This window comes from Oncorhynchus clarkii, chromosome 28, assembly GCF_045791955.1.
Source record: "Oncorhynchus clarkii lewisi isolate Uvic-CL-2024 chromosome 28, UVic_Ocla_1.0, whole genome shotgun sequence".
In the NCBI taxonomy this organism is placed as follows: Eukaryota; Metazoa; Chordata; class Actinopteri; order Salmoniformes; family Salmonidae; genus Oncorhynchus; species Oncorhynchus clarkii.
In genome coordinates, this window is record NC_092174.1 from 26336376 (window position 1) to 26480554 (window position 144179).

General features: G+C 43.1%; 1 protein-coding gene across 1 annotated transcript; it reads right to left on the bottom strand.

The window, feature by feature from the left end:
* Positions 1 to 1781: 1781 nt before the first annotated feature.
* On the bottom strand, positions 1782 to 113310 carry LOC139387447 (cadherin-2-like). The gene is made up of 16 exons (XM_071133630.1): positions 112970 to 113310; positions 110505 to 110616; positions 46262 to 46482; positions 40065 to 40244; positions 39035 to 39190; positions 38144 to 38288; positions 37587 to 37759; positions 36388 to 36525; positions 35755 to 35940; positions 34926 to 35179; positions 34374 to 34516; positions 33324 to 33557; positions 32147 to 32380; positions 31371 to 31510; positions 9009 to 9173; positions 1782 to 3329 (listed from the first exon to the last, which is right to left on the bottom strand). Exons 1-16 carry the CDS (start codon positions 113024 to 113026, stop codon positions 3123 to 3125), a joined length of 2745 nt encoding a protein of 914 aa, XP_070989731.1. The 5' UTR covers positions 113027 to 113310; the 3' UTR covers positions 1782 to 3122.
* Between the last annotated feature and the right edge of the window lie 30869 nt (positions 113311 to 144179).

A 144179-nucleotide genomic window follows, 5' to 3' on the forward strand; every position in this document is an offset into this window, starting at 1 on the left:
TGCACCCTCAACAACCACTGTGATTATTATTATTTGACCCTGCTGGTCATCTATGAGCATTTTAACATCTTGGCCATGTTCTGTTATAATCTCCACCCGGCACAGCCAGAAGAAGACTGGCCACCCCTCAAAGCCTGGTTCCTCTCTAGATTTCTTCCTAGGTCCTGGCTTTCTAGGGAAACACCTTTTAGAGTCCATGCCCTGATGAATTGAGGCTGTTCTTAGTGAAAAAGGGGGTGGAACTCAATATTAGGAAGGTGTTCCTTATGTTTTGTTTCCTAATGAAGTTGTAATAATTAATATATCTGTGATAAGACGTGCAATAAGCGAACACAGAGCAGTTACCAGTTACAAGTCAGGGAATAATTACCTCAACCTCAAAAGACCAACGATTTTCGTGGCAGGACTTCCCAGCCAACTACCGTCTAATTAGGCTGAACTCATGAGGCGTGTCCAATCCACCTGTGTCCAATCCACCGTACAGAAAAGCATGGCCAATTGTTTCCCCCCGTGTATTCATCAGGTTATACTGTAGGTGACAGGGCGACATGTGGTGTGGACTAAAACAGCATAAAACACGATGTATCACAAAGCATGATCAAAATCAGTAGCCAGCTACATCAATTTTGAGAAATAGTTTGGTAGATTTTTGGGATCATATTAACCAGTTATCTACCTTTAAGTAGCTAGCTATAGTTAGCTGGTAACTTGCTAGCTAGTTAGCTCTCATGCCAATACCAAGACCTTCTAAACTAATATCTAGCTCGGACATATTAAGTTATTTCTGAATGATAGTTAACATGGCTAGCACATATCATGCTTTAAGACATTATGCTAGCTAGCTATCCCCAGATAATGTGTGGTAACTTAACTTAATGTGTGGTAACTTATTGCATCTGCATGCTACTTGCTGCATTCTCCCTGGTGCACTTGCTCATTCCTGGGCTGGCTGCTCATTCTAAATAGTATGATCTAATCTGTTCAAAACCACTGTGCAGCAGTGGTCATTCAGCTTTTGACATACAAAATTGAAATGAGTGTATTTATGCTGTTGTTCAAAGGCACAGATTGCTTTATTTTTCTTCTCAAAGAAACTACCGCTAGTTCCAAAACTTGGCATCATATTTCTGTCATGCTGCTTTGTTGACAACTCTAACCACCTCGCGACCCGGGTATTCAGACAATCAGTGGCTGCCACTGTGACTGATGTGTCTGTGACAGTAGCATCCAGATATGTTATGTGCATGATAGCTATAGCAGTAGTTAGTGTGACACCCTTCCATCTCTCTGTCCTCCTCCTCACATGTTTTTCTTCTCACCCCTACTTCCCACAGTCCCTTGTGACCAGTATACATACACATCCCCTGAAGGCAGAGCCCTGCTGACTGAGTGTCCTTCCTCTTACTAGGTCAGTTAGCTCCTCTCTGGACTGCTGTACACTCCAGAACCAGGCAGATAACAGCTGGCTGTAGCTGATCGATATGTGCTTGATGACCTTTTGACCTTGGTGAGGAGGACATGAGATATTCTGAATATCTGTTTAATGCCCTTTGAATATTGACCAGAAAACTGAAGTACACTCATGCATCTCTACTCGTATTTACTGTAAACGAACATTTACAACAAACTGAAAATAAATTAAGCATGAAATACATATTCCTCCTCTTGGTAGAACAAGATACAATCAAATGTTGGTCAATAGCTACTTTTCTTGTAAAAGTGGTTGTTATTCATAAGAAACTATGCTGAGTTTGAGGAATCAAGAAATAAAGAGACAATCGTTAGCTTCAAAATTAGCATTTTATTCGGATTGTTGGGGTCAGATGTATCATTTGTATTCCAGTACATACGATTATCCACAAAGCTTCAGACAAAAACCTTTCCCAGTCTTAAAGCTGATTCAGTAATTAGTGCCAACGGTGGGTACCACAACACCCCACCCACACCCTTTTTTTGGTACAAATTCAAACAGTTGTGCTGACAAGATAGCAATTTTTTCTTTTTTTTTGTTCCGTTGTTTCTTCATTTTTTACAAAATACTTTCTTAACTTATCTTCTACACATGTAATGTCACCTGGTTTTAATTTTTTTGCTTTGTAAATAACATTTTTTCATAATTTTTGTTATCGTGAAAAGATAAAAACATGCAAAACCTTTAATTTGTAGTCCAAATTATACATTTACAAGTTCAGAACTTTTTGCACTGCTTCATAGACTACATCAAAAGAAAAAAAGAAAAAAAACATTATGTACACATTTTCTTTACAGTAAAGAAAAAGTTGAAAGTACCAGATGATGACCAAGGCAAATGAAGTGTACATGGATTAGAAGAAAATAAACAGTTGCTGTTTTTGTAAAGTACTACACCACTTCAGAAAAAAGAAAAAAACGTATTCCGCTACAAAAGTATCATTTATGACTCCCTTTATTTGCAACCAGCTGCATAAGTTATATGTTTTAGTGAAAAAAGTCCAAAATTCTAGCATACTGTACAGTGCTGTTCTCAGTTGTTTCTCCCCATCCAGGTTAACAAAGGATCCTTCATCATCTCTTCCTCTTGGTAATCACTTAAATAATCATTGTCCAACAAACAGCAGTATTGTGTAACCAAAAAAGCATGTAGAAGCATACCATAGTTTAACATACTTAATGTTTTGAAATCACTCCAAAAGTCAGTACCATTAAAGCCTTGAACATAAAACTAATCATTCAGATCCCCAAAAAATGTACAAAAAGGCACATTATATCCCAGTGCTTCTGTACTGTGAAATTCAAGTGTAACTGAGCGCTCTCAATATCAACGATCCAAACAGTGACAGTTCACCAATGTTCCCTCCCCTTCTCCAAAACCATGGACCACATTTCAGCGTATGCCTAAGCCTTCAACAAGCATATGTATGCGTAGACTACAACAATAAGCCTAGATTGGTTGTTTTTGAAAATATTTTGAAATTATGCTGTAATTTTTTGTACTTTTCTGTCATTGTTCCTGTCACCACTCGGTCAGGGGAATATCGGTAATCAGAACCTGTCCACGTCCATCGAGAGGAAAACAAAATATATTTTCTACTTTCCTGGGTTCACCATTCTTTGTCAACTTGTTTTTTTGTAGGTCTTGTCTCCTAGTCATCGCTCCCTCCGTACATGTCTGCCAGTTTTCTGAAGCGAGGGCCCCAGTCGTTGAGGTAATCGTAGTCCTGGTCCCCTCCGCTGCTGGAGGAGTTGAGGGAGCTTAGGGAGCCAGCTGTGGAACCACTGCCCTCGTAGTCAAACACCAGCAGGGAGTCGTAGGGCGGGGCTGTGGGGTCGTTGTCTGCTGCCTTTAGTCCCTGGATGGACAGGAGGAAATAAAAAAACACGGTAAAATGAGTGAGGAGTTTAAGGCAATCCAGTCCACCACGACAGACCCAGTCCCTGTCTGACTACAGCTACAAGATGCCATTCACATTCACAGACATGTTCTTATCCCCCACTTCCACCTACACAGGCTAATATTAGACACATTATCTTTGTTTTCCTCCCTTCTACATGATCAGACAATCAGGTCCGGCTCTAACTGTCCGTCTGCAGCACAGCATTTTGGCTGTGATTCTCCCTGATGTTTCTGGTATTCAGGATTATCTAGAACTTGATCAAATGCTGAGATTGAGCATGACCAAATGCCTCAGCTCACTGGAAGGCTGCCACTGATGAGCTGGCCCTCCATCCTCAACCCTCCTTCACTCCCCTCTCCACAGGCGCTGCCTGAGGGGCTTGTAGCGCTGAGAGGAGGAGATCACTGTTGTGGCACTGACAATATGGTAGCTTTCGCCACCACATTCTGGACCATGATGTAGTACTACATACCCCCTCCATTTCATGTGTTTAAGTTTTGCCCTAAAACTATGAATGAGGACTGGGGAACGGTGAAGAAGTGCAGAGCAGTGTGTGTGTGTGTGTGTGTGTGTGTGTGTGTGTGTGTGTGTGCGCGCGTGTGTGTGTGTACAGTATATGTATTTGTTCCAGTGCGTGTGTTCCAGAAGGTAGGTTGGGATTGGGGGGGTTTCCAATTTGAAGACTGTACTTAACATTCCCAGAAACTCTCATTGCCGCGTGAGATGTCCTTATGGGTTGCTATTGTTTTCATAGCCCATTCCTGGATGTATGTAACTGCATTCCTCCTCCTCTTCTGAGGAGGAGAAGCGAGAAGGATCGGAGGACCAATGCGCAGCGTGGTAAGTGTCCATAACGTTTATTATAAGATATCAACTGAACACTATGAAATATAAAACAATAAACGTGAACATGAACGAAAACCGAATGAGTACCGTGTGGCAACAAACACACACACGGAAAACAAACACCCCCCAACTCAAAAGTGAAACCCAGGCTACCTAAGTATGATTCTCAATCAGAGACAACTAACGACACCTGCCTCTGATTGAGAACCATACTAGGCTGAACTCAAAACCCCAACATAGAAAAGCACACATAGACTGCCCACCCCAACTCACGCCCTGACCATACTAAATAAAGACAAAACAAAAGAAATAAAGGTCAGAATGTGACAATATATTGCTTATCTATCATTGGAGATGTGCTCTGGCCATGAACTGCATTGGGTTCAGGCCTGAATCCGATCTCTTATCACTGCCACTAAAATCTAACAAATAATAACCGAATTAAAAGAAACCAAGCACAACACAGAGTCACGACCAAGCCCCTAGGCTCATTAGAAACATGTCAGATATGTATTGGAGCTCTTTCATTTTGTTGTTACAACACCACTACCACTTTCTCTCATGCTCTCTGTCTCTCGGTCTCTCTCGCTCTCTGTCTCTCGCGCTCTCTGTCTCTTGGTCTCTCTCACTCTCTGTCTCTCGCTCTCTCAAATAAAGGATAGATTGAAACAAAGTGCCTCGACGCTTAGTGATTATTTTCCACTTGTTAGCCTTCACTAAATGTTTGCTCAGGGCTGTGGCGCTGATCATTTGGTGGGAAATATGACAGAGAGATCGTTCATTACAATTACTGCCATCACTGGTCCGGTGGATAGAGCCCCATCCGGCATAACCACCACCCCACTGGCAGTGTGACAAAGTAAGCCAATCACAAAGCTTCATCCTCCTAATTCCACTAAGATTGAATCATCCACTGTGTGAGAGAGACAATAGTCCATTTTAAGAAAACATTGTGCTGTCCTGTCTTTCCTTGTCTACCCTGACTTTGTCTTCTGTTCCACTGCTCACAATACAGGTCTCTGATTGAATTGAATAACATCCTATTCAGAGATTTCAGAGAATGCCTGCTTCGCCTGGTTCACCAACTACTTCTCAGACACAGTTCAGTGTGTCAAATCGGAGGGCCTGTTGTCCGGACCTCTGGCAGTCTCGGGCCACTCTTTTCTCTGTATACATCAATGATGTCGCTCTTGCTGCTGGTGATTCTCTGATCTACCACTACGCAGACGACACCATTCTGTATACTTCTGGCCCTTCTTTTGACATTATGTTAACCAACCTCCAGATGAGCTTCAATGGCAAACAACTCTCCTTCCATGGCCTCCAACTGCTCTTAAATGCAAGTAAAACTAAATGCATGCTGTTCAACTGATCCCTGCCCACCCGTCCAGCATCACTACTCTTGACGGTTCTGACTTAGAATATGTGGACAACTACAAATACCTAGGTGTCTGGTTAGACTGTAAACTCTCCTTCCAGACTTACATTAAGCATCTCCAATCCAAAATTAAATCTAGAATCAGCTTCCTATTTCGCAAATAAAGCATCCTTCACTCATGCTGCCAAACATACCCTTGTAAAACTGACCATCCTACCAATTCTTGACTTTGGCGATGTCATTTACAAAATAGCCTCCAACACTCTACTCAGCAAATTGGATGCAGTCTATCACAGTGCCATTCATTTTGTCACCAAAGCCCCATATACTACCCACCACTGCGACCTGTATGCTCTCGTTTGCCGGTCCTCGCTTCATATTCGTCGCCAAACCCACTGGCTCCAGGTCATCTATAAGTCTTTGCTAGGTAAAGCCCCACCTTATCTCAGCTCACTGGTTACCATAGCAGCAGCCACCCATAGCATAGGCTCCAGCAGGTATATTTCACTGGTCACTCCCAAAGCCGATTCCTCCTTCGGCCACCTTTGCTTCCAGTTCTCTGCTGCCAATGACTGGAACGAACTGCAAAAATCACTGAAGCTGGAGACTCATATCTCCCTCACTAGCTTTAAGCACCAGCTGTCAGAGCAGCTCACAGATTACTGCACCTGTACATAGACCATCTGTAAATAGCCCATCCAACTACCTCATCCTCATCCCCATACTGTTATTTATTTGATTTATTTTGCTCCATTGCACCCCAGTATCTCTACTTGCACACTCATCTTCTGCACATCTATCACTCCTTTGTTTAATTGCTATATTGTAATTATTTCGCCACTATGGCCTATTTATTGCATTACCTCCCTTATCCTACCTCATTTGCACACACTGGATATATACTTTTTCTATTGTATTATTGACTTTATCTTTGTTTATTCCATGTGTAACCAACCATGTGTTGTTGTTCTTGTTGCATTGCTTTGCTTTATCTTGGCCAGGTCGCAGTTGTAAATGAGAACTTGTTGTCAACTAGCCTACCTGGTTAAATAAAGGATAAATAAAAAAATTTGCAGTAGCAAGTTTCTCTGTTCATTTCACCAGTTGAAATGTTGAATGGAAAAACTTTCCCCCCCGATAACATCTAAATCTTAAATCTAAAACTGTGTGAACTTTTCGTCCAGCACCTGTTGCCAACAAAAGCTTATGTGTATGGTGAGGCTAATTTCCCAGACATTACCTCCCTGAGCAGGAACAGACTAAAAGCTGAATAATAGACTATTGTTGGCCACTCCGAGAGAATAAATTCTTAGGAGGATTTGAGACCTATGCTTCAATTTTAACTCCACCTTTTTGAATTAACTGCCAAAGGCTCTGTAGGCATGGGGTTGTGTGCACACTCCAGAGTTTGAGCCCAGACCCGTAACCCCACCCTCACCCCCCTCCAACCCCTCTCCCTGGGCAGTCAGGTCAGATTCCAACCCCAATGACGACAAGGCATAAACTAGCTGCCAGCAGGGTGTAGTGGATAGAATCAGCCATGACCGCCTTTGTGTGTGTGTTATGGGAAACAGGCTGACATGTACTGCCTGTAATGTGGATGTCTTGGTCAGGATGCTCCGACCCACAACATCTTCCTGTCCTTGTATAGAAAGAATACATTAAACAGCAGACGTTTCTCTGCTCCAACAAGTTTCTCAGTTTTGCAACTTTTTTTTGCTCACTGGGCAAAACACTCAAACTCACTCTATATAAATTGAGCTGACAGGAGCATTAAGTGTATTCAGGACTTTTCTGAGAGAGCGAGAGAGCGAAGGAGGGGGAATGGGAGAGATATAGCGTGAGTAGGGGAAGTTGAGCTGAAAGGGCAAGTTCTAATCTAAAAACATGGGAATAGGCCAAAAACTGGGAGAGAACTCACTTTGTAATACTGTGAAAGTATTGTCTGTTGGAGCTGGTGAAGAATACATGACTGTCTTTTTCATTATAAATTCCCCAGCTGGACTCAATGGTGGCCTGAGGCAAGCGAGGCCATGTCGAACAGAACAGGGTGCCTCAATGGAAAGCCAATGTGCTTCTCTTTCTCATCAAACTAGATATCTACAGAGCGAAGTCAAAAGCTAACTCCATCCCATGCTACATGGCTAAGTGAAAAATAAAATGATCTACAAGTGAACTCTTTGAATACTCATAATAACATGTGTGGATTTAGCTCATTTAAATTGGACACATATAAATAGTGAAGTTTTATCAATGAAAAGAAAAGATGAGGTTTCCATCAAGCTTTTTATGCACTTAAAGTACATTAAGGATAAAAAAAAAAATGTAATGACAGGCCTTTCCAAATGTCAACAAAACAATGCTAAACAAGGTGGGATCATTTTGTGTCGGTAAAATTAATTATTGCGAGAAATGTCGGTGGACACTTTTTTTATACGCAAATATTGGTCATGTTATGTGGTCCTCCCACTATGACTTATTGGAAAACCATGCAGTTTATTAGGCTACAGATTAAATAAGTTATGATGAAGTTCACAGGGTGGTGAAAGTGCAACATGATGAGCTTGATGCTCCTTTCAAATAAAAATTGAGGGTCTATTCGGGTGACATGATAATCGATGCTTGGCTGAAGTTTTCCAAATACAAATATCTCATCATGTAGGCTATACATGGACTCTATCTGCACTCGGACCCAGTTGGCTAGAGCGCACGTGCCAATACCAGAGTGGGCACACTATATAATGCAACATTTTTTTGTGAGAAAACCATCCGCAGAGTTAAAATGCAATGGAAACCCATTTCCCTTGTATTTTTTATTCGGTACATATGAACTTGACCAGAAAAGGCATTTTGACGTGCACTATGTCATCACGCACAGCCATTTATCTGCAACAAGTCAATTTGATGGGAACGCATCTCTGGTGGGAGAATGCAAGTTGTTTTTATGCGGATTTTAGAATATTTGCATGAAAATCTATTGCCAATTAGATCGAAACCTAGCTATATTCATGTATTTTTAAATTCAAAAGGGAAAGTTTATTAATGAAAATCATTAACCTTTCATTTTTGTATTTGTATGTATTTTGGATCCCCATTAGCTGCTGCCAAGGAAGCAGCTACTCTTCCTCGGTCCAGCAAAATGAAGGCATGTGTCTGCTTTTGTTTCAATCAATACTTCCATGAGTACAGGGAAAGAGCTTGCTAATTTAACCTCAATGAAATTCAAAACTGAAGCCAGCACCATCTACCTCTGTTTTATTTTATTTCGAAGCGTTCGCTTCATTTCACTAAATTGACAATTGAATGAAACCCTTCTCTAAATCCTTCTGATCTTGCCATTGACAATGGACTTTGAGAGGGAGGCAATTTCCTCTCAACGTTGCATTACTCTAGATGTTGTTTTTTTTTACCTCGTTGATGAAGTCTCCGATGTCCCCTGGGTGTGGGGCTGCTGACCTTATAGGGTACTGGGGCTCGGGGTGCAGCGGCCTCTCGTCCATACGCCGTATCCCCACGGGTTTGATGGCATCAGGCTCTATCGTGTCGGGCTGCTGGAGCTGGCTCAAGTCGTAATCCTGGAGGGGAGGGGGAGAGGCAGATGGGAGTCAGCAAGGAGCCAGAGATAAGTGTATATCCTCACAGAGCTGGGGAGAGGAGCTTGGCATGGGCAGAACCCCCCCAACCGGATCCAGACTGGGATCCATACACACCACAAGAGGTTGGTGGCACCTTAATTGGGGAGGACAGGCTCATGGTAATGGCTGGAGTGGAATCAGTGGAATGGTATCAAATACATCAAACACATGGTTTATATGTGTTTTATGCCATTCCATTTACTCCATTCCAGCCATTATCATGAGCGACCTTGTAACATTAGAGCAAAATAAACCTATCAATGGGTGGACTTTAGATTGTTTGTAAACATCACTTAGACCGTTAGCTGTTTTTAACAAGATCCAGCGTCAGGGTCAAGGCTAAGAAACAGAGCATCAGTCGACAAACCAGTGTCAATAGAGAGGTGTTCTTCTGGAAGGGTGCGCAGGAAACTGTTCTGCTGTAATCAGCCCTAGGCACGGAATAGCGGATATGCATAAGCCATTAATTATCCTATTAACATTGCCAAGGCAACCTGACTGGCTTGTTTGGTTTGTGCAGTGTCGAGAGAGAAAGCGAGAGAGAGAGGGAGAGTTGTGATGTAGATGAGAAGACAGCAGTGAGGAGCTGGACTGATATGCTATCAGAGAAGATATGATGGAGAGAATGCCATGGAAAAATAGCTGTGTTTAATAAGCGTGTATGATGGATTGTCCCTCAGCAGATTTTCAGTAATCCATCCATCTCTAATATCCCCCTTCAAAATTGTCCCTGCTTACTTGCACATATAACTATGCACATTTACACGCTCGCTCGCTCGCACGCACACACACATATACACACACACACACGCAAACAAACACACACACACGAACGCACACACATGCGAACATTTGCATGATTAAAGATGGACCATATAAACACATACAGTGCCTTCAGAAAGTATTCACGCCCCTTGACTTTTTCAACATTTTGTTGTGTTACAGCCTGGATTTAAAATGGATTCAATTTAGATTTGTTTACTGGCCTACACACAATACCCCATAATGTCAAATTACAAATTAATAAAAAATGAAAAGCTAAAATGTCTTGAGTTAATAAGTATTAAATCCCTTTGTTATGGCAAACCTAAATAAGTTCAAGAGTAAATATTTGCTTAACAAGTATGGTAGAAAATTATGTTATAATACTGTTATTGCATCGAATAAGGTTTCTCATTACTCTCTCATCTGTGTCTGTGTGGACTGAGTTGGGGTGGCAATGGATTTATGATAGCTTGGTAATAAAACTTACAGCCTGCATTCTATAGAATGAGTTGGTGATTGTATACTATGAGGTAGCAGGGAAGAGAAGGCTCTGGTATGGATAGCTGATGAGAAGAACCTCGTCTTGGAGGCCAAACCCTAGTTTCTATACAATGAGAAAAGTCTTCACAGCAGATACTATCTGATGTGAATTATTCATTTATTTTATACAAATCCTAACCTTTTCACCCATTCCAGACATCTGTTGTTTATCACATATTCAGGAGGATGTGTCTTAACTATAAAATGCAGCGGCACAGTTCTGCTCACTGGGCTCTCAACGGTCAACTACGGGTGGTCATTGACCAGCTCCATTATTGCAATAATTAATCAATATTAAAGTATGATTGTTTGAACAAATAACAAAGTCTCTCTCACTTGGTTAGAATTTCCACCACACAAGTCACTTAATAAGTTGCATGGACTCACTCTGTGTGAAATAATAGTGTTTAACTTAATTTTTGAATGACTACATTATCTCTGTGCTCCACATATACAATTATCTGTAAGGTCCCTCAGTCAAGCAGTGAATTTCAAGCACAGATTCAACCACAAAGACCAGAAAGATTTTCCAATGCCTCGCAAAGAAGATAACCTATTGGTAGATGGGTCAAAAATAAAAGTTATTACACTTTGGATGGCGTATCAATACACCCAGTCACTACAAAGATACAGGTGTCCTTCCTAACTCAGTTGCCGGAGAGAAAGGAATCTGCTCTGGGATTTCAACATCAGGCCAATGGTGACTAAAACAGTTTCATGACTGAACTCGAGAATCCAAATAGGTCAGATCAGGTTTGCAATTACAAACTTCAATCAGATCCCCTTTCACCCATAGAGGGGATAGGATAGAACTAGTCGGGATTGACACTCATGCCCTGTTGTAAATCAAGTGAGAAGATCCAGGCCTGTGCTCTCAAAATTCACCAAAGCAATGTGCTTAGTCTCAACAGACCTTTTCCCGCTGAAACTCAAACACGATCAAAAGCGAATACTGGAACAATAATTTGAACGTAGAATGTGGGGAAAAGTCAGAGGCGATCTATATAACACTAATGTCATGTTTGTTATTTTGTGAGGTCATTAAAAATGTTATAAAGGTAATACTGTAACTCCGAAAGTATACAAACTACATACAGTTGAAGTCGTAAGTTTACATACCATAACCAAATACATTTAAACTCAGTTTTTCACAATTCCTGACATTTATTCCAAGTAAAAAATTCCCTGTTTTAGGTCAGTTAGGATCACCACTTTATTTTAAGAATGTGAAATGTCAGAATAATAGTAAAGAGAATAATTTATTTCAGCTTTTATTTCTTTCATCACATTCCTAGTGAGTCAGAAGTTTACATACACTCAATTAGTATTTGGTAGCATTGCCATTAAATTGTTTAACTTGGGTCAAACATTTCGGGTAGCCTTCCACAAGCTTCCCACAATAAGTTGGGTGAATTTTGGACCATTCCCCCTGACAGAACTGGTGTAACTTAGTCAGGTTTGTAGGCCTCCTTGTTTGGACACACCTTTTCAGTTCTGCCCACAAATTTTCTAAAGGATTAAGATCAGGGCGTTGTGATGGCCACTCCAATACCTTGACTTTGTTGTCCTTACGCCATTTTGCCACAACTTTGGAAGTATGCTTGGGGTCATTGTCCATTTGGAAGATCCATTTGCGACCAAGCTTTAACTTCCTGACTGATGTCTTGATATGATGCTTCAATATATCCAAATCATTTACCTACCTCATGATGCCATCTGTTTTGTGAAGTGCACCAGTCTCTCCTGCAGCAAAGCACCCCCAAAACATGATGCTGCCACCTCCGTGCTTCACAGTTGGGATTGTGTTCTTCGGCTAGCAAGCCTCCCCTTTTTCCTCCAAACATAACGATGGTCATTATGGCCAAACAGTTCTATTTTTGTTTCATCAGACCAGAGGACATTTCTCCAAAAAGTACGATCTTTGTCCCCATGTGCAGTTGCAAACTGTAGTCTGGCTTTTTATGGCGGTTTTGGAGCAGTGGCTTCTTCCTTGATAAGCGGCCTTTCAGGTTGTGTCGATATAGGACTCGTTTTACTGTGGATATAGATGCTTTGTAGCTGTTTCCTCCAGCATCTTCACAAGGTCCTTTGCTGTTGTTCTGGGATTGATTTAAACATTGATGTAAACAATTGTTGGAAAAAATTACTTGTGTCATGCACAAAGTAGATGTCCTAACCGACTTGCCAAAACGATAGTTTGTTAACAAGAAATGTGTGGAGTGGTTGAAAAACGAGTTTTAAAGACTCCAACCTAAGTGTATGTAAACTTCCGACTTCAACTGTAGATGAAGTTTCCATACTGTGTGTTGTGCATGTAAAATGTAAAAAATTATGAAAGTGCTTTTGTTTAGATAGGAATGTGTTTGAAAAGTTATAAGAGATTATTGTTTTCCATAACGTTGCACAGTGAGTAATCACCACCCCAAAGTGAGGGAGTGTGCCAGCCTGCCAGAACCGTCCCTTTCGAGGAAAATATATAAATAAAGAAATTAACACAGAAGACCAGAAAAAGCATGAAACGGTAGCTACATGTTTAAAATGGTTAGAACTTTGATTCTCAACACGAGGTGGAGATGATAAACTCACCTCCAAGCTCACAACTGGAGCTCGGTACACAAAGGAGTGAAGATGGCAGAAGGTTTCAGACTTTACCTCTCTCAGGGGTCCCTCGATCTTTTCCTCTTGGCCATTCGGCACAGCGCAATAAGGCGCATCTTCGCCAACAAAGCCAAAGCTTGGCTTTTCCTCTTGGCCTTTCGACCCATTATTCCCCACAGGATCAAGCCAACGCCTTGACAAAATCATCAAAAACTTCTGCACCTTTGACCACGTTCCCGGGAAGCCAAATGACACTGAGACATTAACCTCTCTGGGATAGGCGGGATGCAAATGTCTCACCTGGACAATTGCCAGGAAATATGCAGAGCGCCAAATAAAAAAAAATGCTATAAAATTCAAACTTTCATTAAATCACACATGTACAATACCAAATTAAAGCTACACTCATTGTGAATCCAGCCAACATGTCAGATTTCAAAAAGGCTTTTCAGCGAAAGCATAAGAAGCTATTATCTGATGATAGCACAACAGTAAACAAAGATACAATAGCAAATTTCAACCCTGCAGGCACCACACAAAATGCAATAATTAATGCCTTACCTTTGAAGATCTTCTTCTGTTGGCACTCCAAAATGTCCTAGAAACATCACAAATGGTCTTTTTGTTCGAAAATGTCCTTCTTTATGTCCCAAAAATGTCCATTTATTTGGTGCGTTTGATTCAGAAATACACCGGTTTCAACTCGCCCAACATGCCTACAAAGTATCTAATAAGTTACCTGTAAACATGGTCCAAACATTTCAAACAACGTTCCTAATCCAACCTCAGGTACCCTAAAACGAAAATAATCAATATAATTTAAGATGGAATAAACTGTTTCTAATACCGGATAAGAACCATGTGAAGCTCGCTCCAGTTCATGTGCACTAAAATAGTAGAGTCCACCTGGAATGACACTTACAATGAATAGGACTACTTCTTCATTTCTCAAAAGAAAAACATTGAACAATTTCTTAAGACTGTTGACATCTAGTGGAAACCATAGGAACTGCAACCAGGTTCCTAATAATAAGGGTATCCCATAGAAACCAATTGGAAAATCCAATGCCCTCAATAATTTTTTCCCCTGGATGGCTTGTCATCGGGGTTCCACCTGCCATATCAGTTCTGTTATACTCACAGACAGTATTGTAACAGTTTTAGAAACTTTAGAGTGTTTCCTATCCAAATCTACCAATTATATGCATATCCTAGCTTCTTGGCCTGAGTAACAGGCAGTTTACTTTGGGCAATGCTTTTCATCAGGAGGTGAAAATATTGCCCCCTACCCAAGAGAGGCTAGCTACCCTACCGATTTATTCCATAATGTTATCCTACTGGAACACATGATTAGAGCGTTTTACTAGTTGCATTGTAGTTGAGACTACACATGGCAAGGAATGATTATTGTTTTTTTTTTTAAATGGGAGAAGATGGAAAGTCCTGGACTGGACTTTTTTTACAACCAGTGTGGGACACCTCAGTGATATTTCAAGATGTATTTTAAGTTTATCCCTGTCGAGGGGCTTGTTCGCCCCTGCCTGTACTCATGGGGAAGTTTGTGCTTCAAAACGCTCAGTGGCTGTCATGGCTTGCCATTCACGTGTCCCACTCAAAGCGGTTTCTGTCCCACTCAAAGCGGAAAATGTAGATTTTTGCACTTTGAACGTTGATGCTTTGTTTCCTGAGACAGGAAGTGTCTAACGGACAAGAGAAATTAATCTTAGCTTCAGTATCGCATGACTCCAAGGAGGAGGGAAGTTGCTCACACACAGAGACTGCTGGCTCAAAATCTTGAAATGAATAGTCTATCAGGTCCGCTGATTTAATGTGACGAGATCTCATAATATCTGCTCCTGTCGACAGATACTCCTTGTGGGTGACTGTGTTGCAACCAGCATTAGGAGAAGACAATGTGTTCAGGGGAGACAGCACGGTGACCACAATTGGTTGTTTTTCCAATCCATCAGTGGGACAAAACGATCCATCAAGTCTGCTCCAAGTAGCAGGAGTTCAATGTCGAGGCTGGTAACATTCACAGGGTAAAAAAGCGATACATTTTGGAAGTCTAGTATCAGCATGAGTCACATTGTGAGAGGCGAGGAAGTTGAGTTAAACCTCAAAGTTTAGTTCCGCATCTTACCCTTTTTAATCAATGTTTAGCTGGGTTCACAGTCCTTTTGAGATCATTGAACTATGTTTGAGAGATGAGCGATATTGTCGAGCCCGAATTAATTAGCGCATCACAGGTTAAGCAGACCTCCAGGACGGTTTCCAGGTAGCGACTTTCAGAGTTGCGTTCTGTAGTTATATTCCCTACAAAGTGGAGTGAATGTTCGCAACGGCGTGATGTGCCATTTGTGTTCATGGTGAAAACAGATAGACTTATCGGAGTTTGAGTGGAATTGGCTATTGCAATGTTGTTTACCTTGTGTGTTACAACATTTGTATCGAAGTCTATTGTCAAAGCCTGTGGGCTTGTTTCTGGATCAAGCGTGCACTGGATTGGGTTTCGAGTGATATTGGGAGTTATTGAATTGTTTACATCCTCGCTAATGGTGTTAATTCCGGCGGACCTGTTCTCCGCAAATTCTATGCCTAGTCATGGCAACTTATCTTTTTCCTCCTTCTCAATTTTTTGGGCGCTTCTGTACTTCTCTTAGCAGAACTTTTAGAGAGTATTGGTTTATGTTTTTAGCATCATTGAATGCTTTGGTACCCTTGTGCCCTGACACTTTGTGTGGGTTGATTGTAGCGGTAATCATCTCACTGGCGACGTTCTTTATAGTTATTTTGACCACGGTGGTTATTAGTGTCGTGATTTTGTGGTAGATACCGTTTTTGTGCATCATCTCTCACCGAATGGTGCCGGAGGGGATGGCTGCTGTTTTACGTGCTCCTAACCAACTGTGCTATTTTATTAGTTTTTTTAAACTTATTTTGTACATAATGTTGCTACTACCATCTCTTATGTCTGAAAATAACTTCTGGACATCAGAACAGCGATTACTCACCTCGAACTGGAAGAAGATTTTTTCTTTATTGAGTCCGACGTGAATGGTATACTGCTTTCTCGGGAACGGGCCCAAATCCCCATCATTTGCGTGAAAACAAAATTGAGAAAAAGGGTAACGGAGGTCGGGCTGCCTTTTGAGAATTCGTAGGCGAGTGAGTAAACCCCCACTGCATCCATTCTATTGGCCAACGCGCAATCATTGGAAAATAAAATGGATGATCTAGATTATCCTACCAACGGGACATTAAAAAGTGTAATATCTTATTTTTCACCTTGTCGTGGCTGAACAACGACACGGATAATATAGAGATGGCGGGATTTTCCATGCAACGGCAGGACAGAGAAGCTATGTCTGGTAAGACGAAGGGTGGGGTTGTGTGTCTATTTGTAAATAACAGTAGGTGCACAGTGTCTAATATTAAAGAAGCCTAGAGGTATTGCTTGCCTGAGGTAGAGTGCCTTATGATAAGCTGCAGTCCATACTACCTACCAAGAGAGTTCTCATCTATGTTATTCGCAGATGTCTATTTACCACCACAAACCGATTCTGGCATTAATTAAGACCGCACACAACCAGCTGTATAAGGCCATAAGAAAACAAGAAAATGCTCATCCAGAAGCGGCGCTCCTAGTGGCCGGGTACTTTAATGCAGGCAAACTTAAATCTGTTATTACCTCATTTCTACCAGCATATCACATGTACAACCAGAGGGAAAAAAATTCTAGACCACCTTTACTCCACACACAGAGATGCATACAAAGCTCTCCTCCGCCCTCCATTTTGCAAATCTGACCATAATTCTATCCTCCTGATTCCTGCTTACAAGCAAAAACTGAAGCAGGGAGTACCAGTGACTCGCTCAATACGAAAGTGGTAAGATGACATGGATGCTACTCTACAGGGCTGTTTTGCTGTTACAGACTGGAATATGGAATATTCATCCAATGGCATATCAGTCATCGGCTTCATCAATAAGTGCATTGACGACGTCATCTCCACGGTGACCGTACGTACATATCCCATCCAGGAGACATGGATTACAGGCAACATCCGCATTGAGCTAAAGGCTAGCGCTGCCGCTTTCAGGGACCAGGACACTAATCCGTACGCTTATAAGAAATCCCGCAATGCCCTCCGACAAACCATCATACAGGCAAAGCGTCAATACAGGAATAAGATTGAATCCTAAAACACCAGCTCTGACACTTGAAACGCAGCCACGAGCTGCCCAGTGAAGCAAGCCTACCAGACGAGTTAAAAGCCTTTTATGCTCGCTTCGAGGCAAGCAACACTGAGGCATGTATGTATGAGAGCACCAGCTGTTCCGGACGACTGCGTGATAAGTATCAGTAGCCGATGTAAGCAAGACCTTTAAACAGGTCAACATTCACAAAGCCTCAGGGCGAGACAGATTACCAGGACGTGTACTCAAAGCATGCACGGACCAACTGGCAAGTGTCTTCACTGACATTCTCAACCTCTGGCGGGATTTAATGCCTACATGTTTCAAACAGACCACCATAGTCCCTGTGCCCAAGAAAGCGTAGGTAACCTGCCTAAATGATTACCGCCCCGTAGCACTCACATTGGTAGCCATGAAGTGCTTTGAAAGACTGGTCATGGCCCACGTCAATAGCATCATCCCGGATACCCTAGAGCAGGTTTTGCCAAACTGGGACGGCCCGGTTCCATCGTGAGGTTAGCTCATCCGTGGATAACATAGCTATGAAATAGACTCCTTCATACATATCGTCACTAAAATGGTATAAGAAACATTAACTTGTAGTAAAACCACTAAAGGTCTCCTTGGCATATGGTTTGAGGTCGGCATCGATTCTTACTGACACACGGTCAATGACATGGAAATTATCTGATGAAGTCAGACTCACTCTGCCCAGGTTGCAGCCTACCAGGATACTTGGTTTCCTTGCCCTTGGCATGTGCGCTTGTGCATGCATAAACGCACATGCACAACAGAACCGGGCCGCGGTTCGTGTACAAAATATATATGGTAGTTTCTGAACGTGGCAATGTTAGTGTCTCTGTCCCTCTCTCCCTCTCCATTTCTTCTTTAACTTCTTGGTGACAGTATTTTAACGTCTTGATGAAATGCTCGATCTATTTTCAATGGGTTTTAATTGGGAATCCAGATTTCTAAGGGATCTTCTTGCAGCTCCTACCGCTTCCACTGGATGTCACCAGTCTTTAGAAATTGGTTGAGGTTTTTCCTTTGTGTAATGAAGAAGTACGGCCATCTTGAACGAGGGGACTTGAAGTGTACTGTTAGATAGAGGAGCGTGACCTGTATTGAACACAGATCATCCCGTCTTCAATTTTATTGATTATTTATGTTAAAAATACCTAAAGTTGTATTACAATCAAACAGGCCAAATAAATGGACATTTTGGATATACAGTGGGGCAAAAAAGTATTTAGTCAGCCACCAATTGTGCATGTTCTCCCACTTAAAAAGATGACAGACGCCTGTAATTTTCATCATAGGTACACTTCAACTATGACAGACAAAAGGAGGAAAAAAATCCAGAAAATCACATTGTAGGGTTTTTAATGAATTTATTTGCAAATTATGGTGGAAAATAAGTATTTGGTCAATAACAAAAGTTTCTCAATACTTTGTTATATACCCTTTGTTGGCAATGACAGAGGTCAAATGTTTTCTGTAATTCTTCACAAGGTTTTCACAAACTGTTGCTGGTATTTTGGCCCATTTTTCCATGCAGATCTCCTCTAGAGCAGTGATGTTTTGGGGCTGTTGCTGGGCAACACGGACTTTCAACTCCCTCCAAAGATTTTCTATGGGGTTGAGATCTGGAGACTGGCTAGGCCACTCCAGGACCTTGAAATGCTTCTTACGAAGCCACTCCTTCGTTGCCCGGGCGGTGTGTTTGGGATCATTGTCATGCTGAAAGACACAGCCACGTTTCATCTTCAATGCCCTTGCTGATGGAAAGAGGTTTTCACTCAAAATCTCACAATACATGGCCCCATTCATTCTTTCCTTTACACCAGGGGTGTCAAAGTCAAATGGACGGAGGGCCAAATAAAAAAATCAGCTACAAGACGAGGGCCGGACTGTTCGAATGTTCATTGAAAAATTTTTAAATGACGCATATAGTCTAGTGAACCTAATTGAACCTACTGAAAACCTAACAAATATATTACAATATGATCAGATAAATAAAGCAATATTTTCTTATGGCTCTGTCAGTAATCTTTAATTTTCAACAGACACAAAAGACAAATTTCCTTTATATAAATATCCCCATAACATGAACATTAAATGAAAGAAACCGGTATTCAAGGCACCATCAGTAGACTATATTTTCTATTTTAGCAAAAGTGGGCTAAATTTACTTCAAAGAAAAAACAATAATAGCAATTTTCTATCATCCACTCAACTGAAATATTTTTAAAATATAATTGGATTGAAATACAAAAAAATAAAGTGCAAAAATCTATTAATCAAAAACAACACTTTGTTTAAGGAGAAGTAACATGCAGTGAAAACAAATATTAAATTTTAACTTTTAAACTTGAACTGAGTAAAAACTCTAAATATGTGATTGCACAGTAATGTTCACTTGTTTGAGGTTGAGGGTGATACTTGGTGGTGTCCCATCTTTTCCACAAGTTCATCAATGTTCGGGGTAAGGCTCTGAGCTGAAGAAATCCTCAGAATTGAGTGGAGGTGTTCAGCAGTAAGTCGACTTCTGTGTGATGTTTTGTTCAGGTTCATCAAAGAAAACAGTTGTTCACACAGGTATGTGCTGCCAAACATAGACAACGTTTGAGCAGCCTGGATGCGCAGCTGGGGCATTGTGCCGGGGAGGAAACGGGCGAACTCCGCAGCACCCACTGCCGCATATTTTGCCCTCAGTGCATCATTGCATTGGAGGTCAATCAACTCCATTTGGAGGTTTGGTGGTGAGCTTTCCACGTCAACAGCAAATGGGTTACCGAGCAGTTCCAACCTGCTTTTTTGTGCTTCAAAGTCAGCAAATCGGCGTCGAAAGTCAGCGGCAAGCATACCTATTTTATCAGCCAACTGTGTGCTCGGGAACGCACTGGTAGAGAGCTTCTCTTTCATGGTCTGGCAGCTGGGAAAGTGGCTCAAATTTTCTTTCCGCATCTGCGTCTCCCACAGAGTCAGTTTGGTTTTAAATGCCTTCACTGTACTGTACATATCAGAGATGACACGATCCCGACCCTGCAGCTGCAAGTTTATTGCATTCAGATGACTCGTAATGTCACACAGAAAAGCCATTTCACACAGAAACATTTCGTCTCGGAGTTGTGTTGTGTCTTTCCCTTTGCTGTCCAAGAACAGACAAATCTCCTCACGAAGCTCGAAACATCTTTGAAGCACCTTTCCCTGGCTTAGCCATCGCACCTCTGTGTGATAAGGCAAATCACCATGCTCCGTTTCTAACTCCGTCAGAAATGCCTTGAACTGGCGGTGATTCAAACCTTTGGCTCTGATAAAGTTAACTGTGCGCGTGATGATGCTCATTACATGCTCCATTTTCAAGGCTTTACCGCACAACGCTTCCTGGTGTATGATACAATGATAAGCTGTCAGCTCACCTGTCGCGTTTTCCTCTTGCATCTTTTCCCGTATCTTCGCCACCAGTCCGCTCCTGTGTCCACACATCGCAGGTGCTCCGTCGGTTGTCAAACCCACAAGTTTTTCCCAAGGCAGCTCCATCTCATTTACACATCTTGACACCTCTTCATACAAATCATGCCCCGTAGTTGTGCCATGCATAGGACGTAAAGCCAAAAACTCCTCTGTCACGCTTAGGTTGGAGTCCACTCCGCGGATGAAAATTGACAACTGGGCAATGTCAGAAATGTCGGTGCTCTCATCCACAGCCAAGGAATATGCAATAAAATCTTTTCCCTTTTTCACAAGCTGCTCTTTTAGATTGATGGACAACTGGTCTACTCTCTCGGCAATGGTGTTTCTGCTCAGACTCACATTTAAAAAGAGTTGCCTTTTTTCTGGGCAAACTTCGTCACAAACTTTAATCATGCAGTTTTTGATGAAATCCCCCTCCGTAAATGGCCGGGCTGATTTAGCGATCTCTTCTGCCAAAATAAAACTGGCCTTGACAGTTGCGTCCGCGTGTGTGTCCGCGTGTTTCGTTTCATAATGTCGTCTCAGATTATACTCTTTCAGTACCGCCACACTTTCTCCACACAGAAGACACACAGGTTTTCCAGCTACCTTCGTGAACATATACTCCGACTCCCACCTTGTTTGAAACCCCCGGTTCTCAGTATCCACCTTCCGTTTTGCCATTTTTGATGGGTATCTGAAAGTTAATTTTACTGTGATGCTGACGACTGCTGTGCCAATAAATATTGAAATGAAGCAGCCTACTGCTCGGTGCGTCACCTTTGCATTGTGGGAAATGTAGTATTGGTGCGTGTAAAAGATCTGCGGGCTGCCGGCTTGCTGCGGGCCGGTTCTAATAATAAATCAAGATCATCCCAGGGGCCGTAAAAAACCTTCTTGCGGGCCGGATGTGGCCCGCGGGCCTTGACTCTGACATATGTGCTTTACACGGATCAGTCATCCTGGTCCCTTTGCAGAAAAACAGATGTTTTCACCCCCATGCTTCACAGTAGGTATGGTGTTCTTTGGATGCAACTTTGTCCTAGTTTAGTTTTTACCAAAAAGTTCTATTTTGGTTTCATCTGACCATATGACATTCTCCCAATCTTCTTCTGGATCATCCAAATGCTCTCTAGCAAACTTCAGACGGTCCTGGACATGTACTGGCTTAAGCAGGGGGACACGTCTGGCACTGCAGGATTTGAGTCCCTGGCGGCGTAGTGTGTTACTGATGGTAGGCTTTGTTACTTTGGTCCCAGCTCTCTGCTGGTCATTCACTAGGTCCCCCCGTGTGGTTCTGGGATTTTTGCTCACCGTTCTTGTGATCATTTTGCGTGGATCCCCAGATCGAGGGAGATTATCAGTGGTCTTGTATGTCTTCCATTTCCTAATAATTGCTCCCACAGTTGATTTCTTCAAACCAAGCTGCTTACCCATTGCAGATTCAGTCTTCCCAGCCTCCTTTGACAGCTCTTTGGTCTTGGCCATAGTGGAGTTTGGAGTGTGACTGTTTGAGGTTGTGGACAGGTGTCTTTTATACTGATAACAAGTTCAAACAGGTGCCATTAATACAGATAACGAGTGGAGGACAGAGGAGCCTCTTAAAGAAGAAGTTACAGGTCTGCGAGAGCCAGAAATCTTGCTTGTTTGTAGGTGACCAAATACTTATTTTCCACCATAATTTGCAAATAAATAAATTAAAAATCCTACTTTTTTTTCTCATTTTATCTGTCATAGTTGAAGTGTACCTATGATGAAAATTACAGGCCTCTCTCATCTTTTTAAGTGGGAGAACTTGCAAAATTGGTGGTTGACTAAATAATTTTTTGCCCCACTGTATATCAAAGGAATTAATCAAACAAATGGACCATTTCTGATGTTTATGGGACATATTGGAGTGCCAACAAAAGAAGCTCGTCAAAGGTAAGGCATTAATTATATTTTTTATTTCTGAGTTTTGTGTCACACCTGCAGGGTTGAAATATGCTTTTCTCTCTTTGTTTACTATGGTGCTATCCTCAGATAATAGCATTGTTTGCTTTCGCTGAAAAGCCTTTTTGAAATCTGTGTGACATGTGACAAGTGTAGCTTTAATTTGCTATTTTGCTTGTGTGATTTAATGAAAGTTGGATTTTTATAGTAATTTATTTGAATTTGGCACTCTGCATTTTCCCTGGCTTTTGGCCAGGTGGGTCCCACATATCCCAGAGAGGTTAACAAGTATCCATGTTGGTGATTTGAATGGTGTCAGGATAATGAAAACCGAGGAAGGGTCAACAACATTGTAGTTATTCCACAATACTAACCTAATTGACAGAGGTAAAACATGGGACCCTGTGCAGAATAAATATATTCCCAAAGCATGGATCCTGTTTGCAACAGGGCACTAAAGTCAAACTCCCCGAAAATATGGCAAAGCAACTAACCTTTTGTCCTAAACACGAAGTGTTATATCTGGGGCAAATGAAGTACAACACATTACTGAGTACCACTCTCCATATTTTCAAGCATAGTGATGGCTGCATCATGTTATAGTTATGCTTGTAATCGTTATGGACTGGGGAGTTTTTCAGGATGAAAACAGAAGCGGAATGAAGCTAAGCACAAATGCAAAATCCTAGAGGAAAACCTGATTTAGTCTGCTTTCCACCAGACACTGTGAGATGAATTCAGCTTTCAGCAGGACAATAACCTAAAACACAAGGCCAAATCTACACTGGAGTTGCTTACCAAGAAACAGTGAATGTTACAGTTTTGGCTTACAAAACACAACAAAAGGTGAAGCGCTATGAATATTTTTTTAGAAGGCACTGTACATGCCTGAAAAAAAAAAAATATAGACACAAACACAGACACACAAAAAATGTTGTTCATATAAACACATGTATCAGGTTAATCTTAATAAAAAACACATGGATCATGTTTATCTTCATATAAACAAATGTATCATTTTTTATTAGAATTTTCTTTACACCCTTTTTCTCCCCAATTTCAATCGTATCTCACTGCTGCAACCCCAACGGGCTCGGGAGGTGAAGGTCTATTCATGTGTCCTCCGAAAAACAGCTAAACCGCGCTTCTTAACACCTGTCCGCTTAACCTGGAAGCCAGCCGCACCAATGTGTCGGAGGAAACACTGTTCAACTGACGACTGAGGTCAGCCCGCCACAAGGGGTCGCTAGAGTGCGATGAGCCAAGTAAAGCCCCCCGCAGGCCAAAATCTCCCCTAAACCGGACGACGCTGGGCCAATTGTGCGTCGCCCTATGGGACTTCCGATCACGGCCGTTTGTGATACAGCCCGGGATTAAATCCGGGTCCATAAGTGACGCCTATAGCACTGCGATGCAGTGCCTTAGACCGCTGCGCCACTCAGGAGGCATCGTATCATGTTTATTTTAATAGAAACACATGGATCATGTTTATCTTAATAAAAACACATGTATCATGCTTCATTTAATATAAACACATTGATCATGTTTCTCTTAATATAAACATCCAAACACAGATTAACAGTCACATTGGCTGGAAGGGGACAATGGCCGTTACACATCCTAGAGCAGAATGCCATGTGTGCGTTCCCTCTAGCCTCTGTCCTCCTCCCAGCCCATCTCCCTGTGACCCTTCCATGACCTTCTACGCTACAGGGTCATCCCAGAGGTCAGGGCTTAGTAACAGAGAACTACGCCATAAAATTACAGTCACAGAGCCACAACTGGATAATGATGACACACTACGCCCTCAAGGTAACTATTCTTCACACATCACACCACTAAGCACCAACCCGCAGACATATCATTTCCCCTGCCACGCTTTAGCCTCCCCTTGATCTTAAAATGGGTGGAGCTGGACAGTAAACAACCACAACAACATCGGATAAACAAACTCATCACGTAAGGGGAGGAATTTCTTAGGCCCTATTTTCACTTCAAATGTCTATTTAATATTCTGCTTAAAGCAAAGGTTTGGCTGACAATGGCCCTGATGTCACGAACCTCGCCGAGGATGGTGCCTCTTCCTGTTCGGGCGGTGCTCGGCGGTCGTCGTCGCCGGCCTATTAGCTGCCATCGATTCCCTTTCCGTTTGTTTTGGGTTATTGGTTAATTGGGTACACCTGTTTTGTATTAGGATTTGTTTGTAGGGTATTTAGGGGCACTAGGCCCGCTGGGTATTTGTGCGGGCTTGTTTTTGTTACTCTGTGTTTTGTTGGTGTGATTTATTATTGTATTTATTCTCCGGACTGTTTAGTCCTGTTGTTGTTTTGGACTAGCAACGTATTTACGCCCTGTGTGTTGGCGTGACTGTTTTTGTTGCGCTGGGGAATAAATCTGAGGAAAACGACTGAACCCTGCTCTCTGCGCCTGATTCCACCCACCACACCTAGTAGATCGTAACAGAAGCCCGCACCATTGAAATGGAGTCAGCAGGAGCAGCGACCACTCCTCTCCCCACTATGGAGGAGCGCGTTCATCACCATACAGCTGTCCTCCATCGGATTGGTACCGCGATGGACCAGATGATGGAGAGGATGGAACGATGGGAGAGGAGTGGTCTCCCGACACCACCTACTCCACCTACATCGTCCTCTGGGTCCGGCGCACTACGTCTCTCCCCCCCGAGGGAGTACGATGGAGCGGCTGCTGGGTGCCAGGGATTTTTGCTCCAGCTGGAGCTCTACCTGGCTACCGTGCGTCCGGCTCCCTCGGGTGAGGAGAGTGTGAGCCTCCTCGTCTCCTGTTTAACGGGCAGGGCCCTGGACTGGGCTAACGCAGTCTGGAACAGTCCAGACTCAGCTCGGGACAACTACCTGGAGTTCACCCGCCGTTTCCGAGCAGTGTTCGATCATCCACCAGAGGGTAAAGCGGCGGGTGAGCGACTGTTCCACCTCAGACAGGAGACGAGGAGCGCGCAGGACTTCGCGTTGGAGTTTAGGACCCTAGCTGCTGGTGCTGGGTGGAATGACAGGGCCCTGATGGACCATTACCGGTGTAGTCTCCGGGAGGACGTCCGCCGGGAGCTGGCTTGCAGGGACACAACTCTCTCCCTGGATGAACTAATAGACATGTGTATTCGATTGGACAACCTGCTAGCTGCCCGCGGGCGTTCAGAAGGGGTCCTGTTAATTCCACCGTCCAGCTCTCCCACTCCCACTCCGATGGAGTTGGGAGGAGCTGCATCTAGGGGGATCAGAGGGGGCTCCTCCTGCTTCTATTGTGGACGGAGAGGACACACTTCGGACCGGTGTTGGAGGAGTCCCTCTGGGAGTCGAGATGGTCGGCAGAGCGCTCCTCGGCCACCCCAGGTGAGTAAGCACCAAACTCACCCAGAGCTCCCTGTTGGTCACATGTTTTTGTTAATTTTTTTCCCTGCATTTTTCCCCTCTCTTCAGCATAAGGCGCTAGTCGATTCAGGCGCAGCTGTGAGTTTTATGGATCGTGGACTCGCCCGTAAATTGGGTATTCCGTTAGTGCAGATAGACCCACCTGTCCCTGTGCACTCCTTAGATAGCCGACCGCTAGGGTCAGGGCTGGTCAGGGAGGCCACGATTCCGCTGGACATGGTAACGCAGGGGAATCATAGGGAGAGGATCAGTTTCTACCTTATTGATTCACCTGGGTTTCCGGTGGTGTTGGGGGTTCCCTGGCTGGCTATTCACAATCCCCTTATTTCCTGGAAACAGGGGGCTCTTAAGGGGTGGTCAGACGAGTGTTCAGAGAGGTTTTTAGGAGTTTCCATCGGTGCCACGACGGTGGAGAGTCCAGACCAGGTTTCCACCGTGCGCATTCCCTCCGAATATGCCGATTTGGCTATCGCTTTTAGTAAGAGGAAAGCGACCAAATTACCACCCCATCGACGGTGGGATTGCGTGATAAACCTCCTGGAGAACACTGCACTTCCCCGGAGTCATGTGTACCCACTGTCACAGGAGGAGACGCTGGCTATGGAAACATATGTCACGGAAGCTCTGAAACAGGGGTACATTCGGCCCTCCATGTCACCCGTCTCCTCGAGTTTCTTTTTTGTGAGGAAAAAGGAGGGAGGTCTGCGTCCGTGCATTGATTATCGAGGTCTCAATTCGATCACAGTGGGTTTTAGTTATCCGCTACCTCTCATCGCTACGGCGGTGGAATCATTCCACGGAGCGCGTTTCTTCACAAAACTGGACCTCAGGAGCGCGTATAATCTGGTGCGTATTCGGGGAGGAGACGAGTGGAAAACAGCGTTTAGTACCACATCAGGCCACTATGAGTACCTCGTCATGCCGTATGGGTTGAAAAATGCTCCAGCCGTCTTTCAATCCTTTGTAGATGAGATTCTCAGGGACTTGCACGGGCAGGGTGTGGTAGTCTATATTGATGACATCTTGATTTATTCTGCCACATGCGCCGCGCATGTTTCCCTGGTGCGCAAGGTGCGCAAGGCTGAGAAATGTGTGTTCTCCAAACCAGCCGTTTCCTTCTTGGGTTATCGCATTTCCAGCTCGGGGATGATGATGGAGTGTGACCGCATTAACGCCGTGCGTAATTGGCCGACTCCGACCACGGTAAAGGAGGTGCAGCGGTTTTTAGGGTTTGCCAATTACTACCGGAGGTTTATCCGGGGTTTTGGCCAAGTAGCGGCGCCCATTACCTCACTGCTGAAGGGAGGGCCGGTGCGTTTGCGGTGGTTAGCAGAGGCTGATGGAGCCTTCAACCAGTTGAAGGCACTGTTCACTGGGGCTCCCGTGTTGGCGCATCCGGACCCTTCGTTAGCATTCATAGTGGAGGTGGATGCGTCCAAGGCTGGGGTTGGAGCCGTGCTGTCTCAGCGCTCGGGTACGCCACCGAAGCTCCGTCCCTGCGCTTTCTTTTCTAAGAAGCTGGGTCCGGCAGAGCGGAACTATGATGTGGGGGACCGGGAGTTACTAGCTATGGTAAAGGCCCTGAAGGTGTGGAGACACTGGCTAGAGGGGGCTAAACACCCTTTTCTCATCTGGACTGATCACCGTAATCTGGAGTATATTCGTGCAGCGAGGAGACTGAATCCGCGCCAGGCTAGGTGGGCCATGTTCTTTACACGTTTTAGATTTACGATCTCTTACAGACCAGGTTCCCTCAACACTAAGGCCGATGCGCTGTCCCGTCTCTATGACACCGAGGACCGGTCTATCGAACCCACTCCCATCCTTCCTGCTTCTCGGCTGGTGGCCCCAGTGGTATGGGAGGTGGACGCGGACATCGAGCGGGCGTTGAGGGTTGAACCTGCGCCTGCACAGTGTCCGACTGGCAGAAGTTACGTACCGCTTGGTGTCCGTGATAAGTTGATTCGGTGGGCTCACACACTACCGTCTGCGGGTCATCCGGGGATCGATAGGACAGTGCGGGGTCTTAGAGGGAAATACTGGTGGCCCACCTTAGCTAGGGATGTGAGGCTCTATGTCTCTTCCTGTTCGGTATGCGCCCAGAGTAAGGCTCCTAGGCACCTTCCTAGAGGGAAGTTACAGCCCCTCCCGATTCCACAACGGCCATGGTCCCATCTCTCGGTAGATTTCCTTACTGATCTTCCCCCTTCTCAGGGGAACACTACCGTTCTGGTCGTTGTGGATCGGTTCTCTAAGTCCTGCCGTCTCCTTCCATTGCCTGGTCTCCCTACGGCCCTACAGACTGCAGAGGCTCTTTTTACCCACGTCTTCCGGCACTATGGGGTCCCAGAGGATATCGTCTCCGATCGGGGTCCCCAGTTCACATCTCGGGTTTGGAAGGTGTTTATGGAGCGTCTGGGGATCTCGGTCAGCCTTACCTCTGGTTATCACCCCGAAAGTAATGGGCAGGTGGAGAGAGTAAACCAGGAAGTGGGCAGGTTTCTGAGGTCGTATTGCCAGGACCGGCCAGGAGAATGGGCAAGGTACGTCCCATGGGCAGAGTTAGCCCAGACTTCTCTTCGGCATTCGTCCATGAATATGTCGCCATTCGAATGTGTACTGGGTTACCAGCCGGTCCTGGCTCCGTGGCATCAGAGTCCGACCGAGGCTCCTGCGGTGGAGGAGTGGGTACAGCGCTCTAGAGAGACCTGGCGGGCAGTCCAGGATTCTCTCAGGCAGGCCAGTGAACGGCAGAAGAGAGACGCTGACCGCCACCGCAGTGAGGCCCCGGTGTTCGCACCAGGGGACAGGGTCTGGCTCTCGACCCGAAACCTGTCCCTCCGCCTGCCCTGCCGGAAGCTGGGGCCGCAGTGTGTGGGGCCATTTAAAGTCCTGAGGAGGATAAACGAGGTGTGTTATAGATTGCAACTTCCCTCTTATTATCGTATTAACCCCTCGTTTCATGTGTCTCTCCTCAGGCCGGTGGTAGCTGGTCCCCTACAAGACGGTGAGGTACCGGAGGTCCCTCCACCCCCTCTGGACATCGAGGGGTCCCCGGCGTACACAGTACGAGCTATTCTGGACTCGAGACGCCGGGTGAGGGGCCTGCAGTACCTCGTGGACTGGGAGGGGTACGGTCCGGAGGAGAGGTGCTGGGTACCGGGGAGGGACATTTTAGATCCTTCCCTCTTGAGGGATTTCCATCGCCTCCACCCGGATCGCCCTGCGCCTCGTCCTCCGGGTCGTCCTCGAGGCGGGGGTACTGTCACGAACCTCGCCGAGGATGGTGCCTCTTCCTGTTCGGGCGGTGCTCGGCGGTCGTCGTCGCCGGCCTATTAGCTGCCATCGATTCCCTTTCCGTTTGGAAGGTGTTTATGGAGCGTCTGGGGATCTCGATTCCCACCTGAGCTGTACCTATTGACTGACTGCGTCCTTCCTCTGAGTGAGAATTTAAGAGGTTACTGTTTTCCACCCTTTTTTTCATTTGACAATTGAATGATTAATTAGGCTACCTGCTGCGGCTGCATAAACAGGTTTGTTCTGTCAAGAAAAAATAGCCCGGTGGTAATTTAATAACAGAACTGTTTTTCCAGATCTTCAAGCTATTTTGTTTGTGTGGCCTCGAAATAACAATTTCCATATGTATTTATAACGACATCATATGCAGCGCTCCACTGGGGTCCTTTGAAAACCTAGACAGAGATCAAGAGGTAAAACTTTATTTGGATAGTTCCATGTAGATGATCTACAGATTGTCATACTATCAACAGACAATATGTTGATAAGCAAATGCTTGCTAAGGTTAGGTTATGAATAAGGGTTAGGGTATGGTTAGGGCTAGGGTAAGGGTTAAGTTTAGAGTTAGGATAAGGATTTGGGTTAGTGGATAGTTAGTTTAAATGTGGTCAACATTTGCAAAATTACTAAGCAGGTTGTAATGCAACAAAATAGGAAAAATGTAAGGGGGGTGAATACTTTCACAAGCCACTGCACAAACCATCTACTTAGGACAATCCAAATAAAATGTTACCCAAAGATGTACTTCAGTTTGAGACTGCATTTAAGTGCAGGCAGGGCTAAAATAACACTCATCACGATTGAGTTTCTCTATCAACTTACAAAACTTCCACAGAAGTTTCTGGAATTTGATATTCTTTCTGTACCACATTATTCTCCACTTCCCACATGGCCAGTGTGTGTGCTGATCATCTGTCTCCTCTTGGTAGAATGAGTGCCACATGGACTAATAAAAACCCAGGTAATGGCAGTCAGCAACTAAAAAAATATACTTTGAGAGCGCCGAGCGGCCACTGCACTGACACTTCAATTTCCTCCCCAGCGGGAGAGATAGGGAGAACAGAGGTGAGGCATTATATAGTCCACATCACTGGGACAGTCTGGTTCATTTTTTTACCCACAATACAACCCCGACAGACTGACTTCCAGATTCCATAGACAAGACCATTTCCTTCTGACATCCATCCCTCCTCCTCCCCCTAGCTCAAAATGGAAGCTTGTTTTCTTTCGATAAATATGAAATGTGTCAGCCTTCCTGCTTCTAAGGTCTTTGAGGAGGGTTATATCACAGTGTCTTCAGACATTACAGTGTGTGTGTGTTTCTGGGTGTGTGTACATCCTTATGCGTGTTTGCCTCTGTGTATGTGTGCCTGTGTGTATGTGTGTGTGCCAGTGTGTGTGTGTATGTGTGTGGGCCTATGTGTGTGTGGGTGTGTGTGTCCCTGTGTGTGTGCGCCTTTGTGTGTGCATGTTTCCTCCTGCTCAATCATTGGTAGATATGTAGATGGAGCTTCATTATAACACAGCAGCAGATGTCTGTCTCCCAATTACATTATCGCTGCAATAACCAGCCCTGAACACTACCTGGCCCAGTGTGTGGAGTCCATCACAAAATGGGCCCATGGCAAGAACACACTCCATTTGTTAATGATATTACCAGACATTTACAAAATCATTCCCTTGTAATAACTAGAGTTTATTACAAAAAGTGTGGGTTAGTATCGTAAGTAATCTGATGTCTTGTGTGTGTGTGTGTGTGTGTGTGTGTGTGTGTGTGCGCCTGCGCGCGTGTGTACATATGTGTGTGTGTGTGTGTGTGTGCACGTCTGCATGCATATGTGTGTGTGTGTGTGTGTGTGTGTGTGTGTGTGTGTGTGTGTGTATATATGTTAGTATATGTTAGTGTGTGTGACTGTATGTGCGTGTGGGTGTGTTTCTCTACCTGGTCCTCTTCTCCTCCTCCCTCCTCGTCATACTTCAGGATGTTGTCTCTGACATCGTCCTCAGGGTCAATAAGCAGCTGCTTGGCCTGACGCTCCTTATCACGACGCTTCATCCATACCACAAACAACAACACAAGAACTACAGAGGAGGAATGGAAAGGGAGGCAGAGAGGGATCGAGAGAGAGAGATATAAAGAAATAAAAAGAGAGTAAAATATCCCATATTACAAAACATAAGATATTTTGCATACACATGTAAATCAATTCAGAATGTAAACCTTGCCACGAGATTGATCAGTGCTATCTATCTTTTGGGTAATCCAGAAATAATCTACTGCTATCTCTTGGGCATGACGTTTAGCTCCTTAATAATCCCTGCGGCTATGTTTAGGAATGGTAAGGCGTGACATTTATCTTGTTTTGTACAGTGCCTTGCAAAAGTATTCAACCCCCTTGGCGTTTTTTCCTATTTTGTTGCATTACAACCTGTAATTTGAATAGATTTTTACTTGGATTTCATGCTTTGTTTCACAATAAAACAAGATTTTGCATCTTCAAAGCATGTTGTGTAAATCAAATGATACAAACCTACCAAAAATCTATTTTAATTGCAGATTGTAAGTCAACAAAATAGGAAAAATGCCAAGGGGGTGAATACTTTCGCATGCCACTGTATGTGTGTGGTGGGCGGGGTGACGGCACTGGTGTCCGGTGTGTGTGTGTGTGTGTGTGTGTGCATGCGTGCACTGAGGCAAAGCGGCAGTGGGACACTCACTGAGCAGGATAATGATGCAGAGCAGGATGGCGATGATCGCGCCCGTGCCCAGCCCTGCAGCGACAATGTGCTGCTGGTCGGTGCAGTCCCCGTTGTGGTCACACTGACACACCTTGACCCGCAGGTAGGATGTGTTGGACATGGGCAGGTTGCCAGAGTCAGTGATGATGATAGGGATCTCGTAGATGCCGCTTTCCAGGAAACCGATCTTCAGGCTCAACTGGGCAAAGTCACCTGGGGGAGGGAGGGAGTGGGGGATGATGAGAGCGGGAGGGAGGGAGACGTAAAGGAAGAGAAAGAGAGAGAAATAGAAAAATGTTACTTCATGACAAAAAACGAAATAACACAAAACAACACTAACCTTAACCTCTACATAACAAATCCAAGTGCAACTATTTCATCTCTGAACTTATCTATATTGAGTATACAAATGAGATAATCAACTTATTACTACTGGGAAAAAAGCTGAACAGAACAGCATAACTTCCTGTACCTGGACGTTGCCAGCATATGTCATCCAAAACATGGTCAGGATTTATATTTATCATTTTATAAACCCACTGATGACCTTTTGATAATGGCGCTTAGGCTAAACTCCCCCAGCTCCTACTAACCATTTGGCTGTTATCCTATTAAGATATTTATTCACTATGGTTTACACTCACAACATCTAACCACTAGCAACGCACAACAAATGAGTCATTCCTCTTTTTTTGTGTTGGCATAATTAGCATAATCAATTAGTGAGCTGCTTGATAAAGCGAAGGCCTGCTACTAATCTCTTTTATAGTACATTGTCTACATTAAGGTCATGTGAGGAACCCACACTGAGAACACTGTCTACTGTTATAGGTCACTGCACCTGACCCTATGGAAAGCCTGAAACCACATGTCAACCCATGGACATGAAGCCTATACAGTACTGCCTCTATGCCAGTGCCAAGCACATACAGTCCCAAACCCTATTATCACCATCCAAATAACTAGGGCCACACGGTGGTTCTCCATTTTCACTGGCAGTTAATTGATGAATGACATTTATTGGCCAGAATGGCTCTTGGTGACCCAGGTCTAAATCGGTCTCTGATTACATGGGAAGAATGAAAACCAGAAGTACTGCCGACCTACAGGCCCAGGTATATTGATTAGCCCTCATTTTGTTATTGTTGTGTCTTACCACTGAGCCGTGTGATGGTCCAGTTTCTCTGTATGTCTGAGGGCCTGTTAGCCAGCTCGAATGCGAAGGGTCCGGCATTGGGGCTGAGGTCTCCGTCTAGTGCTGTGATGTTGAAGCCGTTGGGCTCAGGTTTCTCACACATCTCAGTCTCCTGGGGGTAGACGTGGGGCGCGTTGTCATTTATGTCCAGCAGGAAGATCTGCAGGGTGCCTGTACCGCTCGCTGGGGGGATGCCTGGACGGGACAACACACACACACAGACAGACAGAGACACACGCACGCACACACGTACATTGATAAAAATATAGATTTTAATAAATCAACATAACCATAAGGGGAAATATATAAAGAAGTGATCTGCCTCATTTTAATGCATGATGTCTCACTGCACTGTGGTAATGCATAAAGTCCTTATCCTGAGCCTGGTGCTTGGTGGTAAACTAGGGCATAGAGGAGCAGCAGCAGCCACCCTGCAGGGACAGGACCCCTCCAGATGGGGGGAGGGCAGAGGGTCTGGGTGTGTGATCTGAAGAGAGTGTGTCTTCCTGACGAAGGGGGAGGCCACGGGGTGAGAATACTAAAGCAGACAGACAGAGAAGAGCCTACTGTCGTTGCCTTAGCCCCGGAGCCCCAGAGCCTCAGCTCCTCTATGTATTCATGGGGCTAAGAGGCTTTTTTGCCATTCAGGCCACGCTCAAAGGAGCTAGTCATCCAATCCTAACCTATTAATGCTGAGAAAACTCTATATTGGGTGAGTTTAAGCCTATTGGCCTGTGCTGTGCTCCGTGGAACAGGCTAAACCCGAACAGAGGTAAATCCAGTCAGGGAAGGAGAGAGGAGAGAGGTGAACACGTCCACAGTGTGTCTGTTTAGTCTGGGCTGGCTCGGAAACAATTCCTTCAACAGGGTGGCTTTTGCTACATTGATGTCAGGGACAATGTTAACCTTGAACAAGGTAGCTGGGTTTGACATTTTTGCTTGCTAAAAACAACATTCTCCTAGGTTACTTGTGGGAAGCAGATATTAGAGCCTGATGGCTAGGCTACGTACCGCTGTCAGAGGCCAGGAAGGTGGCGCTGTACATGTTGTCCTTCACGTAGGGCGATTCACGGTCCAGGACGGCGATGGTTGTGATGTGCCCGGTGTTAGGGTCGATTCTCAGCCAGTTGGCTGGGTCTGAGAGCCTGGTGTATCTGAGAATACAAAGGACGAGTCAAAAGAGAACCATTGCGCTCTCCCACAAGCTTGATTGGTGCGTAAAACCCGCAAATTCAGACAAACAAAAAGGTGTAATGGGTCTGCACTCAAAAATATGTCACATAAAGCTTACTTCCTGATTCTACTTTTTAAAATGATTTTCACTGCATCAGGTTTCACAGCCTTCTTCAGTGTGTACATTTACAGAGGACGAGGAAAGCTTACAGAAGATACAAGACAACCTTACATGTTAGTTTTTCTCTCATGCAGACATGTAAATGTAAGGCTAAAGGTGTTGAATGTTCAGTAAAAGGGAATGTTTTCATTGACGTAATGCTAGTCAGTGCTTTGAGCAAACTGTATGAAAAATTCTGCATGAATACAGCTATTTAGTGTCATTACTACCTAATGGTCTGCTGCATGAATCTATCAGGGTCCTGTGCTGTGAAGGTGGTTAGTGCTGATTCTGGTTGCATCCCCTCCTCAAGTTTGATGAGTTTGGGGTTGGGTTCAAAGTTAGGGCTCTCGTTGACATCGATGACCCTGATGGAGACCGTGGCGGTGGACTGGCGAGGGGAGTGGATGCCCCGGGCGAGGGACACCTCGTTCACCGCTACCACTGTCAATACATACGTCCTGCTGATCTCATAGTCGATTGGCTGTAGGGAGGAAACCAACAGTATATAAGTGTACTGTATGTTTCATTGAGTGTAAGAGAATGGATGGATAAAGTATTTATTCTGTTTTTCTTGATCAGTAAAATATTAGTATTAATATTAGTATCTAATGCCATAAGACAAAGAGCCCAGGAGAAGTCAACTAGGAGCTACTGTAGCTAGTTCTACAACTGTTGACCAATTAGTCTTCAATTGCTATACACACACACACACACACACACGCACGCACACACACACACACACACACACACACACACACACACACACACACACACACACACACACACACACACACACACACACACACACACACACACACACACACACACACACACACACACACACACACACACACAGAGAGTTAAATAAAACAGCTGACATGCACCTTTGCTCTCTCTGCTATACGTAGATAACTCCTATAGCTTGCAAACATAGAAGGCATTATAAACTATTAATTTAATCTTTAAGAGCTGTCTTCGCTATTCATGGTCAGTGACCCCTAGGGGGGCCCCCATGGGGGGGTGGATTGAGTCTGAGGGGGTAGCAGCCAGTCTCACCTTGACAACAGTTACCAGGCCCTCGTTAGTGGTGGGGTCGGTTGGCACGGAGAACCTGCCGGTGGGGTCGCCCCCGGTGATCTTGTAGACAGTGTTCCAGGCTGGCGTGTTGGGCTGGTCTTTGTCTGTCACCGTTAGGTTGGCCACGATGACATTCACCCGGTTCTCAGGCACCTCTCCAAAGAACTGCATGAATAAAAGATGGGGGATGGGACAGAGAGCAGTTAGAGAGCAGTTAGACATACTGCTGCGCCAGTGGAAAACACAGGCTCTGTGCTCCAGCACTACACTCCCGACATTTCAGGTAAATAAATGTCCACAGCAACTTATCATGTTATCTTCACCATCTCGGTCTGATAGAAAAACAATGCACTTACATTACACAGAGGGGAAGCATCTCTCACAAATACATTCAGCACCTTTCTCTGCTCTCTTCTCCTCTGCTCTCGCTCATCTCCTCTCTTTGTCTGCCTGATGTACTTAGGATGTCAGAACTTACATGTGTCAACATCTGCAAGCAAGGCTGAGTGTGTACTGTGTGTGGGTTAAGTACATATAGACAGTGTGACAGTGCTATGACTGTAACACACCGTGTGGTGTAGTACATGGATGTGAAGCTGTGTTCTTTCTCACCGTCTCTGCAGTGAACTCCGGTGGGTTGTCATTGATGTCCGTGACTTTGATGACGGCGGTGGCAGTGTTGGAGAGACCGTACATGGGGTTGCCCTCCATGTCTGTGGCCTGGATGATCAACGTGTACTGAGGCACTTTCTGCAAGAAGAATAACATGTTGGAAAATAATTAACTATGTATACGAATAACACCTAAACCCTTGTGTTGAGCCTTACGTGTAGGTTGAATCTTACATAAACCAAACTAATGATCATTTTCAATTTCTCTAAATTATTAAGTTAAATTTCTCTTATCCTAACAAACTAATATCTGACAAACCACAAAGAGGAGGTTGAGGAATCCCAGTTATTCTCACAATGATCAAGTCTACATCATTTCCCTGTGGAGAGAGAAAGGATTTATAGAAGTCTGCTTGCTGTGGGAGTTCAACACTTCCACATTTCCACTATGTGTAGCATCATGGTGCATGATGGGTAATCCTACTGTAATAAATTACTCCCTTCACATTAAAAGCCACTCAAGTGACTAGGTAATGAGAATTGGGCAAATTACTTTCACGGTGGCAACTGCGGTACATATAACAGCTATAACAGAGGCCACAGGGGTGAACTTGATATAGCAGGCCAGCTAGCCAGATTGCCCTCGCCAGAATTGCACCAACTGGCTTTGTTTCCCCACCTCAACTTATATATTTATTTTGCCACTTCCATCCAGTATAAGCAAGACCATCGCCATGCAATTAAATAGGAGAGTGTTACCATTAGCAACGGGGAGAAAAATAAACATTTATCTGCTCAATGATGCATGTTGCCTCCTTGTTAGAGGCAATAAGTATGAAGTGGGCGAGGAGTCCATTTCTGGGCTCCGTTGGTAAAATGGTAATCAGTCATGCTTAGCGAGCTTAATTAGTTTTGAGACACAGTGAAGATTATCATCAGCAAAAACAACCCAAAACTACACTGTTCTGTTTGTTTTCAAATCTGTATCTGCAATCCACAGCTCATTTAGGTAAACAAAGGAAAGGATATCTTGACTTATGCATGTTAGAGGAGTGGTGTGCAGCAAAGGAGGCGCACACATGAATTAATGTGATTAATGGCTCTGATACTGGGACTGTAACCTTAATGCTACTGCATTGGGGGTTTAATAGGCACACATATGCGCGTGCACACGCATACACAAACTCCTGTATTGCGTACCTCTCTGTCCAGGCCGGCTGCGACGGTAATGATGCCTCCTGTCTTATTGTTGATGGTGAACATGTTGGATGTCGGGCTCTCAGGATTCTGGGATACAATCTTGTAGCGCAGCATCCCATTGGCTGTTTTGGGGTCATCTTTGTCAACAGACGTTACCGTCATAACAAAGGTCCCTGAGTGATGACAAAACAGACAGAAGATGCAAATAGGGGATTTAACAAGGGTTTTTAAAACAGTATGACCTTGTTTTATTTCAGTACTGCATGTAATTTACCTACAGTCATTAAACTACTTCCATTTTATGAGGATCCATTGACTACTATGGAGCACAGACAAAACATAGCCCCCAAAAAACTTTGGCTTTGTCTGAAATGTTGACAAAGCACTTCCACAAGAGAATACATTCTATTGGCAGAGATCTTATCCATATCGAACAGCAGCAAAATTAACAAAATGATTACCCCCTGTGATTAATCAATGCTGTTTTATCTACTGATAGCTTAGTGGCCCCGAAGGCCAGAGGATAGGAAGGCTGGGAGGTTGGTCTAGGCCACTACCTGGTTTAGAGCCCTCAGGGATCGTGCCGTTCCATATCTGATGGATGAACTCTGGCCGGTTGTCGTTCATGTCAATCACATTGATTACAATGTCGATGGGGCTCTCTACTTGGTTACCATTCAGATCCACAGCATGGGCTCTCAGCTGTAGGGAGACACCAGAGAGATATCAGCACTCAGCTGACTGTGGTGGACACATGCATACATATGCATGCAAGAACCAAACAATAAACATTCAGCAAAAACACTTAAATTTGCCTGAGCAGAACTTTGGCATTGCAATGGCTCTCTTACTTCAGCTATTTCCAATTATAGAAAAAAAATAAACCCAGAAATGTGCATTTCAATAATGTTAATGCTTGTTTGTTCACAGTGCAGCGCTTCCAGCGATGCCTGCTCCATTATACCTTCATTACAAACCTGCAATTTATTGTTTTTTTCTGTCTGCCCACTGTCTAATACAAGTCTCACCCTGACTACCAAGGGACCTTGAGCACATGCCAGTCAACCTCCTGGAGTATACTGACAATGTATTAGCCAAAGAGGACACATACCTCTGGATAAAGAATGCTTAATGCTTGGTACACTGTTTAGAAACCTTTTACTGTAACTGTTCAGCATGTCTGCTGTTTCTCCTGTTCACTGAACTGCACAAGGCCAAGCTTCTCTCTCTCTATCACCTAAAGTGAATGCACATCACTTTAGGTGGTGCTGAACCAAAGAAAGCTTGGGATGAATAAGACCCGCATACACTATTGCTCTACCTTCCCGTTATTTGCCTAGAAAATAACAATGTTTTGATCCAAAGTGGATCTTGACTTTGTCAGTATGCGTGGTCCTAATCATCTCCTCTCTCTCACGTAGACCCATGTGTGTGTGTATGAGACTTACATGGAAGTTGGAAATGTGTTCTCTATCCAGGGGTTTCATGACGGACAGCTCTCCAGAGATGGGGTGGATGATGAAGATGCCAGTGGGCGGCTGGTCAGCTCCTGGTCCAGTCACACTGTACCTCAGGGAGCGGTTCTTGTCATTGTCCGACCGGATCTGTTTCAGAACCCAAAAGTACGTTGGTCAATGATCAATAATCAATTGTGGGTATATAAACTGTTCGGTGTTGGTGTGTCACCCCGCGCTAGAGTCCCGTTGGTGAGTGGTACAGACAGATCTTCCTCCCTTGCGTGTGTGTATGTGTCTAAACTATATGTGAGTGTGATGTATTTGAGCCTCTGTGTCTTCCCTGGCCTGTCTATCTCTACCCATAAGCCTTGGTATCCATGGTGTGTCTGGATGGTGCCTGGTGCCTCTCCGTTGTGTCATCCATTAAACTCAGCCCCCTAATGCTTCTGGATTAAATATAATACACACAGACAGTATATACTGGACTTAGCACTATGTCAGGAACCAGTAAGCTTATGTTGAGAAAGGATATACTTCTTAACTGACATGAGAAGGATAGCCAGTCCTCCATCATTCATATCCACCCACCCCTTGCCCCTTGAGCACATGATAAAGTGAGGATAATATCTCAACAGGAAACCTGAGGGAAACAAGCCACTGGAGGGCTCTTTGTCCTTTTCACTCTCATCTCTAAAGCTACATAATAGCAGGGACATTCATAGTGACGGCTTGCCTGACTGGGAGAGGGAAATCAGATACTTTAGCACAAGCACTTGACCTTTCAGGACGTGGAGTCAATATGGTGGTGGATTGAGTGATAATGCTGGTAGAACAGAAATGAGCGGTCCAAAATCTGCTGCTGCTCCATAGAACCATGAAGCTCAGAATAAGGGTACCGTCTCCTTTCAGGTTGTGGATAACCGGTGTGTGCGTGTGTGTGCGTGTGCGTGTGTGTGTGTGTGTGCTTGTGCGTGTGCGTGTGTGTGTGTGTGTGTGCGTGCCTATGTGTGTGGCATCTTACCCGGACCAGGTCCTGGGGGAACTCTCCTCTGGAGTTCTCTGGGACGTTGATTGGGGGGATTACCCAGTCCCTTTTCATGCGTTTGAGCTGGCCCACAGAGCTGCTGTCTGTCTGCCGCGATGGGAACCAGATCTCCTGGAGACCCTGGGACAGAGCTGGGGGAGCTGGGATATCTTGGACCTGGAGGAGAGAAATAACATCTGTTTACCAACTTGACACATGTAAAAACCAATGGCTTTAGGTAGACCTTTTATACAGTAGCCAGAAGACAAATTATCTTTACCTACCAATGAAGTTATGGAAATAATTCAAGAGAATGCAAATTATTGACAGCCTAAAATAGTTTTTGGTAATATCATTTTGCATGCTTTGTTAATATCAAACGTTTACATGCTTTGCAAGAATAATGATTTCCTTAATAATCGTGTTTACATGGACACATCTGAAATCAGGCTACCTGATAGGAGTGATAAATGCAGAAAATCAGCAATCAAAATAAACTTGGGCATAAAATCAAATCAAATCAAATTTGATTTGTCACATACACATGGTTAGCAGATGTTAATGCGAGTGTAGCGAAATGCTTGTGCTTCTAGTTCCGACAATGCAGTAATAACAAGTAATCTAACTAACAATTCCAAAACTACTGTCTTGTACACAGTGTAAGGGGATAAAGAATATGTACATAAGGATATATGAATGAGTGATGGTACAGAGCAGCATAGGCAAGATACAGTAGATGGTATCGGGTACAGTATGTACAAATGAGATGAGTATGTAAACAAAGTGGCATAGTATAGTATAAAGTGGCTAGTGATACATGTATTACATAAGGATACCGTCGATGATATAGAGTACAGTATATACGTATGCGTATGAGATGAATAATGTAGGGTAAGTAACATTTATATAAGGTAGCATTGTAAGAGGGAGGCTCGCTCGGCTAGTGCTAGAACGTGCACAGATCAAATACACAGCTTGAATTTAGATTAAGGTGTTTACATTTCCTAATTCTTCCAAAGATTGCTCAGAAAACCAGGTGTTTTAATCGGCGTATGCTGACTTCGATTATGACCTTAGGCCGATTAAGATGTTTACATAACTAAAGCTATACTCGACCTACTGCCATAATCAGTTTAATATCGAATTATTAGTGTGCATGTAAACATACTCATTGAACTATACCAGCTAGAGGACCCAACATAGGAGGGGGAGGCTTTTTGATGTGGTCATATTATATTTTAGGATCCATATCGTTTTTGAGAATTCAGTGAAGGCTAACATTGCCTTCATACACGTGATGATGTTTTTGAACAACCTCTCATTCCAGGGCTCTCTTCTCCATGGCTGGGAATGAGAGGAGTGTTTGAGATTCTTTGTCGAGGATAGTACTTTATCCCCTCAGTTAGCTTGAAATCACAGACCTCCTCTCATGTCCTGATAAAAGCATGCACGCACACACAGGCACACACACACAAACAGGCACACACACACACAAACAGGCACACGCACGCACACGCACGCACACACACACACACACACACACACACACACACACACACACACACACACACACACACACACACACACACACACACATACACACACACACACACACACACACACATATACACACACACACACACACACACACACACACGCACACACACGCACACACACACACAGGCTTCTAAAATGGATGTGCCATCCTCCCTTGGCTGTAATGAAAGTGATTTGAAACAAAGCAGGATGGTACCTGCAAGCCAGACTCTATATAGCCAGATGGCTCCATTTGCCTTCGCTGTTCCACAGAGAGAGAGACTGTTGGGAGTGAGACCCAAGTAGCGCCAGAGAAGTCACAATAACCTTGAATGCCCGATAGAAAATGTAAACAAGACGCTGGCAAACTTAGGTAGAACAGTCATCCTGTAGAACAGTCATCCTGTAGAACAGTCACGCTTCAGAAAGTCCCTTCCGTCTGTAATTACTGATCGTCAATTTGTTACACAATATCCAAAGCACTAAAACTAACCTAAAGGCACAGTCTGTGCAAACAGCCAAATTAATTACAGTTTTGCCACGTTACAACACGAGCCCCATCCCACGCAGCCTCACCATGCACGCAGCCCCTCCCTGACCATCTGCGGAGATGTCGGAGCGCTTCCACTAATCATGTTTGAAATCCGATTATGCTGCTTTCACACATTTGAAATGCAGAGAGGCAAGCGGACAGATAGCGGGGAACATGCATCAGAAATATCTATTACCCTATTAAACCAAAGGAGAGAGTGAGAGCGGTAATTATTTCTGACCTGGCGGCTGGAATGATGAATGGTGTGGAGGGTTTGCTTAGCAGTCTCAGCCCCAGCACAGTCACATCTATCTATCTCTGGAGAGTACTGGAAGTCTCTCTGCCCCCTACATCCTCTGACTGCTAGACTACACTTCAGTATCCCTGAGAGCTTGGGAGTGTTTGTGTACTGTGTGTGAGAGAGATTGTGGCGTTGTGTGTGTGTGTGTGTGTGTGTGTGTGTGTGTGTGTGTGTGTGTGTGTGTGTGTGTGTGTGTGTGTGTGTGTGCGTGCGTGCGTGCGTGTGTGTCTATAGACAAGTACAAAATCGCCCTCTCTAAAGCCTAGGGTAGGTCTTGGTTTTCAGCCTGACTCTTGTGGTGATGTTTATGCTGATGGTCGTGGTGGTTGGGAAAGTCACCCTAGGCTTTAGATAGGGCGATTTTGTACTTGTCTATAGCCACACACACAGATAGATAGATATATGTGCTGGGGCTGAGACTGCTAAGCCAATCATTACTTTTTCATTGATTAAAACATTCCCCTAGGGCCGATGCGTTCGCAGTGTTTGCTAATATAGCATCTAACCGCTGATGTGATTATGGATCACATGATGATAATTCATGACAATCATTGCATTGGAGAGAGAACCACATAACCACACCAGTGTTTCCCCTATATTAATTTAACAATGGCGGGCCGCTGCTGCTAAATTGTGACCAGCTCTTCTGAAGAAACATGATGTATTTGGTAAAACATTTCAGGGTCGACTTAAACGACTAAAACCAGATATAAAGTATGAAAAAATTATAATAGAGCTATATACCGTAGTTTTATAAGTTATTATTTGGGTATGATTATTATTAACATAATAAATGTTCCTTTTGTTCCATAAAGATTATTTTTTATATCCAAAATACCTCCATTTGGTTGGCGCGTTATGTTCAGTAATCCACAGGAAAGAGCGGTCACCATGGGGCAGACGAAAATTCCAAATAGCATCCGTAAGGTTCGTAGAAACATGTCAAACGTTTTTTATAATCAAACCTCAAAGGTTGTTTTTACAATATATAATCAATAATATTTCAACTGGACTGTAGCTTCTTCAATAGGAGAGAGAGAGAAAATGTCTGCTCCATTCTGTTGGCACATGCAAAACGCTGCTGGCACCCAGCCATCCAATGATGCGATGTTATCTTTCTCACTCATTTTTCAAAATAAAAGCCTGAAACTATGTCTAAAGACTGTTCACACCATGTGGAAGCCATAGGAAAATGATTCTGGTTGATATCCATTTAAATGGAGAAAAGGCAGGCAATGGAACAGAGAGCTTTCAGGAAAAACAGCACTTCCGGGTTGGATTTTCCTCAGGTTTTCGCCTGCAATATCAGTTCTGTTATACTCACAGACAATATTTTGACAGTTTTGGAAACTTTAGAGTGTTTTCTATCCTAATCTGCATATTCTAGATTCTTGGCCTGAGAAATAGGCAGTTTCATTTGGGTACTCTTTTCATCCAAGCATCAAAATGCTGCCCCCTACACTCAACAGGTTAAACTTCACTAAACTTTTTAGAGTGTTCCCTGTTAGTTAACACAATCAACGTTTCACTTTACTGTGGCAATGGTGATCAAATCAACTCAATATTAGCCACTTTCAATGCAACATACCGAAACAAAACAAACTATGCAAGAGATTTTGTTGTAGGCAGAATGCATTGGAGTAGGATTCTATTGCATTGACACGCACCACACAGCTCTTACTCTACAGAGACCGTGCGGCATAACCAATCAGAGCTGCAGGAGGCCTATATGCAAATAGATCATATATGGACCTGTGCCATTTACTTTGACCTGGACAGTGTTTACAGCAGGAGAAGCATTTGTTTTGAGATCAAAGCGAGAGCTACATGTAGCCACATGTGCACATTTTGTTCATATCCTTTGGTAGTTAGTGAGTCATTACCCCAGTTATAGATCATTTGTAGTCATCAATAGGGGAGGGATTGCTTCCTACAAGAGCACAAAACATGTACATTTCTAGACGTCTTTCAAAAGCAAGTCAGATAAAAAGCTTTTGTATGTCTTAAAGGGGCAATGTTGAATTTTGAGACGCTTAAATAAGCTAAATAGCCAATAGGCAGAGGGTAGCATCATTTGTCTGATTCTCTGTAATAATGGTATGGGAATAATTATGCATTTTATTTCGTGTTTTCTTGCATTCAACATCACCACCATTTTCAGTCACCTCTTTGTCAATTGTTTTTGATGATAGGACACTCTGGTATGCCTAGATTATGATTAAATAGCTACAGTAGCCTACATGGCAACTGTTAAAACTGTAACTTAAAGCGGGTACAGCCTCAGTGTTCACAGTAAACACCCGCTGGAAGTTGCAGAGAATTTTCTCAATGTTCGAGTTTGCGCTCAGCAGACCTGCAATTTGCTCAGTGATGAGAAAAATTAGAGGGAACATTGATTACTACCATAATCATCCAGGCCAAATTAACAACTGTCCATACAATCACATAGAAAACAACACAAACATCTAGGGTCAATCAGAGTCTTCTAAAATGGACATGATTACCCATGATGGTCTTCCTATTTCTATTTAAAAGCTACTGTGGCCAAGCCCCTTGTTTATCTGGCCTGGACAAGTGTACATTTCTCTTTAAATGAGCGACACGTGTGACTAATGGTGTCATTAAAATCACATACCTGCAGGAGTCACTGTGGTAAATGAGCATCAGCGCCCTAACAATGCTGTTTTCAAAACTCTCACTAAATCATACCCTGTATAAGTTTAATTTGAAACCACAAAACACTGCTGCTGCTGCTGTTGGCCCACTGCACTCACACCAATTTGACATAACTGTAAAAATGTGTGTTTAATCTGGAGGCTTATAAAAGAATGCACTCGCCTTTTATGTGATGTTTCAGAGAGGTGCTTTTGAAATGGGCTGCTTGTGCAGCTAATTTGTTCTGTATATGACTGGAGGAAAAGACTATGTCTTTTCAGATAGTGTCTTTGTTGAACAAAGAGACTCATTGTGATGTACTTAAGAGGCATTCATTAACAATAACAGTCCACAATGTATGAAGATCAGACCTAAAAATTGGAGAGAGAGCGAGAGAGAGAGAGAGCGAGAGAGAGAGCGAGACAGAGAGTTTAAATGTGAGTCTGTGCACTCTAGCCAATTAACACCATTCCAGCTAGTGAGAGAGAAAGACTTTCACAGGTTATGACCATTGAACTGAACAGAAACACATAATCCAGGACTGAGAATGAGGCTAGAAATACAAACACGGCCGTTTGAGCCTTGTTTCTCCTCATATCCCTGTTCTCTCTCTCAATTACACACTTGATTACATAACCACATCACACGGCCTCCCTCATCTACAGAACGTTGACTGAATGGCAGGATCTTTGAAGCTGAGAGACAGATGCTCCCTGTTCTCTGAATCACCACTAGGGGTGCACTGCAATGCACTCCCCTCTGGTTGGATGACAAAGATACAGCCATAAACATCGCCGCTACCGCCACAAGGAAGCTGATTGAAATCAGTCTTTATGAGGAGCTATTCTGCATCTGTTGTGTGTGGCGCCGCTACTCACTGACCGCGTTGAGTATATGATTGTGCTCCCCTTCAAATTGACACATTACGTTTTAATTAGCGAGCATCCATCCCAGTCTCCCGGAACACCTGCTACAATTTAGGGAACAAATCATCTGTGAATGCTCCGGCACGGCTAATAAGAGGAAGGAATTAGATGCAAGGGCAGAATTGGAATTGGAACATTCCACATTCCACAATGCTACCCGAAGTCACAAATAATCAAGAAACATAAGAGAGAGAGAGGAGAGGGTGGAAAGGAGAGAGGATGTGTGCAGAGGTGTTGGACGTACCTGTTGGCTCTGGCCTATAGGGGGCGTTAATCTCACTTGGGTCTGCCATTGCTGCTGATTGGTCTCGTCCCTGGCCACGATCACTAGGGGCACCGCCCGGAGGGTGGACACGGTGAATGGCCTGAGGGCGTAGACCACCCCGTCAGCCTCTATACGGAAGTCGGACGGGTTACTGCACTCGAACTGCACCAGTCCACCTTGGCCGCAGTTCACAAACTTCACTGTAAGAGAGAGAGGGAGAGAAGAGACAGAACATGAGATTGAATCTGAGGCAACCAGGGAGAGAGACAGAAAGACAGTGAGTAGACACTCAGACAGACAGACGGACATCCAGATAGACAGGGACCCTCCTCCCACACCACTCCCAGACTGTGTGGTATAGTCCACAAAGCCTCCAATTCCTCCTAAAACTCATACATAATGTATTTCAAGCTGTGCCCCAAAAGTATTGTTTAAAACTGTTGCAGTAGAAAGAGAGAAGGAGAAACTGAGTGAAAAAAAATAAAAAGAAAGAAAGCAAAAGGAAAATGATAAACCCCTGAAGGGCACTTGCTCAATCAAAACGAATATATCTAAAATACCAAAACATTGTTTTTTAAACTGATGTGCCAATTAGACTGTGGCTAAATGAACTGTTGTGTCTGGGTAAATAGAAGCACCAGATTAAATAAATAAGAGAGGAATCATTTACATAGGATCCAGACTTTTTTCTTATTACTTTTAGCTCAAGACGTTGCATGCCAGCTTCAACCCAATAACAAACACGGATGCTTTGCCGTGGTCGGCTAGCAATCCTGACTCTCAGGGAGTGAGAAGTGTGTGATGTTTATTTCATCAGTGTGTACACATACATATACACACAGCTGCAGTGACACACACACACACACACACACACACACACACACACACACACACACACACACACACACACACACACACACACACACACACACACACACACACACACACACACACACACACACACACACACACACACACAGCTCCTTGGAGCTCTAGTACACAGTCCCAGAGCACTTCAGTGGCAGTGGTCTAACATTGGTTCATGTTTCAGGTGAGTGACAGTGCATCTCAAACACCACACCTACACACACACACACACACACTTCTACACGTTTAAACACATAAACAAACGTCTATGCAAACACACACACACACACACACACACACACACACACACACACACACACACACACACACACACACACACACACACACACACACATACACACACACACACACACAGAACAGAAAAACAGCCAGCATACAGATAATACGGAAACTCCTCCAAGCTAAAGTGATCAGATGTAAAGATATATCATTTCTGTGTCGGCTGCACCAATGCCATTTTAAATTATTAAACCAGACGGCAAATGACTTAACAAAAGCCTTGAAGAAGGACATCTAATCTCCCATTCTTGTATTACCTTGAGGACAGACAGAGAGCTGCGATTTCAGTGGGTCTTTACACTGGGAGCACAGCAGTGGGAGGGAGCACATCACATGTGGGCCTGTGTAGGGAGGGAGATTGAGCCCTGGCTCTGAACAAGAATGAAGGTTTAACCCCTGGCCCTATTGACGGGGTGCTGATCAGAGATGTTGGAATGTGAAAAGCAAAATAGGAGTTACAATTCTTTGGTGCACGCACGCAGAAATAGAATTCACCACCTACTAATAACAACATTTCAGTGACAGAAAGAATTAACACTGTCTTGCTAGTTAAACTAAAGAGAAAGTATTTCGTGTTCACTTGCATCCGGCTCTCAAAATAATACACAACATGTAACAGATACTTTCTACAGTGGCTTGCGAAAGTATTCACCCCCCTTGGCATTTTTCATATTCTGTTGCCTTACAACCTGGAATTGAAATAGATTTTTTGGGGGTTTGTAATATTTGATTTACACAACATGCTTACCACTTTATAGATGCAAAATGTATTTATTTATTGTGAAACAAACAAGAAATAAGACAAAAAAAACAGAAAACTGGAGCGTACATAACTATTCACCCCCCAAAGTCAATACTTTGTAGAGCCACCTTTTGCAGTAATTAGAGCTGCATGTCTCTTGAGGTATGACTCTATAAGCTTGGCACATCTGCCCACTGGGATTTTTGCCCATTCTTCAAGTCAAACTGCTCCAGCTCCTTCAAGTTGGATGGGTTCCACTGGTGTACAGCAATCTTTAAGTCACACCACAGATTCTCAATTGGATTGAGGTCTGGGCTTTGACTAGGCCATTCCAAGATATTTAAATGTTTCCCCTTAAACCACTCGAGTGTTGCTTTAGCAGTATGCTTGGGGTCATTGTCCTGCTGGAAGGTGAACCTCCATCCCAGTCTCAAATCTCTGGAAGACTAAAACAGGTTTCCCTCAAGAATTTCCCTGTATTTAGTGGCATCCATCATTCCTTCAATTCTGACCAGTTTCCCAGTCCCTGCCGATGAAAAGCATCCCGACAGCATGTTGCCACCACCATGCTTCACTGTGGGGATCGTGTTCTCGGGGTGATGAGAGGTGTTGGGTTTGTGCCAGACATAGCGTTTTCCTTGATGGCCAAAAAGCTCAATTTTAGTTTCATCTGACCAGAGTACCTTCTTCCATATGTTTGGGGAGTCTCCCACATGCCTTTTGGTGAACACCAAATTGTTTGCTTATTTTTTCTTTAAGCAATGGCTTTTTTTCTGGCCACTTCCATAAAGCCCAGCTCTATGGAGTGTACGGCTTAAAGTGGTCCTATGGACAGATTCTCCAATCTCCACTGTGGAGCTTTGCAGCTCCTTCAGGGTTATCTTTGGTCTCTTTTTTGCCTCTCTGATTAATGCACTCCTTGCCTGGTCTGTGAGTTTTGGTGGGCGGCCCTCTCTTGGCAGGTTTGTTGTGGTGCCATATTCTTTCAATTTTTTAATAATGGATTTAATGGTGCTCCGTGGGATGTTCAAAGTTTCGGGTATTTTTTTATAACCAAACCCTGATATATACTTCTCCACAACTTTGTCCCTGACTTGTTTGGAGAGCTCCTTCATGGTGCGGCTTGCTTGGTGATGCCCCTTGCTTAGTGGTGTTGCAGACTCTGGGGCCTTTCAGAACAGGTGTATATACTGAGATCATTTGACAGATAATGTGACATTTAGATTGCACACAGATGGACTTTATTTAGGGGGATGAATACTTTTTCAAGGCACTGTATTCTGTAACATAAAGCACAATGGCAAAACCACCACAGCAGGTGACGGAGCCATTTTCCCAATGGCAAAGTATTGTGAAATTGGGCAAAGCGTAAAGAGAGGGGAAAAACATTCCATTGATTATACTGTTGACTTTCACAGCGGACACAAAGTGATCCAGTGAAGTGTACCTTACTGAATGAACCACCATGTCCACACAAAAAGGGGTCCGAAATAGAGGCACGTTCTATATATAAAAATAAATTATAACAGAAGAGAGTAGAGAGACACCTAGAGACAGATAGAGAGAAGAGAGAAAATAATGAGGGTTCTAATCAATGAATACTGTACAAGCACTGAGCCTTGTTGGTTGAAAATACAACACTGAACTAAAATGTATTCAGAGGGTTCTCAACAAGATGAATGAAAATACAATCCTGCTTTACTTCATCACGTTCGTAGAGAGGGAGGGAGAAACTGTTGAAAGGGCCCTGGATGCAACCCTTTACACTGTGCTACAGTTAATGCATCGCATCTGCAAAACAAAGCCATGACAGTGCACTGATCTGCTGTACCTGAGGAATTGCCATTCATCTAAATATTGATGAAAAGCTCACAAAGGTGTCTCAGAGAGTGGCTCGGCATTGTGGGGGAAAGAAGCAAAGTGAACACTATGAAATTAAGATATACAAGAATCAACAAAGGAGTATCTATCCTATGCCTATATGCTGGAACACACCAAGTGCCTATATATTGACCATCTGCACACTGCTCAGAGCAACCTCATCAAATTCGTTTTTTTCTGTCTGTTTGAACCTGGCAAGCCAACTTCAGAGCGCGATGTGACCTTGGTTAGCTGAAGTTGTTTCCTTCCAGCCTTAAGGCAATCACCTCCACAGCACTAGTCCGTCTGATGCTCAGACACATACAGAATACAGAGAGAAGTGTCAGAACGGCTCAGCTCACAATGACAGCTTCTACTGGGTGAATGAGACTTGAGAGACAACATATCGTTGAAGGGAGAGGTGGCACAATCTACTTCACACACTCTTCTTAAATTAGGTATATTGATTGGTTGGCTAAAGTGCTTTGTGCTTTGCTTATTAACCTATAAGATCAAATAAATACATTTGATTTGATTTGATCAAAGAGATGCTAGATCCAATGAACGTTTTGCTCTAAATCACCCCAAAACCATGTACTGCACACATTCTATATGAATGCACCTGGATGGAACATATGCAGATTTGTGGAGTGAGCACACAGTTCGAGAGAGAGAGAGAGAGAGAGAGAGAGAGAGAGAGAGAGAGAGAGAGAGAGAGAGAGAGAGAGAGAGAGAGAAAGAGAGCGAATGAGAGAATGAGAGAATGACTGGGTGCGTGGGATTGGCCTCTTTATATTGCTTCATCTTAATTAGCATTTATGGGGCTGCTCTAGCTGCTGAGCCTAGCTCAAATATGTTTTTTTTCATGTGAAGGATAAATACAAACAAGGCTGCAATGTTGTTCCCTGTGTGAGGGTAGACAGTGTGTGTGTGTGTGTGTGTGTTCTCTCGTGGACAGACTACATAAACATAAATGGTACCGTAGATCTGTCATGAAACAATGGAATGCGTGAGATAATGAGCACCATTAGGTCTTGGATTTCGGAAGGAGATAGGACAGTTGGTGCAGATGGGACAGTTGCAAAGAGAGAAGGTAGAGCTTTTCTTTCCGATTCCGATCCTCGTTGTCTCTCTTCTCTTAACACGCAAAGACCCAGAACTTAATTGAGCATCTGACCAATTACGCAAGACTTTAGTTCTGTGTTAACTGATATTAGTGTGTATGTAATACCCTGGGTTAGCCTACACTCGACTGCAGTGGTTTCCTTGTGAGTCTTTGTAGCACCGAGGTCTGTTGTTTGGCTGCTGAGCCGAGCTCCTGTTCCCTAGCTCAGTCTGAGATCTGGCCATGTGAACACCTCTGGGAGGCCCTTCAGCAATCAGGCGCCATGGCAATCGCTGTGCAAATTCCCAGCAGGCAGCACAAATTCCAATAATAATGAATGGGGATGTCCAGCATGTGTCTATTCATTTATCATGGCCAGCTCCCCAACCCCCATCCCCCAGCCCCCAAGCTCCCATAGCCCAAAGGAGACCAGAGCAGCATTTACTGTACTAACCCTGGATGTTCCAGTTTATCTACAGTATATCTAGATTTATTAGCTCCCGGAGGTATAACGAAACTGAAAGAGATCCTTGCTGCCACCACCACCACCTCGGCATATCAGACATGTCGTCATGGCCAGGGAGATAAAGGCCTTTGGTTTGGACAGAAATGCCGATGCAGCAGAGAGAGGGGTATATACTGCTGCTGCTGCTACTGCTGCTGCTGGGGGGGAAGAAAGCGGGCCAGTCAGCAGAAAGGCCAGTCCAACTAATGCCCCACGCCGGGGCCCAAAATTACCTCCGACTCAACGAGCCCATTCACAGGCTTATAGAAACCCTCGTAGCTGACTAACAATACAAAAACCACAGCTAACCTTCCCAATGTGTCACTCTTTTGTCTGTCTCTATCACGTGCTGCTGCTTATAGAGAGGCACAAATACAGAGAGCAGATAGAGAGAGAACAGAGAGAGAGAGAGAGAGAGAGAGAGAGAGAGAGAGAGAGAGAGAGAGAGAGAGAGAAAGAGAGAGAGAGAGAGAAAGAAAGAGAGAGGGATACAACATTTGGTTAATTTGCAGCGTTCTCGAAGAATGTCACAAGGACCAGTCGTTGAAAAAAAAAATCTCAATCAGATGCAGCATATCTCACAGTGGGAACACATAAAGAGGCTGTCCGTGGTAGCCTAACGTCGAGAGAGTACATCAAATGTTCCAGCCTATACCTTTTTATTCCTGTCTGCAAATCCAAATCCAGTAAGCTAGTAAAAAGCTCAAGGTCCCTGTAATGAGCTGTAAATGTGACAAGGCTGAAGCACCACGTCATGTGGTTCGTCCTGATATTTCCATCATTCATCTCCAGCTGGTGATGTCACTGACAGGTGTGAAATACTCAGCATAGGTGTTTCATCAGTCACCTAACAGAAATGCAGACCCCGGCGAATGCTCCAGAGGCAATTCCATCGGGCAAATGCCTGGACACCACTGACTAAATGCATTATTCACGAACACAGTTCACCAAATCTAGTTCATGCTCCATCGCTGGCCCTAGCTGACTGCATTGGGGATGAGAAAATGCAATACAGGAAATAGGATTGAAATTAACTGTGCTCGGTAGAACGTACATGCAAGAGGACATTGATTACGAGATGGTCGCTAAACTGTAGCTGATCCACGTCGCACTTCAGTGTCTTAATTCAAGTTAAAGTGCTAAGAAAGTCACTCTGCCATTGGAAAATATAACAGGGGCTAAATTAATTAATGGCAATTCATGTGACACAAAATGTCATGTGAAATTAGGACTGTATACGATATACACCGAACATATAAAACATTAGGAACACCTTCCTAATATTGTCTGGATGTCCTTATGGTCGTGGATAATTCTTGATAAAAACGGGAAATTGTTGAGAATGAAAAACCCAGCAGCGTTGCAGTTCTTGACACACTTAAACTGTTGCGCCTGGCACCTACTACCATAACTCGTTCAAAGGCACTTAAATCTTTTGTCTTGCCCATTCAACCTCTGAATGGCACACATATTCAATCCATGTCTCAATTGTCTCAAGGCTTAAAAATCCTTCTTTAACCTGTATCCTCCCCTTTATCTACACGGATTGAAGTGGATTCAACAAGTGACATCAATAAGGGATCATATCTTTCACCTGGATTCAGCTGGTCAGTCTATATCATGGAAAGTGTATTCCCTGATTGCACCTCGTCTTTTCTACTATGGCGTAATACCCTTCACAATATTTAATCCTATAATTAGCCAATTATTATATACAATCAAACGGAACACCATACTAATGCTTTTAAAGTATCATAGCTGGATACTACCCATAATTATGCATGTCTGTGTACTTCATTCACATGTAGGTGGTGTTTAAGCTTTTACTATGAATACATTTTCTAGAGCCTCAAGGGTAATTAGCAAACAACTTCCATTTTAGCTGGTAAGCCTCTTTAGCTTAGTTTTTTCTCAAACTCTTTTTACCATCTTATTAAGAATCTAAAAACCCATTTATTGTGAGGGAGATGAGGCTTGAGCAGCAATAACCCTGTGTTCAGTAAAATGAAACTCTTGAGAGAAAGTAAACAGTTTACAGTTGATGTCTGGATGGTAGGATGATGAGGTTGGGCTTTGCCAGACTTCAGCCTTGCTTGAATGGATTTTACTAATGCAGAGCACTTCAAACACCATGGAGAGCCATGTGTTTAAGGCTCTGACTAAAATATGTACAGGATTCACATGAAAGAAACATGGGTAATGTCAACTTTCTCCAATAATGTCTTTCTGCAAAATAAACATGTGAAGAGGGAAAAGGCTATGAAGTCACATGGGCTACGCTATAGGCTGCAGCCTTACATTCTTATGGTGACCAACACCCATGACAATGATGTGTTATTGCAGAAGACATAGTCCCCTCCTGAAACAGAGGCTTCAATTAAAGGATGAAAACACACTATCAAATTGCATTGATACCACCTTTCTTTATTATGCTCACCCACACTGGCACAAACACACACAAAGAAACACAACCAGCACAAGCAGCATCATCATAGCAGCGAGCAGCAATATCCTATGCAGGTCCCTTTTAATATCAGATCGACTGACCCATGGGCTCTCTGGATATGCTAAACAGACCCCCCTTCCCCCGTCCTGTCCCGAGGGAATAAAACTAGCCTTCTTCCATAAATGAGATTCTCTCCTGTTCTCCTTTCTCTTTACAGTTAACATTTCTCTCACATCAGCATATGACCATTTACTCTCTTGGGGGCTAGCGGACCTATCTGACAGTCGTTGTATTGGGAGGACAATAACAAGGTAAGATGATCGACTGCCTGCCAGTGCCCAACATCCACCTCCATTTACTTCACCGAGAGGGAGATGCATCTAGCTTCTCTGTATCTGACCCATTAAGGTACAAAGGCCCTGTGTTGTTCTGGCTAACCTGCAGAAATTAGTCTTAACTAGCTATATCTCCTCTGGGTTACAGTATCGTCATCATAATATGAAGGGGTTGTGGGGTTCAGTCATTGTGAAGACTGAAGCGAATCAAAGGGTTGTTAGCTGTTGTGTTCGAACTGCTGTTTTCTACAGCTAGCATGTCAAAATTAGCCTTAGTCTTCTCCTTGTTAGGCTACATCATCATATGAGAACCTCTTATTATGAAGGCTAAAGAGCTTTTGAAGAGCGTTTAGTCACGGAATGAAATGCTGCATGTTAGCTGATGCTAGACGAGGAAAGTTCTGACTGGTCTAAACGGGTCACTTTGAAAGACTCACGGAGATACCACATATTTAGGAGTCCATCAGTCTTTGTTGGATACATTTGATTATTCTAGTGTGTGTTTTCTGGTGCCACATCGTCTCGCGTCTAGCGTCTCGCTGGATTACTGTGTCATTGGAGCCAACAGCTGATAACGGCTAAGCTACATCCTTCTATACTAATCAGCAACATAGCTACTGGGATTTGGGTTCTGCGAGCGGAGCGATCAGAACGGCCGCTTGATACAGCGGTTCAGGCTTTAGGATGATATTAAACTGACCACATTATTAACAGGATGTCAAGTAGCTCCCTACAGCTCTTTGTGAAGACATTAGCATGGCTAGCTAGTAGCTAACTCAATGCTAATACATACAGGTTCATGGAGAATATCAGATAAATACGACAATATTACACTTGTTTTAACTGCTAGGGAGCTAACACTTCTTACCACTGTCTTTCATTGTGCTTAGAAGTGTCCTGAGTTTCTTCTGACTACTTGAAAGGGTCAGATCACGCATTGAAGGAATAATACCCACTTCTTTGAAGGAGATCACCAGTAGCATACCACAACCGCTAGCATGTTTCACATCTCCTTCGCTCTCTCTGAGATCAAAGCGAGATAATAAAAACCTATTTCTTTGAACAATTAAAATTGTAGTTGTAACTGTAAACGATTCTGGGGCTAACAGAGGGGCCAATGTGTGTGTCCATATAAAACCACTGTAACCTCTCCTCCTCCCGTTGGAATCTATCTGACTGTAGCTGCTTGGGCCAGCACTGCCCAGAACCCTTCGGACAACATTAAATCAATGTTATTAGAAATAAAACTGTTTAACTTTGTGTCTTTAACAGCCGTTCTTTAGCACCCCCTCCCATAAAGGTCATCCAGTTTTAATTGCTCTCTACCCTTGTTCAATTTTTAACTGCTGAACATTGCTCACTTTGTCCAATCTGCAGGCTAATGCCTTCCATGAGAGAGGGATGGAGGGAGTGAGGGAAGGAAGGAAAGAAGAGGAGGGCAAGGAAAAGCAATCTATGTGAGGATAGATCCCAGAGGGGCGGATCCGAAGATGCCTTTTCAAAATCAGATTATGAATAATAAGCCACTGTCCGTGTCCACATTCATTGGACCTTACTGCAGCAACTAGTATAACCAAGGTTATTTCCCAGTGACCATATAGTGAAGGGAAACACATTTGTCCAACGTCACACAGCTTTCTGCATCCCTTTCAGCTGGGCTACAGTCCTGTTAAAGCGCCATTACTTCTGAGGCACTGAGAATTTGACACAGGTCAGCCCTGGAATGGAAGGCTGGGAAGAATTCAGGAAATACTGTGCCATCAATGGAAAAGAACAATATACAATATAAATAAAATTTTGCTAAAGCTAATGAATGTGAAATGAACTTTAGATTCACTGTCAACATAAAATGATGTTATTATTTCACTCACAAAACATACTGAAACAAACAGACACCCACACAAACAAAAATAGAGCCAACAGTCTCACTCTCACATATAGACACACAGCACCACTGACATCCAATTTTCTAAAACATGGAAGGAAGTGAAAAGCTTTTACCCTTAACTCTGCACTGAAATAACTGAAATCACCTTTTGAAAACCACTCTGGTACAATATAAGGGCCATTACTGAGTCCACTCAGATGGAGTAACACGGTAAAAAAAAAAAAAAAAAACTATAAACATGGTAAAAGCAGTTCAAACAGGTCCTATACCTGTATAAGACCTTACTTTAATATACCAGTACTCTAACTGCACTCAGAACATGGGGCTCTCATATAAAACCTTGAAAGAAGAAGGCCAGCCATCAACCTTGCCATCATCAGCTGATCAGTTAAAACCCTGGTGAGGAAGGCATGGTCCGGGGCTAGAAATGGAGCCAGGCAGAGAGAGGGAACATATTTCTGTTGGCTGCATTACTGGATCACGAGGGGGCTGGCCACTAAAGTGCCTGAGTGCAACCTGTAATGGGGCATTAGCCGGGGCTTTTGATCTGAAACCCAGGACTTCAAAGCTATTCATTTTATCCCCTTGATCATTTGTCAGAATGCCTCTGTCACAAAAAAATGCTGTGGCCGAGAGAAAACAATGACTGCTGAGGTCTCCAATGTGGGCATGTTTTAATTGGGGCTCATACGTTTTTTTAATCATCACTCCAGTCAATCAAAAAGGGGGCTGTCGCCAGGTTGTTTCTCACAGCAGGGTATGGCTGGGAGTTGTAGTTTCCAACAGGCCAATATTCTTCATAGTTTAGCGCAGAACACGTGGTAATTAACTACAATGACCATAATCCATTGCATGCCTACTTGTGCAGTCAGTAGTTATTTTACACGTGCTATGGAAAAGAGACAGAAGAATGCGCAATTGAGGGATAGAGAGTAGTTGCTTCGTGAGGGATCTCTACCAGAAAATGCATGATCTAAGTCACGTGTCAAACTCCTTCCACAGAGTGCCGAGTGTTTGCAGGTTTTTGCTCCTTCCTTGTACTTGATTGATGAATTAAGGTCTCTAATTAGTAAAGAAGTCCCTTCACCTGGTTGTCTAGGTCTTAATTGAAAGGAAAAACCAAAAACCTGCAGACACTAGATCCTCCATGGAATGAGTTTGACCTCCCTAATCTAAGTAACTAGCAGTCATAAAAGTATGCCTTTACTTTGAAGAACTACTGAAATAGTGATTTTGTCAGACAGTATAGGCAACATGAGATGATTACTTGGAATGAAATAATAAAGTAATCAAATAAAAACAATGTACTATACCCAACAACTGAAATATTTGCTTAAAGTAAAGTAATGTGATTAAATGATGGTCAATAAGTAATAAGCAGTAATGGGCAGTGACTACCGTCATGGGATGGCATTCAACCCACATAATGAATAGTGCATTTGTGACTCGTTTCAGGAAACTAGACATATGTCGCGCGTCACTACTTCACAGGAGAGCCATTTGAACGTAAACTTTTTGAGAATCAAAATGCGTTTTGGGGCAGAAATGCCTAATGGAACATGTTAACTTTCATGTGCCTTAATAACAAACTTGTATGTCATCTGTAAATACAATTGTTAAATTACGAGCCTAGTTGGTTTAGAAAGAAAAAGACAGCAACCTTCCCACTAGCCATGATTGGCTGAAATAATGAGTGGGCTAGAAATACCTAAAGATGAGTTCAGATTGGTCTGCCATGTAGCACGCTTCAGTCCATAATATGAGCTGGTCATTAAGTGAAGGTAATCCTTTCTAACAGTGCTTTTTTTATAGATATCACATAGTAGAACTGCATAAGTGTTGCTCTCCACTTTCTGGAGGACTGAGTTTTGAAATCAGTGGTTGCAAATCAAATTTGGGCGTTTGATTGCAAATATGCAGACGGGGCCAAAAAGACAACACACAGAAGGCTGTTGTAAAACACCTGTCTCCGGATTACCTCTTCAAACTAAGGGCAACCATGGCATCCGTAACAGAGAGGGAGAAGCGTCCACCCATGTATACAGGTAAGATAATCTAGCTAGCTACATTTTCAGATATTACACGTTTCTAATTTTGTCAGAACTTTGTTTTCATTTCAAGTTAAAGTGTACTGCTAGCTAATGTTACATTTATGATCTGTGTAGTAATAGCCTAATTGTTAGCTACCTAACATTGAACCTGGTTGGTTAGCTACCTGCAGATTAATGCAGGGTAGTAACGTTATGATTACGTTGGGATTACGGTTCATTGTTTAGCTAGCTAGCTGCATGTCTAAACAAAATACTCCACAATGCAAGTAACTATTTCAATAGAATGTTTATGATGTCACTTTGACAACTGTCGATAGATGTAGCTGGCAAATTCGCTCTGGCTATCTACTGTCACGCCCTGATCTGTTTCACCTGTCGTTGTGCTTGTCTCCACCCCCCTCCAGTTGTTGCCCATCTTCCCCATTATCCCCTGTGTACCGTCCTCCTGGTTTTTGACCCTTGCCTGTCCTGACCCTGTACCCGCCCGCCTGACCACTCTGCCCGTCCCTGACCCTGAGCCTGCCTGCCGTCCTGTACCTTTGCTCCACCTCTGGATTACTGAACTCTGCCTGTCCCTGACCCTGAGCCTGAGTCTCATTGGCCACTCCACCTTCTTGGGAGCCTCGTTTACCCTCAGCAGGAACGCTTCAATGGAAAGTCGAGCACCTGTTGGGTGATTCTAGCTCAGTGTGCCCTCATTTTCGAGCTTCAGCCCTCCTCCTTACTCTCGGAATGCTCCAAAGCAGTCTATCTCATCATGCTGATGTCTGTGAGGGCTCTCACCTGGGCTACTGCTGTATGAGAACAGCAGCCGGCCATATGCGTTAGTCTGGAGGGGCTTATGGAAGAGGTGAAGAAGGTTTTTTTCGCAATGTTCTCCGGGAAAGAAGCTACCCGGGAGCTAATCCAGCTTCCGCAAGACCCCTGCAGTGTGGCTGAATATGCTGTGGGTTTCCGCACATTGGAGAGTGCTTGAAACCAGGAAGCACTGTTCGATATGTTCCTGCACGGTGTCTCTGAGGAGGTCAAGGACGAGCTTGCTGCTCGGGAGTTACCTATAGTACTCGATTCCCTCATCGCTTTGACTACCCATATAGATGGACGACTTCGGGAATGACAGAGGGAGAGGAAATTCAATTTAGCTCACACGTCCAGGGATTCCACCTTGCCTCCGAGTCAATCCTGGAAGTCCCCGACGATCCCGTTGTCGAGAGAACCCGAGGCCTCCCGACCTGCCCCGAGAGTCGCCGGAGTCGGCTGAGTCACGCTTCCCGAGCCTATGCAACTAGGTAGAGCTGGGCTGTCGCCAGCGGAACGGCAATACAGGATCAACACGAAGAGTTGTCTGTATTGCAGGACTCGTGGTCATTTTGTGTCCTCTTGTCCTTTTAACCTGTTTGGGCTAGGGGGCAGCATTTTCACATTTGTATGACAAGCATGTCCAGAGTAAACTGCCTGCTACTCCCAGTCCCAGTTGCTAATATATGCATATTATTAGTAGGTTTGGATAGAGAACACTCAGAAGTTTCTAAAACTGTTTGAATGATGCCTGTGAGTCTAACAGAACTCATATGGCAGGCGAAAACCTGAGAAAAATCCAACCAGGAAGTGGGAAATCTGAGGTTTGTAGTTTTTCAACTTGGCCTATCGAATACACAGTGTCTGTGGGGTCATTTTTCACTTCCTCAGTCTTCCACTAATTTGGTATCATACATGTGTGATTTCATGAAATTTTGATTTGACCGCAGTATTGCCCTTCTCTCCCTCCACTATATAAGCCCTTGACCAAAATGTAACCTTCTGTTCCGAGTACGCGAGACCTGCAGGCAGACTCTGCGTAGTAAAATATTACTAGGTCTTTAAGAGTTTATTCGGAAGATAACAGCTCTATAAACACTATTTTGTGGTGCCCCAACTTTCTAGTTAATTACATTTACATGATTAGCTCAATCAGGTAATATTAATTACAGAGAAAGGATTTTATAGAATAGCATGTCATATCACTTAATCCGGCATAGCCAAAGACACAACAGTGTACTGTACTGTACTCTGCTGTCTTCACAAGGGCCGATCTAGGTCATTATCCCAGGTGTTGGGTACAAAACATTTGACACCAGTGTCAATGGCTATGTCTCTCTCACACCTCCCACCCCAGGTCTAAACTGTTTACAGCTTTAAAATAATGGCCTGCTCTCTGGTATCCTCTTTCAATGTCTTCCACCATGGTAAACACTATCCATCAAAATACAACCAGAGAAAAGTGCGACAACATGCTGTCGGATCTTAGCCAATGACACAACACACCGGCTGGGCCGCAAAATAAAGCAAAGGTTTTGACGCCTAATTAGACTTTAAAGTGTCCCTTAATATGTTTGTACCTGTATAGGGCATTCAGAAACATCCAACGCCAAACATTCCAACTCCTGTTTGCTTCTAATCAGTGACAGTAAATTCAAATGATACGCTCAATTTAGTTGTTTAGATTCACTATCGACAGACAGTGGCGTGTGGCTGAGATCAAGAAGGATCAATAGGCTGAACACACTCAAAAGCTCAGATCTCCTGATTGAGGGGTAGCATTATCATATATTAAACCGCCGATAGACATGTAGAGAGAAAATCATATTGCTGCTGTTAGGAAGTATGTGGCAGATGTATAGAATAAAGGGTAGAGGCTTCTGGAAACTCAACCAGACACGATTTACATCACCACCCAATTCAAATGACCTCTCAGCACAGCAGCTTGTTGGGAGATATTCTATTTCTATGGAGGTTTGGAAACGGACAGACTGGCGTCCAGCAGTATTTCAGTATTTCCATTCAGTGAGCGTGTGAATTTTTTTTAATGTGCCTGTTTGCTCATTCCAGCCAAATACCCAGCATCCACAAGTGTTGCAGCGTTTCTGCCAAGTTTCAGGCATTGCTCCTCTCAGGTGCTTGACATGGGTGGCTACTGAGCTTCACTTAACAATGAAATCGGCAGGGATGGGTAGGGGGCAATTAACTATTTGTCAAGTCATTTATGCTTTGAAGGCATTTTAATTAAATCAAACTGGACCATCATTTCCATGGTGGTTAGGAGTAGGATTTACACCACTTATAAAATAGAGTGGTGAATATGAAACAGACCAAACTACTTCAGTGGTTTAGCAAAGCTAACAAGGAACAGCTCTTGACCTTTTTTACATAATTTGAATAGTCATCATAAAGTGAGTGAGAGCTTGTGATGACCAAATAATGAACACATCTATATAATTAGATGACTATAAGTTGTAAATCAATTTATCCAGGGAGATAAAGCTAGCACAAAGCAGCACCATGATAATAAAGGCACTCTGCATTGCGTCACGTATAAGAACAGCCCTTAGCCGTGGTATACTGGCCGTATACCACACCTCCTCAGGCCTTATTGCTATATAAACTGGCTAACAAAGCAATTGGAACAGTAAAACAAATGTTTTGTCATACCCATGATATATGGTCTCATATACCACGTCTTTCAGCCAATCAGCATTAAGGGCTTGAACCACCGAGTTTATAATGTAGGATAAATAACCTGAATCAAAGAGAGCTATATAAATTTGATTTGTAACGGACAAAGGCTTCCGATTCTGAATTAAAGAGTAAGAAAACAAAGGAGATTTCCCAGGAGATCCGCGAGAGAGCCAGAGAGAGAAAGGGAGCCATTTGTGAATTATCAATTCTGATAAAAATTAACACGCCTGTACATTTGGATGTGATTAAATTCTGACAAATTGTCCAACCTCCTGCGCTTGTGCTCGACATGCAGTTCATTAAACGGCACTCTCTCAGAGCCGCCAGCCAGCTCCATCCAACACAATTAATAAGCGTCACGCATGACAGAGGGAACACACGTTAGGTGGCCCCGTAATCACACACGTGACACGCCACAGCTCCAACACAGCCAGATGAATCCTTTGGCCTGTGAAGTGCTCTGCCTAAAAGAGATCATTCCTATTATAAGTGTTTTATAATCCCGTAATGGTATCTCATTACATACAAAAACAATATCCCGGCCTCCCCAGACCAACCTCGGTGTTGAGGAACGGCACAGACAGACTGTCTCTCCCTGTTAGCCTACAAAGTGGCATGCACATCATGTGAGGATCAAGGCACTCTGACAGAATACAATGAATATTCCCAATTACATGCACTAGTTCCCACGATCTGTTGAACTAGTCATTTGCAGACAAGTGTCCAGACGTCAAGGCAGTCTGTTACTCTGAATGTCCCTTATAACCCTGAATAACACTTGGATTTAACAAACAGACTATAGGCAATATAACTAAACCAATCAATATGTTGGGTGCTCTTCTATGTCATAACTGTGATACCATCAGATCCTTGGCACTGACTCTGAATTAGCACTTCGGCTGCAATTATCATAAAATTACTTTAATGCAATTAAAAACAGCTAATTTGCCAGCAGAAAAGCCTAAGCCTAATGAAGAAGGTATTGAGGTATTGAACTACTCTCTCCCCATTTTTACTGGAAATAATGACCTGCTTTGAATAGCCTCCCTGTCAATCAAACTGATGCAAATGACTACCCCAGGTAAAGACTGATATGGTCCACTGCATCCAATTACAAAAGTAACCACACACACAAACATGCACACACGGACATGCCACCCGCAACCACAGACACACAGACACCGCGAGAGGCAATACGTCTGCTTCTGTGACGTTAAATGCTTATAACAAAACTTGGTTAACTTGTCCATAGTAAATGAAAATAAAAATAACATGTTTAATGTCTTTAGAGTGGTGCATTTAGGCTACCCTTAACAATGTGCTCAAGAAGAAAAATACAACAATGAACGGGACATTGGAACAGTCCCCACTCTCCATGCAATTATGTCACAACGTATAAAGAACAATTGTGTGCTGCTCAGGGAGGAAGGCTGGGCAGGCAGGGAGCAAGCAAATGGGATTTGTGCACTCTGCTCCTTGCGAGGTGAGACGTGGGGAAATGGAGGGGAGGTGAAAGGTGAAGTGTTAGGAGATGAGAGGCTGGTTCCTGGATCCTCTTTGGGGGGACGGGGGGGACGGGGGGACGGGGACGGGGACGGGGGGGGGGGGTGAAGCAAGAGACAATGGAAGGTTCGTCTGAGTCTCTTAGGAGAAGACCAGGATAAGATAGCTGATAGTCTTCCCCTCTCTCTTTCTCAAAGAGAAAGCCAGTGATTTTCTAAGGCTAATGAAAACACACAAACAAACTCAGATACACGCACACTTGGTGGAACGTAAATTAAGTTGTCTAGCAGTACTGTTAACACCAATTGTATAGGCCTAATCAGTATACCACAGATTGACATCCAAGTTGTTCTCACACATAAAACCATACGAATGAGATGAATATGAACATTGAATCTAATCCAAAAGAATATCAGATTTCTGCTGGGAATGTAACTGAAATAAACTATTAATCAAAATGCCATATGGACACAGCCGACTTGTATTTCAAGAGGTCTATATATTGACAAACAGAAAAAGCATTTCTCATTATCAATAGATTAAGCAGACAGTATCCCCTTCACTCCACCTACCTTCCCACCCCCATTAACCCCTGTACCACACACAATGGGGCATTGCACATAAAAAACACTCTGATCCCAACACCAAAATATCCCCTATTTTTCTGAGGGGCCTCTCAGAAACAGAAAACCTGGTTAGATAAAGAGTAGGTGGAAAAAAAACATTCCTCAAAACAATGACTCTCGCAAAAGAGAGAGAGGGTTTTTCAAAGAAAGCAGAATTAATGCAGCTGCCAACAGACAGGTAGGGTAGGGTAGGGTGTGCATTCGCCAGCCACCACACGTTTGAGTCAATATGTGTCAAATTCCCCTTGAAACACAATTAGTGTGCAGCTAAAGAAAAAAAAGGAAAATACACACAGGAAAGATTAAAGGATGCATGCAATGTTCCTCTCAAAAGCTTTACAATTCAACAAATACACAGGCTTTTCAGACACATGACAGCTTGTTATGTGCCTGCTGAAGTCGAAGAAAGTAGAGGAGAGCAGAGCAGGGAGGAAAGCAAAGCATGCATCTGTATGAATATCCAAACACCTTCTCAACGTGTCTGTCAACTCCACTGAGCCCTTTGTGCTGTTGTGTGGGTTTCCTTAAGATATCAAGCTACAACAACTGGGACACAACACACCATAACAGACACAGCATCTCATCTCATTACAAACCTACTTCGACCTGCTTGATTGTAGATTCCACCCCCCCCCCCATTTCCCTTCACCCCCCACGCAAAGTTAGTGGCTCAAAGGAGATCAACCAACAGAGTGCAATGAAATTGAGAGGGGGGAGGCGGGGGTGGGGGAAGTGAGACTGGAGGGGATGGAGTATGGGGGGTAGTGGGATCATCCATCTGTGCAAGCAATTAATGTCTGTATCTGCAGGCTGGGTGAATCACATACTTTGAAATTGATGGCACAGACTTCTGTAATAGCACTGATGGTCGGTCGCCTCGCTGTTAAAGGAAATAAATAAATACATTCTGCCTATGTAAAGGAGATATACTGTCGACTGTGTTATGTGCAGACGGTGTTGTATGTATGTTAGGTAAGCTGTCCCCGTGTATAACAATGCAAGAGGAAGGGAAAAACACTGCAGGTCAGTAGAAATTAAACATGACAATATCTCATGTACAGATGAGGTGGTTAAAGATCTTCCATCTTTCTCTCCCATGAAACTTCTGAAGCTCAGATGTAGCATTAAATCTTGAGAGGCGACAGGGGCACATCTTTCCATTAAGGCCTGCTGCTTGCTTTCATATGCCTGACTTTCTTTTTACTTGGCAGCAAAAGCCATTTAAAACATCTCCAACCTACAAATTGACGTACTGTAATGTTGCAGAGTGAGACTCTGCTTAATCTAAGTAACACAGGAACAGGATTTGGTCATTGAGGATGCACAAACAATAATGTACACACTTTCTAGAGGGCTCCTATCAAACAGACTGTCATATTTTATCCCCTTTCAAAGACGATTGTTTGAAAATAAAATGCGTAATTTTATAAGAATGCCATTCATATTTGCACATGCCACAGATGGGACGTGTGAATGTTTAAGATTGCCCTGTATTTTATTGTATATCACTATAGCTTTACTAATAGGGAAGGATATGATAAAACCATGCTGTTACATATGGCTATGATGGTGTGAGTAGAACTGCATTGCTACATTAGGTATAAATATATGTCTCTAGCTGCATGCGACTAGCCTGCAGGTATTGGCTGGAGTTTTGTATGTAAAGTGGTTCAGATGGCTAGGTCATCTACCTAACGGTAGGGGGATATAATCACTGAGAGTACAAAACATTAGCAACAATAATAATAATCAAATTGAGTTGCACCCCGTTTTGCTCTCAGAACAGCCTTAATTCGTCAGGGCATGGACTCTACAAGGTGTCGAATGCGTTCCACAGGGATGCTGGCCCATGTTGACTCCAATGCTTCCTACAGTTGTGTCAAGTTGGCTGGATGTCTTTTGGGTGGTGGACCATTCTTGATAAACACGTGAAACTGTTGAGCGTGAAAAACCCAGTAGTGTTGCAGTTCTTGACACATTCAAACCGGTGCACCTGGCACCTACTACCATACCCCTTTCAAAGGCACTTGCGTCTTTTGTCTTGAACATTCACCCTCTGAATGGCACACACACAGTAGACAATCCATGTCTCAATGTATTTAAGGCTATATTAGACCAAATGGTGACACTGGTAGGGTAATATGTATATCTATATGAGAATATGGTTAGCTGGCTGTATGGTTCAGTCAGATAACTAATAGTGACAATTGTAGTGAATATGTATACAGTATCTTTCCAAATGTACGGGAATGTCTGTGTAGCTGTATGGCTGTCTGGCCATAGACGGCGGCTCATGGGAACAGTCTGTCGCCTGGCTGTTGATAGCAAGATAGCGCTAGTGCCGGGAGGAAGGGGTCATGATGGCATCCGCCCGCTGTGTGGAGCCATGTAGTGCAACAAACAAGTCATCATGTTCTCACTCATCAAGACAGTCTACCACTTTGCGGCTGAGCTATTGTTGCTCCTAGATGTTTCCACTTCACAATAACAGCACCAACAATTGATCGGGCAGCTCTAGCAGGGCAGACATTTGACGAACTGACTCCTATGACGGTGCCATGTTGAAAGTTACTCAGCTCTTCAGCAAGGCCATTCTACTGCCAGTGTTTGCCTATGGGGATTGCATGGCTGTGTGCTCAATTTTATAGCAAAATCCACTAATAATTTCAAGGGGTTTCAATAATTTCGAACATTACAGCCTTATTCTAAAATGTATTAAATTGTTTTTTCCCTCATCAATCTACACACAATACCCCATAATGACAAAGCAAAAACAGGATCAGAAAGGTTTACAAATGTATTAATACTAAAAACTGAAAAATCCCATTTAGATTGCATTCAGAAAGTATTCAGACCCCTTGAATATTTCAACATTTTACGTTACAGCCTTACTTTAAAATGGATTTAATAATTTTTTCCCTAATCAATCTAAACACAATACCCCATAATGACAAAGCAAAAACTGCTATTTTTCATTTGCAAATGTATAAAATAAAACATAAACAAATAATACATTTGCATAAGTATTCAGACCCCCCTTTAGTCAGTACTTTGTTGAAGCACCTTTGGCAGCGATTACAGCCTCGAGTCTTCTTGGGTATGATGCGACAAGCTTGGCACACCTGTATTTGTGGTGTTTCTCCCATTCTTCTTTGCAGATCCTCTCAAGCTCCGTCAGGTTGGATAGGGAGCATCGCTGTACAGCTATTTTCAGGTCTCTACAGAGATGTTTGATGAGGTACAAGTCCGGGCTCTGGCTGAGCCACTCAAGACATTTAAAAACCTGTCCCGAAGCCACTCCTGTGTTGTCTTGGCTGTGTGCTTAGGGTTGTTGTCCTGTTGGAAGTTGAACCTTCACCCCAGTCTGAGGTCCAGAGTGCTCTGGAGCAGGTTTTCATCAAGGATCTCTCTGTACATTGATCCGTTCATCTCCCTCGATCCTGACTAGTGTTCCAGTTTCTGTCGCTGAAAAACAACCCCAAATCATCATGCTGCCACCACCATGCTTCACCGTAGGGATGGTGCCTGGTTTACTCCTGACCTAACACTTGGCATTCAGGCCAACGAGTTTAATCTTGGTTTCATCATACCAGAGAATCTAGTTTCTCATGGTCTGAGTCCTTTAGGTGCCTTCAGGCAAACTCCAAGTGGGTTGTCATGTGCCTTTTACTGAGGAGTGGCTTCGGTCTGGCCACTCTACCATAAAGGCCTAATTGGTGAAGTGCTGCAGAGATGGTTGTCCTTCTGGAAGGTTCTCCTATCTCCACAGAGGAACTCTGGAGCTCTGTCAGAGTGACCATCGGGTTCTTGGTTGCCTACCTGATCAAGGCCCTTCTCCCCTGATTGCTCATTTTGGCCAGGCGGCACTCTCTAGGAAGAGTATTGGTTGCTCCAAACTTAATCAATTTAAGAACGATGGAGGCCACTGTGATCTTGAGGACCTTCAATGTTGCAGAAATATGTTGGTACCCTTCCCCAGATCTGTACCTCGACACAATCCTGTCTCGGACCTCTACGGACAATTTCTTCGACCTCATGGCTTGGTTTTTGTTCTGACATGCACTGTCAATTGTGGGCCCTTACGTCGACAGGTGTGTGCCTTTCCAAATCATGTCCAATCAATTGAATTTACAACAGGTGGACTCCAATGAAGTTGTACAAACATCTCAAGGATGATCAATGGAAACAAGATGCACCTGAGCTCAAATTCGAGTCTCACAGTAAATGGTCTGAATACTTATGTAAATAAGGTATTTCTGTTCAAAAAATTTTAAACATTTGCAAAAAAAACTTAAACCTGTTTTTGCTTTGTCATTATGGGGTATTGTGCGTAGATTGATGAGGGGAAAAATGATTTAATCAATTTTAGAATACGGCTGTAATGTTACAAAATGTGGAAAAAGTCAAGGTGTCTGAATACTTTCCGAATGCACTGTATTATACTGTATATGCACAGCTATGGACAAGCACTAAATATTCACAATAAGTCCCAGCATCGATGCCTCTCTCTTTGATTATATTGAAAACAAGCTTTTTATATTGACAGAAAGAAAACTGCTGTCTCATTCTTGATTTTTTTCCGCGCTGACTAGGTCTTTCTTTAGTTTTTGTTGTTGCAAAGGCACACTGTCCGATCTGATAATTAAGTATAATTAAACGCAATAATTAGACAATGCTTTTAGAGCACGCCTGGCAGGCATTTTACCCAGCTGTTAAGTGGGTTGTAGCGCTTCAGGAGAGCATAATGAATCCACCTGAGTCACTCTGAAGCCTAAATAGTGGGAGAGAGAGAGAGAGAGAGAGAGAGAGAGAGAGAGAGAGAGAGAGAGAGAGAAAGAGAGAGAGACAGACAGACAGACAGACAGACAGACAGACAGACAGACAGACAGACAGACAGAGACACACACACACACACACACACACACACACATACATGAGGGAGAAAAAAGGACATGAAGAGTTTAATTCCAAAAAGCTAATTCCTATCACTAGATGGTTTCATTTCAGAGACAAATAATCACACATTGTTGCGAAACGAGATATATCCGCCTCACTCTCAGAGAACAAAGTAACACTGCAAGGTTTTACACAGTCAAATGTGAGAAATGACAAATAACTGTGACATCAATTTAAAATTATCTATATTTTAAAATGAATCAATACAACAATATGAGATCTGGGCTCTGGTCAAAAGTAGTGCACTATTTAGGGAATAGGGTGCCATTTGGGATAAGACGTAACTCTAACCAAACACTAAGGCACGAGGCTAGATTTATGATGTGTTAGATGTATATGTTAAATATAGAGGATAAGCATGAATATTTGATGAAAAAACACAAATGTGAAAAATTGGTGTAAATAGCATTTTGGAAATAAACTTCACATAGAGACAGAAAGCAAGATAGACAGCTAGAGAGAAAAAAAATGAGATGTGTTATATTTGGTCTGGCTAGCCTTGTCATCATTCCATCCTGCCTTGCCGTTCCCTCCCTCCAGGGCAAACGGACAAACTAGTTCACAGCGTGTTATGGCCACGGTGGAAAAGAGCTTGATCAAGAAGACATCCCACTGCCATTATAGCTCCTCTATCTGTCTGTGTTTACTGAGTGGCCCTTTCTTTTCTCTTTGAACAGCTCACACACAATGAGTTATTAAACATCAAACCACACAGTTTGTCAAGACTAATCCACTGGCTAGTTCCTTATTTTATCACAGGAGGTAGAGGCGGGCACAGACAGAGAGATGCTAACTGCTACTGAGAGACATGATGAAGAATATATTCAATTACTAATCTCATTTGACACAATGCTGATTATGATATTTGTTTCTATAATTGAAGGAAGAGTGTTACTAGATAGGCTTTTAGGGTTGTTCTATTGAGGGAAGAAACTTGAATGAAATCCGCTTGCACTTGCAAGTATAACCTAGCCTTGAATGTGATCCGAGTTGCTACTAAGTATGCTGTTCTCATTCTCGGGATAAGGGCGGGAAAATCTAAACTTGGCAGCAGCTGGCCCGCAGCTATAACATAGACTGACTGGGTACAAGGCTGCCACTTCGCTTCCGGGTTGGAAATAGTTGGAGGATTCAATTGTGCCAGGTGGCGTCCCATTTTCTTCAAAAGTCCCCTGTCAGGCCTCAAGGTATTGCAATTTTAGAGACCGGGATTCTGGGATTTAACCTATTCTTCCGAACATGTGAATAGCAGGGGACCAGGAGCCTAGACTGTGGCTAGTCCTGTTAGCCAGATTTCTGATCAGGGCCTCTTCAGAGACACGCTCATGGCTCCAAGGCATGTCTGTCTGTCCTATAGTTATCCAGAGGCCCCTGACTCTGTTCAGGGGAAATACTGGAGCTTGCGCATTTCACTAGTCTAAGCTCATCATCACCTTTATTGGACTATAGAATGCACGCTGTGCATACTAAAAGTATTCTTAGTTTGTTTTCATTAAGCACTGATGATTGCTATATTGCGTGTGTGTTTTCTGTTTCTGTTCTTATTTCTATTCCTCAACATCATTATGTTATAACGATGAAATAATTCCCTCTGTTTTCTCTATTGTCTAGGATCAGCTCGCTCGGACAGATACTGAAGAAATGCAATATGTGCGGCCTAATAACTCACATTACATGAATTCAATAACACATGCATATAGCTCTCCATGGTTGTTGATGAGTGTAGTAAAACCAATTTGATATCCCAGTGTGCTAGAATCGCTAATCTTCACCGCTAAGGCCCGGAAGGCCTGGGAGGCAGTTACTCACAATCCACAGCATAGTTTCCTCTGGAAAAATGTGTAGCAGTGGGGGTAAAAAGGTTATGGGGGGGGGGGGGGTTTGAAGGGGGTATCCCTCACTTGTATTTAGGGTTACGGGGTCATTTTTTTAAAAGGACACTGTACTCCAAAATGAATGAAAATACAATTATACAATTATGTTGACACCATATATAATATATAATATAATATATAATATAATGACCATCTCCAGAAATGAGCCCAATAACATATTAGGGAAATTATTTGTTCCAATTATTTTATATAGCCTGCCCATGGTCCATATTATCAGGTATGCTTTTAGAAATAAGCATTATCACCATCAGCCCAGCTGATGAAGCATTGTGGCTATAAATCAATCAATAGGTTGAAGCATAGGGTTGCCTATCTGCATTTACCTTATTGGGTTAATCAGTAGCTATATCCCAAATGTGATCATTTAGATACTTAACATTCTATTAATGAGTTTTTTGTCCCAAAAAACATGCATACACACAGTGAATATAATGTATAATGTTAATGATAACTTGGGGTAATCCGCCACCCTGGGGATAATACGTTTGTAACGCTGTCTGCTTCGGCCATAATCGTTCAACAGGAAAATATGGCATTGACAGTGAAGGTAGGCTCTGGCTGCTCACGTGATGACATGACTTGTCATCGGCAGGCAAGGGCATTGAGTCATCATCACCACCACCAGCACTGTGGCTTCAGTATTTTTGGTACATAGTATTTGCATGGCAAAAACCAGTGATGGCAGGTCAGGCAAGAACACAGTCCAATCCTGGTCTGTTGATGCTACGCTGCTAAACCCCCCAAAACAGATGGCTGGAATCACGTCAACAACAACAAAATATGCAAAACCACAGTGTCCCTTTACATATCAGATCATGGGCTCTGAAAATATATAATTACTGACCTAGTTATTGACTTATGTGGCCTCTTTGGCGATATACAGCGATTGCAGCAGCAAGCGACTGGACTGATTAATCCATCAGCTGTTTCATTTGATATTTTTTCCCTAACAGTTGCCTTCCAGCAGATGTCAGAGTGAAATGACAATGTTTCACAAATGCAACAGCACTGTGCATTTAAAATCCCACTACAGTACGAATCCATGTTGGGCTATTGAGAAGTAGGAAAGGCTTGATTTGTCCCCTCATGTCAAAATAGTGTCACAAGCTAAAGAAAGTGGTCAAGCTGTCACACTGGCACAGACTCAGAACATTTGACAATTGTTGTCCCTTGCCAAACATGCATGTGTGTAGTGTGATAAAATTCTAGGAACTAAAAACTGGAATACACAGACACCAATCGTCAACAACAATAAAATCACATTTAAGTCAAACTTTTTTTTAACCCACATTGATTCTGAAGGTCTTTTCTCTCTGTATCCCTCCACTTAAACTCCCTCATTGTCCTGTTCAGAGCCAACCACATGAAAGCAAAAGGAAAGAGAGATGAAAAAAACACAAAGACAACAGTGAACACAGAAAATCCATTAAGTCCACCTGTGCTTCTCTTCCAACTTCCATTAGCGACGTGTCAAAAAGAACCAGCAGGACTAGCATCCCCATATTTATTACATACCAAGGGAGGGGCATAACATATGTATTCAGCCTCTTGTTGGAGCCAGCAGGGGAAAATCTAGTCAATGAATGTTAACTTGGTTTCACGGGGCACTTCAGAGGTATCAGGTTTCTCAGAAGAGACTACTAAAACCATTAGAACTGGTAATGGTCACCGCAAGCAAGATAGCGAGGTTCTGGGAAAGGCCGTTGTCCATGAACCTCGACACCACCATGGCCCATATTCTGTTATATGTCCCCCATCCTTTATGTAGTGGGAACAATGACAGAGTTTGGGAGTGGGCCCGGAGGCCCAGTGGGAGAGCTCTAGTTACCATCTCCAGTCTACTAACACCAGGCAGCGTGTGGGGTTGGTGTTCTGGTTCAGTTACATGACAACCAGTTTAGCCTGGTGGTGTCGTTCTCCAGCAAACACCATGCTGTTTAGATGCCTCAGGGCTTAGAAATGTTAACGTGAAACACACACACAGATGGAGCACAAACACACACACACACATGCGTAACACTCATAAACCAAAAATATGTGTGTGTGTGTGTGTGTGTGTGTGTGTGTGTGTGTGTGTGTGTGTGTGTGTGTGTGTGTGTGTGTATGAAAATGTTTGAATCATTCCTCTCCTTTGTACTCTCATTTACATAATGTGGGAGTGAGAGGGCAAAGGTCGTCCCCAAAACAAACCGAATCCTTTGAGATGACTCACAATGGGCAGTAGCTGAATGTCTTCAGCGTAGTCGGCAGGGGAGAGAAGCTCCTACCGGGCAGTGTTCCCTCACTCCCTCACTTCCTCCTCCCTCCCACCCCACCCACCACTCTGCTGTGATATCACATTATTCTCTCTGTTCACCTTTTGAAAAGTATCTGCCAGCCAGCACTGTAACCTGAAGCAGTCTTTTGGATATTGGTTTTCAAGTGTGTGAGAGAGAGGGGAGGGGGACATACGAGAGAGCAGAGACACACAAACTGCCTCTAAAAACAAAAGGGAGGATTAAGGGGGTAAAAAGAGCTAAAGCTTTGCAACGTTCATAGCTTTCATGTAAAGTAACATCCCAGTGCAGTGCAAGGGGGAAACCATGGAGTTGTATTCAGATGTCCCATTAAAAGAGATTTATCTGTCAGAAACAGAGACTCCACTGTGATCTCTACAGCCTGGCCAGGGAGCAGTTTCACCGCAAAAAGCCAAAAATCCACCAAAACAGACTCATGTAAATAAAACTTTCCATTGGAGCACTCTCTGAGCCTCAGCCAAAGAGGAGCCATAACATTCCACTAAAGTACTGGAAACAATGGAGTTTAAAGAGAGAGAGCGAGGGGAGATTTATTTTTTGTGTGTGCCGTAACCAAGGGCAACTGAGTGGCAAGTGGAGAGGACACCTTATCCAAACACCATTTTAATTACAAATTGATCCGGATGTTCGGTTCATGTGAAATTCACTTAACACCACTAGGAGGAGAACACAGCGTGAAACCAAGCATTTAATCAGATTTCTTCTTCCTCAAAATCTTCAAAACAATTCTTGTTGATGTGTTTTTTGATTTGGGGACTTAAGCCTTAAAGAAGAGGAGCATTGTGCCGGAATCCCTAATGATTAAGTATGCAAGCTTCTGTCGTTCAACGGAATAGAATATTAGCAACAGAGGATATCTTAAAGCGTCTGCAGCTGGGATGCTAGCGGATATTGTGTTTCATTCTGGGTCGGGGTGGGCAGCGATGCAGGTTATGTGTGCGTGTGTGTGTGTGTGTGTGTGTGTGTGTGTGTGTGTGTGTGTGTGTGTGTGTGTGTGTGTGTGTGTCTGTGTGTGTGTGTGTGTGTGTGTGTGTGTGTGTGTGTGTGTGTGTGTGTGTGTGTGTGTGTGTGTGAGTGTGAGAGGAAATAGAGGCTGTGGCAACTCGGGATACCAGGAGGACCCTGGACAACTAACATTTGCCTTTCTGCCTCCTTGGAATCCTAATTAGGAGGTCATCACAAACAAGAGATAGAGTGAGAGGTGCTTGTGGCTACTGCCACGCCTTGGCTATGTGACACTTCACTCTGCCCAGTGTAAATCCAATCTCTAGTTAAAAAAAGAAACGTTGTCTACGACTAGGTAGTTGAATATAAAAACCAAGGCCGTATTTGTTTTCATTGTATTGGGAAGGAAAGAATGAGGGCAAAGCATACAGAGTTGTAATGTGAGAAACCCAAATGGCGACATAAATGAATCACGATGATATGATCAAATTATATTACACCAAATACTGGAGTCCTTAATGTTTGTCCTTGGGGGATGGGGGGTCTTTGGTGAAGAAACAGTGAAGCAGATCAGTGGAATCTAGCCTGTTCATGGCAAACACCGTAACCGGAGGGGGCCGGCACCCACGTGTAAGATTTAAACAGGCTTGGACAGCTGGTACAGAGAGCTATGACAAAATGACAGGGGATAATCTTGGGGAATTTGGCTCGTTTTTACGACTGTGTGCAAACTGTTGGAGCTTGGAGTTCCTCCTGGTAAGAACATTAAAGGGGTCTTTATAGGGCCCGCCAGCCAAGCCCCTTTAATGAAAGACAGTGTCCAGCCCACATCTCCCTCTTTACTGCCACAGCCTCCCCCTGCATCCCCCCTCACTAACGGCCAACTGTGGACCCCCAGCCACATCGACGACCAACGACATCTGGCTACTCCATCTCCAGCCTCCTCCACCGTATATATACCAGGCCTAATGGCCAATTACAAACTCAGAGGCCAGGGAACAGGAACATGGTCCCGATTTATAGTTCCACTGCATCTACTACCTCCCTCCCCAGAATCCTCTGCTCCTGCTCTGTCCATCACTCCCACATTAGGTTATAGGAGACAGGAGGTCCATCAGACCTAAACAGGCTTATCCTTTCCAGAGGATGGCTATTAAACTAGCCTCCCTCCTACCATGCCACGCCAAACATAAACTCCCAGTGAATTAAACAAATGAATGGCTTCCTCACTATTACAATTAAATTAGCAGTAACAAAAAAACAAGAAGATAAAAAACGATGAAACCTCATTATAGGAGCAAAGACTCTATTCCATGCCTCCATGCATTAGCTTGACGGAGTCAGAGCCAACTGAATTATAAAACATTTATGAAGTCAGAATGGTATGGAATGCATGTACACCTGATATATTTTGTTTCAGCATTTCAAAGCCTGGTTAATATTCTGCCTGGAACTTCCCATGCAGTATAGAACTAGTAGGAGGGGACGGGGGACGAGAAGAGAAGAGTTAAACAGGTTGCAAAAAGCAATTCTGCCTGGTCGTCCATGACAACTCATTGCTTCTGCCCATTTTGAGCCCCTCTTCATTTGAGTTTCTCTTCTTCTCCTTTGATTTCTTCTTTATTAGCTCCCCTCCCCCTTTCATTACAAACACAACAGTGTTATCCGTGTCAAATCCATTGGAAACGGCCTGAGGAAGTCAATACGGAGCCAGTAGATTCTCTTCCTCCGCTGAGTCACTAGCGCTACTGCTCTAGGCTAGACAGACAGAGGGAGAGGGTGAGCAGCAACCTGCTTCAGAACAGAAAAATAGCGCCTCAAATCTGTATCTTATATAAACCAAATTTTGTGAAATATGTGATATATTCTGTGTAAGTCCTAAGCTTTTCAGAACTGCTTTGCAAATCAGTATAGCAAAGGCTATTTACCATACAGTAGACACGGCTCTTTGCCACATAAAGGTCTATTATACATTGCTTACACCAGTAACGATATTATGTGCCTCACACATTGAACCTGTGAATGTGGTTTCACACATTACGCTTCCCCATTTATCAGAGGTGACATGTTTATATCCTAGCACATTGTTATTTCATTCTTTCTTTCCTCCAAACCAAATAAACTGTGGTTGAGGATGTTAAAGGCCTAGAGCCTCCATGTCTAAAAGAAAAGCTAGACACATAGAAAGAGAAAGAATGAAACTCTGGAGTAGTCCTGGTAAGCTCAGAGCCACTGAAAAGAGGATTTTGTATAAACACGTTAATCTGCGTACTGTATTGATAGGGCTTAACAGACTGAGCGCAGACCAAATTCCTATGCAAGGCAGGCGGGGAAGAACAAAACAATAGCATCTGACACATTTTAATCCTCTCCTTAAAGTACAACAAAAAACAGGAAATTATATTCAGTCTTGCAGACACTGGAAAACGTAACGTTATGTTACTGTTCCCTGAGAAGGAGGGAAATGAGGTACAACATACTATGGGGAGTTGCACTCTTGCGACTTCAGTTGAAGGATCAACAATCACGCCTGACAAGGCCAATGAAACTCACGCCTCGCTGGATGCCCCACCTTCCACAAGTGATAAGCGTAATGCTCGGATTCATACGTTCAATTTAATACCGCTCTTTACTGAGCCCAGGAATGGCGGCCAAACAGGTGGTGTACCTCGTTCCCCTCCTTCAGGGAACAGCAGTTATAGTCATAATGTTCCCTTTCAGTCAGTCAACTTCGGTACAACATACTATGGCAGTCGGGGTATTGCGCACACGGCGTGCTGTTTAGTGACTTTCCCCTGTCGCAGGCATAAGCACAGTGTGGGCTACACTGGGAACAGTGACATCCAAGTGATAAAACCTCATAAAAGTGTGTGGTGATGTCCAACTCGCCACAGCACAAATATCTCATATAGTCAACCCTTTAAACAATGCCCAAGTTGCTGCCAGACCCCTGTTGGAATGGGTGCAGGTAACTCTTGTCTCTATGTGCCAGGGAGATAGCCTCCACAATCCAGTGGGAGAGACGCTGCTTAGGGAGCACCCTGCCGTGAGCAGGATTAGCACAAAAGCTGGTCACATAACCAGATATCCCAGGTCCGTTCAATATATGCTTGTAAAGCTAGCACTGGACACAGAGCATGAAACCACTGTTGCTCTTCAGAGGCAAAAGTAGAAGGCAAAATGGGAAATAGCTCAAAAGCTAAGAACCAATAGGACATAGCCATGACTTTCAGTGGCGAATGCTGCATTTGGACGCAACATCATCTTAGACTCGCACGAGGCAAACTGAGTACCGGATGATACATGAAGGTCCCCAACACATTTAGCCAAGGCCAAAGCCATGAGCAGGGATGTGGGCTGAATCAGAACTACTGGTGGAAATGTGTAAAGGAGGGTTCGAGGCCACTGGTGCGTCAGTGAGTCTGTTCCCAACAGAGCACATGGGTCCCTCATTGAGAAGGTTAGACACAGTGCAATTCCTCGGGATGCGTAAAGATCTACGTCAGCCCTGACGAAAATGTCCCATACCTGGGAGACCCCCTAGGGGTGTAGCCTCCACTTCTGAGAGAGAGGGTCCCACATGGATAAAATATCTGCAGCAGAGTAGAGGCAACTGGGGACATGCGTCGCCCAAAGCGAGAGTATGTGCTCACTGCTCCCCAGCAATTGAGTGCGATCCAAGGTTAGGATGGAGAGAGAGACAGAGTCTCTACCCATCTGTTGATGCATGCCTCCACTAACATATGTCGGATTTGACCAGCACAAGCTGGCTGGACAAAAGCAGGGGGAAGCACCTGAGCGCCAGATACACCGTTGGGAGCTCAAGGTAATTGATATACAGCGCGCTCCGCACCAGTGTCCATACCCCCCAAAATCAATTTGTTTTCATACAGCGCACCTCACCATCGGGTGTTGCCAGAACCTATCCCTTAACGTAACCAAGACTAAGGAGATGATTGTGGACTACCGGAAAAGGAGGAAACGAGCACGCTCCCATTCTCATCGACGGGGCTGTAGGTTGAGAGCTTCAAGTTACTTGGTGTCCACATCATCAACAAACTATAATGGTCCAAACACACCAAGACAGCAGTGAAGAGGGCACGACAAAGCCTATTACCCCCAGGAAACTAAAAAGATTTGGCATGGGTCCTCAGATCCTCAAAAGGTTCTACAGCTGCATAATCGAGAGCATGGTTGCATCACTGCCTGGTACGGCAACTGCTCGTCCTCCAACCGCAAGGCACTACAGAGGGTAGTGTGTACGGCCCAGTACATCACTGGGGTTACGCTGCCTTCATTTCATCCAGAACCTCTACACCAGGCAGTGTCAGAGGAAGGCCCTAAAAATGGTCAAAGATCCCATCCACCACAGTCATAGACTGTTTTTCCTACTATCGCATGGCAAGCGGTACCGGAGCGCCAAGTCTAGGACCAAAAGGCTTCTCAACAGCTTTTACCCCCAAGACATAAGACTCCTGAAAAGGTAATAAAATGGCTACCCGGACTATTTGCATTGTGTTTCACCCACCCACCCCCCCAACCCCTCACTTGTAGAATTCGCTGGCAGTAGGTCTCTTAAAAAAGAGAAGCCGTGCAAGGTTATTAAACAGAGGTGCCTAGTTATTCTTATTTTGTTGATCTCAGGTTACGTGCAACCTAACCCTGGCCCTGATATGTAATGTCTCCAAACCCCCTCTGATTTTAAATCAAGATCTGGTTTTGGTATTTTTCATTTAAATGTACGTAGCCTGTGGTCAAAAATTGATGGGGTTAGGATTTGGGCTAAATCAACTGATGCTGATGTAATTGTGTTTTCTGAAACCTGGCTCAGCAAGTCTGTTTTTGATAAGGATATTTGTACAAGTGGTTACAATGTTTATCGCACTGATCAAGTTAAGAAAGGTGGCTATATATGTAAAATCGCAATTCCATGTAAGTGTGGCAAAGTCTGAAACTATTTGTAAACAGTTGGAATTTATTGCTTTGAATATTGAGGTTTCAAAGGGCCTCTCTATAACTGTGATTGGCTGTTATAGACCCCCCTCTGCTCTCGGTGATGCATTTTCTTCTTTGACGCACCTTATGTCTAAACTTCTTTACAGTGAAATGATCTTGATTGGTGATCTCAACTGGTGTTGGTTAAAGCCGGTGTCTGATGATTTAAAAATGTTTTGTAATTCTTTGAATCTTACCCAGTTGATTAACTCACCCACTCTCCCAAATCTTAAATGCCCAGATGAATCTACCCTGTTTGATTTGATATTGACAAATGTTCCACATAAATATTCTGCGGTTGGTGTTTTTTGTAATGATTTAAGTGACCATTGTGCTGTTGTTGCTGTTAGAAATACTAAGGTTCCAAAGACAAGCCCACGTTTTATTCGTAAGAGAAATTTGAAGTGTTTTAATGAGCAGGCTTTCTTTCATGATTTGTTTTATTTTGACTGGAGCAAGATTAAGTTTATCCCTGATGTGGAAAAATTCTTTCATGATGGTTTTCCCCAAATAGTAAACAAACATGCCCCATTCCGCAGGTTCAGGGTTAAAGGGCGGGAAATACATGGTTTTCTTCTGAGCTGTCTTTATTATTCACGACCGTAATCTAGCCTGGGCTAAAGCAAGGAAATCATGTTCTGATGCTGATTGGCTTATTTTTAGGCATTTACGAAACAAGTGTTCTTTTCTTCTCAGGAAGGCCAAGTCTGAATATTTTATGTCTGTTACCACTGATAACCTGAATGACCCTAGAATGTTTTGGAAGGCTATTAAGTCTATGTCTGGTAACAGTAATGTTAATGAATTACCGTCATATGTTTTGAAGGACTCTGTTGCTATATATGACAAAACTGAAATGCTGAATTGTTTCAATGAGCACTTTGTATCATCTGGTAGGCTGTTTGATTCAGTGTCCTCTGTCTCTGTACAACCCTGTGTGGATGAACCAGTGAGAGCTGGACAAACTTTTAGCTTTTTGCCATTCTCAGTGCAGGTGGTACATAAAGCCCTGAAATCCTTAGATCAGAGAAAGCCTGCAGGTCCTGATCTTTTGGATCCCTGCTTTTTAAATCTGGCAGCTGATTTCATAGCTGAACCACTTACATCTCTGTTCAATCTAGCCCTGGAATGTAATGAAATTCCAAAGATCTGGAAATCAGCATTTGTCCTACCACTTTTAAAAGGGGGAGATCCAACTCTTTTAAATAATTATAGGCCAATCTCAAAGCTGTCACCCCTGGGGAAAATACTTGAAACCCTTGTAAGTGAACAGCTCAAATAGCTTTTATTTACTAACTCTATTTTATCAATGTACCAATCGGGCTTCAGGAAGAAGCATAGCACAATTACAGCAGCATGAAGGTTTTAAATGATATCACTGAAGCCATTGACAAAAAACAACACTGTGTCTCACTTTTTATTGATCTCTCTAAGGCTTTTGATACAGTTGATCATGCTAGACTAAGGCAGAGATTTGTCGAGTGTAGGTCTTTTGGAGCATGCAGTTGCATGGTTTGATAACTATCTGTCTGATAGAACTCAGTGCACTCAATTTGATGTGCTTATGTCTGTTAAATTGTCTGTCTTGAATGGTGTGCCCCAAAGCTCTGTACTTGGTCCTCTCTTAATCACTATTTATATAAATGATTTAGACAGAAATGTCCAAAATGCACAACTTCATTTTTATGCTGATGATACTGTTATTTACTGTTGTGCCTCATCTCTTACAAAAGCTTTCCAGAACTTGTTTTTTTGTTGCTTTTTATACTGTTCAACATACCTTGTGTCAATTTAAGCTTATCCTCAATACTGACAAAACTAAACTAATGGTGTTTTCTAATGCAAGAAATAGACCTCTGAACCTTTCACCTATTACTACCTGTCAGGGCAAGGAGATTCAGGTTGTAACCTCATATAAATATCGTGGAATTGTAATTGATGATGGCCTCTCTTTTAAATTGCATATTCAACAACTTACAAAAAAATTGAAGCTGAAATTGGGATTATATTTTAGGAATAAGGCATTTTTCTTTTGAAGCCAGAAGGAGGCTAATGTCAACTACATTTACAGTATTCCTTTACTAGACTATGGGGATATTTTATATATGAATGCTTCCGCAATTGACACTCTTTACTCTTTAGCACTTTGACATTTATTTTAAACTGCAAAACCCTTACGCACCACTGCACTTTGTATACCAGGGTTGGCTGGCCTTCTCTAGTCACTCGTAGGCTCAGTCACTGGTATACTTTTATTTACAAAGACATTTTGGGTTTACTACCTTTTTATTTGTGCATTTTTATTGTTCAGAAATGTGGTGGGTACTCTCTTCGTTCGCTGGACTTTATCCTGCTAACTGTTCCAAATGTCCGAACTGAATTTGGTAAAAGGACTTTTATGTACTCTGCGCCATCGTCTTGGAACACCTTACAAAATACTTTTAAACTGGAAGAACTTGTCCCGATTGGTGTTTTTAAATCACTGTTGAAGGATTTTGAGGATGATTCCCTGACCTGTCAATGTTTTTAATTTGCTGTTTTATACTCTTGTGAATTCAATGGTTTTTACTAGATGACTTGTAGTTTTTCATGTTGTCTGTCTGTAATTGTTTTGTAATGAATTGGTGCTGCCTATCTTGGCCAGGGCGCTCTTGAAAAATAGATTTTAATCTCAATGAGCCCTTCCTGGTTAAAAAAAGGTTAAATAAAAAATAAAATATTCAACAATATACTACCTCATATGTATTTTTTTTATGCTGCTGCTATTCGCTGCTGCTATTCTCTGTTTATCATATATGCATAGTCACTTTAACTATACATACTACCTCATTTATCCCAACTAACCGGTGCCCCTGCACATTGGCTACCCCGACTATCTGCATTTTGGCCCGCCACCGACCACCCGCCAACCCCTCTTTTACGCTACTGCTACTCTCTGTTTATCATATATGCATAGTCACTTTAACCATACTTACATGTACATACTACCTCAATTAGCCCGACTAACCGGTGCCTGTATATAGACTCGCTACTGTTATAGCCTAGCTACTGTATATAGCCTCGCTACTGTATATAGCCTCGCTACTGTATATAGCCTCGCTACTATTATAGCCTAGCTACTGTATATAGCCTCGCTACTGTATATAGCCTCGCTACTGTATATAGCCTCGCTACTGTCTTTTTACTTTTGTTTATATTTCTTTACTTATATATTGTTCACCTAATGCCTATTTGTTACTTAAACATTTCACTGTAAGGTCTACCTACACCTGTTGTATTCGGTGCACGTGACAAATACACTTTGATTTGATTTGATGCGTCTGTCAAGATCACCTTGCGGGATACAACTCAGCCCATGGCAGCTCCCTGACAATAGCACAGGGCCCTACCACTGGCCATGGCCTGTAGGTCTGACAGGGGCACCGGAAGCGACCAGCTTAGGCTGCGAGATGCATCCAGGTGAGTGGGTAGCACTCAGCGCTGGAAAGGCTGCATCAGCAATAGCCCCACGGAAATGACTTCCATCACAGAAGCCATCATCCCCAGTAGCCGTAGGCACTCGAAAAAAACGCACTGTTTATCCTAGCCGAAACTTGGCTAAGCAGAGCTAGTACCCGGACACCCCCTCCGTGGGGATAGACTCTAGCTCAAGACCCAGAAACGGAATGCACTGAGATGGAGTCAGACAGCTCTTTTTCTGGTTTCTTATGAAGCATAGAGACTGAATACAGGACAGTAACATGGATGTTTGTAACAATGCTTTCCCTCTCGCCTCCAACACCACCAGCCAATGCTGTAATAGAAATAGCTATAATAGCATCCTCCCTCAAAGCGGGCGCAGAGGCCTCGGGAAAAGTTGACGTGATGATGGTGCAGAAGCATTGGAGATGAACAACAAATTATAGCCTGTAGCCTGATATCACTGTTCGCATGATCCAGGGTGACACTGCGCATGCACGCCATTGGGCAGACAGAGAACCTCCCATGAAGTGCCATCTGAATGGGTGGGACGCCACTTTGTGGACTTGGAGAGATTAGTTCTTCTTCTATTTCCACCATTCTTGACAACCGTGTGTCTGAAAATCAAACTCATATGCAGTGGTGTAAAGTACTTACGTAAAAAACTTTACAGTACTACTTAAGACATTTTGGGGTTCTCTGTACTTTACTATTTATATTTTTGACAACTTGTACTTTTTCTCCACTACATTCCTAAAGAAGATTATTTCATTTTTACTCCATACGTTTTCCCTGACAAAAGTACTGGTTACATTTTGAATGCATAGCGGGACAGAACAATGGTCCAATTCACACACGTGTCAAGAGAACATCCATGGTCATCCCTACTGCATCTGATCACACAAATGCTTCATTTGTAAATGATGTCTGAGTGTTGGAGTGTGCCCCTGGCTAGCCAGAAATTAAAAAAAATACAAGAAAATCATTCCGTCTGGTTTGTTTAATATAAGGAATTTGAAATGATTTATATTTTTACTTTTGATACTTAAGTATATTTAAAACCAAATACTTTTAGACTTTTACTCAAGTAGTATTTTACTGGGGGACTTTTACTTACATTTTCTATTAAGGTATCTTTACTTTTACTCGAGTATGACAATGGTTACTTTTTCCTCCACTGCTCATATGCGGAAAACACAATCCTTTCAACACCTTCGAACAATCTGGAACTTGGGGTTGAAAAAACGGTGTTAATGTGGCAGGGTTTGCCTAAAGTCCGGCCCACTCTGGGTACAAGCGCTCTGTCGATCAGTGACGTACCCCGATTGGCAGTGCCATCTGGGGGTACTGTTGTCACAACTAGCCTCACTCAGTTTAAGCGTGTCCTGGCACCCAGGGCTGAACAGCACTCATTGAAATTAGTAAAAAACTTTATCATGGAGGTTACCCTACCAACCAGTCATAGGTACTGGCGACGAAGCGCCTTGTAACCTAGCTGGGAATGGGACACTAGCTCTGAAAAACAGACCCCTCCAGCTCTGAGCTGGAGAAAGACAGCTCATTTCGGGGTTCATATGTGGGATAATAGCATGGTCATGCCCAATCCTACTTGTTCCCTCGACGCCGCTACCAACCACCTATCAAATCAAATCAAATTTTATTTGTCACATACACATGGTTAGCAGATGTTAATGCGAGTGTAGCGAAATGCTTGTGCTTCTAGTTCCGACAATGCAGTAATAACAAGTAATCTAACTAACAATTCCAAAACTACTGTCTTGTACACAGTGTAAGGGGATAAAGAATATGTACATAAGGATATATGAATGAGTGATGGTACAGAGCAGCATAGGCAAGATACAGTAGATGGTATCGGGTACAGTATGTACAAATGAGATGAGTATGTAAACAAAGTGGCATAGTATAGTATAAAGTGGCTAGTGATACATGTATTACATAAGGATACCGTCGATGATATAGAGTACAGTATATACGTATGCGTATGAGATGAATAATGTAGGGTAAGTAACATTTATATAAGGTAGCATTGTTTAAAGTGGCTAGTGATATATTTACATCATTTCCCATCAATTCCCATTATTAAAGTGGCTGGAGTTGAGTCAGTGTCAGTGTGTTGGCAGCAGCCACTCAGTGTTAGTGGTGGCTGTTTAACAGTCTGATGGCCTTGAGATAGAAGCTGTTTTTCAGTCTCTCGGTCCCAGCTTTGATGCACCTGTACTGACCTCGCCTTCTGGATGATAGCGGGGTGAACAGGCAGTGGCTCGGGTGGTTGATGTCCTTGATGATCTTTATGGCCTTCCTGTGACATCGGGTGGTGTAGGTGTCCTGGAGTACTTCCGGCGCCGACAGAGATGGCCGCCTCGCTTCGCGTTCCTAGGAAACTATGCAGTTTTTTGTTTTTTTACGTGTCATTTCTTACATTAGTACCCCAGGTCATCTTAGGTTTCATTACATACAGTCGAGAAGAACTACTGAATATAAGATCAGCATCAACTCACCATCAGTACGACCAAGAATATGTTTTTCGCGACGCGGATCCTGTGTTCTGCCTTACAAACAGGACAACGGAGTGGATCCTATGCAGCGACCCAAAAAAACGACTCCGAAAGAGAGGGAAACGAGGCGGTCTTCTGGTCAGACTCCGGAGACGGGCACAGCGCACACCACTCCCTAGCATTCTTCTTGCCAATGTCCAGTCTCTTGACAACAAGGTTGATGAAATCCGAGCAAGGGTAGCATTCCAGAGGGACATCAGAGACTGTAACGTTCTTTGCTTCACGGAAACGTGGCTTACTGGAGAGACGCAATCCGAAGCGGTGCAGCCAACAGGTTTCTCCACGCATCGCGCAGACAGGAAAAAACATCTTTCTGGTAAAAAGAGGGGCGGGGCGTATGCCTTATGACTAACGTGACATGGTGCGATGAAAGAAACATACAGGAACTCAAATCCTTCTGTTCACCTGATTTAGAATTCCTCACAATCAAATGTAGACCGCATTATCTACCAAGAGAATTCTCTTCGATTATAATCACAGCCGTATATATCCCCCCCCAAGCAGACACATCGATGGCTCTGAACGAACTTTATTTAACTCTCTGCAAACTGGAAACAATTTATCCGGAGGCTGCATTCATTGTAGCTGGGGATTTTAACAAGGCTAATCTGAAAACAAGACTCCCCAAATTTTATCAGCATATCGATTGCGCAACCAGGGGAGGAAAGACCTTGGACCATTGTTACTCTAACTTCCGCGACGCATATAAGGCCCTGCCCCGCCCCCCTTTCGGAAAAGCTGACCACGACTCCATTTTGTTGATCCCTGCCTACAGACAGAAACTAAAACAAGAGGCTCCCACGCTGAGGTCTGTCCAACGCTGGTCAGACCAAGCTGACTCCACACTCCAAGACTGCTTCCATCACGTGGACTGGGAGATGTTTCGTATTGCGTCAGATAACAACATTGACGAATACGCTGATTCGGTGTGCGAGTTCATTAGAACGTGCGTTGAAGATGTCGTTCCCATAGCAACGATTAAAACATTCCCTAACCAGAAACCGTGGATTGATGGCAGCATTCGTGTGAAACTGAAAGCGCGAACCACTGCTTTTAATCAGGGCAAGGTGTCTGGTAACATGACCGAATACAAACAGTGCAGCTATTCCCTCCGCAAGGCTATCAAACAAGCTAAGCGCCAGTACAGAGACAAAGTAGAATCTCAATTCAACGGCTCAGACACAAGAGGCATGTGGCAGGGTCTACAGTCAATCACGGACTACAGGAAGAAATCCAGCCCAGTCACGGACCAGGATGTCCTGCTCCCAGGCAGACTAAATAACTTTTTTGCCCGCTTTGAGGACAATACAATGCCACTGACACGGCCTGCAACGAAAACATGCGGTCTCTCCTTCACTGCAGCCGAGGTGAGTAAGACATTTAAACGTGTTAACCCTCGCAAGGCTGCAGGCCCAGACGGCATCCCCAGCCGCACCCTCAGAGCATGCGCAGACCAGCTGGCCGGTGTGTTTACGGACATATTCAACCAATCCCTATACCAGTCTGCTGTTCCCACATGCTTCAAGAGGGCCACCATTGTTCCTGTTCCCAAGAAAGCTAAGGTAACTGAGCTAAACGACTACCGCCCCGTAGCACTCACATCCGTCATCATGAAGTGCTTTGAGAGACTAGTCAAGGACCATATCACCTCCACCCTACCTGACACCCTAGACCCACTCCAATTTGCTTACCGCCCAAATAGGTCCACAGACGATGCAATCTCAACCACACTGCACACTGCCCTAACCCATCTGGACAAGAGGAATACCTATGTGAGAATGCTGTTCATCGACTACAGCTCGGCATTCAACACCATAGTACCCTCCAAGCTCGTCATCACCTACAGGGCCCAGAACCTGTATCACTAAACACCTCATAGGGACAGTGAGCAACAAGGTAGGAATCAGCAATGAATCTCAGTAATGGGGAGCGGTGCCCCCTTGTGGACAGATAGCGAATCGCCCAACGTATTACTCCCACCCTGGAAAGATTGATATACCTATTGAATACTCACTGAACACAGATGTAACAGAGGGGCATTAAACGTGGACATGCATCTAACACACATTGTGCTTCCGTGAGACTGTATAGCCTGCATGAAGCTCGGCCCCCTTATGGGCAGAGGGGGCTCTGGTAATGGATGACGTAGTACCCCAGTTGCTGCAACAAAACGTGGGGGCACTGTTGTCACAGCAATGTTTTGTGGAGCGGCGCAGTTGCTCTGGGGCTACTTCCTCATCGGAATAGCATGCAAGCCCTACTCGCTCTACTCCCTCCAACTCCAGGAATTAAAAATAGGAATGGGGTTTCCATAGCGCCAGGGGAAAACTAGTAAGCTTCATTCACCGGAAGTTATGCATGCTAGCCAACATTAGCCAGGAGGCTCTTTAGTCTAAGCTAGACTAGCTAGCCTCTTTGACCACAACATGGTCTGTTAAGAATAACCAAGAGACTTAAAGTTAAGTATACTAAACAAGAGAGCTACCCAAGCAACTTCACCATGGGAAAGCAGGAATGGATAGTAGTAGCTAGCTCGCCTCGGTGAGTTGGCTAACTTGGCTAGCATACTAAGGCTATGTAGGACTGGATCACCAAGGTAGGACCCAGAACGTTCTGGGAAGAAAGGCAAGCGGAGCTTAACCAAGACAGACACAGGCTGCCGGGGGGAAACCCACAGAACCTGGTTGCCATCTCTCTTCGAGTAGCCTCCCGTAACTGGCGTCAGAACGCATCGGAGCTGGGAGACATTCAACCAATGCCGCAAGGTAAGACAGTCTCGTGTTCCAATTATTTGTTTAAAAGTAGCATGAATCGTTTCTGTTCACACCGAGGTGAAGAGCAGATTCATTTGAAGGAATGAATACGATCCTCAAGCTTATCACATGTGGAAGGTGGGGCTTCCAGCGAGGAGCAGATTTTATTGGCCTTGTCAGGCGTGATTGTAGATCCTTCAACCGAATTTGCGAGATTGCAACTCTCCAGTATCTTGTACTAAAGTTGACTGACTGAAAAGGAACAATTATGCTCTCAATAACCATTAAGTTTTGCAATTGCAAAGAAGAGAGAGAGCGATTACAAAAAGGGGAGCTTTTTATGACTCATTTTGTCACCTCTTGTTTTAAGCTGAGTCATTCTAACAGGTGACTTCTAACAATTAACACCTCAGATCAGCCTTTCACCTTCTCTTCCTGACTGGGACACAGGTGTGACATGTGTCAAGGTGCGACTAGATGAAAGACACACCAGTGAAGTGACAAAGGCTCATTAATTAATATTAACACCCACACTGATAGATAGGGCATCGCTTATCTGGCCTTGCCTAGGGAGGTATGTTTAGCCTCTCTTAATGGCTAGCCCCCCCAACGACAAAAGCCCTACACTAAAAATAAACCATTACTACACTGTCCAACCAGTTGGGAAGAAACCGTTATCTACTGGCAGGCAGTTGCAAAACAAACTAGCCATACACTAACTCCTTAACTGTGAGGTAGGCCCACAAGTTTTTTGAGCAGTAGAAAAATAGATCAGAGCAGACAGATAATACTAAACATGGAATCACAGGTGAGGCCATGAACCAGGCTGTGCTTGTCACTATTTCACTCTGGCTGTCTCCGCTTCAACAATGGCCATAACCATAGAAGTGACAGTGAATACTAACAGTGTGAGCCGAGTGTCTCCGAGGCCGCTCCAAACTACCCCGGCACACACAGTGCACTGGAGCAGAATCATAAATTAGTGACTTGTACATAAAACACAGACTTAAAGGGGGTAAATGAGACAGTCAAGGCAATGAATTTAGTAGTTGGGGGGGTCTGGAATATGACATAGGGGGTTTGTTGCTGGCAGCGAGCATCGTGCCCCCTCCACCTACAAAGAGGCTTTCATATTTCCTGTGAACAGTGACACATACTTCCATTAATCCCCAGAGGGAGGGCTCATCTTGGCCTTCTACTCTTCTCTCCTCTGCACATAAATTAATTTCCTCATACCCTTCCTCGTATGACTGCTCAGTGTTTTTACCCCAAGAATGTAGGAGGAAAGTAAAGAGAGCAAAGGAGCTGGCCGCACCACATCTTTAAAGTGTTAGGCCGCTCTTAAAACAGTTATGTCGTTGCTAATTCTTAACACATGCTCTCACTTCGTTGAACTTTGGTTAGAACCAAAACCAGAGGAAAGCAAAGAGACTGTGGAAAGCAAAGAGACTATGGAAGTCTCTCTCTCTCGATGGCCATCTCTTATTAGAAAGAGTCAGTAGAGAAGCGCAGTAGAAGAGACATTGGTGCGGTCTAAAGCTCAGTCCAGCTGTCGCGTTGTGCAAGCAGATGAAACGCACTCGACGGGCAGAGCAGAGTAGATCAGAGTGCATGCCAATTTTCACTTATCCCCCACAGAATGGAGCTTAACAGCGGGGCACAGCTGCCCGGCTGAGGCCAACAGACACACATGCTCAGACCCCTCAGTGGTCAGTGGGGCAAGGAGTCACGGCCACTCACACAGCAGGCTCAGGAAGTAGTCACAATCACAGAGAAAAGAGAGAGAGAGAGAAAGAGAGAGAGAGAGAGAGAGAGAGAGAGAGAGAGAGAGAGAGAGAGAAACAAGGGAGAGGTAAAAGTGAGAGGAAAGATCTTCCACCTAACGATGTGTCTTTCTGTCTGGCCCACCTTATTTCAAACAGGCACAAATCGATGGTGGTCCAATCACATTTTCCAGGCGTGCTGCGTTGCGCTTTGCTGTGCCGTGGACAGGCAGACCAATAAATAGACGCCAGGAATAATCACAGGGCCCAGACTGGAGTGGATTGGGCAAGGAGAGGAGAGGAGAGGACAGACATTACCTCAGCTGTGTCCAAGTGGCTTGGAATACTGTTCCAGCTGTCAACAGCAGCCAGGCAGCACCTAATACCCCACACACCAACCCCTTAACTGCTGCACTACCCCGGCTCTGAAGGGAACGCGGGTGGAGGTGGAGAGGGTTGGTGCTGGGGAGAGGGGGGGAGCTCTTATTGTTTATCTTGACTATGTAAGCAGTAGGCCACATTGTTTGACCGTGACGTTTTAGTGATACGTGCAGTGTGACAGGTAGGTGTGTTGTTAGCGTGGTTGGTCACGGTGGTGAGGTGTTCTTGTAGCGTTAGCATGCCACACAGGTTATTCTCCCAGGCAGCTCTACTTTAGTAACAGCCTGTGTTTCTGCTGCTGCTGTCATTGGTTGATATGATTCAAGCCCATGAATCATGGGTAGTGTGCACACAGCTGCAGGCATGTCAAAGCGCCAGCCAGGCAGCCCTGCCTGCATGCCTGTATGCATTCAAATCTATGCTATACTAAACAAAAATAAAAACGCAACATGTAAAATGTTGGTCCCATGTTTCATAATCTGAAAGATGAGATCCCAGAAATTGTCCATAAGCATAAAAATATTATTTATCTCAAATTTTGTGCACAAATATCCCTGTTAGTGAGCAATTATCCTTTGCCAAGATTATCCATACACCTGACATGTGTGGCATATCAAGAGGCTGATTAAACAGCATGATCATTACACAGGTGCACTTTGCGCTGGGGACAATAAAAGGCCACACTAATGTGCAGTTTTGTCAAACAACACAATGCCACAGATGTCTCAAGTTTTGAGGTAGCGCGCAATTGACATGATGACTGACAAAATTTACATCAGAGCTGTTACCAGTGAATTTAATGTTAATTTCTCTACCATAAGCCGCCTCTAACGTCGCTTTAGAGTATTTGGCAGTACGTCCAAACGGCCTCACTTCCGCAGACCACGTGTAACCACACCTGCCCAGGACCTCCACATCCGGCTTCTTCACCTGCAGGATCGTCTGAGACCAGCCACCCTGACACCTGATGAAAGTGAGGAGTATTTCTGTCTGTAATAAAGCTCTATGTCGAGAAAACGTATTCTGATTGGCAGGGCATGGCTCCCAAGTGTGTGGGCCAATGCCCTCCTAGCCCCTGCCCAGGCATGTGAAATCCATAGATTAGGGTTTAATTAATACATTTTAACTGACTGATTTCCTTATATAATCTGTAACTCAGGAAAATCTTAGAAATTGTTGCACATTGCGTTTTATTTTTGTTCAGTATACATTGTTTTATAAAAATCAAACACTCAAATGCTGTTTGATGTCTTCACCTAACATTGGAAAACACACAATAAATCCATAGTTTAAAATCCCCACTATATACAAACATGCCACATTTTAGAATGTGCATGAATATAAAAAAGTAATGAACGTCAATATCTTCCTATTCAACACACATGGAAGGCAAATTGCTTAACCAGTTACTCGGAAAAAAACAGTGCATTTAGAAACTATTCAGACCCCTTGACTTTTCAACATTTTGTTACGTTACAGCCTTATTCTGAAATGGATGAAATCATTTCAGGAGGCTGTGGAAGAGGAAGGAGAGGCCATGAGGCTCCCAGAGGTGCCCAGCATCCCAGGAGTGCGAGGGGAGGACCTGAGGATCCCAGAGGTGCCCAACGTCCCAGAGTTGCCCAATATGGTACCAGTGCGACACACTAGGACAACGGCTAACATAAGACCGCCCCTGCAGTATGGGAACTATGTCCCTTAAGAGATGGACAAAAATGAGTGTTGATAATGGAAATAGGTATTTTCACTGTGGTACTAAAATGGTATGAAGTGCTTGAGCAAATTATATATGAAAACTAAGATGTTAAGATATTGGGCATAGTGCCAACCCAGAGATAGCGCTAGTGGGGCACCTATCTAGGATATATAAACAGGTGCATTATGAGTGTCTGATTAGGATGTTGTGACCTGTAACATGTTATACCTGAGTAAAGGATTATGCTTGAACTTTACCAAACTCTCCGATGTGAATTATTCACATACACATAAAAACAACCACCATGCTTCACCGTAGGGATGGTGCCAGGTTTCCTCCAAATGTGACGCTTGGCATTCAGGCCAAAGAGTTCAATCTTGGTTTCATCAGACCAGAAATCTTGTTTCTCATGGTCTGAGAGTCTTTAGATGTATTTTGGCAAGAGGGCAGTCATGTGCCTTTTACTGAGGAGTGGCTTCTGTCTGGCCATTCTACCTTAATGGTGGAGTGCTGCAGAGATGGTTGTCCTTCTGGAAGGTTCTCCCATCTCCATAGAGGAACTCTGGAACTCTGCCAGAGTGACCACTGAGTTCTTGGTTACCTTCCTGACCAAGGCCCTTCTCCCCCGATTGCTCAGTTTGGCATGGCGGCCAGCCCTAGGAAGAGTCTTGGTTGTTCCAAACTTCTTCCATTTAAGAATGATGGAGGTCACTGTGTTCTTGGGGACCTTCAATGCTGCAGACATTTTTTGCTACCCTTCCCCAGATCTGTGCCTCGACACAATCCTCTCGGAGCTCTGGAGACAATTCCTTCAACCTTGTGGCTTTGTGCTACTCTGTGTCAACTGTAGGACCTTATATAGACTGGTGTGTGCCTTTCCAAATAATGTCAAATCAATTGAATTTACCACAGGTGGACACCAATCAAGTTGAGAGAAACATCTCAAGGATGATCAATGGAAACAGGATGCACTTATCGAGTCTCATAGCAAAGGGTCTGAATACTTATGTAAATAAGGTATTTCTGTTTTTATTATTAATACATTGCAAACATTTCTAAGAACCTGTTGTCGCTTTGTCATTATGGGTTATTGTGTGTAGATTGATGAGATGTTATTTTTTGTATCAATTTTAGAATAAGGCTGTAATGTATCAAAATGTGGAAAAAGTCAAGGGGTCTGAATACTTGCTGAATGCACTGAATGTTGTAAGTCTCATACAGAACAGTTATCAATGCCAAAATCATATTCATCAAATCTCTATTCAAACACAAATCATTCAGAGACCATATAAAAGAGCCCTAACAAAGGCCATTGCTGGTCAGGGAAGTAGCACAGCAGAATAGAGCTGGTAAATACACTGCTGATTCACCCAACACAATGGCTTTGTTTGTGTCACTGTGACCTTAGCACTCCTAGACAATGCATTCTCTGTGGGAGAGAAAACAAGCCTTTCACATTCAAATGGCCTCCCAACCAACAGTTGCTTTGTTTTTTCTGCTCATCCGATAAGGTCCACTTTATGGGGACTAGACAGTGTTGGCCCCTTTTCCTCATTCCGACCCTAAACAAACCAATCAAACTAGAAGTCCGAATTTTTTGTCAGTCGGTTGGCTTATTTCCTGGCATGTCCTACACAACATATACGAGAGTGAAGAGCCAGGAGAGGAGACTTATCTCTGTTTACATTATCCAGTCAACTAGCACCCACTTCCCCATCCCTCCTGCCAGGAGTGATGGCCCAATGATATGGAGTCCCCCTGCATACCTCCACTATCCACTGAAAAAAACATATTCCTCTAGATTGGCTATGTTTTGTCTATAAATTCCATGCATGGAACGGATCCCCTCTACAGACACACACACACCATTCTCATTCATCCGTCCTTCTACCTCATACTTTGCATCTATCTATCAAATAAACAAACACTTGATGAATTCAACAGGCTAAGCTAAATTAATGACTCAGAGGGCTAAGCCAGCATCATCCATTATCTGTCCTCTCTCTGTCCTCTGTCTTCTTCCCTTTCCTAACCAGACTAGAGCTAGGGTCCTGGGTTAATTTGTACATATATGAATAACTACACAAAGGACCAACAGCCAGAGATAAGTTTCTCCAGCATGATCAAAAATGTGCTTTCAGATGGATCCCACTAGGGACACTTTGCAATAACAAACACAAAGACTTGGTGTTGGCTTCGCCCATTTTCTTTTCTTCATCTGTTTTCGTCATCTTTAAAAAATATATATATATATTTTTTGTAATGGGGAGAGATAGTGATCTCGTGTTAATATGTGCATCCAGGATTCACTAAAGAAAGATTATCTTCTCTCAAAAGTCAATAAAAAAGTGTTTTAGTTTAACCCCACGAGGGACACAGATGGTTGTGTGATTACAAACACAGAAGTAGTTCAGTACAGACTGCAAGGAAAAAAAAAAAAAAAAAACTCAGAGAGAAGAGACTGCAATAAGAGCCCAATAACAGTGCTGCGTGCCTCCATCACCTCCCACTAAGACATTCATACTGTGGCCTTTGAGGGAAGACCAGCGCCTAATAACATGTGGCCAGTCTCCTCAACCCACGTCTCTCTCCGACATCCCCCCGACCCCTGTCCTTCCAGCCAACATTCTTTACATAGTTCATTAAACTCTGCATCTCTTGCCCTCCACTCAGTTGTATTATTTTCCAGATATAATCATACCAAATCAATCCACAGTACAAAGAGCTAGCAGGGAGAGAGAGAAAAGATTTGAGATTGAAAATAAAACATTGAAGCAACTCTAGCCTTAAATCGCTGTTGCATAAAATCCTTGAAACACTAGCTTTTCAAATCCCCCCGCAAATCCCTTCTCACGTCCAGTAATAATGACCTCAGCTCAAGATTGAGATGCAGTAAGTAAATCAGGAATGCAACTGTTAATCTTACAATGAGTTCACGCATTTAACCCTCTGTTTGCACAGATGCATTAGGATTGAGTAAAGGCATTATGATTCTGTGTGACTTTCACTCTAGACCAACACTGCTGGCGCCATCAATTTCTGTTCTAGCAGAAGGGAATTGGTCAAATAGTGTAAAACAAAGAATTGGAGGATCAAGTTGCCCCTAGGTCTTTGATTCCAATCCCTGGTCCTTATTAACGCCAATTAATTCTCCTCCCAGGCCCAAGTCTCTCTATCACTAGTGACAGGCGTGAAAGGTCAATAACCTTGGCTCATAGCCCTCAGGTTAGCAATGGCATAAATTAATGGCTGAGGCTGTTATTCCAAACTCTTAAAGTCAGCTGAAGGAAGCTTATCTTTGCCAAAAGGTCACAGTGCTTAGAACACTTAGTGGGGAGAGTGAAGGAGTGACACAGGATCTATAGAAGATTGAGTGTGTTGCTCTCTAGTGGGGAACAGTGGGGGGTGGGGGTTGGAAGGTTTACCGGAAAGCAATGCACCTGGAATATAACGCTAGTAGGTGAATTAACACAGATAATGTATAGTGCCCTGGAGTAAATGTACTACGCCTATACACCGAGTGTACAAAACATTAGGAGCACCTTCCTAATATTGAATTGCACCCTCTTTTGCCCTCAGAACAGCCTCAATTCATCAGGGCGTGGACAGGTGGACCATTCTTGATACACCCAGGAAACTGTTGAGACTGAAAAACCCAGCAGTGTTGCAGTTCTTGAAACACTCAAACTGGTGCGCCTGGCACCTACTACCATAAGCTGTTCAAAGGCACTCAAATCTTTTGTCTTGCCCATTCACCCTCTGAATGGCACACATACACAATCCATGTCTCAATAGTCTCAAGGCTTAATAATCCTTCTTTAACCTGTCTCCTCCCCTTTATTTACACGGATTGAAGTGGATTTAACAACTGACATCAATAAGGGAACATAGCTTTCAACTGGATTCACCTGGTTAGTCTATGTCATGGAAAGAGCAAGGGTTCCTAATGTTTTGTACACTCAGTGCATAGACCTCCTTACAGCTTGAATAAAAATAATATGTTGATTGATGAGATGTGAGAAGCAAACACAACACATGTACTTGCTGTTATTGCTAAACTGGTTGGTTAAGTGGTCTCCACACAGCTGCTGAAGCGTTGTGTGCATAGTAAGAGTCACAAATCCGTAATCAAATGTATTTATTGAGCCTTTCTCTCCTTGGATACATCATTGGGCCATTTAATGTGCAGGGCTCAAATAATACACTGCAATGCAGACCCAACATACAGTACATAGGCTACATGGTGCATAGAGCAACCAGGCATATCAGCTCCCAGTAGTATACATCCACCCCCCTGACTACATCCCCTCCCTCCAGCCCCCAGCCCATCTCTTGCTGAGCCCACGGTAACACAGCAAATAAAGTGGCGACACGCTGCACGCTTTTTAAGGCCTCAGTAAATATCGACAGGGTGAGATAACATAAACCCAGGATAATGGCGGTGAGCAGAGGGAGCGGGAAGTGGATCGCTGTTATGCAGCAGCCCGTATACATATGCCTGCCACCGATGGTAACTAGGAATCGCCGCAGGTCAATCATAACATCCGCAGTGTGACAGCGGGAGGCGGCAGTGTCAGCACGGCCTGGTAACGGTATATTACTTTGAGTGGGACAGTTACACGGACAGGCGTTCATCCGCTCATCTGATGAGGTAAACAGTTTGGGTGGGAGACAGGAGGCGAAGAGGAACCGTCGCCTCTGTGTTCACAATCACAGGATGCCCAAGATTAAACAGATATTCAGGTAAATCAACTTAATGAGTTTTTTTTCTCCAAAGACCATGTTCCCAAATATCAATAACCGTCCCTTCGGAGGTGCACTTGCTCGATATGATCAGCAAGTAGTGGATGACAGCCAGCGTTACTCATATCCTGCCTCGGTCTTTGCCTGCCTGCCTCTCTCTCTCTCTCTCTCTCTCTCTCTCTCTCTCTCTCTCTCTCTCTCTCTCTCTCTCTCTCTCTCTCTCTCTCTCTCTCTCTCTCTCTCTCTCTCTCTCTCTCTCTCTCTCTCTCTCTCTCTCTCTCTCTCTCTCTCTCTCTCTCTCTCTCTCTCTCTCTCTCTCTCTCTATCCCTCTATCCCTCTATCCCTCTATCCCTCCAGCCCACCTCAGCCAGACACAGAGGCCTCTTCAGCTGAAGCATAGAGACCTCTGGGAAATACAAAAACACAAACCTCCACAAAACAACACCGGGCCAAGCCATTCATCAAAAATATTACAAGCACTATTTGAATGGGGCTTTATGTGCTCAGCTCATGACTAGAACACATTAGGTTGTCAAGGTTTCCATAAGGAACTAAATCTGTGGTTGGTTTTAACACAGTATAATGTTAAGCAGATTGCTTCAGTAGTGTCAATGTATTACTCAATTAAAGCACATCAGTCATCCAATGGAGGAAAGGGGGGCTCATCCATCACACTACTGCTTACATGAATAGGAGGAGGATGGGGAGGGAGTGGTAATAGGGAGTGATGGATAGATGGAGGGGGAAGGAGACGGGTGGGAGTGGAGAGGAGGATGCGTCAAGGAGGGATGTCACAGGATAGGACCTGGCGACTCATCAGAAAGTAACGTCCAAAGAAGCGCTAGTGCGTTGAAATAGAAACCCCCTCCGGAACACAATAGTTGGCATAGCCCAAGGCGGGCGGTGGTGAGGGAGAGAGGAGGCAGGGAGGCTCCTCATCCCAGGCAGGATATTGGCATATGTGGAACTTGGTTACAGTATCTGGGTCAATTAATGTCTCTCTGCCTCAAATGTCCCCTTTTGTAGTCAGTGAAATAATGGTGTGTCAATTCCCGTAGCCTCTCCAGCTCAGCATGGGGCTTAAACCATGACCTGAGCTTAACATTTGACAATAAAAAAATAAAGCACTGTAAATACACACTCAGGTATTGGTTTTGCTCTGTTTCAATAAAAAAAAAGCCCTGCATTCTCTCCGTTCAGTGAAGCTGTCTCAAATATATTTGTTTAATTTCCATCTATGATCCTACAGACAAGAGATGGTCCTGTTCTGCACTCTTCTCACCAGCACTATATTTATTGTTAAACACCAACAAGCTCTTCTCGTTCACAGATAAGTGAGATACTGTATGTAGTGTCAGAGGATCAGACACATGTGTCTAGTGCCAACAAAATGGTAGTTTGGGATTTAAATGTATTCTAAAGCAAACAAAAGATCACTGAAGGAGAGAAAAGCAGTGAGTTCCTGTGGTACGATTAATATTTGTTATTTTTGTCTTTTTTGCTTAGCGATGCATGAATGGTAAGATGCAGTGGAAAACATGAGGGCTAGCCTCCACACACTCAGCTAGCTAGCAGCATAATGAGAAAAACAACTGCACAACACAGAGAGAGGGAGTGAACGAATGGGACACAATAAAACGATGTTTCTTACACTACTCAATCGACGGCTGGGTCAACACTGTAAGCAGGGCTAGAATCTAGCAGAAGAGTTGTTCGCTGTGCTGCTGCCCAAACTAAAGTTGCCTGCCTCCCGGAGAGAAAACAAACTAGTGAAAACCACAAGCCTGTCGGTCCTTTAATAAAATAAACATTTCACTTCACTGTGTTGATCTGTTGTCTGCCAAGTACAAGCTGGACAGTGTTTTTTCCTCCATCGAGGTCTGGAGTTTCACTGGTGAAAAATAACACTAAGCTACATATATGGAAGCATATTATGCGGAAATCGAGGTCAATACGGCCATTTATACCTGACCTCATTACATAGAAGGGTCATGTTCTGCACTTTCCAGATGTATTTCATGTTAAATAAAACTCAAACATCTGAATTAGAGTCAAAAACCACCATGCACAGGAACCATTCCCAGTCTCCTCAGTCACACCTCACCTCATGACAGAGTGCTTACAGGAAAGGATTGTTTAAGAAAAAAATCTTTGCCATCTGACAGTCTTTTAAATTGAAGCACACACATCAATTTCAGAAACCCAAGCCAGAGTGGTTCATGGCTGGAGGGGCCCAGGTGTGATTCAGAAGCAAATAATCAATAAAAGCACATAACCTTCAAATGACTGAGGATGGACCCATGCACCTATTGTATGAAACCTTTGTTTTCCAATCCCCATGGATACACATTCAACACAATTATTATTTGAAAATGTAGTTAGAAACGAGACTCAAATAACCGCATCTAGGCCTATGACGTTAACCCTTATAGAAAGCATATTGAATGCTGCTGAATGTCAGTTGAGATATTTGAACGATAGGTAGGTCATGTGACTAACGATGAGGCAAGTCCTTTCGCAACAGCTGTGGTTTCCGGAATTCTCCTCTGACTGGTGGAGGAGGGAGAGGAGACCCACTAGCTCTCAGGACTGTCTGGGGTGAGCGAACAGGCTAATTATATGCCAAGGACAAACACCCACACACTCACCCTGACACACACACAGGCACAATTGAGAGGCACCTTAACTGCTGCCCAATGTCAGTGTCACACAGTCTAACAGGAGACAGGGCTAGCGGCTGATATGAGCGATATGAGCAGGAGCGCTGTGTAGTGAAAAGTGAGCCAGACTAAAGGGTTAGCGCGGGCCAATGTCAACCCTCCACCAACCACCGTCCATATAAAAATACCTTTATCTGCATTCAAGTCCCTGTCTGCTCCCAAAAAGTGTGGAAAGACTGAGCAGGCTACCTGTTCGATAAGGAGGCGCTGGAGAGAAAAAAGGTCAGCCATAAATAAAATATGTACTCTCCAGTCACACCGCCGAGCATCATAGCCTCAAAAGGCAGCGCCAGCCTCCCCACCCCTGTGCAAATTAGCTGCAGACGGGTGCACTTGCTTTAAAACGTTAACAACATTACGATTTCATGGTTATGATATGGCCTTTGGAATGCAATGGAGCCGGATCACGTGAAAGAATCAGCATAAAGTGTTCTCAGACCCCACCTCTCACTGCTAGACTACTAAAGGCAAAATTGCATTAGAGGTCGGAGGTATTGAAGCCATATAAAGTTTTCACACCCTTTTTCCACATTTTGTTGTGTTACAGACTGAATTTAAAATGGATTAAATTTTTAAAATTCTGTCACTGACCTACATGCAATACTCCATAATACCAAAGTGGAATTACAGTAACAGTCACAAGTTTGGACACACCTAGTCATTCAAGGGTTTTCCTTTATCTTTACTATTTTATACATTGCAGAATAACACATATGGAATCATGTTTTAACAAAATAAGTACATATACTTTAGATTTGAGATTCTTCAAAGTAGCCACCCTTTGCCTTGATAACAGCTTTGCACACTATTGGCATTCTCTAAACCAGCTTCATGAGGTAGTCACCTGGAATGCATTTCAATTAACAGGTGTGCCTTGTTAAAAGTGAATTTGTAGAAGAGAAACAACAGTCCATCATTACTTTAACAAATGAAGGTCAGTCGATATGGAAATTTTCAAGAACTTTGAAAGATTCTTCAAGTGCAGTCGCAAAAAACATCAAGCGCTAATATGATACTGGCTCTCATGAGGACCGCCACAGCAAAGGAAGACCCAGAGTTACCTCTGCTGCAGAGGATAAGTTCATTAAAGTTACCAGACTCAGAAATTGAAGGCCAAATAAAGACACATCTCAACATCAACTGTTCAGAGGAGACTGCGTAAATCAGGCCTTCATGGTCGAATTGCTGCAACTAAAGGACAACAGTAATAAAAAGAGACTTGCTTGAGCTTAGAAACATGAGCAATGGAAATTAGACCCGTGGAAATCTTTCCTTTGGTCTGATGAGATTGTTTGTTCCAACCGCTGTGTCTTTGTGAGACACGGAGTAGGTGAACGGATGATTTCCGCATGAGTGGTTCCCACCGTGAAGCATGGAGGAGAAGGTGTGATGGTGTGGGGGTGCTTTGCTGGTGACACTGTCAGTGATTTATTTAGAATTCAAGACACACTCAATTGAGATGGTTTGGGATGAGTTGGACGGCACATTGAAGGGAAAGCAGCCAACAAGTGCCCAGCATATGTGGGAACTCCTTCAAGACTGTTGGAAAAGCATTCCAGGTGAAGCTGGTTGACAGAATACTAAGAGTGTGCAAAGCTGTCATCAAGGCAAAGGGTGGCCACTTTGAAGAATATAAAATACATTTAGATTTTTTTTAACCCTTTTTTGGTTACTAAATTTTTCCATATGTGTTATTTCATAGTTTTGAGGTATTCACTATTATTCTACAATGTAGAAAATAGCAAAAATAAATAAAAACCCTTGAATGAGTAGGTGTGTCAAAACTGTTGACTGGTACTGTATTTAACAAACAAAAACATCAAATTAATAAAAAATGAAACGCTGAAATGTCTTGAGTCAATAAGTATTCTACCTCTTTGTTAATGGCAAGCCTTAACGTGCTTAACGTGCTGAGCAAAGATCTAGTTAAGCTGCAGCTGGCCCAAAACAGAGCGGCACATCTTGATCTTCATTGTAATCAGAGGGCTGATATAAATACTATGCATGCCAGTCTCTCTTGGCTAAGAGTTGAGGAGAGACTGACTGCATCACTTCTTCTTTTTATAAGAAACATTAATGTGTTGAAAAATCGAAAATTGTTGCATAGTCAACTTTCACACTGCTCTGACACACACATTTACCCCACCAGAAATGCCTCGAGGGGTCTTTTCACAGTCCCCAAATCCAGAACAAATTCAAGAACGCATACAGTTTTATATAGAGCCATTATTGTATGGAACTACGTTCCATCTAATATTGCTCAAATTAACAGCAAACCTGGTTTAAAAAAACAGATAAAGCAACGCCTCACGACACAATACCTCTACCTTAATTGACCTAATAGTTTGTCTTTTTGTATTGGTATTGATATGTAGGATACGTGTGCCTTTTTTGTTTTGTTTTTTGATGTAGTTTTGTCCTTGTGCAGTTCTTGTCTATTAATGTTCTGTATTATGTCATGTTTCATGTTTTGCATGGACCCCAGGAAGAGTAGCTGCTGCTTTTGCAACACCTAATGGGGATCCTAATAAAATACCAAAATACCAAATAAAAAATGTATACTGCAAGAAATGTGATAAAGCAATTCACACTTGTCCTGAATACAAAGTGTAATGTTTGGGGCAAATCCAATCCAATACATTACTGAGTACCACTCTCCATATTTTCAAGCATGGTGGTGGCTGCATCATGTTATGGGTATGCTTGTAATCGTTAAAGGCTGGGGAGTTCTTCAGGATAAAAAATAAACGGAATGGAGCTAAGCACAGGCAAAATCCTAGAGGAAAAACTGAATCAGTCTGCTTTCCACCAGACATTTGTAGCTGACAGCAGGACAATAACCTAAAACACAAGGCCAAATCTACATTGGAGTTGCTTACCAGAAGAGAGTGAATGTTCCCGAGTGACTGAGTTACAGTTTTTTAGCTAAATCTGCTTGAAAATCTATAGCAAGACTTGAGAGAGCTTGAAGAATTTAGAAAATAATAATGGTCAAATATTGTACAATCCAGGTGTGCAAAGCTCTTAGAGACTTAACCAGCAAGACAGCTGTAATCGCTGCCAAAGATGATTCTAACTCATGGGTGTGAATACTTATGTAAATGAGATATTTCTGTAAAAACATGATTTCACTTTGTCATTATGGGGTATTGTGTGTAAAATCTATTTATTCCATGTTGAATTCAGGCTGTAACTCAACAAAATGTAAAATAAGTCAAGGGGTATGAATACTTTCTTAAGGAACTGTATACCACTGAGATCCAATCAACCGACACAATATGTGGCGGTTATCTAGGCCATGGTGGCGTGGCATGGGGCAAAACCAACACAGACGGGCAGGTGATGAAAATGTATAGGTTCTCATAACAATAAAAAATAAAGCTGATTCTTCCATGCTTTAGCTGGGAATTGGAGCACAGCCTTCATTACAACATATTGATCAGGCCAAACAAAGACCCTGGATCTATTGATCCGCTTGGTGCGGGAAAACTGAGAAGGGGGGAATGAGAAGGAGAGCAATGGACTGGTGCTGCAAACAGGATCACCCAGAGAGAAGTGCTGCATCGGCTTAAAACAAGGGAAGCGGGGGATTGGAATTTAGAACCCCCATCAAATGAGATGGGGAGGGAGGTGCGGTCGTGGGGTTGCACTTGATGTCGGACTTTAAAAAACAGAGATGGAGGAACTTGTGTAACATGCAATCCTTGTAATGAAAAATAAAATAAAGGGCTGGTTGTCCTGCTGTTCCTAGCCCCTGTTCCTCTCCTCTTCGCATCTGACTGAAGGATGATGTCTCTTCTGTATTTATGGTTCTCATCTAACCAAGGGATTAGAATATTAAGGCAGCCTTGTTTGACTATTGAATAATTCAGGATTGGCACAGAAATCAGTGCTTCAGACAGTGCTTTGCTACACAACCTCATCTGCAGCAAGGTAGCCAGTGAGAGCCTTCATTGCACGAGGCTATTACACATTGTCTTATCTATGACCATGATGTGCTGTGCCATGACACTAACTCAGGCTAACCCTCAGATACACATTATTTACAAAAGGAATGTGTTTTCTGATCATCCCATCCCCTGAACTTTTGTATCTTTGTTATCATTTATTATATATTTATGGGGGCCTATTGGGCATTCATCAATTAGAAGAGAATCACATTCCCTTAGTGTTCCAGTGTTCCGCAGGCAGCCTCTCATAACTAATGCAGATGCCTTTGACTTCGTTGTGATAGTCACGTTAATTCATTACCATTTGTCATGTATCGTATGGAGGATGGTGGAAACATCCATAGAGATCCAACCGACCGGTGCTCCCTCTGAATGCTCCGACTCTCCATTTTCCAGTGATAGATGTTAATTTTGGCAAGTCAGGACAGCATGCCCTGAGAGGTGTCGTGCACATGGGGCCACCCCGTTGAGGGTCACAACCTCCATTGGCTGGTCTCTCCATTCAGTGTGAGCTCACCCCCCCCCCCCACAGTACAGGCACACACACACACACACACACACACACACACACACACACACACACACACACAGAGAGAAGCACCACCTCCTCCTTCCTGGAGCTGTAAGAGGTTGAGCACCGGCCCCAATTTACAGGACGGAGTCGACCAGGATCACGTCTCACCAAACACACGGGCCTCTCAAGCACTTCAAAGAGCTGCCCCAGCTGTACTCTATACCAGGGGTCATCAGGATCCTTGACAAAGTGCAGAGAACCAGAACAACAACACCATACAAATGGAGTCTCACCCCCCCCCCCCCCCAATAAAATATAAAAAGCCAGAAAAAATGTGTATTATTTATTTTTCTCACAATATTTTATTTTTGTCAAAAGGGTCTGATTCTCTGTGGGTTCAAGAGGTTTGTATTAATCAAACAGAGCAGGGAAAGGTAACTACACTAAAAAACAAAGTCATGGAAAGTGTTGTGATTTCTTATGCCCAGGTCTTTCCATCCAGTATAGCGTACATTTCATTGGACAGAAAAAAAGAGCCGATGTTGTACACACAAAGTCTCTCTCTATCTCTCTCTCCCTCTCCCTCTCTCTCTCTCACTGCTTGTTTAATCCATATAGTGAAATCGGTCAACTGTGTCTCCCCAGAACGGCTCAGGGTTTGAACCCCCAGTCAGTGGAGCCAGATACAGACAGCTCAGTGGACACGGTCGACGCACTGGCGTTAAAAGCACTTGAACTGAGGTTGAAGAAGACTGTAACCACAGTTGCCTTCCATCACCCCAGCACACTTAATTGGCAAAAACAACTGAAACTTAAGAGCTTGTGGAGTGTGGAATAAAGAAAAAGATTGAAAGTAGGTGGTGGGGGGTTGGGGAGGCAGGGTGGCTGCTTGTGAGAGGAGTATGTATTAAGTTCAATTAGGCTTTTGGGCTTTTTCATTAACCCAGTTTTGGAGAGGAAAGACTCTGCTGAATAATGCTGCTGTTACTGACTCACTTTACAATCCTGCTTAAAAAGCCCCCTAGTCTGAAAGGCAGGACAATACATGTCAGCTCTCTATAGCCAATTCTCCATTAACCCATTAACCAGCAGCCCCAAGACCCAGTCCACACTACCATCGCCAGCCATACCGGCAATTATACCTGCTGATTTCATCAGATAAGTCATTTTGATCAAACAGGAAATTAACACGACATGAATGTTAAAATGTCCTTTCTATAGGAACACTCACTGGTGGTGACACAGTCTTAGCTTAGCTGTGGTAGTGAATGGTGATGAGTGTAGTGAGTGGGAGTAGATATATAGGCCTCCACTCAGGGACTCGGTATCAGCCAGCCCTAAACAAATAGGGATGCTTAAAGACAAGGTCACGAGAGGCCCTTGGGGCCGACAGTGGGAAACCGCCTGAGCCTGTGGGCTTTACGTTCACAAACAAAGAGCTAAAATCCTCTTTTCCACATCATCGGATACATAGGAGAGGAGGCCTCGTAGCAAAATAATTGTCCTCCCTCACTTTCCCCTCCACTGCCCTGCTAATGAACTTTGTTCAGAGCCACCTGAACAATTCCATTGAAAACCGATGGAGCATTCGCCAGGGCCAACCAATAGTTAATCTCTGGATCTGCATCACCTAACAAATAATTACGTCTTTATAATTAAACAATTACTTCTGCTTATTGTGGAGGAATTGCCATTATAGAGAATACCCAAGCAGAGCCAAATGTGTTTTGGGCCTAGAAAACTTTGGGTTTTGTTATTCATTCCAAAAAAATGTGCATGTGAATGCTGATGTTCTCCCAGATCTACTCAGGGTGTGTATTCTGTAAATCAATTACTGAAATGAATCACCTTCAGAGACAGTAGAGTAGGCTCCTATTGTCTCCACTCACCACAGGGTCAGCTGTCGCAAGAACAAAGTGATCGTATTACCGTTACCTAGTACTGTATACTGGTAGGGTTACAGTCATATTCACAACGATACTCCTTCCCAACTTGGAAGAAGGAATCTATTCCAGCTCTACAGAGAGAGCTTAGTATAACTATACTCTCTAATAGCTTTTCTAAAGGAGGACAGGTCCATGCATATTACAAGGAAGCTGCTAGATTGTTTCTGATATAACAAGGAAGGATTTTCTGTTACAATGAGCATGAACACTCAAGTATGGTTGAGGAGAATGACTGCAACTAGATTCAGTCAGTCCTCATTCATTCATTATTTAGGGCCTAAGGATGCAATTAAGAAAAGTAATTAAATGCACAGGAGGCAGACATTCTCACTGAAAGAAAAAAAACACAAAGGTGTCATGGCGTTAGTCTCCACACTACACCTCTTGTGGCTAGGAGCCTCTCAAAAAGCCCTTGTTTCCCTGCCTCCTGGTAAAAACAATATTCACAAGCAGCATGGTGAAAGTGGAGTTAGAAAACAGGAGGGGGGGCTTAACACTCCCTCCACACCGTGGGAGCTTTGTCTTTCAAAACATGCCACAGGAGCCTTTCATTAGAGACTGGAGCTTTCATTAGCATCATCCCACGCCACTGAGCTACTGAGCCCCATGCAGCCCCAGCTCCAGGCCAACGCATTACAATGATATAGGGGTGCTGTGCCTCTCTCTCTCCCTGTCCGAGAACCCCTCTCCCCATAGAGGGCTGAGGGCTAGGGGAAGGGAGGGAAAAGAAAGAGCAGAGGAGAGAGGAGGTGAGGGAGGGTAAAGAAAGAGAAGAGGAGAGAGGAAGGTGAGGGGAGGGGAGAAGGGGGGCAGACAAAAGGGGAACTGATTACCCCTGGTCACGGCCCATCCACAATTCAACTGAGAGGGAAATCCATCACCTGGAGGATCAAACTGGAGGTTGAGCTGTAGAGCAGGTATAAGGAAGCTCTCTCTTTCCATTCCAACCACCACTCCATTACTCTCCTTCTTTCCCTTTCTCTCTTTTTATCTCTCGCTCTTCTCTCCTTCTCTCTCCTTCCTTCTCGCCCTCCCAGTCTCTTCTGACTCACACTCTCAGCTGACTGTGACTTTTTAGAACACACTGTGAAATCCAACGCAACTGGAGCTAGTTTCTGGTTCAGATGACCTCAAGGCCCAAATCCCTGGGATGGCACATTGGTGGTATATTCCTCTTTTATTATTGGCAGTCACTCTCAAGGCGTCCGCAACAGAGGAGGCTGGTGGGAGGAGCTATAGCAGGACGGGCTCATTGTAATGGCTGGAATGGAATCAATGGTACGGTAGCAAATATATAGAAACCACATGTTTGACTCTGTTTTGTTTATCCCATTCCAGCCATTACAATAAGCCCGTCCTCCTATAGCTCCTCCCACCAGCCTCCACTTGTCCGCATGCTTCACAGCCGAAACAGTTCGGAACAGTTTGTGCATATATTATGACGACATTTTGTTTGTTTTGGACTTTGGCAAGGGTTTTTTAGACTGTTTGGGCAGACTACATTTTTTCAGAGGCAAGTCGAAGTCGGTAGTCGAAGTCTATGCCCTCTCGTCTGCGATTGGTCAACAGTAAGGATTCTTCAATTAAGTACCGGTTGTCATTCAACAAGAAATGACTCGTCCTTGTGCACATTTTTTCGCTTGAAAAAATCTGCACTAAACATCCTAGTCAGATGCAAAATTGCGCAACTAAGATCTCCCTGGCAAAAACATCAAAGTTAATTACATATTTCTTCGGTTATCTATTAATTCTGACTATTTTGAGGAAGTGTATGCTGGCAACAGCATCTCAAAATGGACAAACAGCACTATTGCCACTTCTTTCCCAAAATATTAAGGCAGTATGCGAGCACACTCATATGGTTCACCTTGCTAGGCACCAGCCAAACTGACGACTTCAGTCTCAGCACTGTTCAGAGGTGCTATTGGTGACTGTAATCGTGTGATATTTGTTTGTGTGGCAGCACTTTTACTTAGGGAGTAGTTAACCGCAAAAAAGCAATTAATTGGTCATGTTTTCCATGATACATTGTAATTACTGTTTACAATCATGTCAGTATCATTATAATAATTAAAAACAAAACATTACATTGATTTTGTCTTGTTTTTCTGAGGGATATGGTATAGAAGCAAAAAGAAACAGATACAAACGAAACAGATAAAAGCATAGTCAGATGTAGCAAGCTGTGCTTTTCGATGTTGTATTTCCAACAGAGCAGATACTGTACAAACACAACTGTGATACTGAAGCTGTGTTGAAAGGAAATGACAGCCATTAAGAGGTGTTGGGATTATAAAACAGCATGGCCACTACTGACCACTTCTTTCCTTTATGTTTCTGCTATGTACAGTTGAAGTCGGAAGTTTACATACACCTTAGCCAAATACATTTAAACTCAGTTTTTCACAATTCCTGACATTTAACCCTAGTAAAAATTCCCTGTCTTAGGCCAATTAGGATCACCACTTTATTTTCAGAATGTGAAATGTCAGAATAATAGTAGAGAGAACAAATTATTTCAGCTTTTATTTCTTTCATCACATTCCCAGTGGGTCAGAAGTTTACATACAATCAATTAGTATTTGGTAGCATTGCCTTTAAATTGTTCAACATGGGTCAAAAGTTTCAGGTAGCCTTCCACAAGCTTGACAGAGCTGGTGTAACTGAGTCAGGTTTGTAGGCCTCCTTGCTCGCACATGCTTTTTCAATTCTGCCCACACATTTTCTATAGGATTGAGGTTAGGGCTTTGTGATGGCCACTCCAATACCTTGACTTTGTTGTCCTTAAGCCATTTTGCCACAACTTTGGAAATATGCTTGGGGTCATTGCCAATTTGGAATACCCATTTTCGACCAAGCTTTAACTTCCTGACTAATGTCTTGAGATGTAGCTTCCATATATCCACATAATTTTCCTACCTCATGATGCCATCTATTTTGTGAAGTCCCTCCTGCAGCAAAGCACCCCCACAGCATGATGCTGCCACCCCTGTGCTTCAAGGTTGGGATGGTGTTCTTTGGCTTGAAGCCTCCCCCTTTTTTCTCCAAACATAATGATGGTCATTATGGCCAAACAGTAATATTTCTGTTTCATCAGACCAGAGGACATTTCTCCAAAAAGTATGATCTTAATCTCCATGTGTAGCAAACTGTAGTCTGGATTTTTTTATCGCCATAAAAAAAGCCAGACTACAGTTTACTACACATGGAGCAGTGGCTTCTTCCTTGCTGAGTGGCCTTTCGGGTTATGTCGATATAGGACTAGTTTAACTGTGGATATAAATACTGTTGTACCTGTTTCCTCCAACATCTTCACAAGGTCCTTTGCTGTTGTTCTGGGATTGACTTGCACTTTTAGAACCAAAGTACATTCATATCTATTAGACATAACGAGTCTCCTTCCTGAGTGGTATGATGGTTGCGTGGTCCCATGGTGTTTATACTTGCATACTATTGTTTGTACAGATGAATGTAGTACCTTCAGGCATTTGAACCAGACTTGTGGAGGTCTACAATTTTTTTCCTGAAGTCTTGGCTGATTTATTTTGATTTCCCCATGATGTCAAGCAAATAGGCACTGAATTTGAAGATAGGCCTTGAAATACATACACAGGTACACCTCCTATTGACTCAAATTATGTCAATTAGCCTATCAGAAGCTTCTAAAGCCATGACATAATTTTTGGGAATTTTCCAATCTGTTTAAGGCACAATCAACTTAGTGTATGTAAACTTCTGACCCACTGGAATTGTGATACAGTGAATTATAAGTGAAGTAATCTGTCTGTAATCAATTGTTGGAAAAATGACTTGTGTCATGCACAAAGTAGAAGTCCTAACCGACTTGCCAAAACTATAGTTTGTGAACAAGAATTTTGTGGAGTGGTTGAAAAACTAGTTTTAATGACTCCAACCTAAGTGTATGAAAACTTCGAACCTGTTTAAGGCTAACATGGCAGAAATAATGATTTAATGACTGTGAAAGCAACATAATAATTTACTTGCATAATAATTATTGCATATGTCCGCGATTAGTACACAACATATAAAAGCTTTGACCATTTGATCTGTGTGGGTTAGCTTATGTGTCATAATGAATGGTGTTTGACATACAGAAACAGACATAGAAGATATAAGTACAATTTCTATTCCAAGACTGTGCTTTGCACCCAAGTGCATCCCATGTGTTCAGCTTTTGAATTACAACTGCCATGGTTCCATTTAAAAACAAGTAGAGGGGTTTGGTTTTTCATTTCCTATTCAGAATAAAATTGCAGTGGGTCTCCATCTTTGAAACTTTCCATGACTTCAAGTTTATGGGTTTTCTATGAGGGGTACTGTATAAAGTAATCTAATTTAAAATGGTTTTGCATTTTTTAAATTCTTTAAATTCAGAGCTCCAAAAATATTTTTTAAAAGCAAGTAAGCTGGAACACATTGTCCTACTGTTTAAGCATTGGTTTTTCAGCGACACTGTGCTAAGACTGGAGAGAGAAAATGATTGAACTCTGTTGTTCAAAAAAGGCCTGTGTAAGCAAATTATTAGAAGTAGGGCTACATTTATCCAGATTGACATTTCATTGTTTACAAGCCAAACAACATGGGGTTTTAGGCCCACATAACAGCAATGCTAATTGTTAAATATGTTTGATGTTTGTTGTTACCCACGACCGCACTCAACATCCTACATGTGTTGAATGAAACACAGTACAGGCACGCACGCACACACACACACACACACACACACACACACACACACACACACACGTAAGGCATTTCACTGTACTTGTGCATGTGACATTCAAACTTGAAACACACACACAAACACTTAAGCACGTGTGCACAAACATACTACAAACAGGCAGTGAAGAGTGTAATGGAAAACAAATCTATTCAAACCAGGACTTACCATTGAAAAGGGCCTGTCCTTTCTCTGCACTCTCTGGAATCTCTGCAACGTACATATCTTCAGAGAAGCCAGGCCGACACAGAGGAGGGGTGCCCCTGCCCTCTGTTGCAATCTGAGGGGGTAGGAGGGGGAAGGGGGTTAGAATGATTCAGAATCACAAATCACCCCCCTCTAAATGCACTTTCGACTACCCCAAAAACTCCTGGTCACGTTCTGAACCCTCCACTCTATCTCCCTCCATAGTCATACAAATGCACCTGTTGTTTTTATAGCAAGGACTGCAATTAGGATAATGAGGCCAAAAGGGTTAACCATTAGCCAATGAGCATGGCTAGGCAAGAACAGGCCACATTTGTCTCTTTGAGGAGATAGAGAGGGGCCCAGACTCAGGCCCAGGCCATGGTTATGGCTCTATGTTGGGTCTATGGCTCACTGCTGGCTGGTCCCCCTTATCACTACTCTGATCTGAGTAAACGGGATGCTTTGAAGTTCAGGAACAGTAGAGCTAGGCTACAACTCCTAACACTCCTACTAAACTGTAGGGGTGAAAGCATCTGTGTGTGTGAATTCCTGTGTCTACTCAAACAAAACACTAAATCATCATCCCTCTTTATCTCCCCCATCATCATCCCTCTTCATCTCCCCCGTCATCATCCCTTTTCATCTCCCCCATCATCATCCCTCTTCATCTCCCCGCATCATCCTCCCTCTTCATCTCCCCCATCATCATCCCTCTTCATCGCCTCCCCATCATCATCCCTCTTGATTGATCTCTGATTTAATCACAATGGTCTGATGTTGAATCCGATAAGTTATATTTCTGCCATTTGTTACATAATAAATTATTATCTGTCACTTTATGTATTTTATTTATCTTATTTCCAAAACAAAATACAAACATTCATGGACCAAATTCAATTGAACACAAATTAGACATTAGATAGATCTAGAGTTTGACAATTATCTCATCAAGTGTGCGTCGTCTATTATAACATAACACATAATCTATTACTAGGCTACCACATAATGGGCATCAAATTGATCAAAAACTATCCAAAACAAAATAAAACGAGCATATGATCCCACATCCCCAAATACACTTAATACTATTTATTTAGAAGGGACAACAAAAGAATGTGAAACAAGGAGAGTTCCACGGAAAACAAGAATTGAGAGTATCCATGCCACTTGCCATTCAACATCAGCGGAATTGAAATGGAATATGCTGGGGGAGGGGCGGGTGGGGGTGTATGCCTGGCTTTCTAGCACACTACATCATCAATTGACAGAGCACACCACCATGCATAGAACAGCATAGTTCGTTTTTAAAATTAATAAATGGGCCTACATTTCATTAGACTGACTCTCATATTACAGCTTTAATTATTTAAACATTTTGGCAATTTAAATGTAAAAAATCCTTAATTTTTATATTACAACTCAAGTAGGCTAGGTCAGGCCTAAATTACGTATTAAAAGATACATAATTTTGATGAAACTATAATATTCAGAATGAACTATAAAATGTGATAAGTACAAGGTTGGACTAGGCTACTTTGGTAACCTACTTTACACTCTGCCGAGGCACTATAAGCAGCTGAGGTCAAGACGATTTTGTAGTTAGGAAATCAAAAACGAACACAGCATAGTCTCTGGCAGAGTTTCTGGATTGCACTAACCTAGAGAAACTCAACATAAGTGCACCGTAACTGTTGTTTGCACTGATAGCCTAATTAAAATACGTAAAGGGCCATTGCCTCGAGGCTCATTCCGTGTCCGTTAGGAAGAAATAATAATAGGCTTTTGTAACCCATAGCCTGCATCAATAGACAGCAGCAACTTACTAACCATATCATGTTGGCTCGTGAAAAGGTTACAAATGTAGCCAACAAACATGCAAGTATAGCATTTTAGCAAGTTCAACAACAAAACATACTTAAAGAAGAAACACTGTATTTCTTGAGGCCCATATGGACTAATAAACCACGTTCATTATACCGTAATAGATATGACTATGTTTATAATAGATTATGCGGGCTAGATTTATTTTCATGAATTTCGAAAACATGCGAATATGGTACTAGAGAGTGATACATTGTAGTCAACACAATAACATATTTTGAACAAGCGAAGCTTTTTAAATGGCCAAGCATCCCATCCTTCAAATAGACTACCGTAGTGCTTTCGGCTCCAAGCAAACCAGGGTTGATCTTCACGCAACATCAATTTACTACATCTTGTCATTATTTGTTGACGCATCACATATCCAAGTTCCCAATACTGGATGCATTATAACGAGCATCCAGCCCAAAAATGACCATGTAGTATTTTTGGAGCCAAGCTATAACGGACAACCAGGCACGTATAACCCGACAGATCACAGCAGCAGCATCGTCACAGAAAGAAAGCAATAGTCCTAGAACTGTCTTGTGCAACTCAACAAAACCTTTCCGGAGACACATTACCTGCAAAGCGGCCAAGAGCGTGAACAGAAGCAGTCCCCTGCCCTCGTATAAGTACATTGATATGCCGTTTGTTATGTATTTTCCCTTTCAATGCGTGATAAATATCCGTATATCTGCTGCAGTCTGGATGTAGTGGTGAAACCAAACGTTCCCTGCTTACAACAAAGGCGGCAGCGGCAGCAGCATGTAGCAGCCTCCCCTATCCACTCTCTGCTCCGATCTGAGATCACCGCCTGGTACTGAGGCTGCTACTCCCTCCCATGCATACAGTCCCTCCAACAGAAAATACCCTGTCGCTGTGCCAGGATCTCTCACTGTCTCTCCCTACTGGTCAATTCGCCAAGTTCACTAAACACAATGTGGCTCCTTGAGACTCCGTCGTCTCGAAACTCCTCCTTCTCCAATCTAAAAACAAACATACAATCTGTTGAAAAGCACTTTAAGTATTTTATCGACAGTCTGCTGCCCTCCTCTCGCTGCCTGAAAATGTTAGGGGAAGCTCAGGCTGGGAGATTTAAATACATGCCCTTAATCTTGCATTATTTTTATATTAGGCCTATGAATGAATTATTATTTTGAGCTTTATCCAAATGAATGACACACTTGGGTTTCTACTGAGGATGATTATGATCTACATTAATCATAGGCAATTGAATATGTATCAGGTTTAGTCTTCCATCTATGCCTATCTGACAAAAAAAAATGAAGAAATCATTTTGGCACCTGCTGAACAGTAAATTGGCCCCTATAAAACACAGATTAAATATTGCCATACTTTCCTACCTAGACCCGATTTCATATTTTACTGCAATTACAATTAAATGTATAAGAGTCTATAAAAGGTTTCCTATTCCTAATCTTACTATTTAGCTGCCAATCGTGGATCAATGAAGGGTGGCTCCAACCTGCTAGAAGAGTATTGATAGATAGGGCTTGATCTATATGGGTCACAGCAAATTGGTTACATCTTACATTTCACCTTATATGAAAGAATATTAAGTGTTAATTAAGGTTAATTACTTTTAATTACTTTTAAGGGTATGCAAATAACAGCCTCAATGCAAATCAAATCACCTCTCAATCTGTGGGGCTATTGTGGTGGATGTTGCAGTGTGTGGAGGCAGACACACATATTAGGGTAATTTGGGGCAACTTTATGTGCAAGAATATTAAGTGTCAATTCATTTCTGATTAATGGGTTAATTATTTTTGAAGGGTACGTAAGTAACAGCCTCAATGATAAGTCAAATGTCTAATTGCTGACACAAAAAAACAAAGTTTGTAAAAAAAAAAAAAAGATCCCACTGGGTACACACTGGTTGAATCAACATTGTTTCCACTTCATATCAATAAAAATAGATGTTGAATTGACATCTGTTCTCAGTGGGATAGCTATGTGGATGATGGTCATGGTTAGGCAAACACACTATGAAGGGACATAAACGTCTAGAATTGAAAAATGTTTAGTTGCTCACCTTATTAAAATGTACCTACATTTTGACTGCTTTATTAAAGCTGCAATATGTAACTTTTTGGTTGACCTAACCAAATTCACGTAGAAATGTGATTTATAGATCTGTCATTCCCATTGATTGCAAGTCTAAGAAGTCTGTTGTACGTGCACTATTTCTATGGATCCCTTGCTTAATTTTCGTTTTTGTGTCTTTTACTTCCGGTTTTGTACACCAGCTTCAAAAAGTTGAAAATACAATATTTTTGTTTATTGGAAATTTTTTCACAACTGTTTAGATTGTACAAGGATACTCTACACTGTACAGCAGATGGCTTGTTTTGTTACATAAAATGAAATTAGGTAAACTATTAGAATTTTAGCAACTAGGAAATGGTGAAGCAATTTCTGCATATTGCACATTTAAAAAAAAACAGATTTGTCGCGTTCTGACCATAGTTCTTTTGTGTTTTCTTTGTTTTAGTGTTGGTCAGGAGTGGGCATCCTATGTTGTGTGTCTAGTTTTCCCGTTTCTATGTTTGGCCTGATATGGTTCTCAATCAGAGGCAGGTGTTAGTCATTGTCTCTGATTGGGAACCATATTTAGGTAGCTTGTTTTGTGTTGGTTTTGTGGGTGGTTGTCGTCTGTCTTCGTGTGTCTGCACCAACAGAACTGTTTTGGTTTGTTCACATTTTTTGTTTTGTATTTTGTAGTGTTCAAGTTTATGGTCTTTATTAAACATGATGAACACTAACCACGTTGCGCTTTGGTCCTCTCCTTCGTCCACAGAAGAAGCCGTTACAAGATAAACATTTTAATCTCTACAAAATTGGATTATTTATCTTTAGGTTCCCTTAATGTTACACTCTATAAAATGAGGGGCTAAAAACAACCCGATTTGAGTTCTTTGGTAACCCAGCACTGGGACAATATTGGACAGAACACATGCTGGGTTATTTTGACCTAGCCAGTTGGGTTGCGTGAATAACTCAATATGTTATTCATGGGTTAATTTAACCATTAGGTTAGTTTATTTCACTTTCATCCTGGGTTGACGCAGCTGCTGGGTCTTTTTAATGTAATCCTTAGGTTATTTTTAGGAGAGTTGGCCTATTAGGAGCATGGCTTTTAGATATGTATTTTTGGCCACCTGTGAGTAAATTTCATTCCTGTTCATGTTAAGTTAGTAAATATATTTGTTCCTCAATTATTTTTTAATGTTAAATATTGTAACTAGTTGGCATCTATCCTAATATTGGGATTTGCATAGGCCTACAAGGTATTCACACACTTTTGTAACCCTCATTGAAGCTACTAAATTGCCAGTGTTCAACCTTAACATTTGATAAAAGTACAACATAACAGGTGAACAGGAATGACATTTAATCTCACGGGTGGCAACAAAAAAGTTCCAAAAAATGTTGCCCATAATTATACCCAAATTGTCAATCACCATAGAAAAATGCATGAATGACAATATAGGCCTACAAGTCTTCAGGCAATAACCACAGCCTACATACAGTACTTACCATATATGCACCCTTTTCAATCAAGGTGATGAAAAATGCCTTCAGTAATATTTGAAACATATTTGAAAGGTTAATTGTGGTTACCAACCACAAGACTGTTGAAATCATAGAATTAGCCATTAGAATTAAACAATAAGGCCTGAGGGAGTGTGGTATATAGCCACTAAACCACGGCTAAGTACCATATCCCACAAACCCCCGAGATGCCTTATTGCTGTTACAAACTGGTTACCAACATAATTAGAGCAGTACAAAGAAATGTTTTGTCAAACCCGTGATATATACGGTCTGAACCACCCATTTTAAAATACTTAATTTAATAGGATCTCTATGGTAAAAACTTGACCTATTGAACATGCTTCCTTTTTTGACACTTGCACGCATGTGAACAAACAAACCCCTCTTCAAGTGCGAGGAAAAACAAATAAATAATTCACATTTCTTTTAAAATGTCCATTTAATTGTTTACCGTGACCAGTTTTAGTAGTAAACATTTAATAATAAAATGCATGAGTCGAAACAGAGTAATACGGTATATAGTGTTGAGCCAAACAAATTTTTGGCGCCAAATGAATGCGCTTGCGACCACACACACCAGTAATTAACAATCAAAATATAGTGAAGAACCCCTGCTACATTCACAAAATGTAAACAGTTTCAATAAATCATGTTTTTAGTAAGCTAGTAATTGATATCTTAAGTATCTTGAGGCCTACCTGGGGAAAATATCGCCCATTCACGTCTTTTTCTTTGGTCCATTCTTGAGTAATATCTACAGAAAGCTGAGTCAATTTAGTTTAACTTAATAAGTCTGATGTGATTCATTAGAATCCCTTTCTGTGTGAAAGTCTGTTGACTCATCTTCAGGGATGGATGTAAATCAGCTTTCATGTTCTCTTAATAAAACATGGGATGAATAATGCTCTTTCAAGTTCCCAACAGGCAGCAGACATCAGCAGACGGAAGACCATCCAGATGTTTCCTCATATCATACAGGTTGGCATAAGTCAAAATCTATAATCATCTTTACTGTGCTTTTGAGATTTAGGTAGATGATTAAGATAAAGGTTAAATAAGGATTGTGTGTAGCCTATGCCTGTGCAATAGCATTTGACTTGTAGAAAAAAATTATCTATAGTTTTCCTTCCTATTTTCTTCCAAAACATGTCTACTCCATTCAATAAACACTATGTGCATAGGCTATACATGTCCAATGGTTGCCTTTTGGCTTTTGGTTGGCTTTTGGTTTTGGCTTACTGTGTGTGTGAGTCCCCAATACACAATCCATTGTAAAGAAAAATAAAGTGTCTCTCTGGATATTGGTGTGTTAAAACTAATGAGGAATTAGTTTGTTGATGCTAACAGTGTTGACTTGCTAACTCCCTCTCACCCACAACACTAGAGATTCCCCAGTACCAGTAATCCTGAGCAAACAGATGGTACTATCACCTATGACTGGCTCAGGTTTAAGCATACTCAGTGAGAGTTTGGGTTGCATATTTGTTTTAACAGATGCTTACAATCCACTGTAAGGTACTTTTGTGTTAATTGATCATTACACTTTTGGCTTCCCTTTGCATTCAATTCTACTTACCAACACCCAATCCACATGTAATCAAATAATTCCAACTTCGATAGTTAAATTAAATTCAATCTACTACACTGTATTGGAGAAACGTACTGTAAAATGTTTTTGAAATTGAACTCAAGTATATCCAAAGGAAATAGAATTACACTGTGCAATGTCTAAATTGGGTTAGAGATCAAGTTGAATGACCTGTTGATAATTCGTATTGCGTTTTCTGCAAATTGCTTCAGTTTATGTAATCTAATCTAATTGAGAGTGGGATCAAAACGCTCCCTCTCTTTGATTAACGCTGTCGCGGTTATCTTCTGTCAGGGGGGAGACAAGGGGGAGGAGAGGGGAGGGGAGAACGAGGGGGAATCCAATTATGACTCAGAGCATTCAATCAAGCTATATCAAGATTCATATTTCATAAAGCCACTCTGCGCCCATGAGAACTGTGTACGCAGCATATTTCTCCTGTGGGCTGCCTTTTATGAAAACAACATGATATAAAACCGCATGCAGCCTGAAGTGGAATATCATTATCATTACTCCGAATCAGAATAGTCTCTTCCCATATCATACATACACAGACTTGGATGTGTAGAGTAGATAAGGCCAGAAGAGGAGTTGTATAGAGGGAGGCTAGAGAAGAAGTGTTTATGTAGAGGTGGCTGGGTAAAGAGAAATAGCCCTGCTCTCATGCCAGCTGTAAGGTGAGTGTTTATGTAGAGGAGTCTCAGTAAAGAGAAATAGCACTGCTCTCAGGTCATCTGTAAGGTGAGTGTTTATGTAGAGGTGTATGGGTAAAGAGATTATAGCAATGCTCTCAGGTCAGCTGTAAAATGAGTGTTTATGTAGAGGTGTATGGGTGAAGAGAAATAACATTGCTCTCAGGCCAGCTGTAAGGTGAATGTATGATGCATGTGGCCCATGTTGCTGACACTGCTGTTGACTCCTATAAGGGCAGGTGTCCGGTGGCTGGGGCCAGGACATTCTGGTGGGGGCTGGTAGCCTGGGGGGGAGCCCTTGACTCCAGGCCTATTACTCTGCACAAACGGCTCTTCCCTCCAGGACCATGGTGGCCTTGATCTCTCCAAGGGAGAGAAAATGGCAGAGGTCAGCAGCACCTTTATAACCCTTACAATCCTCTGTTCTTCATGCTGACTATATGTGTGTTGATACAGAGACTATGAACTGTACTGTACGTAGTTCTCATAGTCCCCAGGCTAATTGCTACCGCATTGTGGACGAGACTAGTAATAAACAGACCATCACTTTGAATGGATAGCTATCTTAAAGTGCTGGAACCATGGCGTTCCGATCTCTTCAACATAATGTCAGCCCTTTAGACTAAAACGACGTGTTTTGACCCCTCTCTATCATTGGCTAATTAGTTAGCCAATGGCATTCCCCGATGTGTCAAAGGTTGCCCTTTAACAAATGAGTCAGCTGAGAGGAGCATCCTAGCTTTCAAAGCAGCTTTTAAGCTTAATTGTTATGCTTTCAATAGAGCTTCTGAGGACAATAGTAACAATGTGATTATTTGTTTCTACTGCCAAATCTGCTGCTTTCAATCTTTTATGCCATTTGAACAATAGGCCCAAATAGAGTTGTGCTGTGTGGTGTGTATATTCTGTCTTAGTGGTTTTCAAATGTTTTTTTTACCACTATCACTGCACGCCATCTCTCTCCCCAAGCATATGTCACCCCATTACATATGTTTCAGTCACCAACATATTTAAACCTAGTTTTGATGGATTTGTGGCCTGGCTCGTTTTGATGGTCTAAAGTGCCGTCTGAGCTAAACCGATAATTGCATTTAAAATCAAAACAGTATTTTAGAGCCATATTGTTCCCTGCTGTACATCATATCTAGTTTCAGCACAGAGGGTTCATCATAATCCTTGTGAGAGGAAGAGTCAACACAACAGAGCAGAGCAGTGCCATCGCCTTGTCCACAAACAATGGGAAGATGTCACTCTGCAGGCCCTGGCATGTAGTGTGTGTGTGTGTGTGTGTGTGTGTGTGTGTGTGTGTAGTCTCCCTGCTCCCTGTGTCTTCTACAGACCAGCCAGACCTAGGCTGAGTGAGCATCTGGCTTAATTGAGGGGTTGTAGTTATAGCTGGCGCTGTAATAGCGATTGATTGGCTGACTAGCGAGGACCATGGACCGTGGCAAACTCAGGGAGAGGGGCGAGCAGGGCCTGTCCTTAAGAGGTAAGATAAAAGCAATAGCTATTGTTTTTATTGGTGGTGTGTGGCAGGAAAAGTGTTTGTTGACATGTTTGTTCGTTTATTCAGTTATTCATTCATTAATTCATTCATTCCATCACCATCAGTGGGATTTCAGTATGAATAATTTCTCCTGGAGGAATTCAATCTGTACTTTTCTGTCAAAGTGTCCGCGTGGACAGATTATTCTGACAGTGTGTTCTACACTACAGTGTGCTCTACAATCGACACGAGCAGTGGGAAGCATTTGAACAAGTTTCTATTTTCTCTCTCCTTCAACACCAAATGAGAAAATGATAAATGGCTCTGGGATTTCGCTGTGAGTTCTGAGAGTGAGACCAGAAAGTATTTTTCACAGACCATGATCTCCCAGCACACTGCAGGTCAAATAGAAGAGTCAAGTAAATTCAATGAAATCATCTTAAAATCATTGCAATATTCATATTTATTCATTCACACACTAATCCTTTTGGCATGATGCCAATGAAGGGGATTCTGACTGAATTATATTCATACATACACATACAAACACACATGCATGCACAGCGCACACACACACTCACACACAATTACACATCCCCACTCAGGGAGAAGGGTTCAGAAGAAACAAATAACAGACCCCTTGTGAGGAAGGAGGTGTAATTAGTCACGGTTAATCAATACCCAACTCCAATCAGTTTCCTCCTCAGCACCATTCCAGCATCCATCTTCTTCTCCATCTCACTCCACTCCAAATGGGCATTAATGATTAAAGACAGTGCCAACAGAGAAGTTCTTGAGGATCTAAATGAAGTATCCACCTCCTCTCCCAGACTCAGTCCCAAACTATTTGCATACAATAGGAATGCCATCCCTTTCAAAGTGATGCATGGTCTGTATTTATCTAGTCCCCTCTGATACTCTCCGCAACAGTTCTCATTTGGCATAAACAATGTTGACCAAGCCATCATCATCACTTCAAGAGGTCAATATTCCCTTTGACATTCAAATATGCATGATACTTATGGACCTCTCACTCTCTGACTGGAACTTGAGCAGTTCTCTCCCCTATCTCAGATCTCGGGGCTTGAAATCAATTTCCCCTTATCGCTATTGATCTGTGAGGAGACAGGCTGTCAGTCCTTGACAGTCTGGCCTCTCTGATTTAGGATGGGATCATCAGCCTGTATGAGCAACAGAAGCCCTACGATGGATTTATATCATATTCAGGTTGCTGGAAGGATCCAAGATGTCCGCCTGGCTGCATTTGTCTCTCTGGGCTTCCTATGAGACAGAGTTTAGGATTTAGATTGGCAGTAATAGATTGGATGTAAACCATGATTATTGATAATCATTCAGTTGATTTGATCACAATTTAGTGAGGGAGCCAAACTACCCCATCCAGTCAATTCTTCTATTTCCTTGCTCTATCAAGGTTTTAGCTTTTTACTAAACATTTTTTTTTTTTTAATTGCAATTGGAAGCATTACACCGTTATAAATGGCTCATGAATTACTCAGCAGGTTATCACATACCGCTTAAGATGCTGTTTTTCTTTCATTAATTCAGAACACATTCATATTTTCCACTTGAATTATGGGTATGCTGAGAACAGAGCTACAAAACAACGAAGTCATTATCTGCATATCATACTCTGTGTTTATAGTGTTTATTGCTCTTTGCAGTGCTCTTGTTTGAAGTGCAACCGGGGAAAGGAATATCCAACCACTTTAGCGATTCATCCACGCACCTATATTGACTTGTCTTTGCTCTCTCTAATTAGTACAACAGACTTTAATTACTTACAACAAGAATCACAATTTCAAATTCTGGAGTGTTATGATCTTGTCTTCGGAATGATGATCATATTTAGTTTGTAACGATCATGCTGTTTGTGTGTGCATTTGTGCATGGTTTATAATGTAAGGGTGAAGCAGCCTGGTTTCAGATGTATCTCTGGTATAAAGAAGAAAGGCCTATACTTCCGACACAACAGATGTTAGTGGCAGGTTGCTTGGAGCGAAGGTTTCCTCATTTGGCCGGCTCACAAGGTGATCATGAAACATATTGCTTCACACTGCTCGGTGTGGACACAGCACTACATTACTATCCCAAAAGGAATGTCATCACATTATATCTTAGCTAAAATGGTAATTAGAATCAAATAGATGCCTAAATTATATATTTTTCACAACGCCTATGCCTTGATTTCCCGTAGGCAAAACATGAAAATGCATGGAGGTGTGACCGTGTGACACCTTACACACCATTATGATTCAGAACACTGACAAACACCTCCCACATACACAACAGAGGGCTCTCTGTGCACTCACTGCACTGTGCCTCTCCACCCACATGTGACACAAAACACAAGCCACGCTGTCTCTAGGAACTGTATGGCAGTCTGAAACATCAAAACCTGCGTTGGGCTTTTTATAGCACAATATCTCAATTTAGCAGATCATTGACAACACCTCGCTAGCGCTAGGTCCTGGATAGTGTTGTAGTGTTAGTGTTAGTGAACCTGAAAAAAGTTTGATTCAATCTCAGGTGTTTTCACAAAGCTACCTCAGAGGGAGAAGGGTTGAGGATCCTTTTAAGTCTATCTGTGCTTTTTGTTGCCATTTAATTTACCTCTCACCTTGGCTTTTCTCACTGTCTAATTGGGTTTAATTGATTTATCTGCCATGACGCTGGCTTGGCCCCCGCCTCTGCTGACCCTGCAGAAAAATACCAACCCTGCCGTCTAACAGCACTCTCTATGCTCTACTTCCCCAGCACACCCTAAATGTGTCAGAGAGCTGGAACTGCATCAGCCTGCCTGCTCTCGCTAGCTTTCACTAGCCCCACATACACCAACAGAGCTGGGTGATTAGCAACTCAGAGATAACCATAAAGAGCTCCGGGGGTTGGTGGTGTTGGTGTTTGAACTGTAGCTTACCCTCTGTTCAGGGTCTCTTATTTTGAGTTTTGGTGGTGTAGGTGAAGGAAGGGAGGCCAGGTTTGCTGGTGGAGTGAGGCCCCGGAGTAGCCGTGGGGACACGGCCACAACCAGTTGTCGTGTCTTGGCATCATTAAAGTGAAGACTGTTATTTTATCAAATCAATTCTCTGTAATTATTATTATGTGATTAAACTAAACATGTAAATGTAATTAAGGAAAATCTTCAGATTACAACATTATAATTTTTCTAATATAACTCCTCAGATATTTTAATATCTGATCAATTAGTCTTCTAATTAACAAATTATTCTTTACCTCACGTTAGTCTCATTCCAAACGTTGTATATTGTTGGTTATCTGCACGAACCCAGCCATTACTATGAATCACCCATACATCAATTGTCTTAATCATTTATTTACTAACTAACTAAATAATCACAGAAATGCACAAACAAACAACACAGTAGATATGGTTTCAAGGAAATGATAGGGGAGGGTCCCTAGTGGGCTAAGCCGATATGACAGCTTGGTGGACAAAGGGAAGTGGGTGTGGACTTAAAAGGGTAGGCAATACAAAAGGAGTCACTACACAGTTGATAATTATATTAATTGAAATGCTAATCCTTTGTACATGAACGCTCGCTCATTCTGGAATAATTACAGTCAATATATATTTACGCCCAGTGTGTCGTCGTGATCTCTGTTGGAATCGTCAGTCCTTCTGTTGGAAAATTCATCCAAGCGTCTCTCTCTCTCTCTGCTTCCCTGAAGTATTTTGTGGTTAGAATGGATACTTCAGAGTACCATTCAGAAATGTTCTTATAGAATAGATGTTTTGGTGGTTGTCGGTCTTCGCATCCCAGGTTAACATAAGGTTGACTAGCTGCAGGCTAGTAATTAGTATCTAAGATTTACTCTTATTCTGTCGGGATCAATGGTCTCAGAGTTTAACCATTTCCAGCCGTGTAGACAGTGCTCCACGTGGTATGGTTGGGAATTCATCAACCATTACAGCCTTAGCTTAAACTGAGATTTTTGTGGTCTAAACTCAACCTGTGCCCCCTCGGTGTCTATCGAGGTACGCGTGGTCTGAAGAGGATTTCCGCAGGAGTGGGTTTTACTCGTAACAGTAGAAAAGAGCTGTTCTATGACGCTAGATCATGTCTGTGCTCACGGGGGTGGGCCAATGACTTAGTTAACCTTTAAAGGGAACTCAATTCTTTCACATTAAGGGTTTAACATCATATTATATAATTTCACAAATAGTTTAATCTTTACTCATTCATTTTATACAAGAATTAGATGCAAACCCCATAATTGAGAAATGTACATATTCAGAGATATAGTCATGTGTTTCCTGTCCTCTCTGAGGTCACCAAATGAAACACACTCGTCATTCCCGTCCCTTAAGTGTCCACAGACCATTCCCACCTTCTCACAAGTGGACATTTTGTATCAAATCCTAATTTGGGGGATTTAGGAGTTCGCCATTTGAAATAATTTGTTCTCTCTATGTGTCTCTTTCTGCATGGCCAGGGGGCAGGGGGAGAGAGTCTCCTCCAGGAATTTACGACCTGAGATAACAGAACCTGAGTGTAGGACAGAGAGAGGGGGAAGCCACTAGCTATACCCAAAAAGGGCCACGTCATGACACAGTCATCAGCAGCCTGAGTAAAATGTGTGTCACCTTGAGCTCCGAACACACATCCACAGGGCCAGCCAGGGTGTGAAGAAGAAGGCAAAGGGAGAGAGAGGTGAGAGGGGAAGGAGAGATCTCTGTTTATGACAAGTGTGACTTCAGGGCTGAGAGAAAGAAAGCTGGGTAACAATCTGAAGTTGAGAAAAAAACTGCCTTATTCTAAAATTGGGCATGATTTGGAAAGGCACACACCTGTCTAAATAAGGTCTCACAGTTGACAGTGCATGTCAGAGCAAAAACCAAGCCATGAGGTTGAAGGAATTGTCCAAAGAGCTCCGGGACAGGATTGTGTCGATGCACAGATCTGGGGAAGGGTACAAAAAAAACGTCTGCAGCATTGAAGTTCCCCAAGAACACAGTGGCCTCCATCGTTCTTAAATGGAAGAAGACTAAGACTCTTCCTAGAGCTGGCTGCCCAGCCAAACTGAGCAATCGGGGGAGAAGGGCCTTGGTCAGGGAGGTGACCAAGAATCCGATGGTCACTCTAGCAGATCTCTAGAGTTCCTCTGTGGAGATGGGAGAACCTTCCAGAAGGATAACCATCTCTGCAGCACTCCACCAATCAGGCCTTTATGGTTGAGTGGCAAGACTGAACCCACTCGCCCTTTCTAACATCTCTGGACAGACCTGAAAATAGTTGTGCTGCAACGCTCCCCATCCAGCCTGCCGGAGCTTGAGTGGATCTGCAGAGAAGAATGGGAGATTCTATCCAAATACAGATGTGCCAAGCTTGTAGCATCATACCCAAGAAGACTCAAGGCTATAATCGCTGCCAAAGGTGCTTCAACAAAGTACTGAGCAAAGAGTCTGAATACTTATGTAAATGTGATTTTTCAGTTTTAAAATGTGTACTTTTCTAAAAACTTGATTTTGATTTGTCATTATTGGGTATTGTGTGTAGATTGATGAGGGAAAAACGATTTAATACATTTTAGAATAAGGCTATAATTATTACTGTGGTGGTAGGTATCCTAGTGGTTAGAGTGTTGGACTAATAACCAAAAGGTTGCAAGGTCAAATCCCTGAGCTGACAAGGTAAAGATCTGTTGTTCTGCCCTTGAACCAGGCAGTTAACCCGCTGTTCCTAGGCTGTCATTGAAAATAAGAATTTGTTCTTAATAACTGACTTTTTAAATGCCTAGTTAAAAAAATATGTTTATTATTCATATTTTTTTTATTGTGTGACGCTACAGAGTTTTTGGGGGGAGGGCAACCAAATCATGGGATGGTGCCACAACTGAAAAACAAATGTTAGTCTGGATCCCTGATCTGTAGGAGGGGAAGCATGAACGGCAAAGATCCAAAAAGTAAAACAAAAACATTTGACTAGAGTGGATAGTGACAGAGCATCTCTTGTAAATGTCATGTATTCCTGACTCTGATGACAGATTGTACAGTGACTGTGTTTAGGATTCTGGTGACAGAATGTCGATTCACATTAGGTCAGGCAAGATAGGCATCTCAGTGAAAACGTAGCAAAATGTGGATAAAGTCAAGGGGTTTGACTACTTTCCGAATGCACTGTACATATACAGCAATAGAGAGCAGAAGAGAAGTAAGTTTAAAACAAAGAACTTTGATTCTGTCCAGAAATTCTCTCTCTCTCTTTCTCTCTCTCTCTCTCTGTCTCTCTCTCTCATATGCGTTATAAATGGCTGATGAGGACAGCGACAGCTCCTTAGGTGCACACTGTACCAGATCTTGTCTGCTCACAGGTGTAGCAGCCCCTCCCTCTAACCACCTGTGTTGGCACGACACACACACACACACACACACACACACACACACACACACACACACACACACACACACACACACACACACACACACACACACACACAAACAAACACAGCTGCTGTGTCAGAGGGACGCTGGGGCCAGAGAGAGTGGGGTGTTCTCTTTCTAGATGGATCTGTTTCACTCAACCATCGGGGGTGTTCATAGAGCCATAACAACATCATAGATACCCTGCTTTACTTCTCTGTTTAGACAGACCACACATGCTAATCATTCACGTTCAATTCAAAACTCCTTAACTTTGAACATATTATTTCAGCTATACTACAAAGGCATTGTGGTGATCAGTATATTTAGTTAGTATGAATGCTGTGGTGGTGCTCAGTGTGAGCTTCATTGATAACGCCTGTTGGTTAGATGTGATGTGAGGGGTCATTGGCCAGACAGTTCGATGAGAGAGACAGCCTCGCCAGGTAAAGAGGAGTCTTTTCAGCAGGTTCTCAGGGCAGCTCTGCCTGCCTTCTTTTTACTGAGTCATTTCAGAACATAACACTGAGCATCTGTTCCTGCTGACTTCAACATTCTGGACTCTTTTCCCTGCTATGTTTAGTATAAAGGGAGGGATAAGTCTGTGCGTCCACTGTGGTCAATGAAAGGAAAGAAGAGAAAAACAATCAAGACCTTTGGTATTAATTATGGATCTGAAGGACCAATGTGGTAAATGGAAGAAAAGGAGTGAAAATATTGAAGGTTGTTGGTAATAATATGAGGGCCTAGTTAATAATAACATTGATGATGATGATGATGATGGTGTTAAAGGCTCACCACACTGTGTGTCTCAGAGTGTCTGTGTTGTTTTGCTAAGCCCTGTGGCTCGAGACACTTTAATTTACTCCAGCTTTGGACCCACTCTACCATGTAAATAAATGCATTCAATGTTGCTGACAAAGTATTTCTGTTGGCAGTGTTGCCATCTGCCTAATTCTCTGCCTTGCCTGCTCTCCCTTTAAAATAAATAAATAAGTAAAGTGGTATAATTCTCTGCCTTGCCTGCTCTCCCTTTAAATAAATAAATAATCAAAGAGGTACAATTCTCTGCCTTGCCTGCTCTCCCTTTAAATAAATAAATAAGTAAAGAGGTACAATTCTCTGCCTTGCCTGCTCTCCCTTTAAATAAATAAATAAATAAGTAAAGAGGTACAATTCTCTGCCTTGCCTGCTCTCCCTTTAAATAAATAAATAAATACGTAAAGAGGTACAATTCTCTCCCTTGCCTGCTCTCCCTTTAAATAAATAAATAAATAAGTAAAGTGGTATAATTCTCTGCCTTGCCTGCTCTCCCTTTAAATAAATAAATAATCAAAGAGGTACAATTCTCTGCCTTGCCTGCTCTCCCTTTAAATAAATAAATAAGTAAAGAGGTACAATTCTCTGCCTTGCCTGCTCTCCCTTTAAATAAATAAATAAATAAGTAAAGAGGTACAATTCTCTGCCTTGCCTGCTCTCCCTTTAAATAAATAAATAAATACGTAAAGAGGTACAATTCTCTGCCTTGCCTGCTCTCCCTTTAAATAAATAAATAAATAAATAAGTAAAGAGGTACAATTCTCTGCCTTGCCTGCTCTCCCTTTAAATAAATAAATAAGTAAAGAGGTACAATTCTCTGCCTTGCCTGCTCTCCCTTTAAATAAATAAATAAATAAGTAAAGAGGTACAATTCTCTGCCTTGCCTGCTCTCCCTTTAAATAAATAAATAAATACGTAAAGAGGTACAATTCTCTGCCTTGCCTGCTCTCCCTTTAAATAAATAAATAAGTAAAGAGGTACAATTCTCTGCCTTGCCTGCTCTCCCTTTAAATAAATAAATAAATAAGTAAAGAGGTACAATTCTCTGCCTTGCCTGCTCTCCCTTTAAATAAATAAATAAATACGTAAAGAGGTACAATTCTCTGCCTTGCCTGCTCTCCCTTTAAATAAATAAATAAGTAATGAGGTACAATACTCTCCCTTGCCTGCTCTCCCTTTAAATAAATAAATAAGTAAAGAGGTACAATTCTCTCCCTTGCCTGCTCTCCCTTTAAATAAATAAATAAATAAGTAAAGAGGTACAATTCTCTGCCTTGCCTGCTCTCCCTTTAAATAAATAAATAAATAAATAAGTAAAGCGGTACAATTCTCTAAAAATAGTAACACTAAAATAAATTGGCCCAGGCAGGCCTCATTGTTGGAAGCAAAAACTTACAGAGGGTTACGACTTCCTAATTTTTCTATCCACAGAAACGAAGCAGTATCGATTTCACTAGGCATTTTTTAATTTCACAAAGGGTTCATTATGCGTCAGTAATATTTTTCATAATCCAAGACGACTAGGTTAATTTAATGAGAAGCACAGTGAGACAGATTGCTGACCTCTTAACATGCATAGACCCAGTCAACTCTTAATTAGGTTGCCCTTCACTTCATTACAGTAGATCTAACCGGAGTAGGTTAACAGATTATTGGCCTTTCTTAGATGAAGACTGATTGCGCAATCGTACACATGTTAAGGTTGCGTCAACCTTCAATTAAGGCTTTCTTTCACCATATTTATTCTGTCTTTCTTCTGACATGCAAAGCATGCTGTGGACGTTAAAGGGAGTGGCGGTTCGGGTCAAGAACACCAAATGTTAATGTCCTAGTACCTAATTAACTCACTTTCACTCGCAGTCCAGAATTACCTCTCATAAATGCATCGTTAAGTTTCCATTCAAGGTCTGCCTCAGGGGCTAAACCTCTGAAACACGTCATCTTGATGGTGGGTTAGCTGATGTGCCATTACGAGGCTTTCGCTTGGATAAAAAACACATAGCTGGACACTTCTGGGGGAGTGTTGATTTGGTTGAGCTATGGTAAACACACACTAACACGTTTTAATATCTGTATAATAAGGAAAACATATGAAAGTATCGGTGACTGAGCCCTAACCAAAGTTTTTTTAGTCTAGATTAAGTTCCTCGACTTTTCAGTGCCAAACATTTGCACTTGTTCAACATGAGAGAGAATGTGATAAATATTACACACGAAAAAGTGTCTCAGCAAAGGAGCGTCAGAACCAGATGTACGTTCAGCAATGTGAATGTGTTTCCAGTGAACTGTTTTCTTCAAACATAACAGGGCCTGCTAAAAGATATGAATGAGCATTCCAAATCGTTCAGAAATGTGAATAAAATCCTTAGTGTTGTCACGACTTCTACCGAAGGTAACTCCTCTCCCTGTTCAGACGGTGCTCGGTGGTCAGCGTCGCCGGTTTACTAGCCGCCACCGATCCCTTTTTCCTTTTCTGTTTGTTTTGTCTGTGATCCTTTCACACCTGGTTTCATTTGTGTTTAATTCTGTGTTGTATAAGGGTAACCTGTTGCCTGCCTTAGTTTGTGCGGGATTAGACTTGTGGTTATTGTGCTCGTTCATATTTTGGGATGTTTGTTGTTTTCACAGTTACACATGTGTATTTAGTGTCTGTACTGTGTTTTGTTCCTCCTGTGTTTTGTTCCTCCGTGCGGTTGCACGAGTTTCCGAGTATGTGGAGCATAGTTTTGTCTCTACCGTTTTGTATTGGTGGACTATATTATTAAATTACGCTTCTCAGACATACCTGCTCTTCTGCGCCTGACTCCTACACATCTCACCGAGACGCACATCATCACAAGTGTATAACTATAGATAACTGTTTTGATAGATGGCTGATGATTTCTTAGCAGTATTTCTGCACAATTTCCAATAAATGTCACTCTGAAATATATGTACTGGAACGCATTAATCATCACATCACTGTTGGATGTGGAACTTTAGATTCCCAAACTGTTGTTTTTGCATATTGTACAGAAGATGTGGGTTAGCTAATGTTAGCAAATGTCTACTGTGAATAAACATTTCTGAATTGGCTAGCAAATGTTTGTCAATGTGAGTGATTTGTTGCCTCATAGAGTGCATGTTCACAGAATTAATGCTAAATGAATGAACAATAAATACCACGTCATCTTCCTGAGGGATGGGGGCAGGGGGGCAAGAGTGGTGCTCCAGATTGCAGGGCTCCAGATTGCAGGGCTCCAGATTGCAGGGCTCCAGATTGCAGGGCTCCAGATTGCACCCATTTAGTCACATTTTCCGACCCTTTGACTTAGCTGTGCAAGTAAAAACAATTATTGGTCACACTGGTATGATCTGCACATTCTAATAGTGCATTAGTGCATTATCCTCGTGATTCTTGTACAAAAAAATGTCTGCTCTGCCGCTGTGCCTTTTTCGCTGGGGTCGCCTGCTCTAATGAGCAAGCCTCACACACTCTCTCTCCACCCTGCGGTGTGCTCCCCGAAAAATGCCTCTTTCTCCTGTCACTCAAGCAGGGGCAGCACACAGTGCCTCCACACTGTTTTAGTGTTTATTTTCTCAGGATACTATCAGTACATGAATACTGAGTGGCACAGTGGTGTAAGGCATTCCATCGTAGTGCTAGTGTAACAGTATAACTTTAGACGTCCCCTCGCCCATACCCGGGCGCGTACCAGGGACCCTCTGCACACATCAACAACAGTCACCCACGAAGCATCGTTACCCATCGCTCCACAAAAGCCGCAGCCCTTGCAGAGCAAGGGGAACTACTACTTCAAGGTCTCAGAGCAAGTGACGTCACCGATTGAAACGCTATTTAGCGCGCACCACCGCTAACTAAGCTAGCTGTTTCACATCCGTTACACTAGAGGCGTCAATACAGACCCGGGTTTGATCCCGGGCTGTATCACAACCGGCTGTGATCGGGAGTCCTTTAGGGAGGCTTACAATTGGCCGTCATTGTAAATAAGAAATTATTCTTATCTGACCTGCCTAGTTAAATAAGGGTTAAATAATACAAGTAAAAAACATGCACTCAACAGATTCCTTCAACAGTTTATTAGGTACACCCATCTAGTGCTGGGTCAAACCACTTGGCCTCAAGAACAGCCTGAATTCTTCGAGGCATGGATTCTACAATTTCGGAAACATTCCACAGGGATGTTGGTCCATGCTGACATGATGGCATCACGCAGTTTCTGCAGATTGGACGGTGGTATACCACCGCCACCAACCTGTACCGTTGACAACAGACAGGATGATTCCATGTACTCATGCTGCTTATGGAAAATCCTAACTCTATACCATCAGCATGAGGCAACAGGAACCGGGATTCGTCGGACCAGGCAATGTTTTTTCACTCCTCAACTGTCCAATGTTGGCGATCGAATGATCACTGGAGCCGCATCTTGTTTTTAGCTTATAGGAGAAGAGCCTGGTGTGGTCATCTACTGCAATAGCCCATCCGTGACAAGGATTGAAGTTGTGCATTCAGAGATGTGGTTCTGCACACCACTGTTGTACTACTCCGTTATTTGTCTGTTTGTGGTCCGCCTGTTAACTTGCACAATTCTTGCCGTTCTCCTTCGACCTATCTCATCAGCAAGCTGTTTTTTTGCCCACAGGACTGCCGCTGACTGGATATTGTTTGTTTGCCGCACAATTTTCAGGAAAACCCTAGACACTGTCGTGCGTGAAATGCCCAGGAGGACGGTCGTTTCTGGGATACTGGATCCTCAAAGTCGCTTAGGTCAGTCTTGTTGCCTATTGTAATGTTCAATAAAATAGTTTAGATAGCAAGCTATGGACTCGTGACTCAGTCTGTAGGAGCGATCCATTTTCATGAGCATGTCGGTGTACCTAGTAAACTATCCGGTGAGTGTATATTGGAAATAACAATTTCAATTGAATAATTAGTAGAAAAATCACAATTCTATTTTTTTATCCATATCGTGCAGCCCCATTTGGAAGCAATTAGTTATATGCTATGGCGTTGAAATTGTGAGTGCTCTAGGCCTCATTGCAAAGTTTTTTAAGGACATTACATTTACTGTAAGATTATTACATGGCTACTAGCAGTAGGTGTTATATTTAGAGTTATCGATCTAGCTGTGTGTTGAGTTTCCACTTTGTCAGGTTGTGAATTAGCACCAATTGAATTTGGCCTATATGTAATATTAGAGGCCAAATTAATCTATATTGAACAAAAAAATCTGAAAATTCTGGAGCCCTATTTTTTCCGTAAAATGTTTTTAAAAAATGGTCTAATTGTCAACCTCAAAATGTATGACAATCACTGGTTTTATTTATTTATTTAATATCATCTCAGTAGTTTATTACTCTTGTGACGGCCCCTCCCTGCTCTGTCTACTGGGTTTTGCTGTGCTTACTTCCTGCAGGAGATTGGTGGGCGGAGCTGGGAGGGTCGTCAGTGCTGATGGGTCACACCTGTGAAAGCTCAGCTGTGGCATAAAGCCACTGTTTCCCCATTCAGCAAGAGATTCCTCTCAGCTTGCTGGGAGCTTTTTCTGTGACAGCGGGCTAAAGTGCATAAATACCCACTGCCAGTAACTGCATGAAGACTAGGGTTGAGCTAGTAATTGGGGAAGCGCCATTTGTTTTTTTTCTCTCCTGTGTGGTTGACACTGTGCTTCTGGTTTGGTGTACTCAATTGGGGTGAGAGCAGGTTGTTGTTCGTCCATATTTGGTTGACTGTTTGACTTTGGTTAACATTGAGGAATTATTCCAAGTCCCAAGGTAGGAGCTTCTGGATTGCTATAATAAAGACCAAATGTTATGAATTGCGACACTTTATAACATTGAGATTGATGATAAACGTCTGAAAGAGATGTTTAAGTCCATACTAAAGGCCAACTTGATCGAATCCGGCATTCTAATGGAGTCGTTTTCTCCTGGTTTGGCTACGTTTCAGTCCACTACAAACTCCCCTAATCCTGTGGTGGAAAAGGAGGCTCTTGCCCTGATCTGGGCTCTCCAACACTTCGGTGTGGGTACGGGTGTAGTGCCTCTAGTTGTATATACTGATCACACCCCACTCACCTTTTTACACTCTATGCAGTAAACGAACCAGAGGTTGATGCGGTGGTGTCTGTATCTTCAAGCTTTACCCCTCGAGATTCGTCATATTAAGGGGCGGACAATTGTTTTGGTGGATGCGTTGTCCTGTGTGCCCTCTCCTTATCCGTCCTGTTTAATACTGTGTTGTCTGTTCTCCGACAACTTGGTTTCCTCTCTTGGTCTCTCTCTCTTCCTCTCCTTTTCTTAATTTGCATCCAGGTGCCATGGTTGCTGGAGGTGTGGGTTGAGTTAAGTGGTGGACCTGGGTTGTTGGATATCCAGGGAGTGTAAGTGTATTTGTATTCTTGATTAAAACATTTTGGCTTTGTTCCTGGGACATGGAAGGTCCCTGTTTTTATGGGTGGGGGCGTGACGGCCCCTCCCTGCTCTGTCTACTGGGTTTTGCTGTGCTTACTTCCTGCAAAAGATTGGTGGGCGGAGCTGGGAGGGTTGTCAGTGCTGATGGGTCACACCTGTGAAAGCTCAGCTGTGGCATAAAGCCACTGTTTCCCCATTCAGCAAGAGATTCCTCTCTCCATGCATACCCTTGGTTGTGTCATTGTGTGCCATTTATGCCTCATCTGATTATTGTTGAGTGTTTACTTTACTTGTGGAATAAATACATTTTGTTATTCCTTTACTCAGTGTGTGGTTTCCCATTGTTACAATCTTGAGCCAGGTTGTAACACACTTAATAAAGCATTGTGAATGACTTTATAATGACAGAACTATTTTTTGGGGGGGAGGAGTGCAACCAAATCATGGAATTGTGCCACAATTGAAAAAGTTAGTGGCACCAGTGTCACCATGGGAAAATGTTAGTCTGGAGCCCTGATCTGTAGGAGGGGATGGCAAAGATCCGAAAAGTCACCAAAAATTTGACTAGAATGGATAGTGACAGAGAATTTCTTGTAAATGTCATGCATTCCTGACTGTGATGACAGATTGTACAGTGGCTGTGTTTAGGATTCTGGTGACAGAATGTCGACTCGCATTAGCCCAGGCAAGATAGGCGGCTTAGTGAAAACAAGTTGGCAGCGAGGTGGAGAGAGTAGAGGGTGGTGCGGAGAGAGGGGGGAAAGACAGAGGGTGTCAGCAGACAAGGCTGTTCACATACATAGTGTGTCAAGATATTCACATTTTGAGAGAAGAGGGGGGTGAGATTGGCACATTGTCTGGTCGGTTGTCATCATCCAAATTGAAAAGTCATACTTTTACCCTTGTCTCCTCCACAGCTGGTGAGTTAACTTGTGAAGCAGGTCTCCCACAGGAGATCCCCAGTGAGTCCCAGAGTGTGTCAGGTTCTCTTGGTGCATGTGCAAATGTGTGATGTCCTATTATTATGGAATGCTTTTCACATCGATTTATTTTGATGTTCTCATATTCACAAATACAGTGAGTGTACAAAACATTAGGAACACCTGCTCTATCCATGACAGACGGACCAGGTGAATCCAGGTGAAAGCTATGATCCTCTACTGATATCACTTGTTAAATTCACTTCAATCAGTGTAGATGAAGGGGAAGAGACAGGTTAAAATCCTTAAATCTATCGATCGGTGTGTCATTCTAAGTAACATAATTTAAATAAACCCATCAAAATCTATCAGAGTAAGCTGGAGATATCAGTTTTGTTTTGCAGCGTCTCAATTCACCGCATTCGCCGATGTCGCACTTCCGCATCTGTGGTGGAAAGTGGCATAACTACAGCACTATTTTTCAGACCAGGAGACATCCCAAAAATCGGTCTTCTCACTAAAACGCCTGTAGCGTCCGAACAGTTTGGGCTACAAGTAAGTATTCAGACACTTTACTCAGTTATTTGTTGAAGCGCCTTTGGCAGCGACTACAGCCTTGAGTCTTCTTGGATATGACGCTACAAGCTTGGCACACCTGTATTTGAGGAGTTTCTCCCATTCTTCTCTGCAGATCCTCTCAAGCTCTGTCAGGTTGGATGGGGAGCATCGCTGCACAGCTATTTTCAGGTCTGTCTAGAGATGTTAGATCGGGTTCAAGTCTGGGCTCTGGCTTGGCCACTCATTTCATTAAGGATCTCCCTGTACTTTTCTCCATTCATCTTTCCCTCAATCCTGACTACTCTCCCAGTCCCTGCCGCTGAAAAACATCCCCACTGCATGATGCTGCCATCAATCTTGGATTCATCAGACAAGATACTCTTGTTTGTCATGGTCTGAAAGTCTTTAGTTGCCTTTTGGCAGACTCCAAGCTGGCTGTCATGTGCCTATTACTGAGGAGGGCTTCCATCTGGCCAATCAACCATAAAGGGCTGATTGGTGGAGTGCTACAGATTTGGTTGTCCTTCTGGAAGGTTCTCCCATCTCCACAGAGTAACTCTGGAACTCTGTCAGAGTGACCATTGGGTTCTTGGTCACATCCCTGACCAAGGCCCTTCTCCCCGATTGCTCAGTTTTGCCAGCTCTAGGAAGAGTCTTGGTGGTTCCAAACTTCTTCCATTTAAGAATGATGGAGGCCACTGTGTTCTTGGGGAGCTTCAATGCTGCAGACATTTTTTGCTACCCTTCTATAGATCTGTGCATTGACACAATCCTGGCTCGGAGCTCTATTGACAATTCCCTCAACCTCATGGCTTTGTTTTTACTCTGACATGCACTGTCAGCTGTGGGTCCTTATACAGTGCCTTGCGAAAGTATTCGGCCCCCTTGAACTTTGCGAACTTTTGCCACATTTCAGGCTTCAAACATAAAGATATAAAACTGTATTTTTTTGTGAAGAATCAACAACAAGTGGGACACAATCATGAAGTGGAACGATATTTATTGGATATTTATATCCATTGGATCTCTGAATGATCCAATGTTGACCTAAATGACTAATGATGATAAATACAATCCACCTGTGTGTAATCAAGTCTCCGTATAAATGCACCTGCACTGTGATAGTCTCAGAGGTCCGTTAAATTCAGAGGGTGAATAGGCAAGACAAAATATGTAAGTGCCTTTGAACGGGGTATGGTAGTAGGTGCCAAGTGTACCGGTTATAGTGTGTCAAGAACTGCAACGCTGCTGGGTTTTTCATGCTCAACAGTTTCCCGTGTGCATCAAGAATGGTCCACTACTCAAAAGACATCCAGCCAACTTGACACAACTGTGAGAAGGATTGGAGTTAACATGGTCCAGCGTCCCTGTAGAGCGCTTTCAACACCTTGTAGAGTCCAGGCCCGACAAATTGAGGCTGTTCTGATGGCAAAAGGGGTTGCAACTCAATAAGGTGTTCCTAATGTTTTGAACTGTCGGTGTAAATCAGATATGATTCAACACTAACACAGTGTAGATGTGCTGCCCTGTCAAGCAGTAACAATTGAATCCAGGGCTTTAAGCTCTTCAGCGTGTCAAAGCTCAGGTTCCCCCAACTTGCATCAAACCCCTGACATCCATTCTCCCCTAGGCATCTAGGCTTGTCATGTTGAATATCAGATAAAAGAACAGAGACAATTAAAATCCACTGCTTCATTTCACCACTCTGTATTTAAACAAAATCGTATTTCTCAGAGGACATATAAGGTGAAACAATGATTAATTTTGAGTCTTAATAATATTTTTTAGGCCCTTATTATGATGTTGTGACATGGTGTCACGTTCTGACCTTAGTTCTGTTGTTATGTCTTTGTTTTAGTATGGTAAGGGCGTGAGTTGGGTGGGTTGTCTATGTTCCTTTTTCTATGTTTTGGGATTTCTGTGTTTGGCCTGGTATGGTTCTCAATCAGAGGCAGCTGTCAATCGTTGTCCCTGATTGAGAACCATCCTTAGGTAGCCTGGTTTCACTTTTGAGTTGTGGGTGATTGTTTCCTGTGTCTGTGTTTGTACAATACGGGACTGTTTCGATTTTCGTTTGTTCATTCACGTTGTTATTTTGTATTTTTGTAGTGTTCAGTTTTATATATTAAAATGGACAGTTACCACGCTGCACATTGGTCCAACATCTCTTACTCCTCGTCAGAAGAAAAGGAGAGTCGTTACAGAATCACCCACCACCAAAGGACCAAGCAGCATGGTAACGGGCAGCAGCAGCGATCTCCAGACTCCTGGACATGGGAGGAGATCCTGGATGGCAAGGAACCCTGGGTACAGCCGGGAGAGTATCGCCGCCCCAAGGCAGAGCTGGAGGCAGCGAAAGCCAAAAGGCGGTGGTATGAGGAGGCAGCACGGCAGCGCGGTTGGAAGCCTGAGAGGCAACCCAAAACATTTATTGGGGGGGACATACGGGGAGTGTGGCCAAGTCAAGTAGGAGACCTGCCCCAACTCACTGTGCTTACCGTGGAGAGAGAGGGACCGGGCAGGCACCGTGTTATGCCGTGGGGCGCACGGTGTCCCCGGTGCGCAGGCATAGCCCACTGCGGTACATAGCAGCGCCTCGTATCGGCCGGGTTAGAGTGGGCATCGAACTAGGTGCCATGAAGCCGGCTCAGCGCATCTGGTCTCCAGTGCGTCTCCTCGGGCCGGGGTATATGGCACCAGCCCCACGCATGGTGTCTCCGGTTCGCCAGCACAGCCCAGTGCGGGCTATTCCACCTCGCCACACTGGCCTGGCTACGGGGAGCATTCAGCCAGGTAGGGTTGGGCAGGCTCGGTGCTCGAGACCTCCAGTGCGCCTCCACGGTCCGGTCTATCCGGTGCCGCCTCCACGCACCAGGCCTCCGGTGGCAGCCCCCCGCACCAGGCTGTCTCTCCGTCTCCTCCCTACAGGTGCTCCCGCCTGTCCAGAGTCTCCCGTCTTTCCTGAGCGGCCAGAGTCTCCCGTCTGTCCTGAGCGGCCAGAGTCTCCCGTCTGTCCTGAGCGGCCAGAGTCTCCCGTCTGTCCTGAGCGGCCAGAGTCTCCCGTCTGTCCTGAGCGGCCAGAGTCTCCCGTCTGTCAGCCAGGAGCTGCCAGAGCCGTCCCTCAGCCAGGAGCTGCAAGAGCCGTCCGTCAGTCAGGAGCTGCCAGAGCCGCTCGTCAGTCAGGAGCTGCCAGAATCGCCCGTCACGCAGGCGCTGCCGGAATTGCCCTTCACTCCGGAGCTGCCGGAGTCTCCCGCCTGTCCGGTGCTGCCGGAATCTCCCGTCCATTCGGGACCCGTGGCTTGGGTCCCCAGTCCGAGGTCGGCGGCGTTGGTCGCCGCTCTAAAGAGGCCACGGAGGCGGTTAAAGAGGCGGAGAAATACTTTGGTGGAGTGTGGTTCATTTCCCGCGGCAGAGCTGCCACCGCGGACAGACACCCACCCAGACCCTCCCCTATAGGTTCAGGTTTTGCGGCCAGAGTCCGCACCTTTTTGGGTGGGGGGTACTGTCACGTTCTGACCTTAGTTCTGTTATGTCTTTGTTTTAGTATGGTCAGGGTGTGAGTTGGGTGGGTTGTATATGTTCCTTTTTCTATGTTTTGAGATTTCTGTGTTTGGCCTGGTATGGTTCTCAATCAGAGGCAGCTGTCAATCGTTGTCCCTGATTGAGAACCATACTTAGGTAGCCTGGTTTCACTTTGAGTTGTGGGTGATTGTTTCCTGTGTCTGTGTTTGTACCATATGGGACTGTTTCGATTTTCGTTTGTTCATTCACAATGTTATTTTGTATTTTTGTAGCGTTCAGTTTTATATATTAAAATGGACACCTACCACGCTGCACGTTGGTCCGACATCTCTTACTCCTCGTCAGAAGAAGAGGAGAGTTGTTACACATGGGCCTCACAAACCAGACCTGGGCTGAAGTAGTATTAGAAATCTTTCAAATATTTTTAGCATTTGCTTGAGCCTTTTTCTGAATTGCCAGATGGTAGGGGGTTTGCACTTTTTTGACTATTCTATTGGATCCATTGCAACAGGCATGCTCAATCAAGGACAGCTAAAAAAAAATGCAACATTTAAAACACTATTAGAACCCAGGTCTGCTTCTCAGACAGACCAGCAGACAGTACAGAGCAGACCAGAGACTCAGTGTCGTAGTTGTGTCCTGACATTGTCGGGTCTCTGTCTCTCTCTCTGTCTGCCCGCCAGCTGGACAGCTTTATTGTCCTTCACCAACCTTCCCTGGCCTGTTTGATCAAATTAGCCAAAACACAGGCTGAAGATTTGTAACATTTTCACATCAATTTCCCGAAGACATCGCTCCTCCTCGCATGGCGTTGCTCTGGGCTCTGTGCATTAGTGCGTCTCTTCTGTTTACCAAGCACATCAAACATATGAGTTGTGTATCATCATAACCATTTGAAAACATGACAAAAATAATGAATGCCATTAATAGTTTTCCAGATAATTAATATGCTCCTCAAAATCCTCATGTTTATTTGATTTTTTATTAGATTTATTATTATATTATGATTTGCAAAAAACAAACAGACACATGATATGAATACCTCCAAATTACAAAGCAATACTTTATATCGGAGAATGTGTAATTAGGTTTGGTATGTGACTGCATGCTGGCATGTTTAACAGTTTTAATATCTTTAAGTCCTTCCAATGATAATCTTCTTGTTTATGAACACCATTGATCACCGTAACAGAGTTGACACATCTTTTATTTATTTGAAAAAATTAAATAAGACTAAGGTCAATTCCAGGAGGAAACTTTTGACAGGGTCATGGTGGGTTAACTACCACTCACAGAACTTTACTAGGGATATTACTGATTAATAAAAAATGTCAAATACAGCAAATATTTAATTAGCTCTTCATTTGAATTTGAACAAAAGGTAGACTTTGGTTTCATAAAAAAAGGAGTGCCACACTCTAGGAGCTCAGAGGCAATAATTGAATCCTAACATCTTGACAGCCAAGCTGTCTTCATCATGGTATAATGACAAACACTGTGGATCACTAGTTTATATAGAGTTTCAAAGGACACACACCAGTGTCTGTAATCATGGCCCGCTGTGGCAAAATGTCATTGGTCGATTTGCAAATATCGATAGAACATTAAAAAAAAGCATGAATGGATTGCATACGATCATAGATACAATCAGGCTACATCATATAGGCCTACAAACACATTATTTACAATGGATAACAAAACCACTAATCACAGTAACGGCTTCAGATCAAACTCTACGTTGAGACCAAGGGAGCGAGGGTCTTTAAATTAAAGATCCAGGTGACCTCTCATTTTAACAATAAATTGTCAAGGCTACCCCTCTCCTATATAGTGAAGGGATGAATTAGGGTGGTTCGCTTCATAAAAGTGGGCTGCAGTTCTTACACCTAATGATGCTACGATACTAAGAGATTCTTACTTTTAGTTTGTGCTCCGTTTTGCCCGCATCATTTTTTTTTACCACAAGGACAAGTTATAAGATAAATAACTGCCTTAGTGGAGCATGTGATAACAATTTAATTGGGGTCTGTTTTCCTGTTTGGGAGTGTTTGAATGATCTACATTTTGAAGTACCATTGCATTAGCGCAGCCCATACAGTTCTAGATTCCATCCGGTAGAGGGGCAAGGAGACATTGTGCTGTGGATATTTTGGGGTAGTAAATCGGAGTTTACCAATTGATCTCTTAGATTTCTGCCCTGCGAGAATACGACCAAAGTACTGTCCGGAAACACATTACTGATACAGTCATCAGATCTTAAAATGTGCCAATATTTGTGAACGATTCCCTTAATTTGTTCAGAGCACGTTGAATAGCGTGTAGTGCAGTGGAGGCTCCTCGAAGGAGGAATGGGAGGACCATCATCCTCAGTGACCATCATCCTCAGTGAATATCATAAACATTAAAATTGTAAAACATTAAAAAATATATCCTTTTTAGATAAAACTATACTAAATATAATAACACCAAATAACTGATTAAAACACACTATTTTGCAAAGGTCTACAGTAGCCTCAACAGCACTCTGTAGGGTAGTGATGGTGTAGCTGGAGGACAGCTAGCTTCCGTCCTCCTTTGGGTACATTGACTTCAATACAAAACCTAGGAGGCTTATGGTTCTCACCCCCTTCCATAGACTTACACAGTAGTTATGGCAACTTCCGGAGGATGTCCTCCAGCCTATCAGAGCTCTTGCAGCATGAACTGACATGTTCACCTGGTCACATAGAGCTGATTTGTTGTACATTGAAGTCCGCAAGCGAAGGGAAGAGAAGGAATACAACGTAGCTATTATGAGAGTGAAGTCTCTTTACCTGTGATCAGGGGTGTATTCATTCCGCCGATTCTGTTGAAAAACGTTTCTTAAACAGAAACAAATGGAACAAAACAGGGATAAACATACCGAACTTTGTCCAATAGAAATGCTTGTTTGCAACTGTTGGACTAATAATTACAGTATTGTTTAAGTACGCTGTGTTGTTAGCTAGCTCCTCTGAACAACACTCACCTGACATGTTCTATGCCAGGTGAAATCGCGCCTCATTAACTCACTGTTATGGATGTATCCAAGTAAATGTCACTAGAAAACAGCTAAAGCACAGCTAAAGCTAACGCAGCTACTGTTGTTATTCTGTCTGCACTGTTTGATGTGACTGTAAGTCAGCTGTAGTTGGCTAGCTAGAAAGCAAGGGATAAGAACGTTGCCAGCCAGTATGGCAATAGAACATTTAGAACCTACGTTGTAAACTTTCATTCATAGGCTAAGTGTAAGCAACCTAATGATGGGTATAGGGAAATTTCGAGTATCATGTAGTAGACTAAATCTATCGCTGTTACATTGAACTGGATCAATGGAATATGAATGAGAGTCATCCAATATGCTGTAATAGAAGTAAGGCCATGTTCATTTAAAAAAAATTGTCCACCCTCATCTGAAACAGCACTGACCGCCACTGGTGTAGTGTGTCCGCCAAGAATTATACATTTTGTGAGACTGTCCTTGAAAGATTTATTTTGGATTTTCTCAACAGCAGTATTGATCTGACAGTTTTTGTAACCCCTTTCCTTGAATGTTCTTTGCATCTCAGCAATGTTTCTTTCGAGACCGGTTTCATGCATTGTGTGGCTTTTAAAGGTTCAATGCAGCCGTTTGTATCTCAGTGTAAACTCATTTCTGGGTAAGAATTAAATACATTACTGTGATTGTTTTCAATTACAATGGAAATAAACTGTTGGAACTTATTGGTCTATTACAGTTTTTTCCAACTGCTTACACACAAAATATTTTCATGTCACACAATTTTTGAAACCTCTCACTCAAAGTGCAAAACTACACACCAAATATTCAAAACCATAAGCTATTTCTCAGCCTTTGACTCAGTAGTCAATTGCATAAAACACTTTCTTCAAAACACTACACACAATTCTCTACTAAAACACAAAAATCTAACAGGAAGTGAATTGCTTTCTTTTTCCAAACGCAACCAATGAAAATGCTACACTTATTCACCAGGTCACACACACACTCCTCACATGTGCAAACACTAATAGCTTAACTGATCACTAACCAATCACTGATTTACTGTAGTATAGGCCTAAAAATAGGTCAAAGGTAGGATTTCCTGTTTTGAACAATGGATGCCAACAATGGACAGAGAGCAAGAGGAGTTGGAGGGAGAGGAATAGGAAGAAGAGGAAGAGGGCAAAGAAGAGAAGGAAGGAGAGCCATCTCTGATGAGATTAGGGCAACACTTGTTGATCATGTGATCAACCACGGTTTGACCATGAGAGAGGCTGGACTGAGAGTCCAGCCCAACTTGAGTCGATTTACAGTGGCGTCCATAATTCGAACCTTCAGAAATGAGAACAGGTATGCAACTATCTAATGGCTATGTTAGCATTACAGTAATGTACTGTAAAATACGTATGACTGCATAGTATTGCATAAACATTTGTAACTCTAAGCCATCCATTTACTGCACTGCATTGAATGAATGAGGTTGGTTATCATGCTGTACTACATTTTGTTGTACTTTGTTTACAGTTCCTATGCTGAACACATACTGTGTTTGAATTCTGTACAGAGTGGAAAGGCAAAGACATCATGGAGGACGAGGACACTTGTTTACAGATGTACAAGAGACTGCAATTATAAATATGGTTTGGCCAACAATGCAATTAGGATTGTAGAGATAAGAGAGCATATCTTGAATAATGACACCATATTTAACAACATCAATGCTGTAAGCCTGTCGACCATACAACGCATCCTCCAACGGCACCGAGTGACGATGAAACAACTTTACAAGGTGCCATTTGAGAGAAACTCTGACAGAGTCAAGAATACGTGACATGACTTTGTAGAGGTATGTATGCAACACTACTTCCAGTACTTCAGACATACCATTTTTACTCATCTGTATATCCTTTTGCCTGTTACAGAGAGTATTGGAGCTGGATGCCCATGTAATTCGCCATGAATTTATTTATGTGGATGAGGTTGGCTTCAACCTCACCAAAACCAGGCGCTGCGGAAGAAATGTAATAGGACAGAGGGCAATTACCAATGTTCCTGGACAGCGTTGGGGTAATATAACTATGTGTGCTGCCATCACTCAAAACGGGGTCCTCCATCACAATGCCACACTGGGTCCGTACAACACCGGCCATATGCTCACTTTTCTGGATGCAATTTACACAATGCTTGTCCCTGATCCAGATCAGGAGCCTGCTAGATTTGTGGTTTTATGGGACAATGTTAGTTTTCACCGGGCTGTTCTGGTCCAAAACTGATTTGCCACCCATCCACAATTTGTAGTTTTGTACCTTCCCCCATATTCACCTTTTCTAAATCCCATAGAGGAATTCTTCTCAGCCTGGCGCTGGAAAGTGTATGATCGCCAACCCTATGCCCGCATGGAGGACGCATGTGGGGACATAGAGGTTGCCTCTGTCCAAGATTGGATATGCTATGCTAGGAGATACTTCCCTCAGTGTTTGGCAAGAGAAAACTTATCTTGTGATGTGGACGAAGTATTGCGGCCAGACCCAGGCCGGAGAAGAGATGAAGCGTAGCTTAGCACTGGTGACTGCCCCCCTACCAATTCCTGGACTGCCCCCACAGGGCCCCACACACACACAATTGTGTTCTTTACTGTATTCTAAAGAATATACTTTTGGTTTACATATGTTTATGGTTTTGTTGTATGCTACTGTATACAACAGTAATGTTTGGCCTAATAAATATTTTCTGTTTCTACATTGCATTGGTGTTTAGAGTGTACTTGTTACCCCTCTCAGCAGAT

What these genes read in the sequence shown, in the direction of transcription:
- LOC139387447 (XM_071133630.1), bottom strand. Translation starts at nt 113,026, where the DNA reads ATGTACTTATACGAGGGCAGGGGACTGCTTCTGTTCACGCTCTTGGCC. An exon ending in TTCATGCAGCAGACCATTAG is followed by an intron (nt 34,517 to 34,925) that starts GTAGTAATGACA and finishes TTGTATTCTCAG; the next exon opens with ATACACCAGGCTCTCAGACC. An exon ending in GAGGAGGAGAAGAGGACCAG is followed by an intron (nt 9,174 to 31,370) that starts GTAGAGAAACAC and finishes CCTCCCCTCCAG; the next exon opens with GATTACGACTTGAGCCAGCT.